General features: G+C 36.4%; 12 protein-coding genes and 1 long non-coding RNA gene across 28 annotated transcripts in view; 9 read left to right on the forward strand and 4 right to left on the reverse strand.

Annotated features, from left to right (window-relative positions):
• Window positions 1-530: 530 nt before the first annotated feature.
• LOC101738040 (blood vessel epicardial substance) lies at window positions 531-29,970 on the forward strand. 2 transcript variants are annotated; one of them, XM_038019042.2, is made up of 8 exons: window positions 531-812; window positions 9,774-10,134; window positions 12,528-12,730; window positions 13,139-13,333; window positions 13,903-14,011; window positions 16,119-16,230; window positions 19,629-19,820; window positions 21,758-29,970. In XM_038019042.2, the coding sequence occupies exons 2-8, from the start codon at window positions 9,817-9,819 to the stop codon at window positions 21,967-21,969; spliced, it is 1,341 nt and encodes a 446-aa protein (XP_037874970.1). In that variant the 5' UTR covers window positions 531-812; window positions 9,774-9,816; the 3' UTR covers window positions 21,970-29,970. The 2 variants fall into 2 exon arrangements, with proteins under 2 accessions (XP_037874970.1, XP_037874971.1); XM_038019043.2 differs by having other exon boundaries at window positions 531-743.
• A 1,216-nt stretch (window positions 29,971-31,186) lies between these two features.
• On the forward strand, window positions 31,187-43,723 carry LOC101737060 (lipoamide acyltransferase component of branched-chain alpha-keto acid dehydrogenase complex, mitochondrial). The gene is made up of 9 exons (XM_004926595.5): window positions 31,187-31,489; window positions 32,574-32,731; window positions 33,277-33,464; window positions 34,353-34,477; window positions 35,284-35,523; window positions 36,488-36,754; window positions 36,830-36,958; window positions 37,517-37,588; window positions 43,486-43,723. The coding sequence occupies exons 1-9, from the start codon at window positions 31,409-31,411 to the stop codon at window positions 43,648-43,650; spliced, it is 1,425 nt and encodes a 474-aa protein (XP_004926652.1). The 5' UTR covers window positions 31,187-31,408; the 3' UTR covers window positions 43,651-43,723.
• Window positions 43,724-44,546: 823 nt separating this feature from the next.
• On the reverse strand, window positions 44,547-50,542 carry LOC105842910 (m-AAA protease-interacting protein 1, mitochondrial). The gene is made up of 4 exons (XM_038019094.2): window positions 50,353-50,542; window positions 48,858-49,286; window positions 45,776-45,974; window positions 44,547-44,752 (listed from the first exon to the last, which is right to left on the reverse strand). Exons 2-4 carry the CDS (start codon window positions 49,284-49,286, stop codon window positions 44,568-44,570), a joined length of 813 nt encoding a protein of 270 aa, XP_037875022.2. The 5' UTR covers window positions 50,353-50,542; the 3' UTR covers window positions 44,547-44,567.
• A 619-nt stretch (window positions 50,543-51,161) lies between these two features.
• Window positions 51,162-57,131, forward strand: BGRP4 (beta-1,3-glucan recognition protein 4). Of its 3 annotated transcripts, none has more exons than XM_038018679.2 (9): window positions 51,162-51,186; window positions 52,098-52,290; window positions 52,891-53,045; window positions 53,649-53,812; window positions 54,448-54,569; window positions 55,052-55,181; window positions 56,032-56,180; window positions 56,762-56,863; window positions 56,951-57,101. In XM_038018679.2, exons 2-9 carry the CDS (start codon window positions 52,102-52,104, stop codon window positions 57,065-57,067), a joined length of 1,128 nt encoding a protein of 375 aa, XP_037874607.1. In that variant the 5' UTR covers window positions 51,162-51,186; window positions 52,098-52,101; the 3' UTR covers window positions 57,068-57,101.
• LOC101742808 (rab-like protein 3) lies at window positions 57,090-60,815 on the reverse strand. Of its 2 annotated transcripts, XM_004931817.5 has the most exons (6): window positions 60,656-60,815; window positions 59,229-59,438; window positions 58,693-58,838; window positions 57,619-57,755; window positions 57,491-57,545; window positions 57,090-57,389 (listed from the first exon to the last, which is right to left on the reverse strand). In XM_004931817.5, the coding sequence occupies exons 1-6, from the start codon at window positions 60,699-60,701 to the stop codon at window positions 57,246-57,248; spliced, it is 738 nt and encodes a 245-aa protein (XP_004931874.1). In that variant the 5' UTR covers window positions 60,702-60,815; the 3' UTR covers window positions 57,090-57,245. The 2 variants fall into 2 exon arrangements, with proteins under 2 accessions (XP_004931874.1, XP_012550783.1); XM_012695329.4 differs by lacking the exon at window positions 59,229-59,438 and having other exon boundaries at window positions 60,656-60,797.
• LOC101742954 (general transcription factor IIE subunit 1) lies at window positions 60,259-76,581 on the forward strand. 2 transcript variants are annotated; one of them, XM_004931818.5, is made up of 9 exons: window positions 60,259-60,719; window positions 67,995-68,124; window positions 69,273-69,389; window positions 70,032-70,210; window positions 71,497-71,723; window positions 72,781-72,979; window positions 74,292-74,427; window positions 75,157-75,264; window positions 76,351-76,581. In XM_004931818.5, exons 2-9 carry the CDS (start codon window positions 68,001-68,003, stop codon window positions 76,524-76,526), a joined length of 1,266 nt encoding a protein of 421 aa, XP_004931875.1. In that variant the 5' UTR covers window positions 60,259-60,719; window positions 67,995-68,000; the 3' UTR covers window positions 76,527-76,581. The 2 variants fall into 2 exon arrangements, with proteins under 2 accessions (XP_004931875.1, XP_012550781.1); XM_012695327.4 differs by lacking the exon at window positions 60,259-60,719 and having other exon boundaries at window positions 67,993-68,124; window positions 69,257-69,389.
• LOC100527944 (HOP) lies at window positions 63,271-65,194 on the forward strand. Its single transcript, NM_001199609.1, is given in 1 exon segment — window positions 63,271-65,194. A coding segment is annotated over 1 exon segment (1,917 nt). The 3' UTR covers window positions 65,188-65,194.
• Window positions 76,582-78,149: 1,568 nt separating the features above from the next.
• LOC101737553 (putative ATPase N2B) lies at window positions 78,150-82,047 on the reverse strand. The gene is made up of 7 exons (XM_038019096.2): window positions 80,928-82,047; window positions 80,451-80,645; window positions 79,468-79,709; window positions 79,181-79,355; window positions 78,959-79,108; window positions 78,766-78,876; window positions 78,150-78,561 (listed from the first exon to the last, which is right to left on the reverse strand). Exons 1-7 carry the CDS (start codon window positions 81,333-81,335, stop codon window positions 78,436-78,438), a joined length of 1,407 nt encoding a protein of 468 aa, XP_037875024.1. The 5' UTR covers window positions 81,336-82,047; the 3' UTR covers window positions 78,150-78,435.
• A 15,529-nt stretch (window positions 82,048-97,576) lies between these two features.
• LOC119630255 (uncharacterized) lies at window positions 97,577-99,392 on the forward strand. The gene is made up of 2 exons (XR_005246040.2): window positions 97,577-97,982; window positions 98,390-99,392. It is a non-coding gene; the product is annotated as an uncharacterized LOC119630255 (long non-coding RNA).
• A 13,136-nt stretch (window positions 99,393-112,528) lies between these two features.
• On the forward strand, window positions 112,529-118,430 carry LOC101737411 (zinc finger protein 729). 9 transcript variants are annotated; one of them, XM_038018825.2, is made up of 9 exons: window positions 112,529-112,960; window positions 113,232-113,323; window positions 113,509-113,743; window positions 114,427-114,532; window positions 114,969-115,148; window positions 115,950-116,097; window positions 116,716-116,782; window positions 117,319-117,465; window positions 118,044-118,430. In XM_038018825.2, the coding sequence occupies exons 1-9, from the start codon at window positions 112,850-112,852 to the stop codon at window positions 118,311-118,313; spliced, it is 1,356 nt and encodes a 451-aa protein (XP_037874753.1). In that variant the 5' UTR covers window positions 112,529-112,849; the 3' UTR covers window positions 118,314-118,430. The 9 variants fall into 9 exon arrangements, with proteins under 9 accessions (XP_037874753.1, XP_037874752.1, XP_037874754.1 ...); XM_038018824.2 differs by having other exon boundaries at window positions 112,539-112,960; window positions 114,427-114,535; XM_038018826.2 differs by having other exon boundaries at window positions 112,553-112,960; window positions 113,560-113,743; window positions 114,427-114,535.
• A 1,728-nt stretch (window positions 118,431-120,158) lies between these two features.
• PTTH (prothoracicotropic hormone) lies at window positions 120,159-122,504 on the forward strand. Its single transcript, NM_001043884.1, is given in 5 exon segments — window positions 120,159-120,194; window positions 120,339-120,701; window positions 120,814-120,852; window positions 121,494-121,613; window positions 122,042-122,504. Coding segments are annotated over 5 exon segments (675 nt in total). The 5' UTR covers window positions 120,159-120,191; the 3' UTR covers window positions 122,192-122,504.
• LOC101742415 (zinc finger protein 431) lies at window positions 122,499-134,470 on the reverse strand. Of its 3 annotated transcripts, none has more exons than XM_004931815.5 (9): window positions 134,161-134,470; window positions 132,056-132,147; window positions 131,318-131,642; window positions 130,932-131,157; window positions 130,290-130,541; window positions 129,244-129,391; window positions 128,595-128,661; window positions 126,830-126,973; window positions 122,499-125,214 (listed from the first exon to the last, which is right to left on the reverse strand). In XM_004931815.5, exons 1-9 carry the CDS (start codon window positions 134,299-134,301, stop codon window positions 124,984-124,986), a joined length of 1,626 nt encoding a protein of 541 aa, XP_004931872.1. In that variant the 5' UTR covers window positions 134,302-134,470; the 3' UTR covers window positions 122,499-124,983. The 3 variants fall into 3 exon arrangements, with proteins under 3 accessions (XP_004931872.1, XP_004931871.1, XP_062530949.1); XM_004931814.4 differs by lacking the exon at window positions 126,830-126,973 and adding an exon at window positions 126,644-126,787 and having other exon boundaries at window positions 134,161-134,453; XM_062674965.1 differs by having other exon boundaries at window positions 126,644-126,973; window positions 134,161-134,453.
• Window positions 134,471-141,004: 6,534 nt separating this feature from the next.
• The window catches only part of LOC101737267 (rapamycin-insensitive companion of mTOR), a 20,198-nt gene continuing 17,023 nt past the window's right edge, over window positions 141,005-144,179 (forward strand). Inside the window, exons 1-4 of the mRNA XM_038018872.2 lie at window positions 141,005-141,246; window positions 141,378-141,657; window positions 142,228-142,359; window positions 143,384-143,559. Coding sequence (XP_037874800.1) covers window positions 141,207-141,246; window positions 141,378-141,657; window positions 142,228-142,359; window positions 143,384-143,559 — 628 coding nt within the window. The 5' untranslated portion in view covers window positions 141,005-141,206. The remainder of the gene's footprint in view (window positions 141,247-141,377; window positions 141,658-142,227; window positions 142,360-143,383; window positions 143,560-144,179) is intronic.

Here is a 144,179-nt window from a genome sequence, read left to right on the forward strand (position 1 = left end):
AAAATATTGTAGTTAAATGTTGTTATATTAAACAATAGAAATATTTACTTGTCGTTTACCTGTCATGTGATCGATGAGCAAAATAATTAACGTTTGGGTGTCGGTGCGCTTCGATACAGTAACTAATAATTATTGTAGTTACATGTTGTTATATTAAACAATAAGAAATATTTACTTGTCTTTTACCTGTGATGTGATCGATGAGCAAAAAAATTAACGGTTGGGTGTCGGTGAGCTTCGATACAGTAACTAATAATTATTATTGTAGTTACATGTTGTTATATTAAACAATAAGAAATATTTACTTGTCGTTTACCTGTGATGTGATCGATGAGCAAAACAATTAACGTTTGGGTATCGGTGGGGTTGGTGTCGTACCATAATTTTATTGATAATATCTAAGTAGTACGTAACGAGATGGGAATAAGGGTAGGAGAGGGAAACGAGCGGTGAGAGCGCGCTTGCGTACGACGGCGCCGCGCCCGTCGCCGAGAGCAAGCCGCCAGCCAGTCAGTAGTGCCGCGCGGCGCTAAGCTCCATCCTCGCGAGCGTCGTCTGCGCCTCCCCACGTGAGCTACGCTACTTAATATGAGTCCAGCACGCCGCGTTCGCTCGTGTTGTGGTGCTTTATGATGGTACGGCATGAGAGTGCGAGATATGCGGACGTTCCTTGAGAGACGACGAGCTGTACTTGGTATCGCTACAAGTGGGCGGAGAGACAAGACGCGTTTTAAGCTGCTCAGGTGAGCGGCCGTTCACATCTCACACCGCTGCATGCTGGTTATAGACGCTGCGATTTCGGGGTCGATAAGGTACCAACATACTACATCTAAAACATAACAGTGCTGAGAACAGAAAATACTACTGCCTTTTCAATGTATCATTTTTACTAAACTCATAGTGTCCTGTTTTTTTTTGCTATTTATAACTTAACCTTTCATATTCAATCATTTACTTGAATAAGGAAAGAGCTTTATGCATAAAATTGTAATGTACATTTCACGTGTTTCTAAACGTATTTCATTTTTTGTTTGTCTGCTAATAAACAAGCATTTTGACAAATAAAAATTGAACTAGTGGTTCAAAATTATTAAAGTACTGGAACTACATTTAAATTTTACTGATTCTTATTCGAAATAAATAAAAAGACGTTCTTGTATGTAATATTAGCCCGTGAACGTCGATAAAATCCAAAATTACATTAGTAAATGGTCTCGAGTCGTGACTTTTGAGTCGACACGCAATATCGGGCAGAGCTTATCAGGCAGCCGAAAAGCCTTTGGCTGCCGTCATCAATCTCGCGTTACAGAATACGACAGTACTCATTCGATATTGCAACATTCAATATGTTGGAGTTCACATGAAAGTTATTTTTGTGTTTTTTTTTTATGGGACTATACTATTTTAGTAAGTGCGTAAGATAAATAGCTGTAAGTAAATAAACAAGCAACATTCGTGCTGTCGATATTATTGAAATACGCATGGAGATTTTAATAAATGTTAATACATTCGTTGTTTCATTAGTATTTTCTGCGCGAAGAATCTTTCAGTTTTATTTACTGTTCGTTAGGAAAACGCTGCATACCTATGTATGTAGGAGAAAGATAAATTACAGAAAATAAGAAGTGAGTACATCGACAATGGTAAATAACTTTCTGTGTAATTTGGATTGTATCTAACGTTATTTATACCGTGATGGCAAGTTTTTATGCATAGTACCTACAGCATAATGTGAGCCCGAATGGGTAGGTACCACGATCCTCATTGTTTCGATTTGAATGTGGAACAGCTGTTAATTAATTGAGGTTTCAACCTCATATCATTCTCCCCTCCTGGCTGACTCTATGCTCGCTCGCCCGTCCTGGTGAAAACTGAAAGGTACCGGACCACCAGTAATCCTTCCTTCCTAAAAAATATATCCCAAATCGTGATTACCATTAACTATATTAACCACCTAATAAATACTAGTTAAACCATGAGATAGTTTACTCAGCTATGTAATAAAAAATAAAATCTTCGTCCTACTTACTACCAGTAACAAATTACCGTACGGAGTTCTATATCTTTGAGAACTACGATTTTTATTAGTCTAAATTATAAATACGATTTCATACAAGAATTCGATCCTAACCAACTCATTTTCTATTTCAAGATGAATGACGTCATCCTGAGAGCCGTCTGTGGCATACCCTCATCAATTTCAATCAGGTGAAAATGTGAAATGGCCATCACTCATCAAAAAACATCTTTATTAAAGCACTTCAATTCATTTTATTAAGTAGCATTTCTGTTTGGCTAGGTAGCCTCATCTAATTTCTAGGTTAATATAGTTGTTAGTTTTGTTTATTTATTTATTGCTTTTCTTCTAAAGATTATGCTAGCCCATTTCACTGTTATAGTTATAGAAATAGTAAAGTTCAACATTTACCGACGGCCAGAACGGCATCCTTTGAGCGTTTTAAAAAAATAAAAAAACTCATTAAATTACTTATTGAAATAAATAGATTACTAGTAATATTTTGATTACTAGTAGTAGCAGCAGTAGTAATAGAATACTAGTACTAGCTAGATTACCGATTCAATTCCAAATTATGTTCATAACATCTAAACACTAACATTTTAGTCAATGAAAAATGGACATATCCCATATAGACTGCATTTAACAACTGAATAGCCGCTTATGTGTTCAATACGTGTAATTAATTGAATATCAAATCGACAGAAACGTGGTTGCGACGGGAGTTATCGCTCGTTTTGTTTTGTCAATACATCGGTTCATTTAGGACACGACGTAGCAAGGTTAATGCATACAATCTACTGTTACTCATCAGTTGTTTTATTGTTGTTCTATATCAGCAGGCACGGTCAGGTTTTAGGCAGCTACCGGAGCCCATAGACATCAAAATATAAATGTCACCATCTACCTTGAGTGTGAGGTTAAAGTCACAATTTGTAATCTATATTGGCTGATGTTGAATACCGTCAATTCATGTCTTCCCGTGAATGTCTTACAAGGCAATTAAGTATTCACCAAAGAATAGGCAGCAGCGTTGTCTGAGTATTATTATACCAGCATACTGCGATGACGAACTGGCATTTATAGGTACATAGCAGGCGTATTGCAAGCCCACACGTGTAGGTACCACCACTTTTTTATTTATTTATTGCTTAGGTGGGTGGACGAGCTCACGGCCCATCTGACATGATTACCGGAGCCCATAGACATCTACGACGTGAATAACGCCACCTACCTTGAGATATGAGGTCTAAGGTCTCAGCTTTAACAGTACAACCACCTTGCCTATTTCTGCTGCGAAGCAGTCGAGCATTCCAATTTCAAGAGTGGGATACTGTTAAATACTCCAGCTGAGTGAAGGTGTTCATGTTGTGACGTAGTAGGTTCCGGTAGCCATGTTGTCTTTACAACTTGTTCACGCATCAGTGCAATGTATAGAAACAAAAATTGCTGTGCCATATTTCAAACCTAAAAAAATCACAATCTCAAACCTAAAAAAATCACAACTTCACAGCAGAAATAGGTGGAATATGGTATCTACATGTGTGAGTTTCCAATACCAGTTACGGTCAGCAAAAAAAAATCTCAACTTCACAGCAGAAGTAGGTGGCATATGGTACCTATACGTGTGAGTTCCCAATACCACTTACAGTCAGCAAAAAAATCATTAACATCGACAAAATATAACGTCTACAAAATTTGTAGACAAAAGCACGCTCCAATAATTTAATCATTTATTTATCGACACAGAAAAATATATCATGAAACACAAGCTTGCAAAGGCGCGTCCTACGATGATGAACGTGAACCTTAATCATTTGCATTTCCGTGTTACGTTTCGTTAGGTAAAACAACTTAAATCTATTTCGTATAGACGTTATCGTGTCGTGCAAGTATCTATATATTAATACGCGAAGCAAAAACTTTGTACCCCTTTTTACGAAAATTGCGCAGTATGAAATTTCCCACACTTATAGAGAATATAGAGAAGGAATGCAGAATGCTAACATTTTTTATAAATTGTGCATTTATAATTACACACACTACTTGTATTTGATACACACACTTAAATATTTATACTCTTTGTTTATTGTCAAACTTTTGTTATTGCATAAAGTCTGTGGTCAAATTGAGAATAGATTAATATTGTTTATCTTTAATATTATTTGTCTATAATGTATTCTTGGCGAAATCTGTGATTATCTATACTAATATATAAATCTACAGTGGTTTTTACGGATGTTCCGTTATAACTATTGAACCATGCATCCGATTGACTTGAAACTTGGTATCCGTGTAGAAAATACATGTTCTTAATGGATAGGCTAATATTTAAATGAGTGTTGGACTCCCTAATAATAATGACAATAAATAATAATGTTAATTTTAAATACCCAGCGAAGCGGGCGAGTACGGCTATAGAAGTATATTAATATAAGTTTTTGACAATAGAACCTTAATAATGTTCAAACTTATAATTTCAATTAATTATTGTCGAATTTCGACTATTACGGGACCACTAGTTCCTGTATTAATTTCACATACAATAAGAAAGGAGTTTGCCAGTATTTGATGAGTAAGAGGATATTTTCCGGCGTTGTAGTCGCGACAATCCGTCGCCTTGGCTGCCTCGAGTGCCAGCGGGCCCCTGCAATAGTATTGTACTTATGTACATTCACAAGCATCCAACTTACAAATAACTTATTGAGCCACATCTTGGAAATATGACGCTCGAATGCAAATATTTAGTTCATCGACCGCATTCATAATATAAATTTTAAAATATTATTCTTGTTGATGATATTTCAAGGTTATAACATTTAACAGTCTCGAGTACAAACTGTTTTTTTTATCTCCAACGTCTGAAAATCGATCTCAACGAAGTCTATTAAAGTTTGTAAGTACTATTAATGACGTTACATCTCTTCAAAGTACCAACTTTAATATGATTCTCCGTAATTAACGCAAATCATGAAAACGAATTTACTTTGTGCAAAAAAACGCGTGTATATGAATATGTATGCTATTTGCTATCGTATTTCGATAGCTATTCGTCTTGTTCTTCGTGATTCGCTTATGAGGGCTATAATTTCTAGACCTAATATTTATTAAAATTCATAATATCCCAAAAGATGGCGCTTCTATATTTGTGATACATATTTATTACTAGACTTGTCCTGTTGTTTCACTCGCGTTAAATTTGTTATTCATAAAGATTGAAACACGTTGCATTTGATCGGGATAAATATTTGCTTACGCTACTGTCTGATCCATAAACTACCAGTCGATTTATGGATCAATTGGTGCGTAAAATCAGGAATCAGCTTGCAGGAATCAGGAACATACTGTCGCTTTTATTATAGCAGATTAAGACGACGCTGTCAATGTAGTATGTGTGTGTAGGTTATGAACTGTCTTTATGCGAATATTCATCGAAAGCTGCACAACGATTTTCGCGTGAAATGAGTAACAAACATCTAAACTTACAAAATTTCCCATTTATAATATTATAAAAAAATATTATAGAAGTATAAACGGATAATTGAATTTATAAATATTCGAATATGTGCTTCTAATGTTAAGAATTATTATTATTATATGCTATAATATATATTTATATTTATAATAACGACATTTAAAAACACAATATAAACTATAATAAATAATTATATATGTCAGATTACAATTAATCTCATGAGATGGCAAAACAATACTTTGATTGATGCCATGTGCTAGCATAAATGGAGGAGTATTTCTTTCCTTTTCTCGCGTGATTGATTGTTTTAATACAACAGAATAATAACCAATACATAAATCATGTAGCACAAAAATACTGACTTCGAAAAAATAGTGAATATTCGAATAAAAATATGTATATGTACCAACAATAAATCCGCGCGTCTGATTTAATCCTGCATCTTTCTGTGTACAACTTTTTTGTACTTGTTACTTTCTTGTATAGCAATATTCACTTCTTATTTTGCTTGTCTATTGCTTTGCTTATCTTGCTTGGCTTTAAATTGCAAAAAATATATAATTGTCTACCAAGTGGCTTTTGCTTCGTTATTTGATTTCAAATAATTACGTTTTTTTTTAAATGTAATAAATAAAGTCTAAGATCTACATTTGCTGAAGTCTGGAAATTTCTTAGATCGTTTGGGATTGGAAAACACACAACATGATTCTCATCTTTCACATTCGCATATTGATTCATTTAATCAATATTTCTGTGCATTGTCCTATTTCGATAAAACAATTGATTCAAAGATATTAAACCAAACTATTACATACCTATAGCATATATCTATAACCTCCAATGCAGTTGGTAATGATTGTATCACCTGTAATATGATCCTACCTATCCTGGACCAAATCCTTCCTATTATTTGTCATATTCTGAATCAATCATTATCTAGCAGTATATTACCCAAAGTTTTGGAAGGAATTACAAATTACACATCTGCCAAAAAAACCGAATTCTTCGAAAAAGCTTCGATAAACTTGAAAATCTGCTCATATATCAAGCACTGATATAAGTTTTTTTGTTCATACACTATGCAATAATTGTTTTTATCTACCTGATTCCGTAATGCTTTACGCCTTGGTTCTTATCTTCAGAACTGAAACTAGATCATGTTTCAGGATCACACATGTATGAGTCTGCCAAAATCTTGCCTGTGCTAGCAATACCGTTCTGGCAATGCAATTGATATTTTAGTATCGTGTCTCAAGGTGAATGAGGGCATGCACGTTGTTAGAGGTCTATTGATTCCAATAATCGTTCTACATCAGTTGAATTAAAAGAGCGGTCATCTATCTGCAACATTTACAAGAAAAGGTTTGCTTGTGTTTTCTTTCGAAGGAGCTTGAATTTCCAGAATCACTTACTCTGTTCCTCAGAATATTCAGAACACGTACGAAGTTCACTACTGAATACTTTCATGTGTTCATTTAAAAGCAATGCACTTTATTTTTAATACTGTGAAAGTATTTCTGAACTAAAATCGTGAGGCTATTTCAAAAATCATTTAAATTTTAAAACGGATTCGTTGTTTTTTGGACGTTAACATATAAAACATCCATACATCAACATAATCTCCATTTAAAACAAAGACATAATACGAGAATGAGAAAATTAAGAACAGTATTAACTTTTTGATATAAAATTTTACAATGATTATGTAAATGATTCATTTGGCGGACCAAAATTAAATATGGGTACGATTTTAGGTCGCGATACATATCCACAGCAATCTATCTTGGTTATCAGGTGAAAGACGAGGCTATCGTATGAGAACCACATTTTCAAAGCTTTATAATTAAGTTAATTAAGCGTTTCCGTAGAAAATAATATAACTGAGGTTTTTTTCATGTGTGAATGAAATTTAACTTGTCTCTTAAATTGGAAATGCGTAATTCTGGTATAGCTAATGCCAGTTATTTGGAAATGATTAGATTAAGTTATATGACGGCCAGTCACAATTATTTAACTTTTTTTAATTTGTAACTATATTATTGGCCAAAAAATATAGCGCCACATAAAATAATACGCGTGTTGTATTGTAATCACAGAAAACCGCTTGGACTCGATTCTAACTAAATTTTATTATTTACGAAAATGCACATTTCAAGAATATATATCGTTACATTTTGGTACAGACGTATCTTTATATATATATTATATTTATAATTTTGTCTCGCAAACATGTAAGAGTTCCAGACGTTTCGAATATTTTCATTTTTATAGTTTTGCGAAATATTAAATTTGCCAAAGCTAAAACAGCTTTGAACTGTTATTGACCCGTCCAAATAAAAGAGAATAAAGACATACAAGATTTTCGTTCGTTAAACTTCGTTTTTTTTTTCCTTCATAAAACTTTCTTGAAGCAAATATAAATAAGAAACATCGAAAGGTTTAATAACAACCATCTCACGGTACATTCGATATTATGCGGTTACCGAATCACATAGGCAATTTAACATAAACGTCGCTTCTCAAAGTTATTCTAACCCATAGAGTTACTATTCTACTGTAGGTACTTATTAACTCCATGTTCGAACCTCTGTCGGTCGAAGATTCTGTGACAGTGACATAATGCCCTTCAGATCGGAACTCGCTGTTGCATCAATAGTTTTTTTTATTGCTTAGATGGGAGGGCGAGCTCACAGCCCACCTGGTGTTAAGTGGTCACTGGAGCCCATAGACATCTACAACGTAAATGCGCCACCCACCTTGAAATATAAGTTCTAAGGTCTCAAGTATAGTTACAACGGCTACCCCACCCTTCAAACCGAAACGTATTTCTGCTTCACGGCAGAAATAAGCAGGGTGGTCGTACCTACCCGCGCGGACTCACAAGAGGTCCTACCACCAGTAATAAGTACCATTTTAATAATAATCATTTCAAGCTCACACTACCACTTATCAACAGTGTTATTATAAATATCACAACGTCGAAATAATGTTAAAGCATATCCCAAAAAATATTGTAGATGGGAATATTAAATACGCGTTGATGTTTACAACTGTTTGGCCCGTTTAGACCACACCCGTACGTAATATCTTGTGTCCACGGGGAGTTTCCCGTCCGCGGAGCTTCGGGCAATGCAATTACATGCAAATGTGCTGATGTGACGATAATAAATCCCGCGAGAGTTTCCCCGTCCTTCCTTTGAGAACAATAAACGAAAACATTATTTTAATTAATTATTGAATGTGAATGTGAAAAATAATAATTATATAATATTAAGTACAATATGGCCTAAAGCAGGGGCGGGCAAATATTGTGATAGTCGGGCCACATTGCAAATGAAAATTTGACCTCGGACCAAACAGTTTTTTTTTCTAATATTACTTAAAAACTAATATTTGTGTTTTAATAATGATATATACAATGCTTCACGGGCCAGACAAAATTCTACCTTTTGCCATTTGCCATTTGCCCAGACCTGGCCTAAAGGATAAGACGCCCGGTCCATTCGTATCGTTAAACGATGCAACGGTGTTCGAAGCCCGGAAGCAGGTACCAATTTTTCTCGTAAAATACGTACTTAATAAATGTTCGGCGTTCACTTCCACGGTGAATGGGTAACATCGTGTCATAAAAATTATAATTTGCGTCATTACTGGGGGCACTCTTATAATGCCGCGCGGGTAGCCTGCCTATTTCTGCCGTGAGGAAGTAATGCGTTTCGGTTTCGAAGGGTGGGGCAGCCATTGTATTGTATAAATTGCTTATGTCTCAAGGTGGGTGGAGATATTTACGCTATAGATATCTATGGACTCCGGTAACCGCTTAACGTCAAGTGGGCCGTGACCTCGTCCACTCGTCTAAAGCAATAAACAAGGAGTATTTATACTATTATTTATTCCGCAAATGCGGAAGTAATTTTTTCATTACTTCATTATAGTGCAAAATTCATTTAAACTTTTACCTTATTATTATGTATGTATATTATAAAAAAACAACATTAATGTAACATATTTTGTTCGGGAAAATTTATGGCCAACAGACAGTGAAAAAGTAATATCAGGAAAACGTGCAATGCATAGAAACTAGCTACGAAGTGCTACAGCCGGCTACACCAGGCCTACGCTATCGAACTACATAATAACGTTACGATTTCAAAAAAGTATCGATATACTTGAACCATATCGATATTAAATTGTAAATATCATACATATTCGTCAAATATTTCATAAATTTCTTCTTCATTATTCATATTTTAAATTGACATCACTCTCGATTTATTCCAGATAGTTGGGGGCTCGTACGCAAAGTGGGTCTTAGAGCGTGGTGATGGAGTTGGTAATACTTAAAGCGAGAGCTCAACTAAATCGTCTCGTGTCGTCTGGTGAGAAGCGCAGCGGAAGCAGCGAGCGCTCGCCGCGTGGTGAGGGCGGAGGCGAGGGCGCGCGGGCGGCGGGCCGCGGCCGCAACAACATGGCGCCGCCCGCGCCCTCATCCTGGCTTAACGCCTCCCTTACTTACAACCTCTCGAGACTCAACACTACCTTCGATACAGACTACGAGCTGCTTAACGCGACTGCCGGTGACGATCAGAACAATCACTGGTTTTGCGCTAAATGGACAAGCGCTCAGCAGGATCTGTTTCAGGTGATGGCATGAGTCTTTAAATAGCCAAAGTGTTTCTTAATTGATTATTATGAAAGTTTAAAAAAAAATGCACGTCAAATATGTATACCTACTCAATTGCAACATTTAAATTTCCATTCAACTTTATTACAGGAAAACTCATGTAAAATATATATATGTCGGAGACGGTCATTAGTTTGGTAGCTAAACGTAGTACGGTTCCCAAGAGATGGAGCACGATCGCGGTATTGTCGGAACTCGGCTAACTTCGTGCTACTACAGAGCCTAGCCGACGAAGACGCATAGACGCCATTACACACTTACTAACCAGCCTTCCTGAAGAGTGGTGCCTCCGTCCTAAGAACCGTCATTCGTTTTCGTTTGTTAATGTCAAAAGAAGATTTCTAAATTGTTCTAAGACAACACACGTGATTGGCGTACTCAATATTTTTCTTAGCTCGATCACCCTATTCGCCTGTCGGACGATGGATTTAATAATTGTGGCTTCTCCGACATATACATATTATATGAAACTAGCGACCCGCCCTCGCTTCGCTTCGGAATCTGTAATTTATTATTGATTTCTACATTGTTTAATGGATGTTATTATACATATAAACCTTTGTGGTCAGAGCACGGAGGGCCCAATCTCGGCGGTCCGTGCTGGAGTCATGGTCCAGACGGCTGGCTGATCCTTCGGCTGGTCGTAGGACCGTCGAGGCGATTCGCCCGGTCCTTGTGGATTGAGTGAATCGTGACAGAGGACGCCTCACTTTCCGGCTTACGCAGGTGCTCACTGGGCATGGTTGTTTCGGTGAGTTCCTGCACCGGATCACAGCCGAGCCGACGGCAGAGTGCCACCATTGTGGTTGCGACTTGGACACGGCAGAGCATACGCTCGTCGCCTGCCCCGCATGGGAGGGGTGGCGCCGTGTCCTCGTCGCAAAAATAGGAACCGACTTGTCGTTGCCGAGTGTTGTGGCATCGATGCTCGGCGACGACGAGTCGTGGAAGGCGATGCTCGACTTCTGCGAGTGCACCATCTCGCAGAAGGAGGCGGCGGGGCGCGTGAGAGACGCACAATCCCGCCGCCGTCGAGCGGGGGCCAGGGAGGCGGATCTCGCCCAAGCCCTGGCCCTCTAAGTGTTTCGGGTCCCCCTCACATGTCGGTCTGGGGACCGGCGAGGGGGGCCTAAGAAGACGACGTGCAAGCTGCTCTGCACGCGTTTTACGCAAGAGCATCCGGGTGATGGAAGGCCGGCTATCCTCGACCCACGCTGGTTCTGGCCCAGCGGGGTATTCCGTAGGGTAACCCACTCTAACCGGCGCCATCTAGGCGGGCTTCGGACAGTCTGCCGACCGAGAGGGCTGGTGGTCGTGGCGCCGACGACCGCCAGTCCGGCGTCCCGAGGGGGAGGGTGATGGGAGAGATGTGCTCCGCACTAAACGCTTCACTTTCCCCCCTTTGCCTTGTCATGAGTTCTGTCTCATGCGAGGTTTGGACGTTGGTTGTTGAGCGACAGGAGGTTTTAGTCAGTTCGACTCTGACATACCCCGCCCAGTATCCCCAGAAAAGGGCGGAAGTCCGGCGATTTCCTCCTGACAAAAAAAAAAAAAAAAAAAATGTGTGCGTGTACTAGTGTACACACGTAAGAAGTGAAACTTGTTTATGGCCTTATTTTTCGAAAAATGATCTACATGCAACTTTCTAGAAATTGGTTAAATAAAGTTAAATTAGATAAAGTTTAAACAAAAGGATTATACAAATAATACAATTATTTCACTTTACCTTTTTGCTACTAAGATTATTACAGCATTTCATTAATTGTAATAGAATTATTACTATCATTGTCATTGTCATTATATATTTTTGTAATTAATGGCTTATGGTAACTGAAATATGAAATATATGGTTTACATTCCACGAAATTTAGTGACCGAGTAAAAACTCCATCAATTGTAGTGCCAGATCTTGTTGTTGACGTTTGAGGACTGTTTTTCATGGATAAATTCAATTTATCTTTCAGAAATTCAACTAGCTTCAAAGAATTTTCCGATGCAAAATTTACATTAAAATCTCCACTTAAAATCATCGGTATTTTATAATTATTGTTACCGAGTAAAGAGGCACCTTCACTTGTGTACGGCAACAATGAATGGTGAAGAAAAAGATGGCGCGTAACGGAAAAATGTGACGCGTAACCGAAAAATGTGACGGTAAATTTTTTTCCAACGCCGATAAAGAAGTTTCACTTCAAAAATTAATACATATAAACCTTCCTCTTCAATCACTCTATCTATTAAAAAAACCGCATCAAAATCCGTTGCGTAGCTTTAAAGATTTAAGCATACATAGGGACAGTGAAAGCGACTTTGTTTTATACTATATAGTGATATACACATATAAATGACAGGCGGCAAATCTGTGCTTCGCGCTGGCGTTTCTCGCGCCGAAGAGCTTCAAACAGAGCATCTTAGTGCTGCGAGCCCTGGCGGCGTCGGGCGCCGTGCTCATGGGCATGTGGGCAGGCGCTGACGTATGCGCACCCGACGTCCTCGCCTGGAGTCTAGCGCTTGTGCTCGTTAATTCTTTACACACAGTCTTCTTAATCATAAGGTAAACAAATAAACAAATTATAAGCAGTACGTATTTTCGTTTAAAATTATTGAAAGGAAATACCGAACTTTGATTTTATTTTATGCACATTATGATTTGTGCAGCGTGCTTAGTGTCAGTTTTTTAACGATCTCGATAGCGTAAAAGTTAACTCAAATGAGTAGGCAGTTGGAACAGCGCCCCCCGCGCAAACGTAGGAAAACGTTCCAATTCCGCACAAAAGTTGAATTAACTTTGACGCTATCGAGAACGTTTAAAACTGGCACTAAGCACGCTGAATGTAATTCACACTTTAACATTTTGAGGAAGAAAACGAAAATCTCATTATATTGTTTAAGTAGTATTGAACACTAAATTTGAACACTAAATACAATATACGTAACCCGTGGTCGTTGGTTTTCGCAACAGATTTCTTCCGCCGGCGCTTTCCCTGGAACTGACTGACCTGTATTTGAAGCTATTCAAGCCGCTGAAAGTGAACAAGAAACACTTCCAGGAACTCACGCGGGAGGCTCGGATAGTCCGCCTCGAGCCGGGTGAAGCATACGCCGTCGAGGACGTAACACCAGCAGATGAACGACTCTCTATTCTTATAAAGGGAAAGTAAGTTTTCTTTTCTTTATCACATAGATTTAATTGCAATTTCAATTAAAAACATTAATACATGAGTAATAACTAAAAAACTGAATTTGCGTTCATTTAATAACCTAATAAGTACAACGAAATTAAAATAAAAACACTTCTATACTAATATTATAAAGAGGAAAGATTTGTTTGTTTGTTTGTTTGTTTCGAATAGGCTCCGAAACTACTGGACCGATTTGAAAAATTCTTTTTCCATTAGAAGCCGACATTGTCCCTGATGAACATAGGCTACTTTTTTTTTTTTTTTTTTGCTTTCATGTGTGTTTTAATGTTTCCGAAGCGAAGCGAGGGCGGGTCGCTAGTAATTTATATTTTGGTTAAACAACGAATTTTTTGTAAGAAAATTGTAGGTTATTATTAAATTCATTCATAAATATATGATGGTTGGTGGTAGAAATGGGTGGTTTCTCAACACCCTGTATAAGTAACACCGAATGAAAGCGTTGAAAAGTTTATATGAAAAATTAAGACATATATTTGAGCATAATTCATGTCAGAAATGCATTAAATGTTGAACCTTCGTACAGACTGCGAGTTAGCTGCGATGAGACGCATCTTCATTACATACAGCCCTATCAGTTTGTCGACTCACCGGAGTGGGAAGCGAACAGAGAGCAATCTGATGACGTATTCCAGGTATTTACGTCAGCAATCTTATCTTCTAAGGCAGCTCTATTAGATAACGTTATTAAACAATCTTGAATAGACTTAAAGCTATTAAGTGTATTCAAAATTATTTTTACGTTACAGCATTCTCGTATATGTCTAGAATTACCTCATAAATTATATTACACGGATCCAAATTTTCATCAAATATTCATATCTTAATTTATTTTCGGCTTCAGATTTGCCGATATCATTCTGAAGGTTTGAATACTCGACAAAAGACAAAAATAACTCGACATGTTATATTAACTCTACTGACTACCAGTGTGAAATTTAAAGTTGAAAATGTTAATAAATTTTAATTTTTATAATAATATATTACAAAAAATATAGTGGAATAGATTAATATATTCAAAAAAAGTATTTGTGCATTGTTTGTTCCAAATTTTCTTTATTATATAAAACACTGTTTTTCACTCAAACAGTACATGCATCCATATATCGTGCAGATAAAATGAATAATTTGAGCAGTCACTTAGTACTGTAAAGGCTACTCGTTTACAAGAATATAAGGATTTTATAAACAGCTTCTTTCAACAACAAATGAAATTCAACGCTGTTTTACCGTCCGACATAATGCGTGAACCAAATGGGTGCACTACCTCACGACTCACCTGGTATTAAGTAGTCAGATTAGTTTATACATTACAACCTGAAAAAATGCGGTTGTAGATTTAAAACAATTGCTTAACGGATGCTCTATCATCTTAGCCCAAACGGGAGAATTTCTAGAAGCGCGGCAGAAATAGGAAGGACGGCGATACTTACCCTTGCGGGCTCACAGTACGTTACACCACTAGGACTTCTATGATTATGGTATTAATCAGTCTGATCGTTGCCTTTTTAGGGACACTTTTCTATAGCCCTAAGATTTTTTTTAAAGTATTAAAGCTACTAATAGAGTAAGAATAATATTTCATGCTAAAGAAACGACTAAGAAACTCACTTAATATTTGAAACTAGAATCATAAACAAGGAAACCTTTTCAAACTTATTACGCTCAATTACCTATTGCGATGGGAAGTACAAAGTTAAGGTTCCGTGTGGAGCCCGGAAGGTAGCAGGTGGCTACGCTATAATGGACGTCTCGTTTTCCCGTCAACTAAACTTTGAGCATCAAGTATACACTTAATTGAGGCTATTTCGTTGGAAAGAATATTCTCAATTATTGTTAACGTGATGATTTGAGAATTTATCTGTCAAATAACGTCAATAACTTGTTTTCACCTAACGAAATCGAAAGTTATTAGTCATTCTGAATAATTCGTGAATCCAATAGAAGTATATGTATGAGACGTTGCACTGTAATCATTATTACATTAAGCATTATAACATATCACACGCCTAGTAGTTTAACACTCCATTATCATTTCCATTACCTAATGAGACGTACAATGGCACGCGACTACGCATCATATTCGTCGATATGTGGATTCTTGTGTGTTTCCGAGACATTTATGGCAGTATAATAAAGACGGACAAATATTATTAATTCTATTGAGGTGTTTGTTTGAATACTGATATTTATTCCTCTGTATATTTTATCTTCAGATTTTATTATTTTCCTTTTGAATGTTGCGAGAGTCGATGGTGTATATTAATGTGCACTAACATATTGATTATAATGATTATTTACAAGTACGAGTGATATGTATTCGATTTCAATCATTAATTGTTATTTAAAAAAATGTTGTCGAATAAGCGATTTTAGGGTTATTTGGTAATTATCTACTGTGTATAAATTACGAATAGTTTAAACCTAATTCCGATTAGTGTCGTAATAGGTGTGTGAAATGAGACCACATAGTCAATCAGAAAACTATAATACATTACGTTTGTTACTTTTTTAAATTTTGAATTTGCGTACTTTCCGCAAGTAAGCGCGCACGGTTAAGTTACCACCTTTTTGTCCATTTTTGCTGCCCATTAGTCAGGCCATAATGCCTCACGGTGGTAGGTGGCATTAATTATATTGTACTGTACATTTGCTTTGGTAACAAATTGACATGAGGCTCGAGAGTTCATTCACCCACCTTCGCAAAAACAATAACAAAAGTTTTATTTTTTACATGCATAGGTGACGGTGATCGCAGAGGAGGTGTCCACGTGTGTGTGTTGGCCGCGCATGCGCCTCGAGAGAGTGCTGCGACATCGCCCCGCACTCAAGGTCGTGCTCGACTGCCTCATAGGTGAGCCCGAAGACGATCTTCAATTCATTTCAGCAATCTAATCAGTCAACTGACTCACCAACATAATTGAATATGCAATTTCGAAAAGGGCACATCTCTGAAAATGTAAAATGTTCAGGAAATTAAAAAAAAAACTGATTATTTTCTTAAGCAGTGTAAAATTTAAAATATTAACTTTTGAGATATATATTTTAGTGTTAATTAGCAATTGAAAATTACTGGAATTATTATTAAAAAAACGTGTTTAACAAAAAAATATGCGACATGTGCCCTTTTCGAAATTGCACATTCAATTAATTTACTACTATTCTAAGCTGGGAAATTTTATCTAGAAGAATATTTATCAGAAGCAGCAATAAATCGCATTCAATGTCGTTTCAACTGAAAATTCCCAAATTTCAAATCCTAAAGTAATGCGTTTCGGTCTGAAGGGTAGGTCAGCCGTTGTAACTATACTGAGACCTTAGAACTCATATCTCAAAGTGGATGGTGACATTTGCGTTGTAGATGTCTGTGGGCTCGTCCACCGATCTAAGCAATAAAAATAAAATCTATTAAACATTTTAATAATACAATATATGAAGTTAAAATAAAAGCGATGTCATCCTAGAATGAGTATGCATTGTTATAGAGGGAACCCCCGTAGCCCCTTATTATTAGAGGAGTCCTAAGCTCGTCCATTTTTTCATTTTATTCAATAACAATCATCCTTAACCATCGTACCATTTAATAGTTTTATAGAGCTGTTTCTTTATTCTTTACGCCCGGATGATAACATTTTGAAAGATAAAAGATGATGAAAACTAATACAAACGCAAACATTCAATTTATTTTGGCTTTTTTTTATTAAAATAAAGTTAATAATATTGATATGAAAAAAACTTCCATATTCACCGAGGATTACAAGTTATGATAAAACCTTCCATATTATGTTAACATAAAATTAATTGCAATTACTTAGAATGAGCGCACAATATTTTAGCGATATCAAAACATATTCATGACGCAAACGAGATAACACTGACAAAATTGCAAACAATATAACCTCACTTAATAGATAAATAGCGAAGGACTTGTTTTTTAAAGGCTATTCCGAAAGTGTAGGCTTATTAATTATCTAATTATAAAACTGTTTCTGCGTGTTTTATTGTTTATTAACATTAACATTTGTCAGACCGTCGCTAACTAATTTCAATATTGTGTAGGTACTTTTTAAAAACATCATAACTCATGAGCGTTACTTTTAAAAGTCGTTTTCAGAGATGAGCTTTACGCAGACGTTTTATTAGTGGTAGGACGTCTGTCTATTTCTGCCGTGAAGCAGTAATGCGTTTCGGTTTGAAAAGTAGGGCAGCCGTTGTACTGTAAAAACTGAGATCTTAGAAGTCATATCTCGAGGTAGGTGGCGACATTTACTTTGTAGATGTCTATGCGCTCCGGTAACCATTTAACCAAGTCGGCCGTGAGCTCGGCTACCCATCTAAGCAATAAATAAATAAAAAGACGGTTTCATCAAAAATCAAATTAGCATAGTTAACGTTTGAAATAAATAATGTATCTACTTATCTACCTATTCGTGATAAAAAAATATGAAGAAAAAAAAAAGTATATGAGTTACGTTCGTAGAGTGTAGGTTTCAGTAAAACGACCCCGCTACAAATAAGCAATACAAAACTCCTATACAAAACAATTTACCGATACAATCGCGCACTGATTAAAGTCGAGAACGTTGGTCTATGATTCAGCGTTTTTGCTTAATTCAATGAAACCACGACTTAAATAAAACTAATCATTAATACTGCGAAACGCTACGGCTTACAAAACTTGATTATAAAAACACATACATATAATTTGTTAAAAGAGTTGTGTTTGGGGCAACACATCCTATCCCATGATAATGCTTATATCAAACTGAATCTTTTCACTCAGCTTGAGAATCGATCGTTAAATCCTCAAACAAGAGAGAATAATTGCTCACGATGGTGATAAACTAATATATGGCATAATATTTTTATATGCTACATATAATTTCACCCGTGTAAAGGTAAAACCAATTAACTGCCAATTCTTCGGTTTGACACATTTCCATATTATTAGATACATCAAAGAATTATCTTCTTAATTATAAACCAATCAGCCGTACTCGCCTGCTTCGCTAGGCATTTAAAATTAACATTATTATTTATTGTCACTATTATTAGGGATCCAACACTCATATAAATATTAGCCTATCCATTAAGTGCATGTATTTTGTACATGGATACCAAGTTTCAAGTCAATCGGATGCATGGTTTAGTAGTTATAACGGAACATCCGTAAAACCACTGTAGATTTATATATTAGTATAGATTAAATCGCAGAACATATTTGATTCTTTTATTGTGGGTACTTTTAAAACTCTGAAAGAAATGTCAGCGTTTCCAGGGCTCGTTCCACAAATAGATTAAATCTTAAAAATATATTTTTTTTAAATTAAAAACACTTTCAGTAGACGAAAATATTTTTAGCGTGTATGTAGTTACGTCAGTTATTTTCGTCCTTCAACAAACGTTCGAGTTGGAGCCTTCAATAAACAACACATCCATCTCCTGGTAACACCGACACATTTTTATGTAAATGTAAAATGGAATCGATTCTGTTGACATGGAAATGACATCACATACAAACAGTCGTATTGAAAATATTGAAATCGTTAAAACTAAATGATCTGAAGTTAAAATAGTATTAAATTATCAGATTTTTTTCGTTGTAATCGTGTTTACAAGTAGCATTATTAAATACATTTTACTTGTGTTAATGTAGAAATTTAATATATATCTTGGAAATCCTGTTTTTCCTACGATTATTTCCTTTTATGCACCGCACATAACGTGTATGCAAAATATCAGGAGGGTCGTTTTAGTATTAAGACGTGTAACAAACAAGCAAACAATAAACTCATTTTCCCACAGACTGGATTAGTGAAGCCCGGTTACCCTGCACTGTAACTTATGGAAATATTAAGATCACATGAAATATATATAGATCAATTTAATTTATTGTTAAAATGATTAATTGATAAAAGTTTCGTTCGTTCACCTTGTAATTAATTAAGAGAATAAAATTAAATATAATAAAAATGGCAGTCATCGTTTTTAAATCATCTTAAATTTTCATGGTTACTACTGGTTTTTTTTATTGTCCTTGTAGGCAGACGAGCACACGGCCCAACTGATGGTGAGTGGTTACCGTCGCCCATGGACTTCAGCAATGCCAGGGGCAGAGCCAAGCCGCTGTCTTGTACTTTTTTCTATATTTGTATCGAAAAATTATTAAATGTCTTTTTACCAATTAACCAAAAGATCGTTATGCTTTTTTTGATTAAAATTCTTAATCCTTGATCTCACATCGTATTCTAGGTAAAGACATTACTCACAAACTATACTCAGTGAGTGAAGGCTTAGGACTGGGTGCGGCGGGCGAACGAGAAGGTACACCGTTGCACCTGACGCGGTCTGCCAGCGTTGACGCGGTGCATGAAGGTGCCCGTGGACGTCTCCGTAGTGCTGCCTGGCGAGCTCGCACCCCCGCACCCAAGGGTCAGTTACAAGGTAAATAATTGCAATAAACTGATGTTTTAAGTTAATCAATTTTGGACTGTAGTGAATTAGTAAATGACAACTCACAATTCCGCAACTGCAATGGTTACTGACCTATGGAGCCGAGATGTGGACATTGAATGAAGGCAGTGCTGGTCCGAAAGTTCAAAATCACTTAGCGACCCATAGAACGAGCTATGCTCTGTGTTTCTCTGAGGGATCGTATCAGGAATGAAGTGATACGCCAAAAAACCAAAGTTACCGACATGGCCCAAAGCATAAACAAGTTGAAGTAGGTAGAGACGAACGGCCCAGGATTGGGACGTGTGGCGTACCTTAGAAGAGGCGTATTTCCGACAGTGGACAAAAACAAGCTGTTAATAGAATAGATACTGAACTGACCGGTTACACTGATTATGGTATTATATTGGATGGATATTACTGGTGGTAGGACATCTTGTGAGTCCGCGCGGGTGGGTACCACCGCCCTGCCTATTTCTGCCGTGAAGCAGTAATGCGTTTCTGTTTGAAGGGTGGGGCAGCCGTTGTAACTATACTTGAGACCAGGGTTGTTACGGATGCAATAATTTAGACATCCGCGGATGCGGATGCGGATTATTAGAAGTTCACATCCGCGGATGCGGATTATTAGAAGTTCACATCCGCGGATGCGGATTGGATGCGGATGCAGATGTAATGCAGATACGGATGCAGATTTTGCGATTTTAAAAGGATAATTATTTAAAAAAATATATGCTTTTAAAATCCCAAAATCCATGAATAAATAACTGAAAATCAATTTAATTTTACCTTTTTATTTATTTAATCATATTTTTTGAACAAAATTATCAAGTTTTTGGTTTTACTTATGAAATAACAGAATTTTAAGCTTAGAGTTTCATAATAAAAATCTTTGTTTAATAATTAACCTTAAAGATTGGTGAATTATATCTAATAAATAGCAATATTGCAGCCTTCTCAGCTTCCAACCTGTTTCTTAGTGGATTATATATTAACCCAGCTCCACTAAATAGTTGTTCGCTGGGAACACTGGCTGGTGGAGTTGGTAAATATCTGCATGCTAATTTGGAGATAAACTTTTTTTCCTGCCGGCTTCATAAATTTTTTTCTTCAATTCCTTTTCGTTATTCGCACTTTGGAATAAATAAAACTCATCCGGGTGTATTTATTTCCGGTGATTTTTCAAAGAAGTAGTAGTGCGTCCCTTCCACGAGTGACTTTTATTGCATATCTTACACTCCGACTTCTCCGGATCATTTTTGTCTATTGTATATTATTAAATAAGACTTATAGTCCAGATACTTCTTTTTATTGGTGGCGACATTTCACTTAAAATTTATATCAAATATTCATTAAACACGTCAAAAAACTATGAAATACACAGTAAACACTAACTGTAACTATAATTTATTGACAGTGAGAAAAAACACAACAAACAAAACCTGTAGGATCTTGTTACCAATATGCGCCTTCCTATTCGTCAGTTACCGAATGAAGTTAGCAATTACCAAACAAACGTAAAGAACGTGCCACTCTGGCTCCGCCCACTTTCTTTACATGTTGTTACTTGTTAAAATGAATCTGCATCCGTAAAACTCCGCATTGATTGATGCGGATGTGAATGCGGATGCAGATGTCTGAAATAATGCGAATAGTCCGCATTTGCGAATGCGGATGCGAATATTCGTAACAACCCTGCTTGAGACCTTAGAACTTATATCTCAAGGTGGGTGGCGCATTTACGTTGTGGATGTCTATGGGCTCCGGTAACCACTTAACACCACGTGGGCTGTGTGCTCGTTCACCCGTCTAAGCAATAAAAAAAGGCCTATTTCCAACAGTGGACAAAAATAAGCCGTTAATAGAATCGATACTGAACTGACCGGTTACGCTGATTATAATTTAATGTACTACCAATTTATTACCAGGGGCATCGTACTGGCAGCCAGTGGTAGCACGACAGTTTCTCCGACAGTCACCGTTCGGACGACTCAATCAGCCTCCGCGATTGGTCGCACAGTCTTCATCGGCAAGTTTACAAACGCCAGCCCGCAAGCGCAGTCCACCCAGGAGGCCAGCATCGTTGCGGCGCGGACGCGAAGTAAAGTTCGCTGAGATAACGCCGGAGCCGGCCGTGTGACGCGGGCCGCGGCTCCAGCCAGAGCTGGTGCCGCTCGTTTCCCCACCGTTTTCCCCCAACTCGTCTTCACCCCCCCTGACGTCCCCCTGACAGGAAATCGAGCGAACGTACATGCCGCACATGACTGATTTTTGAACTAAAAGAAGTTTGCTCTTTAGCAGTGCTACGTTCGAAATGCAAAAGACTTGTTTGTTGTTAACGTTTTCCATACTATTTCAAATTATTTACAAAAGAGCTTCCTGTTAAGTATTGAATGGTCAATGTTTATTTTTAATATTTGAATTAAATGCTTCCTCGTTCGCTCGGAAATCGTAAATAGTGTAAGGAATATTTAAAAAAAACTGAACGAAAAAGTAAAAAAGACTCAGTGATAGAGTGAATCAATGATCATAATGTGTATGTTTAAGAATGTGTAATTATTGTGTGATGAAATAGTCTAGCTTTGTTTGTTATGTGCAAAACAGTGTACTTATTATAAAGTAACGCTCAAATACCCCAATAAATAATCCAAGAAACAGCATTTCTGTAAATAATGCTATAAAAACGAGTTATGTTCCGTATCATGTATAAAAAAAAGTAACACTGACTTTATGGAATTGTGACTAATTTATAGCAATGAATGTTTCGACTGTGGAGCCCTAAAAATGTATAGTACCTATAAATGTTACACTATAGATTGTTTACTAGTATTAAGAAGAATTAAATCGTGATAAAGTAATAATAAGGTTAGATAATGCGCGGTGCATTTATGTATTGGTAAGTGTCATGTTTGCCTTAATTTTAAATCAATTGTTAAACCACAATCCAAATATTGAGGTCAAATAAGCAACGAGATTTAACGGAAACGTAAAAAAAAGCTTCCTGAAACAATGCAGTAAACAATGAAATCCTCTAATTATTTTGAATATTATTAAGCAGATCGTTAACTTAACATTTCAAATAGTCTTTCACGTTTTACCTGGGACCGTTTGATTTCTAGTTGCTGATTAGTTTTTTATTGTCATTACAATATGAGTTGTAAAACCTTCCTATTAATTAGTCTAAAGGATCTATAGTTAAATGGCAAAAAAACTGAACTCTTATCACATATCGCCACACCGTCACCGCGGCCAATTTAAATATCGTGTTACTTATTAAAGGGTATTACTTTTTTTTTCTTAAACCGTTACTTAGTTTCAGATTAACATCAATTCATTTTTCTCCGATCTCACATCCGTGAGATACTTATGTATAATTTTTGAACATTTCATGTTTGAAAGTGAAGTCAGTGAAGTGAAGAACATTCTTTTTAGATTTGGACGAAGCTACGAAAATCACTTTTGTTCCAAGAGAAGTTGTACATATTATGTTCACTATCAGTCTACTACTTCAAAGACAAAAAGGCTCATGAAATCATGAATCTGCGTCCATAATTTTATTAAAGACTTCGGGCTGAGTTAGGTTAACTCCGGTCATCGTTCTCGTCGAACCTGTCGCTTGCGACGAAGGGCTTGACGAGTAAATTAACCCACAGGACACAGTTTATCGCCGGATCTTCTCAGTGGTTCGTGTTTCCGATCCGGTGGTAGATTCTGCGAAGCACGGCTCTTGCTAGGGTTCGTGTTAGCAACGTCGCCAAGTTTGAGCTCAGTGAGCTCACCTACTAGTTGAGGTTACGCTGAAATAGCCTCTCAAGGCTATCAGCTTAGGTAAGAAAAAGAAGGTTAACTGTTATTTAAAAAATTTGATCACTCAAAAATATTGGTTGATTCTAACGGACGAAAAAAAAACAGTGCACAGCAGTATACTGACAATTTTAAGATTAGTATCAAAATTTTTCAAGTTTTGAAGTTATACTTCTTTAGGCGCGTTATGAAAAATTGATGAGAGTGAAATTTTACGATGCGTGCGCACCGTGACACAAAATTAACAGAATGAAGTTGCTCACTAAATCGCTCATTACAATACCACCGACGTAACTTGGCAAGTCTGAATATAGCCGCAGGTGAACTTTCCGAACCGTACCGAAAATTACCGAATTTATACGATGTCAAGAAAAGTGATGTCCAATATGCGTGTTTGAGGATGTTGCTTAATCGATTTTTTTTCAAATTGATTAAAATTTAAATAAAAAAAAAGAAAAGTATAACTTCTTACGCGCGTACATAAGTACACGTACCCTTTTTTTTAAGAAGTTTGATTCTCAACGCCCCTATTAATTTATTAAAAGTATGTACCGCCTATATAACAAGACCTTCAACTAATAATACATTCTTAATATTTTCTTTAAATCTAAAGTAAGTGGAATTGTAAGACACATGTATTATAATAACCATACAACAATTTAATTAAAAAATTCTTGGTTCTTCACTCTATTGCAAATATTCAAAAACGAACTAATCAAAAACCAACAACCAATTCAATCCAAACAATTTTCATTAAATGTTTCTATTCATGAAATGTTCTTAATGTTCTAAAAATTTTAAAACCTCAAATGTTACTAGATGAATAACGGATTTGTGATCATCACGTTTTTTGCTATTTGACCATGGAATCCTAAAACAAATTGAATTATATTTATTGCAATGTTTTTTTTTTTAATTTACCCCACAGTTAACAAACGCATTAAAACTAATGTTAGCTTAAATCGTATTTTGTCTTTTTCTGTCGCATTTTAAGCAGCCCTTTTTCTATAATATTTAACATTGTGATTATTTGTCATTACATTGCCACTTTTGTACTATTACTGAAAATGAAATGCACTCTCAAAAATTCACACGAGAACCGTTTTCTTTAATAGTACACGTATTTGTAGTATATTTTCATATTCAAAGTTTTTCGCATAAATAAACTAACATAACTTACACAAATACTTAACGCAAATAAAATTTTTTATCACAGTATCACAAGCACAACAAATTTTAATTTAATTTTTAATTCAATTTTATTCATAAAAAAAATTAATTCAATTACCATTAAGGCCAAATGTATGGTAGTTAAACACTACCAAGCTAACAAGCATATTATTATTATATGGATATAAGACAAGATCCGGTGTTTAAGTGACTTTCGGTCATCAGTTTGCCAGTATATGTGGTGACTATCTTTCTTGTGGGTCGGTAAGAAATCGCCGCACTTCCACTTGTACGTTGGGTATGGAGTGTTAAAATCGACTCGAAGGAGACAGACTCTCGTACCACAGCCCAGGTGCTAACTTCAAATCAGCAAACGCTCAATAACGAATCAGGCACAAATTCCGCATCTCTCCAGGCTAACACACTCTCACGGGACGCCGAGTCGGCGATTGTAGCTATTGCGATTATAGAAACACACATGCCACACAATGACAGCAACCCTAGTATATAGCAATAATTTCATTAAGCAAACTGTATGGCCAGAATTCATTTAAAAAGGGATCTTTGACTAACATAATACAGTTACTATATCAAAATATATGACGACATAGGAGAACAAAGTGTCCGTACGTGGTTAACAATTGCTCCGCGAATTAATTGAGGAACTAATATGCAAGCTACTTAATGTTGTCGTTGCTAAAATGGCCTATCCTAATTTAGTCACAAATTTCGAGTTTATTCTAAATACACCTCCCCGCAATTTATAAAGTTACGCTTCTTAGCCTTGATCCGTTTGATTCCCCATTGTATAAAAACGGGCATTGTAAATTTTTAACATCTAATTAATAGATACCCATTCAATAAAAATAACTTGTTGTCGTTCGTGTTTAGTTGATGTTGCTTTATTCGTGTAAAATACATGTGTTTAGATGAAATAGCACGTAGCGTGTACTTTCAGTCAAATGCGACGAATAACTATCTATTTAATATAGAAACAATATTTGATTAGGACAGAATTGAGTTTGTTTATTATACAAATAATAATAAATAATAATAATAGTAAAGAATCATTTTTTTAATCAGACTAAGTTTTAAATTAAAAATAAAAAAATTACAAAATTATTTGTTTGGTTTGCTATGACACAAGAACAACAGCGGGGGCAATAGCTTTGTTTTTTTTAGAATTAACCAAACTTCACCAAATACTGTATTTTATATCGAAAGGCTTCAAATGAAAAAATTTAAATGGCCAATAATTAACAAATTAATTTTTCGAAATCCCTTTATCGCTTTCTGTAACTTATTGTCAGTGGCCGATTATGTCACATGCGCCATAAAATCACGAATCCTTCTATAGAAATCTGTAAGAATCGACCACCATTGATTTTCAAATAAATTAATATAATATAATTTTGTTTCGAAACGTGGTTTATTTGTAATAATTTGGAAGAATAAATATATACTAACACTAGCATTAACTGTAGCGCTAAGAAAGATTAAGTACTGGGCGCATGACAGCTTACTTTATACTCGTAGTCAACTCAAGAGCTGAAATTTAAGATCTATTTAACAAAGAACAAGTTAGTTTTAAAATTTTCAGCTCCTATTATTTTTTAAACATAAATACCAAATAAACACAATTTTGTCCTAAGTACAATAAACACGTTTCACAAGAATACATATCTCTTCGTCGTTATGTATAATCTTGTTATTTACTTCTTCGACGTAGTAAAAATGTTCTCGGTGGGCTTTATTTAATAACGCAGTAGATTAGTTAAATGGTCTAGAAATATTACGTTTCTAAGGTATTTACAGTGCTTCTGTAACATGATCTTCCATATTCTAAAAGAAAAAGAGAGAGAGAGAGATAAATTTAAATTAGTAAGTTATATTTGGTTAAACAATATAACAAATATCTAGGATTTAAATAATGCAAGTGGTTCTAATTTTACAAGCTATAAAATAAAGAATCATTTAAAACATAACAGCACTTTCAATCACACTGATCTCTTCTAAAATATTATTATAAATTTGTATTCTTTCTTAACTGTTGGCCTTGCTCTTTTAGTAATAAATATAACGTTAAAGGCTAGTGAAATTTTGATAAAACTAATAACAACTAGACTTGGAATTGTAAAGTATAAGGTGTAACAAAGCATTATGAACGATTTACTGTATAATTGTATTAATTTAAAACTACTCTGCACATAATATACTAATCTTCTCTATCATATTATTAAATAGTTACACTATTGTGGATCACGTTATTTAATTTATTTGTTTACTTCATAGAATTGATTGCGCGTTATTATTCTATTATATATTTAATTAAATAATTCTAAAACTATTAGTTTTACGTGTCGATTCTAGTTGAATCTTTTTGGTAATTTTGTATCAAATTTATTTCCTACTTAATATTTATAATTACTTATAATAAAGGCGAAAAACTTGTACATGTAAATTTAACAAAAGCAAAGTATAAATACTAAATGTGTGTTTCCTAGAGTTGTTTGTTTAAGCATAGTTTATTTAAATGTAATTTAATAATAAGTTTAAAAATTATAGTGCTTTTGTTATAGGGTTTGTAATCCAAGCGGCTTCAATTATATTATATCCCGATAAGTTAATATAAAACTTAACTGTACTAGATACATCTTTTCATTTTTGAGCTTGTAATCTTTTAATTTTTTTATATAAATAGAAAACACAGAAGCTCACAGCTCAACATAAATACTAGTATCTGCTTTAACTTATGAATCAATTGCTTTAGAATAATGGTACTTCTGCTCTTAAAAATAAGACTCATGATTACTTCGCGACGAACTAAGCAGAATCATGTAGGTAAATAGTCCGGGTCAATAACATTCTCACAGCACCTACAAATTTGATTGAAATTAGATTATCTAAAGTATCACTATCGAATATATAAATATGTGTTTTTTATACATACAAATGAAATCAATGTGGTCAAATCAGGACTACAAGGCAAACAATTAACGTTTCATTTTATCAAATTATTGATTGATTTATTTTGTTTATACAGTTTTACGTCAGTCTTCCGTTAATTTCTTATCATGCAACCATATTCTTCCTTAGTAGGTACCTTAACAATAATTGAATACGAATCAATATTCACTATACTTTAAATTTAAACAAGCAACTGACACCAGCTGGCCTAAGATACATCTTAGACTGAATCAATGAATGTTTTTGGTGATTTTTTCATGTTTGCTGATCTAATAATGAGTCATAACTGAACTGAATACTGATGAATGAAACATAAACTGAAATTACGTTACTGATTTATCGAGTTTGACGTATTCATTTTATTCCTCCTACCAGTTTTCAAAAATGTAGATTCGGCACGATTGAGAAATTGACATTTCTTGAGTAATAGTAAGCTGGTTTACGAATGATAAATCAGGATATAGACAACCGGACATAGCCAGCATAGCAATTTAAAATGAATTACAAGTAATTTGATGACAAATGAAAACGAATGTATATTTCAGGGTAAAAGCCAAACACCAATAACAGCCCATTGTACTCGTATTAAGCGATGCGACTTTTCTAAGAAAATAAATACCTACTTCACATGTGCTCACGAATGTCGTCCTAGATAACAAAGAGCATCGTGTTATAAAAATGTAACCCATATATAATATATTTATTTGCTTGTTTACTTGTTCTGTTTCTACTACACACAATGCGATTGTTTTATTTCTGCTACAAAGCAGTCATGCATTCTGGTTTTCTGGATGTGATAGTGTTACTAAGAAGGATAGACGCAAAGATATAATATTCGTAGATAATAGATTTAAGTTGATTGAATGTAATTTAAATCTGTGACCGTTTGAAATATAGTAACTAATACATGTTTATGAATGTCCATGATTCAGACTTTCGCTGTATCATTGAAATTTAAAGCCAGTCGACGAAATTCTGCGAAATTACTTAATGAAAATTGAAACGAGTCTTTTAATAAATTCAAATGTACAAAATCTGAAGAGAACTGTTACTTTTTGTTGTTGTTATTTGTTAACATACATAGGAACTAGTGATAGAACTCGAATGAAACATGGCGGTTTCTACTAGAGTTGTATTTGTTATTCAGAATAAACCTAAATTTTTTTCTAGGTGACATCCTTATTGTCCTCTGTTCAAAACCTCGATCCAAAGTATTCGAATGCTCTCAATATTGTTGTCAATATTTATTCGAAGTGAACGCTCAAATCTGTCTTCGATATTGAACTAGATTAATTTTGCTTCAATCGAAGAAATCCCCAGAATGATTTTTTTACTCACGGCCCAGCCCGGTACTAACTAGTACAGTACAGAAACCTTCGATCCCTTCTGGTAAGCTATGTCCCAAAAGTCTGATAGCCACTGCGATATACCGGCCACAAGAAATCCTGTTACGAAACTCATGTTTTTTTTCCTACGTAATCATTGGTAGCCTAAGGGACTATTCCAACTTCACGCGCACCAGAAGCTGAGCTCACGGGCTCAACCTGAGAGAATTGCCAACACTAGCCCTAGCAAGAGCAGTGCTTCGCTGAATCAACTACCGGATCGGAATCGCGACCCACTAAGAAGATCCGGCGAGAAACTCAGTGGGTATCCGTGTTATTATCCGCATAGCAATATATTATGTCAATCTATGTAATTTATATGTATATAAGATGAAAAGCGAAGGACGTCGAAAAAACCTTTTAAAGTTAGTCCTTTTTTATCCTATCCAAGTTACCAGTCGACTATAAAAGTATTACCATGACTAGGACTATCACTATTAAGTTTCTGTTCTTAAATAGAACTTCAAAATTTTCATGCACTTCTTATCTATTTAACCAAGCCGCTTGTGACCGCTTCAATTATGTATGAGAAAACGTAACAATTTAGAATAATATAACTAATTTGATTTATTTCTATAATTTTATGCTAGCGAATGACAATGTTGTAATGAAATTTACAACTACACTTCAAATTATTTACCTCGCGCTGAAGAATTGAGAAGAATTTATACAAAGAATGTCAGCTTTGTAATTTGATCTTCAATATTATGAGTCAGAGTACCTACATTCACCGTAAGGATTATTAATTATATTCATGTATTTATCAACTTTATAAACATGTTTATTGTGTCTTTAATAAAAGAATTGCTTAATAATCTATTTTTATAATTATTTGATGAATCCCTAATACCTATAGTGGTATATTATTTACCTAAATGACCTAAGCAAAAGAAGGTAAGAAATTTTATTTTAAGTTAACTAGGTAATGTTCATTATTTAAATTTTAAAACCCAAAAATTAAATAAAATTTCAATGTATGTGAAATATGTATATAAATGGTCCGTGTCCTTAAATCACCAAGCCTATCAAATCGGTAATCAAATAAAATTGTATCATTTATTATATATACCCTTGATTTGATATTTATTAAGAAAGATCTAATTGAAGTGGAGTGATTAGTTTTTTGCGTGGCTGTCTGTGGCTCTTCTATTGCTGTTATCCATCGGTGATGGTAGCCAGTTACGTTAGATGGGATAAAAAACAAAATGACAATATTTTTTTTAATAATTCAGTTGAAACAATTATCATATCTACACCTGGATATACCTTCTTTTTTTTTTATTGCTTAGATGGGTGAACGAGCTCACAGCCCACCTGGTGTTAAGTGGTTACTGGAGCCCATAGACATCCACAACGTAAATGCGCCACCCACCTTGAGATACAAGTTCTAAGGTCTCAAGTATAGTTACAACGGCTGCCCCACCCTTCAAACCGAAACGCGTTACTGCTTCACGGCAGAAATAGGCAGGGTGGTGGTACCCACCCGCGCGGACTCACAAGAGGTCCTACCACCAGTAAACCAGTAAACCACCAGTAACCTCACCCAACTTTCTCCAGAACGGGCTTATCTGGGCAGTATGTCGCCAACGGTTCTACCCTAACCTTTAAAAGGTTATCAATGCTTTACGATACCGCCGTAAGTAAGTTAAGAAACACATACAGTTTGAAGATTTTCGTCTTAAAGCATTAAAATGTTTTGGACAATGTAACAGATTAAATCATTTTTCCAAACCATTTTTTCTGCAATTTACTCGATAACCCTCAACACTTAAAGCTATTTAGTCTGGCTTTTTACTACTAGGCATTTATATATTTAACTTTTTTATTTATTGTAAATCATCATTCTTACTGAGAATGTGAAAACTTATTTAAATCTGTTGCTAAACAACACCGACTATGTCGTCATTAAAACCCATTGTATTTTTAATTTTCCATAGTTGCTTTATCAGTCTAATAGTAAAACTCGCAAGTTGGTTATTATGCGCGCTAAGAGTCAAGTTATGGTACGTACTGAAGCAGCGATGCCGGCTCGACCCAGATATATGCATTAGTACGGCTAACCTCACAGCTCACTGACGTCGTACGACTTACGAAATAACATAGTTAAATGAATAATTTACTCAAATGTTAATCAATTCCGTGGCCCACTGATAATGAGGCGATAACGCTCAGTTGTGATCGCGACCGAACACAGGGCTCGCGTCATGCTCTTTATAATTATTTAAAATTCGTGTTCTTAGTTCTTTCATAGCAATGTCGATTCTTGTTCGTAGATCTGTATTCCAACTGAGAACCGTGAACCGGTGCCGGAAAATCAAGGTGACGACGCAAAGTGTGAGTAACAAGAAGTCATATCATAAATACTTATAGCAACAACAAAAAATAAAGATAGGAATAACCTTATGCAAAGACGTTTTAGTATTTACTTACCTTTTGGCTCAGCCATGAAATTATACATATATTGTAATAGATTCCTAAATACTTATAATAGTTAGAATACAATCATTACACATAGCACCTAATTCGCTTAGATGTACAAGCATTATCGGAAGTACCTATTATATCAATTACCTAATATTGCTAAAATAAAATCTGAACTAATTTTAATTCTTCGTGGCAATAAGATAAGATAACAAGAATTGTTGTTGTTATGAAATTTTAATATGAGCGAAATTTTATCTACTAAATGAATAGGTAATAAAGTTAAGATAACATAAATCACAAAAACATCAAATCTTAATGTTTTTTTGTATGAAAATTTATCTTCATCCAAAGTCATAATTGTAAAAACAAAAAATAATAATATTAAAATTCATAAACACGTGATTATATTTAACATATTATAATGTAAAACTTGCCATAATATGATGAAGTTGAAATTTAAGCAATAGTTGTAATACGCAATTTATAATAATGCAAACGTAGGCATACACTTACGTTGACATTATTGTGCGTTTAAGAATAAAACTATCTATAATGAATCTTTGTGCCTAGTGCGAGTTTTTAAACGTTCTCGATAGCGTAAAAGTTAGCTCATATTTGTATGGAATGGGATCGTTAGCGTACGTTTGCTGCCAGGGGCGCTGTTCCAACTGCATACAAAATTGGCTTAACTTTTACGATATCGAGAGCGTTAAGAAATTCGCAGTAAGCACACTGAGTGCCTACTACGCCCTTTCGATACTGGACACGCAAGGTTTTTTATTCACTTGAAATCGTCTAATTTATATGTAACGTGAAGTGGGACTACCGGTATTAACACTTACCAGTTTATTGTAAATGTATTCACATTATTAATGGGGTCCGTGTTGCATGTGTTGAGGACTTCTGGTCGTATAGCAATCATCATTCTGCGATTTTGCAATGTCTGTTTTTGATTAGGTTATGCTTATGATAAAGTGTCCCAACATTTTTTCAGGCGAGAAACGGATCACAGCTATCTTACAAAACGCCTTTGAATGAAAGCTTAAGCAAGGAGTTAAGGCATTTCCACACCAGTCATGCTGTCAACAAAATCGTCGCTTTCAAGCTTTCTGATATCGGTGAAGGGATACGAGAAGTCGTCATCAAGGAATGGTTAATATTACCTTATAATATAAAACTTGATTATATTTTACAAAACTTACCAGTTTAATAAAACCTATCATTTTGCATTAAATATTTAGATTATTTTCATTTCAAGCAGTCAAGCACCTATACCTCGATTTGTAATTTGTGTTACTTACGTGTTTATTAGCCAAAAATATATTTAAATTCATTACTTATTTTCAAACGACGACGTATTATACAAAAATTCAAACAATTGTTTGTATGCTAATAGAGCACGCAAATCATTTCGTAACTTTTATGTCGAATGTATTAGGTAATTAGTTTAATAAGAGTGTTTTAATTTTCGAAGCCTTTTATATTTTAATATAACCCAACATTTAATTGTACGCGGTAACAGATGAAAATGAGTTTCAAGTTTTTTAATTCAAATGATTAATCAATTTTGAGTCCAAGACAAATATCTCGCTAACGACAATTTACAGTGCTAAAGGCGAACTTCCTTTTGTCAAATTATTCACTTCAATTGATTTTATTTGTTAAATTTGGAACTAAATATTCGTGTTTCTTTCAAGGTTCGTCAAAGTCGGTGATAATGTTCAACAATTCGACAACATTTGCGAAGTACAAAGCGACAAGGCAGCTGTCACCATCACTAGCCGATACGACGGTATCATAACACGACTGTACCATGATATTGATCAGACCGCTCTTGTAGGACAACCCCTAGTCGATATTGACGTGCAAGACTCTGAAAATGACGGTAAGCTAAGTTTTTTTTATTGCCCTTGTAGACAAACGAGCATTGTGAGTGGCTAGTCATGGACGTTAGCAATGACAGGGCAGTGCCAAACCGCTGCCTACCGTTACGTACTCTCTGCACAAACGCGATTAAGTTTTTTATCTTATTTTTGCTATTGCTTAGATGAGTGGACGAGCTCACAGCTCACCTGGTGTTAAGTGCTTACTGGAGTAAATGCGCCACCCACCTTGAGATATAAGTTCTAAGGTCTCAAGTATGGTTACAACATAAAGTGGACATAAACAAAAAAAATGTTAGTAAATTAAAAGTATAAATGACAAACGCGAATGCTAAACCGACCGACAAGCAGCAGCGCTATGGTGTTTAAAGCCGTCACGAAAAAAAATCGTTTTATTGATTTATTTAAATAATAATTTTCTGTAATAGCTTAACTGTATTAAGTGGCTACTTTATATAAGCAACCTTAATAAGAAATTGATGATATTGAAGTTCCCAGTATATTGGAAAAACTGATTGAACACCTACTTTTAGTGTATCTTTAGTGATAAAAAAAAAAGTAGTTTAATAAATGAATCCAGATTTTTTGACGTCATAATCAGCTGACAAAGCCCTTAAGAGATAATAATATACGTATAAAACCAGACGAATGATTTGTCACTGTTAATCACGAGAAATAAGTTTAAGGGTTCTAATATTTCATAGACGTAACCAGTGTTTTCAAACCAAAACTACTGATGCTACCTCCAAACTAGTTATTTCTTACGCTGCGCGGCAAAGAATTAAAGGTTGCAGTTTTAGTGAGAATTGATTAGGGTAAACGAAGGTGTGATAAATTTTATTCAAATGTAAAGATTTTCAATATGATCTCGAGAACTTTGTTTATTTCAGGGAAACCCACAGACGTTGCGCCTGATAAGCCTGTTGCTGAAATAGACGCTCCGAAAACGGAACAAAACCAAAAAATTAAAGTATTAACTACTCCGGCGGTGAGAAGAATCGCCGCTCAATTTAAAGTATGTAATTAAGTATATTTATTGTATACATAGATAAATGAAAGAGCATAAGAATAAAGAACTTAAATTAGATTCGTCATAAACACAAATAACGGGTATTTTTTTGGAGATCGGTGACCAGGCGACACGTGTTACACGGTCGAGTGTCATACACTGATTCCAGTTTGGGTTTTAACGACAAAGAGATCTTCCAACAAGCGGGCGAAATTGTTCGGTAGACCGACAGTCCGAATGCTATTTTTTGGACTCTCACCCCTTCACACTTATCATGAATATGTCGTTAACGATATTCAGACATCTGTCAGATGTATTGTGTTTTATGATAGCTACCCGCTACATATCGCACATACGATGCGAAAACGTAACTTATGCAAATTATATAATTTTTCAGGAGAAACGTTGGAAAATTCAACATCTTATTATATAATTCTTATAATAGTTCTGCTGCGCTATAGAAATAAAATGATAATATTTAAACTACAAAACTTCAAAAGCAAACATCTCTCTCGTCTCACTAATAACTATTAAAAAATGTATTTTCTTATACTCAGTTCAGTGTTACACAAATTGCTTAAGTGACTTTATAGCACAGTATGTGCGATATGTATAAAATTCAAAGTGGCTTAATGTTAGCGCGTTCAGAATGCATGAAAAAATATTTAAAATATCGGTTTAATGACGTGGGTATCTATACAACAATATCACTTGATTTAGAACATCCGAAAATATTTGTACATTGAAAACAAAAGGTATTTCAATTTCTTGTCTAAGCATTTCATTATTTTTGTTTTCTTTATTGTTTATAGGTAGACTTGAGTGCCGTTAAAGCAACTGGCAGAAACGGAAGAGTTCTCAAGGAAGACATGTTGTCTCATTTAAACATTAACTCGGATGACTCGAACGAAGTCGTATTACCTGGTAGTGTCAGAGCTGTAGAAATACCAGTTACAAAAGCGCAGGCAAGAGTAGAATTAGCTCTCGAGGATAAAGTTGTCCCTGTTACCGGCTTCCAGAGAGCAATGGTTAAATCTATGACGGAGGCCATGGTGAGTCTTAGCTTATAGTAGCGTAGTGTATAGCAGCGCCATTTCATCTCTTTCTCTAAATATAATTAAAAATAAGAAAAGAAATAAGAATTCACTGGGCAGCAGCGCTCTATATGAATAGATGATTAAACCAGAGTACTATGACCGCCAATTAATGGTTACTGGATGGTTACTGGTAGAGCGTATTTGATACCTGCTCGGGTGGTTAGTACCTTCCTACTTGTTTTTATGACATCTGTTTTGTAATACAACTGAGATTTCGATCAAATCTCACCACATTTCGTTTCAAGGCAGGTGGTAGGCTTCACGTTGCTATGTCAACGGGTACCTGAAAACACTTTACACCAGGTGGACGGTAAGCTCGTGTGTTGGACAAACTATAGTGAAGTGTTCCTTCCACCTATAGTGAAGGTCAAAATAATTTGTCACTCAGCTCTTAAGAGCTGCAGAGTAATAAACGCTCAGATCGCAAAAACCACTACCGTCACTAAAATATTAGAATGTTTCTCTTAATATCCATAATCTCATTTATTTTTCACTGTTTCGCTTCGAGTAGTTCCGATTACTGACTGACTGCGTATCATCCCTGCAACGCTTTTATAGTCGATACCACATCCCTAAAGTTATTGAGAATATTCCACACATCTCTAGTATTGTTTCCGCTATCTGACAATAGATGGCGTTGTACTTCTCGAGCGTTCTAGGTGCTACTAGATCCTTCGATATTCGTTCGACTATTCGGCGATAGATGGCGTTACTCTTACCGGCGTAGCAATATAAAAAAGCTAAGGCCTTACGTATAATACGTAGGGTTTTTGTGTCATCTCGCTAGTGCTTAGAGGCCTTTGCGGTATTCAGCGTCTGCATTAACTTGTTATACAGAAAATCTAAATTAGGGGCCGTCGACCATCAGACATTTGAAATTAAGCAATTCCGCCGCATTCTAATTCATCATTTTTTCCAGAAAATTCCGCACTTTGTATTCAGTGACGAGTACAACGTCACAAAACTGGTTGAATCGCGTGCAGCACTCAAAAAGCAAGCGGAAGAACGTGGGGTTAGACTAACTTACATGCCGATCATCATCAAAGCGGCATCTTTAAGTTTGAGCTATCTACCCATTCTCAACAGTAGTCTCGATAGCTCCTGTGAAAATCTCATTTACAAAGCAAGTCATAACATAGGCGTTGCTATGGATACGCCCAACGGATTAGTCGTACCTGTTATCAAGGTATATAAATATCTTAACTCGTCTTATCTTTAATGTTTGATCCGGTCAAATGGTTATACGTTTCGTTATTTTCAGAACATCCAAATTAAATCAATATTAGAAATTGCACAAGAGTTAAATACATTGCAAGAGAAAGGATCGAAGGGGCAACTTGGATTGAATGATCTCACCGGAGGGACATTTACAATATCAAATATCGGAATTGTGAGTATTGTTATTCATCTCAATATCAAAGTAAATCTATGGTTTATGTCCTAAACTCCTTTGATACATTTCCCGACAATAGAAGCATAATCTATAAAGTACGACAGCACAAAGTTCCTTATTCCGATTCGCCAATATTTTTCTTTTCTTCTCGGCTGTAATGCTTAGATCTATTATTGCAGAAAAGAAATTCAAAGCTTGGCCACATAATAAAGAGTTGTTTATGCATGTATGTAATGCATGTATGCATGTATGCAATATATTTTAAATGGAATCGGACTATATATTTATCATTGCCTGGTATTTGTTCTAGAATATTTAAAGTCTGGCATCGATCCTAAGTCTATGTCAGAAGTTCAGCCATTTAATTAGAATCTCTAATTTTGACAAATCAATATTCGTATAAATTTCTCCAAATAAGAACACTACGCAAAATACAACGAACCGGTCGCGATTCATCGGCATTACAATAAATGTACTTTATTGTATTCCATAATAATGTAATAAAACCTAAGCATATGAAGTGTAATTTTTTTAACAAAATATTTTCGTTTTTAGGTTGGAGGTACTTACACGAAACCGGTGATATTCCCACCGCAAGTTGCAATTGGAGCATTAGGAAAAATACAGGTTAGTAGTGCGTAGCTATATTAATATTTAGTACGTTACTGGGATTGCAAAACGATACACCGCAACAACTTCAATATATCGCACCTTTAGAATTGAAGTAAAACTTAACTAAAAAAAAAAAAAAAAATAAGGCTTATACTTTGAACGACTTATAAACATGTATTCGATCAGTTTATAAAATTAAATTTTTAAAACTCAAAATTAAATTTTAGCCTAAAAAAGGACGAAGTGTACTTTCCGTCTCTTTTGAATAAAACGTATACTTTAAACTTTGCATACCTTCAAGTTTTAAGGCTTCAAGTATTAAAATTGAAACTGAAAAATTACAATTCTTCAATTACATTTTTCGGGGTTTTTGAAAAACCAAGAATTTTGGATTAAACCAATTCAATTCTAAAGGTGCGATATTTTTATTGCTCTTCAGACATACGCTCTCAGGGCCAATCTGATATTATGTTGTTATAATAAATAACGCACAGTTTTTTTTTTTTTTTTTTATGATTGAAAGATTACTGGTGGCCCGGAGGCCTTTCCAGTTTCACCAGGACAGGTGGGCGAGCAAAGGCTCAGCCAAGAGGGGTGGGATTTGCTAACAACTGCCCGAGCGCCTCCAAAGGAAACCTAACAACTCAAGAGCAATTGTTTCGCGAATGAATCTACTACCGGATCGGAATCGCGACCCGCTGAGAAGAACCGGCGAGAAACTCAGCGGGCTGATGCATGGGTTAGGTTGCACGTCGACCTCTTTGTCGAGTTCGACGAGTACGGTTACCGGGGTCCCTAAGCCTGCCCCTAGTATTAGAGCTGAAGGCATCTAATGCAAAGGTTATTGGATCCGATGGATCCGTAAGGACGTGTCTAGGGCGTCGACGGTGACTGGCTCCTGCATGATCAGGATTCGGGGAGTAGTCAGCGGCGGCAACGATAAGGCGATTATCATGACGCATAGCCTTATCGAAGTATCGTTCCGACGCTGACTTCATGTATTTCCGAATTGATTCGAGGCTCAGGTCGTCGTGTAGGTCAACGTTCCTCACGAACCACGGAGCCCCGACAGCTAACCTGCAAAAGCGGGATTGTAGGGATTGGAGGGTGTCTATGTGTGTGCGGGCCGCGTGAGCGAACACCACACTCGCGTAAGTCATGACGGGCCTTATGCAAGTTTTGTAAAGTGTCACCTTGTTCCGAAGGGACATTTTACTCCGCTTACAGATCATGGGGTAGAGTCTACCGAGAATAAACGCGGCACGGTCACGGACTGATTTTATATGCGGGCGGAATGTCATCGATGCATCCAGGGTAACGCCCAGGTACTTGACCTTCCTAGCCCAGGGTATGGGTTGTCTAAAGAGAGTAATCGGGGGTGTGAGATTCCTCCTCCTAATCCGGGAGGAAATCCGTGTGGAGCTTCCCCTCTGAAATAGCACCGCAGTACTTTTCGCTGGGTTGATGTCTATGCGCCATTTTCGGAACCACTGTCCTAGGGCTAGGGCTGCGCTCTGAAGCTTCTTCGCGATTAGGGACTTGTTTCTACTGGAATAGTAAACAGTCGTGTCGTCGGCGAATAAAGCTAAATGGGTCGGCGGCGACCGGGGAATATCGTTGACGAATAAGCTAAATAGGAGGGGTGAGAGGACAGAGCCTTGCGGGACTCCAGCTGTGAGAGGTCGTGGGGAGGAGCGGGTTCCCTCGACTCGATATCGAAAAGAGCGGTTCGACAAGAAGTCCCGTATGATGAGCACGAGACTATCCGGCACGCCCATGTTGAATAGTTTGAAAATCAAACCATTGTGCCAGACTTTGTCGAACGCTTTTGCGACGTCGAAGAAGAGAGCTCCCGTGTATAACGGTTTTGGTCGATTAAGCCCCACAAGAATGTGCTCCGTGAGGCGGTGCACCTGTTGAACGCATGAGTGATTTGTACGGAATCCGAATTGTTCATCGATGAAAATGCCCTTGGATGAGACGAAGTCTCTGAGGCGTTTGTAGAGCAGACGCTCATACAGTTTGCCTAGAGACATGAGGAGGCTAATCGGGCGGTAGCTCGTCGGATGATTTTTTGGTTTACCGGGTTTATGTATGCCGATAACGTCCGCTTCTTTCCACACCGCAGGAAAGATACAGTTCGCCATAGCGGCATTGAAAATAGATGCCAACATCACGATGAGTTGGACGGGTAGAAGTTTAATAACGCGGTTAGATATACCGTCGGAACCGGGAGCCTTGCGAGGACGTAGGTCTTTGATCAAGTCTTTAACTTCCATCGGGGTGACGGGTGGTAACGCATCCGAGGGTGGCAAGGAGGCTCTGCGTTCTACCTCACTGTCTACTAATTCTACATGAACAGGGTCCACGGATTGAGTGCTGGGCGTGCACTGGGTTTGCAATGTATCGGCCAGCAGCTCTGCTTTTTCGTCATCATCGAACGCCGCGAGTCGGCCTGAGGGGCCTACGAGGGGGGGCATAGTTACTACCGTATCCGATTTGAGAGTACGAGCTAAGCGGTAGTAAGACCTTTGGGAGGGCGCGAGTCTTTCTAAGAAATCAGACCATCTGGCATCTCGGACTTCGGCGATGCGAGACTTTACGTCGCGTTGTAGGGCACGCATTCGAATACGATTATCCACGGTAGGATACCTATCGTAGGCGCGGATCGAGGTGTTCTTAGCTCTAAGGAGTTCCCTAATATCGTCGGGCAATTTGAAGCGGTGAAGGAAGTCCTCCGCTACAACTTGCTTCGATGACCTATCTAATGTCGAGGTGATGTGTGACGTTAAGATGTCTATGGCTTCAGCGGTATCCTGAGGAGACGGGGTAGAGTCCGGGCTCAACGGGAGCGATGGTGGATCAGATTCAGTCAAGCTGATGCCCAGCGTGTGCCAATCCACCACAGTCCTCGTGACGGGAACGGAATCGGGAGCGCGACCGAGCTTCATAACGACGGGACGATGGTCTGAATCTAACTCTGAAACTACTTCGATCGAGTGTAAGCGCAGAGTTACGTTTTTTAATAACGCTATGTCGAGTATATCCGGGCGATGCGCGATATTTAGCGGGTAGTGAGTCGGGGTTAGCGGAGCGACGATATCGAAGGCGAGATCATCGACTAACGCGTCAAGCCGCCTGCCATTCGGGGTTGTGGTGTGTGAGTTCCACCTGACGTGTTTACAATTTAGGTCGCCTGCCAGAATGACAGAGCTTCCCATGCCAAGCAGCGCCTCGATATCACTGCTTAGAACGATCTTATCCGGTGGAAGATAAACGGACGCGATAACGATCGGCGCGTGTCCAGTCAGTGAGATTCGGCATACTGATGCTTCGATGTTAGAAAGCGCGGGGGGGTCGAGTGGGACGCAGTGCAGGGCTCGTCTATAGTAAATGACGGTACCACCACCACGAGCAGTGAGCCTGTCGTTCCTAACCATGTTATAGTTCGCGATTTTAGGGTCGCGGCGCGCGGGCTTAAGCAGGGTCTCCTGCACCAAAAAGATGTCAATTTGATGGTCACGCAAAAAATCACAAACCTGATCACGTTGATTTGCGAGACCGTAAGCGTTAAAAAATCCTATCGTTACGGATAGGGGCTTTATTCTACTTATGTACGCCATTGATTACCGGCGGAGCGAGGGGAGGACGTACGTATTTAACGACGCGTATACGTCAGCGTATTCTTGCACAACGGCGATGAAGTGTTGTGCAGTGGAGGCGGCGCGAATGGCGTCACCCAAAGCATTAACACGCTCAAAGTTGATCGACTGAAAAAAGTCGATCGCTAGAGCGAGATTGTCGGACGCGGTCGGAGTGCTGGTCGCGGGGGAAGAACGAATCACGGGGGAGGGACGTATCGCGGGGACGGGACGAATCGCGGGGGAGGGAGCTACAGCCGTGTTCGTATACGGCAACGGTTTAGCCCAGGCCGAGCCGCTGGGCACCGGCGCCGGCACGAAGGCAGGCTTAGCCTTCGGCACAGAGGGTGCCGTGGCTTTGATGTGAAGCTCGGAGGCGGTTTTGACGCGCGACGCGGCGATTTATTTTAGGGGCTCGAGGGCATCCACGGTAATTCGCGGGGTGACCCTGTGTTCGGCACAGGACGCAGCTAGGTGGTTCCGTCGCGGTTTTTTGATCGCGAGTGCAAAGAGTCGTGGCGTGATCGTCCAAACACTTGACGCATCGAGGGCGCGCGTGACAATTACGGGAAGAATGCCCGTACAACTGACAATTGTGGCACTGGCTCGGAGTGCCTTTTTTATGAGGGGTTTCCACGGTGATTCCGGAAAGCCTACAGACAGTTCGGACGTTAAAGATTTTCTTACCCTCGGGGGTAGACTGGAGGGCGACGAGAACCATATTGTATGGCTCCCTCCCGCGTCCTGTGTGCATGCGGTGCACGGAGTTTACGGGTAGGCCTTGTTCGAGTAGGTCGGCCTTTACGAGCTCGGCATCTAACTCCTTGGGGATGCCACGTATGACTGCACGGAGCTCACGCTCCTCCTGGAGCGTATACGTATGATAACTTATACGCTCCTTTCGGAGGTAGCTTGAGAGGGCCCTATGGTCGTCGGGTGTTGCTACTTTTATCTGTATCCCGTTCGCGAGGTTACGGGCACTGACAAAATTTATGTTTTTGGCCTTAAGGGCCAGGGAGATACGGTCCCAAGCAGCCTTCTCTTGAAGAATCAACGGAGGAGGGGCCTGATTTCTCGTTTGTGCCACCGGGCGCGGCGACGGCGTGGCACGGGGACAGGGAGCGACGGGGGTCGGAGGGCGGGGGCGCGACGCGTTCGCGGCTTTGCTTATTTTAGCGGCCGCGGAAGCTCGGGACTCCGCGGCGCGCTTCTTACCCTTTTGCACGAGAGTGAATCCATCTGTTAATGAGGCGGGAACGAGGTCAACCTCCATATCCGAGTCAGAGTCGGAGGACGAGGAGGAAGGCGCGGGAGCGGCGGACGCGACGGAGGCCGCAGACGATCGCTGAGGTAAAACGGAAGCTGCCGCGGTAGACGCGGGAGTTTTTCGCGACAGTATGGGGGACACGGGTGTGCTGGGCGCGACGGAGGCTGCGGTGTACGGCGCGGGAGTTTTGCGCGCGCTTGCAGGGGACGCGGGAACGGCAGGCGTGGCGGAAACGGCGGGCGCGGCGGGCACGGCAGAACAGTTCACGGCGCGTTTAGCTTTGTAAGCTAAAAATTCTGATTCGAGGGCCGGGTATTTCTCGCTTAAGAATTCCGCGAGCAGTGTGTTGGTTGGAGAAAACTCCATTTCTTCGGACTGCCCAGGGGGGGCTGCCCCGGGACTTAAACACGCGCTCGCCTTGCGGCGAGGCCCCTGAGTCGGTAACACTAAATTGGCCGAAGCGATTCTAGGAATTTTAGAAATTTTAGTGAATAGAATAAATAGAATAGAATTAGAGTGAATAGAACCACTGCACAGTTTCCGGGCGGCAATGCCTTGTAATTAGGCGCAGGTACAAATTCCGAGAAACACTTGGGCCACAGATGTGCCACGAACAATGATCTATTATCACCGGTAGTCACTTCCGACAAAACACTTGGACGCCAGATGTGCCACGAACCGAGGTCGGGCAATCGAACGAACAATGAGCACGTCCACGCGCGTCGGTAGCTCAAATCGGAATGCACAGATAGTTTGACTACACTATTTGGCTGTATTGCAAGCCCGCGCCGGTAGATACAATCATCTGTTCTGTTTGCGTCTGTTTGCGAAACAGTTAAGAAGACAGAAGCAGCCGCTATAAAATTCAATTTAGTTTTGAACCTCATGTCTCAAGGTGGGTGGCAGCATTCATGTCGTGATGTTTATTGGTTCTAGTAACCACTTAACACCAGTGAGCATTAAAAAAAAAGATAAAATTAAACATAAAATATTTTTCTTTACAGGTTCTCCCGAGATTTGATTCTCAAGGGAACGTTGTGAAGGCTCACATTCTGTCGGTCAGTTGGTCTGCAGACCACAGAGTCATCGACGGCGTGACAATGGCACGCTTCTCAAATCATCTCAAAAATTATCTTGAAGACCCTTACATTCTACTACTAGACTTATAGCCTTCGTGATGACTGTATTAATGTTGTTGGTTATTATTATATCTAAATATATATTTTTATAAGTTTTCAAATATATACACTTTTTATTTTTAAGTTTATTTTTAGCGCTTGTATTTCTCTGATAGCCTTGAGAGGCTATATCAGCGTTAGCGGGCGAGTAGGTGAACTCACGGGGCTCAAACCTGACGCAGTTGCTAACATTGACCCTAGCAAGAGCAGTGCTTCGCAGAATCTACCACCGGATCGGAAACGCGACCCACTGAGAAAATCCGTCGAGAAACTCAGTGGGCTGTGTCTGTGGGTTAGTTTACTCTCCGAGCCTTTCGTCGCAAGCGACGAGTTCGACGAGAACGATGACCGGGTAGCGCTTACAGACCTAAATAGGTACATACATAGATGACTTAAATGAATACTGGGACCTAAAGAAACAACTACATAAATATTATTGCTCACTTCGACCAAGGAGATTGAAGTTTCAATAGCCCTAATTATTAGGGCCTAATCAAACCTAAACGCATATTTTGACGATAGAAATAGGCATTAAGTTTACCTCGCCTGCTACTTACCTACAAGCAGCTTATAATTTTAACAAGCTATTCTTATCAATAGGATTATAAAAGACTAGCGACCCGCCCTCGCTTCGCTTCGGAAACATTAAAACACACATGAAACCAAAAAAAAAAAAAAATTTAAAAAAGTAGCCTATGTTCATCAGGGACAATGTCGGCTTCTAATGGAAAAAGAATTTTTCAAATCGGTCCAGTAGTTTCGGAGCCTATTCGAAACAAACAAACAAACAAATCTTTCCTCTTTATAATATTAAGTATATCTTTCCTCTTTATAATATTAAGTATAGATAATACGTCTGAAATTCGTTTAAGAAGAAAACTACAAAATAAAAGACAAATAAAATATATTTAACGCTTTAAAACTTCAAATCGGGTCACCTTAAAATAAGCAATAGTCCACTCTGGTATGCAGTTTGGTGTGTATTCGCGATGAAATCTAGCGAATATTTCGGTGAACAACAAAACGTTAACACTATTGATTGGCACCCACTTCAGGGCCAAGAATGCCATATCTACGTCACAGTACTTTTTATCTGAAAGAAACGAAATGAATCAATGAAATCTCGAAATCATTGAAACAAAACTTCTTTGACAAATTTATAATTATGTTGTTGAGAGTATATATATCTAATTAATTGAGACGACAATAACGATAGTGGTTAATTTAATAATTTAAATCCATGTACAAAATTATTTGAGCGATATGCTTACTGTTTGCTGTTTGTTATACTTAAAGAATACACTAAAAAATTAAGTAAGTAAGACTGACTCGGTGGTGCAGTAGTTAGCGGTCCTGGCTGTTGCGTCGAGGGTCGCAGGTTCGATTTCCACATCGGACAAACATTGTGTGATGAACAGGTTTGTTTGCACATCTATATAAGATCTATTTTTCCACAAACAGTAAGCATTTAATGAAATCCATTTATAGCCCGGTTCACATAAATATGTTCGACTAATAATACCAATCGGATGGTTGCGATGTTTGGATACGTTGCTTTTGTTTCGTAAGTAGTTCGTTTCATCTTAGTAAACACACAAATTCGGTTCTCTTTATCAAACCTACTTCATTTTAATATCACAAAAATATTTAAGATAGATGAGAAAAACACAGAAATTACAGGTCCTAATTTAAAATAAATGTCATTGTTTTATTTGTAGCAGCATTTATAAATGACCAGCTATATATTTTTATATTTGCAACGCAATATACGGAAATTCAAGTAAAGTTTAATAGTAAATATACAAAAAAGGAAAGTTTGAGGTAATAGATGTACATTCTAAAGCATCATGATGTGTGTGTGTATGACAAATAAATACAGATTGGAGATTATGATTGTTTTGTTTGATCATATCAATAACTTGGAATCATTATCGAGTCCATTAACGATTCCATAGATTAATAATGTAATCTTTGCTAATCTTTGCCAACTTAAATTTTGATAGCACCTATGTATATTAATTTGCTTAAATGCAATATTTTCCTGTTCGCTTCAAGAATATTAAACATTATTCAGAATATTAACACATATTAAAATTGACAATTATTAAATACTAACCAGCTATCCTAATAAAATAGACCTTTCTCGGTGACGATATTTGAATGTCCTCATGTTTAAGTGCCAGTAACGAACGTTGCTTGTTACTCCAGTTACGATCCAATTCACGCAATAAACTTAATCGAGCTGCTTTCGTAAGCAAACCGTTCAATTCTGAGAACTGACCATCGCTTATAACTTGTGTAACCCGTGATATTGCCTGGGAATTACAGATAGGTTTAGGAACTGTGTGAGGGAATCTTTCTCATTACCTATACTAAAACAATAATATACTGCCTTTTCAATATAAATTTGCGAAGATTATTAGCATACATACTCATCTTTTTAGTAAGTTTTTGGAACGAAGTTCTTTATGGGACGATGCGGAGGGGTACCCTAACCGGGAAAAAACGTCCGTAACGTAAGATTTTTATTAGTGATGCACACAGTGTACGACTTAACTTTGTAATAACGTACAAAAAATAACATATTTTTTTATCATTCATTGACCACGATCTCAGAGCGTTCGTTTGCGCAATACACTAACTCTTATGCAAACAACTGTGAATGAAGTGTACCACAATAAGTTCGCACGTTACCGAATGACCGTGGGTTGTTGCGAAGCATCCAGTTTTATTTTCTTTATACCGCGAATAGAACTTAAAATTAATATTTTATAATAAGGAACTTCGTTTCTATGGTGTCCCACGACACCACGCATCTTTTTTATTTCGTGAACGTAAGAATGGTTACAAATAAACCAAAGGTCAGCATTAGGACTGTTTTTCGTTTACGGCAAAAATTTCCTTACATACGATAATTTACTACTAAATAATTACAAAATTATCGTTGATAATATGATGATTGATCGTCGAGAGATTCATCGGTTTCAGTAAGCAGAGAACATAAAAAAAGAATATGCATTGTCTTCATAGACTCCTACAATCGTGGACGCTATGAACCTTAACATATGACATCCAAAACGTCGACGACTTAAGCCTTGGATTGAATTGTTTTGCTTGAATTTGATATATGATAACTTATCAAATTAAATGAAAGCAGAAATTAATTAGTCTTATTGATATTGAGTTATCGGAACTTTATAAGCCCGGTAGAAGAAGGCCCAAGCCAATTAAGCTTATTGTCGAACGTTTGTTAAGCCTGTATAATTATTTGCCTACGTGCGACGGAACGTCGAGGCGATCCGCCCGGTCTTCTCGGACTGGGTGAATCGCGACCGAGGACGTCTTACCTTCTGAGCGACGCAGGTGCTCACGGGACACGGCTGTTTCGGTCGCCCGGACGGGGCCGACGCCGAAGTGCCACGATTGCAGTTGCTGCAACGAGGACACGGCGGAGCACACGCTCGCGTACTGCCCCGCTTTCGCGGAGCAGCGCCGCGTCCTCGTTGCAAAAGTAGGATCGGACTTGTCGCTTCCGACCGTCGTGGCTACGATGCTCGGCAGCGACGAGTCCTGGCAGGCGGTGCTCGACTTCTGCGAGTCTACCATCTCGCAGAAGGAGGCGGCGGAACAAGAGAGGGAGAGCTCTTCTTCCCTCTCGGCGCCGTGCCGCCGCCGCCGAGCCGGGGGTCGGAGGAGGGCGTTTGTCCAGCTCCGGCCCCTATGAGGAGACCGTCTCCTCCCGGTGATGGTCACGGGGCGACCTAAGGGGGTTGAGGCTGCGCCGCACGCTACCGTCACTCTAGCGCGCTGGCACCAGAAGAACGAGACGACGCGTCGGCGGCTGCGGACTGCGATGCGGTCCGCATTTTCGTCGTCGCTGTCATCGCCGAACATACTGTGGAAGAGCAACCCGGTCGGTTGTGTATCGCGTTTCGACCTGGCAGGCTGGTTCTGGCCCAGCGGGGTATCCCGGAACACCAGTGGCATAGCCCGGCTGACCTGGTAGGGCCGCCGTACCTCGGAGACCGACGTCGTTGGTCGTCGACTATCGCCTCGACGACCCATCGGTCGGACGTCCTCGGGGTGACGCCGCGTGTCTGGTTGTAGTGTTGACCGCGGGAACCCCCCTACTCTGACCGGGTTTTGACCCCGGACAGAGATCGGATGTCAGGTGTAAGAGTGCAGGGGAGTCGTTTAGTGGGTGGGCCCTAAAATTCCTTGAGCCCGCGGTCTGCTCCCAACACCTTGCAGATCGTCAAGTCCCACATATCCCGCGCGCTCGTAGGAAGTTCGGCACACGGCACGGAAAAAAAAATTATAATTATTTGGGCCTTACATTGAGTTTTCTATCTGAATAGAAGTTAGCCTATAAGAAATATTTCTCTCATTAGGTCCGGTGTCCAAGCTTAATATAATCATAACGTTACATTACTGTAATCTGAATAGAAGTTAGCCTATAAGAAATATTTCTCTCATTAGGTCCGGTGTCTAAGCTTAATATAATCATAACGTTACATTACAGTTACAGATCCAGACAATGCGAAAAACAGTGACCTTTAATTAAACCCGAATAAAATTACAGGGCAGGGCCCAAAACGTTCAGAAATAAGAACTGCGGTAGATTTTATCTTCATCGTAAATATTTGAATGTATAGTACTATTTTGTATTAAATATAAAGACGACTAAGTAGGTATAATATTTTACGGTCAAATTTTACGTAGGCACCTAAACAAATTATTAAATTTAGTTAAGAATATATAATTAAAAAAAAATGTTTTTTAATCAACTTATCAGTAGATACATACCTACCTACATTTTATGGTTGGGATGTATTAATTAGATGTAGAAAATGTAAATAATGATTTTTTATGTTATTATAAAATAACAACCTTATTAAATATATACAGTCTAATGAATATATCGTACGATATAGATCTAAGTTCTAGGTTTTAATTAGAAGGCTATCTTATCAGTAGATAGCTCTGTTTTATATTTATTATATTCTATATACAGTATTATTTTTAGGTGGGGATGCACTACTTATGTGCAGATCGTGAATACTGTTTATCTTGTTATAGCAGAATGATAACAATTTTGGACAAACAAAGCATTTTGTCGTGCTATAATTTTCAGGGCATACTCATATAAAAAAGTAGTCGACTCGTTACCAAGACTGATTTGTTGAATAAATACGAACCTGTTTAGTTCCGTATTTGAAATCTTTTTCTTCAAACGTTGGATCCCACACGTTTCTTAATACACTGAAATCTATTTTGATCATCAACCATTTAATAGGGTTCTGAAGCAATATCAATTTCGGTACGCGTTTTATGTTTTTAGGTTTCTTCTCTTTGTTTCCGAAAAAGAAATTCTTTGGGAAACCTTTAAAAAATTTCGCTACCTTCGTTGAATCAAATAGTTTACGGTCATTGTTTCTTTCATGTTTCATTTGTCGGTATTCGGATCTCTTTACATTTTGTGGATAACAAAAACTGTTTTGTAAATTCGTAACGTATGAAGTAATTGAATAGACTGGACGATTAATACCCAGATGCAAATTTTTTATTGTATTCCAACGACTTGCTAGCGGATACAATCGCCTTACATATTTAATTGGAACAGCCATCTGACAATGAAAACAAATTTTTAATGTACTAATTTCTATCTCTTTCTATTATCCATTATGTTATCTCTTTCTATCATGATATTAGAATTTTCATTTTTCGGCTAGGAGAGCGATCGCCATAATAACGTATGGCGTAGTGTATTTATTACACTCCGCCTTCAATCCCAAGTGATTAATACTTAATTTATGCTAAAAACTTGTAATATTATATACATATACATATATAACTGAGCTGCAAGCTATGTTCGGTATGACATACAAAAGAATTGCATTTTCCCTCTAATTAAGGGTACCTACCTATATTATTAAAGTCAGATCTTTTGAATATTTCCGACTATTTTATCCTAATACTACTATTTTCCTCTTCGTTCATTCGTAGATAGACAACCCAGTACTTAAAATCTTAACTTCAAAAAAGTAATTAAAAGTAAGTAAAATTGTGAACTAATTTTTTACTAAGTCCCTCTACTCCTCCCTCATCGTGAGCACCAGTGGTAAGATTTTTAGTGAACACGGGTTGACATGATCACCGTTCTAATTTCTGCCACGAAACCAAAATCGGCTCCGGTCTAAAGAGTGGAATAACCGTTATGCCGGAATGTCTTAAGAAGAGCGGTGTACCACGTTTAATATTAAGTAGACCGTGAGTTCGGTGGTTTATCTAAGATTAAATTGGCTTTGATAAAATCGCTTCGATGCGATGATTATTGATTTAATAATTTTATATAATACAGGACATTACTAAAAGCATTATCCCTTTAAGACATAATTATCACAATATATATACATTAACCAGCTGACCCGGCAGACTTCGTAGTGCCTCAATCGATAAATTAAAGACACATCAAGGGGACACATCAAAGGAAAAACAAGATTGTTTGTTTTTATATAGCTCCGAGCTTTTTTATATTTTTTCACCTTTTAAACCTTCCCTGGACTTCCACGAATAATTCAAGACCAAAATTAGCCAAATTGGACCAGCCGTTCTCAAGTTTTAGCGAGACTAACGAACAGCAATTCATTTTTATAAATAGAGATAGATAATAGATGACTATTTTTTTCGTACCTTGCGCCCATGGCAATAATGCTGCTTTTTTATAGCTGTATCTTCAACATTTTATTTCACACAATAAACAATTTTCCATTTTGTTAAATGATTATCCAAAATTGAATGTAAAAAACTGAAATTTTAAAGGTTAAATATTCACATCTTGTGTACATTTGTGAAAAATATTAATAAGTATGTCAAGTTGACGTTGATTCGGAAAAAGAAAAAGGTTGTAAAGGCGTGAGGCTTGCTTTTTAACGCAATAATTCCGTAATTTGTAATACATGTCTTCTTAAGCTCCATGTAGGTTACACGGCTGAATAGTATGAAGAAGATGAGTTAGTCTACACAGCGCTTAAATTTGTATTATATTAGATTTATAAGTTAATTACTTCGTAATAATCCTTGCTTAGTGTATCTCTAGTTTTCACAGCAGTTCGTAATTATAGTCGAATATTTTCCGATGAACTATGATGACCTTAAGGATTTTTTATCGGTGGCATGAATAGCGTCACAAGATGTAATCTTGAGTGTAGCTCGAATTTGGTTAGACCGATCCATGAGTCAATATTAATACCCAGTTCCGCTTGACTCAGCATCAGCACTCAATTGACTCATAAAGATTTGCTGAAAACAAATTCATCGATTTTCCCATAGACAGTTAGTTTATTTATTGCGAAATGAACAAGTATTCGGCAACAGAAAGTTCATCAGAAATGAGCAAATAAATAATTATTTTGTGATTATATCTTGCTAATTGGATTTAGCTGTAGTGTGTGTGATAAATCAACGCGATTGACCCCTAACTCAGTAAACGGAATACTTTGTGATTAAATCTAAAACCAAGAACAGGTAGGTACCTACATATTTAATTTTCATTATTACATTCGACTTTTCTAAGAAATCTCCTACTGTGTTTTTAGTTAATCAGACTTAATACCGATTAAAATTATAGTTTGAATTGGCTTTACATAATTATCATATTGATTGATAATCTTGATTTTAATCTGCGTATAAAATAAATAAAAAATACACAGCTCTTTACAAGTTCGTTTTACATTCGTTTTGCATAACAACCACATAGTAAATTAGGTATGTAAGTTATTTATATTTTGTATGTGTCTATGAAATTGTGCCCTAATATTATTATAATGTTAATAATACTCTTAGTTATTTAATGATATAGTTGATATAATTATAATCGAGAAAACATTTTTTTTTTCGCATAGAAAGACGATCTCACAACCTACCTGGTGTTACGTGGTTACCGGAGTCCATAGACATCTACACTGTAAATGCCGCTACCTACCTTGAGATATGAGTTGGTCTCACTATAGTTACCCTTCAAACCGAAACGCATTACTGCTTCACGGCAGAAATAGGCAGTGTGGTGGTACCTACCCGTGCGGGCTCACAATACGTCCCACCACCAGTAATTTCCCACTATCAGCACACAACAGTCGTCATATTATCTGGAACCGCTGCGTTCATCCACAGTGCGCTTCCAGAGGTCTTTTTTGCCACGTACCATCCGGCTATGGAATGAGCTCCCCTCCACAGTGTTTCCCGAGCGCTATGACATGTCCTTCTTAAAACGAGGTTTGTGGAGAATATTAAGCAGTAGGCAGCGACTTGGCTCTGCCCCTGGCATTGCTGAAGTCTGTGGGCGACGGTAACCTCTCACTATCAGGTGGGCCGTATGCTCGTCTGCCTACAAGGGCAATCAAAATAAAGTTATTATTTGGTAACTATTTATACTTTAGGAGTATGTGGCTGTTAACTCTGGGCGTAGTTGCCCTAATATCGGCGAGTAAAGCTTGCACACCCAGCGTAACTACGGTGAGCGGTACTCACGCCCCTGTGACCGTGTGTTCCGGACAACTCATTTTTGCTGATGACTTCGTCGACTTCGACCTTGAGAAATGGCAGCACGAAAACACCTTAGCCGGAGGTGGTGTAAGTACCTAAATGCCCGAATTATCAAAACGCGACGAAAAAATTAATTTGTATTAAAGACTCATCTTACGAGTAGGGATTACCTACTCGTACAAAGAAGATGTTACATTACAAATTATTGTTAATTATTTCGAAATATCTAAGTTTGATGCTCAACGTGTAGGAACCTATTTCAGCTTTTAAAATGGACACTTATTTCGGCGATTACATGCAGCAGAGATGCGAAGGTTGCGATGGATGTGTGGAGTAACGAGAATGGATAGAATACGAAATGAATATGTTAGAGGAAGTTTGAAAGTGGCACCTGTGACAGAGAAGCTGAGAAGTGCGCGTTTGGGATGGTATGGACATGTGATGAGACGAAATGAAAATAAGGTTGGTAAGAGAATGTTAACTATGAATGTGGAAGGATATAGAGGAAGAGGTAAACCTAAGAAGAAATGGATGGATTGCATGAAGGACGATATGGGTAAGAGGGGAGTGAGCAAATAAATGGTATATGATAGAAGAGTATGAAAGGAGAAAACATGTTGCGCCGACCCCAGGTGACTGGGAGAAGGGCAGGATAATGATGATGTATTTTTGTCGACTCCTTTTCAGAACTGGGAGTTCCAGTACTACAACAACAATAGAACTAACTCATTCACGAACAACGGTCTACTGTACATTCGGCCGTCCCTTACGTCCGACCAGTTCGGATCCGCATTTTTACATAGCGGTCGCTTGAACATTGAAGGAGGCGCACCCGCCGACAGGTAGGTATCTACAGTATTCGGTCCAAGAACCAATACTTAAAAAATCTAGCCTTTATTTCTACACAAAAAAAAACGAAATTTATCAAATTATATTCTCAATTAGCAACCCGCCCTCGCTTCGCTTCGGAAACTGTAATTTATTATTGATTTCTCCACTATTTAATAGATGCTATTGTACATATAAACCTTCCTCTTAAATCACTCTATCTATTAAAAAAAACCGCATCAAAATCCGTTGCGTAGTTTTAAAGATTTAAGCATACATATGGACAGACAGATATAGGGACAGAGAAAGCGACTTTTTTTATACTATGTAGTGAAGCTGATAAACATATTGCCATTTTCTTGTACAGACAACAGCGATGATTGAATGCATATAACGCAATATAGTTATTATTTACAATAAATTTGAAGGTATGTCTACAAGAATGTAGGTTGTTATTGACATTTAAAAATAGTTATCGAATGCAAGTGTTAAGAAGAACAATGGCAAATATCTTCTGTTTACTCCAATACAATGATAGATCGATGGGATGGGATTTTTGCGGTTGACTTGCTTTAGTACAGGTATTCTCTTATACAATTGCACATTTACAATTTCAGATGCACTAACCCTCAATGGTACGGTTGCGAGCGTGTTGGTACCCCCACTAATATTTTGAACCCCATTAAAAGTGCACGTATTCGCACCGTTCATTCCTTCAGCTTCCAGTATGGTAAAGTAGAAGTTAGAGCGAAAATGCCTTCCGGAGATTGGCTCTGGCCCGGTGAGTTCCATCCTTAGACTTAGGGTAGTAAAATTTCACTTAAATCTATAAGGCTTGTCATTTTCAACGTTATTCAAATCGACCAATATCCGATCGCGACGGGGCAACGCAAAGCCGCCATCGCCCGAAACATGTCTTGTCAGATCTCACTCACGGTGCTTTTAGGACCCTTAAACGTCGTGGTAATATATCGATGGTCACCGGTGATAACACAAATGCTCGTCAATACTAAGCTAGCTACTAAACAAAAAAGTATTGTTTGTATAGTAACAAAACCCGATTTATAGCCGAACTAAAATTTAATATTTTACTATCGCGATTTTCTTGTTCGGGTATTAGGATAAAGTAATAAAATATCATCAGTCTTGAATTGGAGAAAATTCGTTAAAAGAACTCCGGTCCAATAAATACACACAGTTCAAGCTAATGTGTTAAAAAAAACAGCTGACAAACAAGATACCAAATTAACTATTTTGGTTTTTTCAAACCAAAGCTGAATAAAAAGTTTACAATAAAATTATAATAAGGGTTACATACTTTACGACTACAAAAGAATAAAATCGATTTACCGACCATTCTAACTATGTCTATTTGTATGTAAATGCAAGTGCTTAATATTTCTTTTTCTCTTGAAGCAATTTGGTTGATGCCTGCATACAACAAATACGGCACCTGGCCAGCTTCTGGGGAAATCGACCTTGTCGAATCCAGAGGCAACAAAAACATGTTCCTCAACGGTCTACACATTGGTACACAGGTGATTACTGTTATTTTATATATTTATAAGTACTCGGTGTTCATTCTAATTCATATACTAATAGGTAAGATACTCAGTACATTTGTTTCGAAGATTGAGGTACAAAACGTTGTCTACCGGTTTTTTTAAGTTTTTGCCGCCGTATCGAGTGGTCCCATAGAGTAAAGTACCTACAAGTTCTCATGATTCTAGCAACTCAGCCTGGTTCCGAGTACTAACATATGCGATTTTTTTAAATTAAATAATTATGAACAAGTATTTAGGTACGTCTTCCACGTTAATAAAAATCCACCCTGCCTAATAAATACGTGATCCACTATCCTGTATATTTCTGTCGCTACACAATATGCATGAGACATCGACCTCATGTTGCCAATTTAAGTGTATAATAATATGCCAAATAAAGTGTTCGGCGTGTTCTAAAGACTATTCATAATGGTCCATGTTAGATAAAATTTACGAAGATATTATGTGTTACACAGGAAGCTGGTTCGACACTGCACTACGGACCTTTCCCCGGACTAAGCGGATGGGAAAAAGCGCACTGGGTCAGAAGGAACAGCGCCGGATACGACACTAATTTCCATCGTTACCAACTGGAATGGACACCAGGTTAATTATTATTATGTAGCCGTACCTACTACACTTACTTAAACTTCATTATATTTCACGTAAACACGTAGGTGCATGTTTTAAGAGCAATAATAATTGATGAAATATTATATAAATAAAAATTGGCCTCAATAACAAATTGCACGTTGATTATAGAAGATACTTCAAATACACGTTTCAAGAATAGATTAAATAAAAAAAAATAAAAAACGAAAAGCAATGTAATTTAGTTATAATCTCAATATATACTTTTTTGGCAACATAGCTTTTTGTTTAAATAGCTATATGTACCGTATCTAAAAATAGAACAGTTTTATTTCTACAAAAATACTCTCTTATTACCTATATTATTACAATTTGCGTAGGTAGGTTTACGTACCATTATTTTTTAAATAGAGTGGGTAGACTATTTTTCGGATGCGTCGTTTTTATTTTATCATGAATCCTTTTCCATTGTATTCAATTTATAATACATATATTAGAATACATATATCGCAATAGCATAAAATATTGAAATTCATCGTCAAAATCAGAGTGTGCATTGCAAATATTACTACAAAACGAGTTTGGTTTTTTCGTATTAAATCAGTCAATTGCACAGTCCACCAGGTTTCGAGTAGTGACCGGGCCTCATACATATAATAACCCTAAAAAATTTAAAATATGATATAGAAGTTTCGTCCAATGTAGCTTGAGGATTTCATGATCAACATAGAAGCAAAAAAATATTGAAATTGATAATCTTGGAAATGTATTAAAGATCTCTTATTATTATTGAATTCAAGGCTCAATACCAATTATCGCCAAAAATTTAATTACGAAAGTAATTATATATTAACCAAATTCGCAGATTTCATAAGCTTTAGAATTGACGACTCTGAGATCGGTCGTGTCACTCCTGGAAATGGTGGCTTTTGGGAATACGGCGGCTTCAACAATAGACCCGGTATTCATAACCCGTGGAGATATGGAAGTAAGATGGCGCCATTCGACCAAAAAGTACGTATTTACACACCCACAAAAATGTTACTATACTGAATTTGCTTTTGACAAACGACGTACACAAGATATGTTGTATAGACGGCATTTGCAGTCAGATTGCATAGGTTTGAACTCACTCACAGATCTCGTCGAAGATTGAATTTAGTGTCTTGTTGATTATCAGATTATTCTACATTCTCTTTAAAATAAATACAAGTTAAGACGGACGCAATATATTTTAATGCTATTAGCTGTTTTCTTCTTTGGGTAATATCTTTTTCTATATAGACTTTACAACAATCCTCCCAAATACATGGGCACTCGCTAGTCGATTGGATATGGATAGGATTGTATTTATAGACGCTTCCGTTGAAAAAAGTGTAAATCTAACATTAATAAATAATCGAGTACAAACCACATACCGCCCAAAACGGGCCTTAAGAGTAAAGTCCTAGGAGTCCCAGTGCCGTAGGAACTAGAGACTGATATAAGACATTTACTAATCAGATAATATGTCTATATCTATTTTTAATATTTTTTTCTTTAAAATACTGTAATGTAAACACAGGAAGACTATTTACTGATTGTTAAACTTTCAGTTCTATCTCATAATCAACTTAGCTGTCGGAGGCACCAATGGTTTCTTCCCTGATGGTGTCAAGAACCCTATTCCTAAGCCTTGGTGGAACAATTCCCCAATGGTAAGTAACAGCAAAACATTTTAAAACCAACTGCAAAGCTTTTTTAACAAACGTAATTTACTTATTACTAGTTTCATCACATTACAGGCAGCCACAGATTTCTGGAATGGCCAAGGCGGTTGGCTTCCGACGTGGAATTTGAACGTTAACGATGGTCAAGACGCTTCCCTCCAAGTAGACTACGTTCGAGTTTGGGCGTTATAAATAATTCAATAAATTTTCAAAATTTTGCATTAAACTGATTTTATTAATTAACAAAACAATAAAACAATTATTTTTTCTGCGTCCAATATTTCATCCTTACTCCAATTTACGAAAGGAAAAAAATGTTTTTAGTTTTCGAACCTAAGGAATGATTTGAATATAGGCAATACAAATATTTTTAATCCATATGATAAAACCTTGGACTCATATATTGAGATGGTCTGTTGTTAGAAAGAGGAGTTGACGTAGCCATGATGTACGGGGGAATACGTCTTTTATCTGAAAATGGACTAACTCGCGAATAGTATCGACGTTCAATTACCTGCAAATATATTTGAAATGTATGATATGAATGTATTCTACTAGACATGAATATAAAGTATTCAGATTAATTGATTATATTGTTCTTTATTCGTGAAATACCTTATCAAAAAATCTTGTTAATTTCACTGAATTCGTAGAGCCTGGAGCTAGGGATCTGAAATATTATAATTTAATTTCGCGTTACTGAAAATCATGTTTATAAACAACAGAATATTTTCAATGGTTACCTTGCCTGATGACAGGTTACAAATATTTCGTCAGCACCGCATTGTTCAGCTATACTACTTGCGAGTCTTCTATACTGATTTTTCCTTTGTTTTTCCTCCGCAGCGTCGTATTTAGTCCCGATCACTAAAATCGGAATCTACAATCGAACTCTCCAGATTACGTATTTATTGTCGAATCAAATAATAATTTACATATTATTTACGAAGCAAGGTGACGTTGTTTAATTATTATTGCCAAAGCTTTTACACGTGCAGCCTGTGGGTTAATTATGGCCAGCGGAACTGCTGGATCTACATATACAATATAATGATGCCTTCAAGATAATCCAGTCACCATCCTCATCGAGTTCGTCGATTATGAAGAAGAGTTCGACGAGCGAACTAACCCAGACACAACCCACTGAGTTTCTCGCCGGGTCTTCGCAGTGGGTCGCAATTCTGATCCGGTGGTAGATTCTGCGAAGCACTGCTCTTGCTAGGGCTAGTGTTAGCTAATTCTCTCAGGTTGTACCCGTGAGCTCACCTACCCGTCCGCATGTGATAGGAATAGCCCTGACTTCTACGCCTACGTGAGGAAACGGACCGCGTGAATGTGGCACAGAATGCGTTTAAGCTCAGACTGTATTTTGAGGGCATTATGGCATGGTGTTTCCCGAGCGCGATGACTTGTTCTTCTTCAAACGAGGCTTGTGGAGAGTACATAAAGGTAGGCAGCGGCTTAGCTCTGCCCCTGGCATTGCTGAAGTCCATGGGCGACGGTAACCATTCACCATCAGATGGGCCGTATAGTCGTAAGCCCAAAAGGGCAAAGGCAACAAAAAAAAAATTGCAAAAAATAGACAGTCTATTTATATTCTATTTATAGTCTATTATAAGTATTTGATGGCAAATCATTTGGACAAACAACGCGCTAAATAACCAAGCTCGCAGTATTTTGCAATCCCAACCGTAGGCTAGATTAAATAACATTTTAAATAAAAGTTTGCTACTAACAACTATATGGAATTTCTATATTCTGAAATAATATATTATTTTCATAAAATAATACTTAGATATTGGAACCGAAAAACAGACCTGTGTGGAACCTAAGAACTGTTCCGGATCGACGTCTACATGCTGTAAAGTTGGATTCGAACTGTCCTGATTCAATATTTCAGCGAGCCACTTCTGAAGATTCACTTGACTTTTTCTGTTCGTCAAATCGTGCACCAATATGATTCCTTAAATATTTAATTAACTCTTTAACTCTACTATTCATCTAAGAATGTTATTCTGGAGTGGTATGTCTCGTGTTATCGGGAAGATTGCATATGTACCCATGATAAATACGCACTTAACAAGTATTCATAAACAACTTTGATATGGGAACTGCATCGTGTATTATGCATTTTATAAATTTGAATTATTACTGTGGATAGGTCGCGTATGAACCCACAGGGTTAGGAGCCCTTTTTTATCACCAAGCAATCATGTGTTTTGGTCTGAACGTTGACAAACGACTAGGTATATGTCGACGTGATTTGTAGTCGTTATTGGTGGTACCAGATGGACAGTGAACTCGTTCATCCATAAAAAATCAAATTAAAACATATTTTTCTAATATAACAAACCATGCGTTGGTTGGTAAAACACATCTCTTGTGTTTCTATGTCCATTTGAGCCTCCGACATCCCAAAGTTCTACGAAGAACGTGTTTTGGGCTTGTGTTCCTTCTTTGTATTTGTGTAATTTAACTTCCACAGAGCAACCGACCGTCCATCCCGGCGATAAAATGGGCTTATTGTGTGCTATCAAATGTGTTAAAGATGTTTTGCCCACACCTACAATTTAAATGCTTTATTATTTCGAAACCATAAAAAATATATCGATCTAATTAGATTACAATAATGGATCTGATGGCAAAACTCATTACGGAAATTCTGACAAAAATAAAATCTAAGTTCGTTATAAAATATAGTAATTATGTAATCTAAAGATACTAAATTAAATTTGTGTAGCTCGCGAGCGATTCGTTCCGATGAATCAAATTTTAATGAACTCATTCACATATTTTCATTATTTTCAGAATAGGTACTTTCTCTTACATTTTGCGAGTCGGTATACCTACTAGGTAACTAGACATTTCAATTAATTTTAGTTTGTGTTGTTTAGTTATCACATTATTATTATCAGTCTTAAGTCTGCCTGAAGTATGAAGAAATCGCAATTTTAATGAAATCGCTTCTGCTGTGATTGAAAAGGTTTCGATTCCGGAGTTGTAACCATGTGCAGTACGACTATACAGAATAGATTCCCCGTAAAGGAAGTACGGAACGATTTTAAGTAACCAGTGTGCTTAGTGCGAGTTTTTTAACGTTCTCGATAGCGTAAAAGTTAGCTAATATTTGTATGGGATGGGATCGTTTGCCTACGTTAGGGGCGCTATTCCAATTGCATACAAAATCGGGTTAATTTTTACGCTATCGAGAACGTTAAACTCGCACTAAGCACAAAGTTCACTCTACGGAACGAGATTTAGTGAACGAGTTCACTAACGTGAACGATTTAAGTCCCGATGTCTATTCTAGATATAGTACAAGCATATAAAATGGGGTGTGGGAAGTGGAAACAGAGCGCCAACTAGCTCTAGCACACCCTCTTTATAAAGTCTAACGTCAATATTACGTAGATGTCTATTCAAATGTAATAAAAGTTTTTCTGCCTACTATTATTTAAGAAAGTATATTAATGAATTAATTTATAATAATGTTATAATACGTTTTCGACTATGGATAATCACGAGATAAACTAAATTTTAATTTTTAAAACTTCAGATAAATTTAAAAACAATAAGTCAACTTTCTCATTATTGTAAACAAATATCGATATTATCGAATGTGACCACTACGTTCGCACCTATTTTTGTAATGTTGGCTATCATTAAGGTGTCATGGCGGAGCGTTATAATAAACGTATTGTTATTTTGTGAAATTCTATGTGCCTACTTGTATGTGCTATAATAAATGGACGACAACGAAATTAGAAGAAATAAGCATACCTGAATCACCGAGGACCACAACCTTCACTTTCTCAATCGCAGCCATTCATTGAAGAAATTGTCGGTAAGTGTTTGCAAATAAAAATGTTTGACAAATTCACAATGTCAGTATTGTCTATGTCTAATCCACCATCTTCATACCTTCAGTACTACCAACTAACGATACGCGATTATGAATTTCCAATCGAATTATTCGACTTACTACATCATTCGATTAGGAATATTTCAATTGGGGCGAACTTACAAAAAAAAGGTAAAAGGTAACGTTACGTTTTATACGTTTAATTCTGCTCCGAACTTGCGTTTAAATTAAGCGTATATACTGAAAATAGACAATGCACCGCGCGCTACAACATCCACAACTTACCGCAAAAAGAAACGCGAATTTAAGACATACAAGAAAATATTTAAAACCAAACTTTCGAAAGTAAAAAAGTCCAAATTAAAAGTCCCAATGAAATGTAAAATCAATAATTAGTAACAATGTCTGACACTAAAGAAAGCCGACAAAAAGTTGAAAATCATTAGTTTTCAATTAAAATAAGTCACTACTACTACTAGTCTATTTGTCATTCCATTATCAGTACATACTTAGTATTAATACTAATATTTATGTCGACCGCATCTGTACTGTGTCCGAAGTTGTATATTTATGAGAGACAATAGAATAGAGATAAAGGAGACGGAAAATCGTGGGCCAAAAATGTAATAACTTGGAATGTAGTCTAAAAAATTTGTCATATTTTTTTATATAAGAATATAAAAAATCACCTCAATCCTCTTTCTGGGACCGGAGAAAAATGAGAAAGTTAGTTTTTGTCGGTATAACGGTGTGATCGATTTAATTAATCGATTACAGGATTATAAAAAGAAAAACATTGCACTAGGTAGTTAAAGCAAAGTAATTAAATGAACGATTTATACTTGTTGTATACAAGTACGGTATACGCCGGATTTAATTGCGATTATATACATAAATGAAGAAAAAGTCTATTATTACTTAACAAAGTAATATGATTATCGATTTCAAATCGATTAAAATCGATTGTATTTTTGATGACAGCTTTGACAGTAAGCTGACATGACGTTTGTTCATAGATTATACAATTATTTTTTGGCGCTTGTTGGTTTTTTCTGCTTTACTCGTTTTGTATTTTCGACGCATTTTGAGTGTGTATCTATCGGGCTGTTTTTATATTTTCAACGATCACTGCTTTATTATTACGGATTCCAACTCTGCCAGCCTTGTACGACAATTGCTTCTACACTGGACACCGAAGATCGCTCACACGTTTGACTTGAAATTGTTGCATTGGATACTGTAGAAATTATGGATCGCTGTGTGAATTGTGGGATAGCAATTCCATATTCCATACCTAATATATATCATTGATATTCACTCTTATTATGACATTTAAATGATTATCCAATGGATATAATAAACATTTACTTATGCTTAAATAAGTTATTATTCAGCTCTTTTAAAGAGATTGTAACATAACCTTGCTTAAATAAGTTATTATTCAGCTCTTTTAAAGAGATTGTAACATAACCTTGCTTAAATAAGTTATTATTCAGCTCTTTTAAAGAGATTGTAACATAACCTAACTTTTACTAAATCTTTATTAACTCGGCTCTCAGATTGAGAAAACTTTTATAATTTTCAGCAAGGTACTGATAAATCTGAATCTATTAATTCATATTAGTTTCATCACGTTACATTCGGGCCCAAAAATGTATGTAATCGTTTCAGTCTCCTTTGATAGAGTCGAGTTACTACTAACCTGAAGTTATGAACTGCTAAGTAAGCCTGTTTTTATTAAATCTCATTGGGTTTATGAAAAACGGTTTATAAAACATACATATCTAATTAATTATCAATTAAATTTTTTTAGACAACGTCACTTTACTCTGAAATCAGCGTGTTCATTTTAGTTTTTTTTTATTCACTCGTCGAATAAAATAAGTAGAAGTAAAGGTTCATTTTCGGTACAATTTTAAATCATACCGTATTTTAATTTACGCGACATGAGACGGCTTCACGACGGATATAGGCAGAGTAGGTCCTACCCGTGTGGGTTCACAAGACGCCCTTCTATCTGTAAATAAGTAACTTCTAATTTTTGCGTATTTGATTTTTATTAGATGTTCTTATTCCGTCACCGTGAAAGTAATTCGTGAATATTTTTCAAGTAGGTACGCATATCACCGGAATGCACCGGGCGTCTTAGTTCTTTACGCCACGAAGACTTCAAATTTTAATACAATAATGATTTTATGTCTTGTGACCAACAATTTATTTCAATAGAAAAACATAAATATATAACTAAATTAAACAGATTAACCTATAAATGTATACCACTATCACTGAATAGGTGTCTATTCAAAGTTCAAGTAGTATATGTCAAAATTTTGCTTGAAGTCGAGCGAACGCGAACATTGGTTGGACTAGGAAGTCAGAGCTTACGAAAATTTACAATCATAAAATCGATACGATACAGACATAACTTTATACACTGTCCGCCATTGTATAACTTTTGTCTTTTGACAATGTTGTGGTTAAGATCACTGTAAGATGTTACGGAGAAGTCTAAAACCATCTAACAATAATCATAATGGACCTGTTCATCGAGCTGTTAATTTTGCTGCTTCTCTCAAAATCAGTCCAGTTATATTGTGGTCCATACAATGGGCAAGTATGTAAAAGTTATTCTACCGGCTACGTATGGTACAACCACACTGGCGGACTCGACAACGAGAAGATAACAAGTGGCCTTTGGAAAGAAATGATCTCAAATCTCCAAGAACCATGCAGGACTCAAGCTGAAAGATTGCTTTGTGCTTATGCGTTTCCGAAGTGCATCAATAAGGACGGTGTCGGATACTTTGCCTTACCACTTTGTTATGAAGACTGTATGGCAGTTAAAATGCAATTTTGTTATAACGACTGGATAGTGATTGAAGATCAAAAAGAACGAGGAGTGTTTTTCGAATCTAGGGGTCATTTTCGATTACCAGAATGTGAAAATTTACCACATTACAGTGGTAAAGGCTCTCAAGTTTCCTGTAATAATATTGGGATTACTGACATGGACCTTGATCAGGTGACTACAACCTGTGTAAAAGGTAATGGCCGTTACTACCAAGGTGTAATTAATGAAACAAAAGCTGGTTTAGCTTGTCAGGCTTGGGAGTCGCAATTTCCCCATCAACACACCAGACCTCCATTAGTGTTTCCAGAAGTGCAGAACTCTTCAAATTATTGTAGAAATGCTGGTGGTGAAGAAAATAGGCCTTGGTGTTACACTATGCATCCAAACGTGAGATGGCAGTATTGTGAGATACCAATGTGTGCTAATTCAAGTCGAGAGAAAGACAATATTAAGGGATCAAATTTAATAATGGAGAATTACTTTACACCCACATTTGTTTTATTATTATCAATAGGGGGCCTTGGATGTGTTTTAGCTATAGCAGGAATAGCTTTACTATGTCATTATATTGTTAAAAATCATTACTCTAAGTGCAATGTTTCAAGTCGCAGGAATTTACAAAACATGGATATAGATTTAGATAAATTGCCAAGTAATCTTGCCTACCATACAACTGGAGCACAACTCAATCCTAAGTTAGAAAAGTTAGAGTTTCCAAGAAATAACATAATATATATTCGTGATTTGGGTCAAGGGGCCTTTGGTAGAGTATTTCAGGCAAAAGCTCCAGGTCTTATACCAGATGAAGAGTTTACTTTGGTCGCAGTTAAAATGCTTAAAGATGAAGCTTCTCATGATTTACAATTGGATTTTGAAAGAGAAGCTTGCCTACTTGCAGACTTTGACCATCCAAATATTGTTAAATTACTTGGAGTTTGTGCTATAGGACGTCCAATGTGTTTGCTTTTTGAGTACATGGGAAAAGGTGATCTAAATGAATACTTAAGAGCATGCAGTACTGTTACTAGTTTTGCACCAGTAGAACACCGTGAAGATCTACGATTGCTTGCTGCACCATTAAGTCACTTAGATCTTCTTCACATTGCCAGACAGATTGCATCAGGAATGCTGTACTTATCGGACAGGAAGTTTGTACATCGTGACCTTGCAACTAGAAATTGTTTAATAAATGATGACATGGTTGTAAAGATTGCAGACTTTGGACTCTCACACAAAATTTATTTACAAGACTATTATAAGGGTGATGAACATGATGCAATCCCAGTAAGGTGGATGCCGCTTGAAAGTATACTCTACAATAAGTACACGTTAGAATCTGATGTTTGGGCATACGGAGTATGCTTGTGGGAGATATTTTCATTTGCCTTACAACCATACTTTGGTATGACCCATGAGGAAGTTGTTAGATTTTTGAAGGATGAAAATGTGTTAGCTTGCCCAGATAATACCCCTAGATGTGTCTATGATTTAATGAAGCAATGCTGGAATCATAATCCAAGTGATCGTCCAAATTTTAGAGTAATTTATCAAACACTAGATAACATTCAGCTAATTTTAGAAAGAGGTCGAACACATTAATGTGTGGGTTCAAAGTACTATTCAAAACAAGCAAGGGTGTCAGTTCAGCTAAGTGATATGATATACGTCAAAATCATGAATTATTAATGAAAAATAATAATAAGCCAATTATTTATATAGGTAAGAAAAAAATGGTTCATTATCAGAATTATTTATGGCAAACATTTTTAGATATGAGGTAATTATACACATAACAAATGATTTTGTAAACACATTAAGTTGTTTCTTTAATGCATGATATTGTATGTTTAATACACATTTTTGTTGTTTGTCCATAACTGAAGACTGACATAAAATGTATGTATAAGAAGACTAGGTATTTTAAGTTCCTTTTCATTTGATTCTTGTTTGTTAAAACATTAGCTCACATTGGTTCAAAGTTTACAAATTATTTATAAACCTAACACAATAAGTACTCTAAAAGCAAATTTCATTACACACCAGTAATGTTATTAATAAAATAGTATATTTTTGTAAAATTTCAACTCTTAAATACAGAAAAATAATTAATATTAGACCTAATAAATGTAAAACATGAAAATTGCTAATTCTAAAAGTAGCACTTATGCTTTTTTTGTAATCTGAGGATCTGTGAATGTCTAGTAAAATATGAAATAATGTATTCTTTAAAAATTACAATGATTTTTAATTGAGTTAATTAAAAAATAAATCCTCAAATCAATCAATAATGTAATTAATTCAAGATGTCAAATGGCTGCAAGGTGGTTGTATAGATATTTTTGATATTTTACAATTTTTTTCAATATTAATTGTTTTTCTATCTTTGCCTATAAAATAATACAGCTATAAATAAAATGCCCTCTTGCCAAACATGTAGTTTTTCCCTGTGGTCATGGTATCTTATGAAAAAGCACATAATAAATGTACAAATTTCAATTTGAATGTTGTTAACATAGACATTTATTTCGCATAATAATAATTATTAATTTCAAAATGTCTAAATAGACTGCCTCTTATTTGTTTGTTGTAGAAATAGAAATAGATACATCGAAGACTGATCTTAATAGGAATGTTATAATTTAATTCTAAACATTTTGATGTTCTCAACGAAGGCATTTTTTATTTCTACAGACGGATAGACGAGCTCATGGCCTGTCAGATGTTAAGTGGTTATCGCAGCTTCATTAAATGTGTAAAGAAAAACTTGAATGTTTTTGTCCTTCTTGAGACACGAGGTTACGAGGTTGAAGACTCAATTTTCTTGTATAATGTCTGTCCAACCCATCAAACCAGTATGCGTGACGGCTTCATGTCAGAAATAGTCACGATGGCTGTGCTCATCCGTTCGAGATCAATAGGCCACATCAATAGAACTAAAAGCATGCCAAGCTGTAATGTCAGTCCGGCGTCCCGAGGGGGAGGGTGATGGGAGAGATGTGCTCCGCACTAAACACTTCACTTTCCCCCCTTTGCCTTTTCATGAGTTCTGTCTCATGTGAGGTTTGGACGTTGGTTGTTGAGCGACAGGAGGTTTTAGTCGGTTCGACTCCGACATGCTCCGCCCGCCGTCCCCAGTGGAGGGCGGAAGTCCGGCGATTTCCTCCTGACCAAAAAAAAAAAAAAAGCTGTAATGAACAGTTGTATGTAAGTTTCTTTTATTAGATAAGTACATATTTAAATACAATAAATACGGTAATAAACGAACAAATCGCGTTTTGTAGCTATCCATTCTTGTGGTATTTTAAAAATAATACTATTTTATTATAATACGCGTCCAGAGCGCAGCTTAAACAATATAATTGACATTATTAGAATGATATTATAATATAACGATAATAAAATAAATGGTACATGCGCTACCAAATAAAGTAATTTTATTGTAAATACATAAATAGGAAAACAATATTTTTGGTATCAATGACCGGTTAATGGATGTTCAAATGAAAATTATTACTCACTTAAGCCTACATACAGTACATAGTTAAACAATAAATGTTAGGTACATTTTACTAAAACATCAAACCAAAAAGACCTACCAGACAATGTGCGACAAATTTGACCAGATTTTAAGCGTCGGATTTTTCCTGAAAAGAATTTTCATGTATAAATGACGTAAGACAACGAGATTAAGTAATAAATTTGTAGAAGTGTTTGTTAGCCTACCACAATGCATGTTTAATTTTTATTTATTAACAATAAAGTAACGTTCATTTTTATGTTCATTCAATTTCTGTATGTTTTAAGAATAAATTATGAAACTACTACTGGGTTTTTTTCCTACTGTAGGGGAATGATACCCCGCCCCACTTTAACTGCATAGTAAGCAGCTAACCGGGGCGGGGTATCATTCCCCTACACTACACTACTAAAACCTCACACTACCTGTTCGCTGATAGCATAACGGTCTATTCCAGCTACGCTCGGACAGGATTTGTCCATTGTAGATTAAATTGAACACTATCTTGACATGATCCCCCATTGATGCGCCTTCGAAGTACCGGCACGGGTAGGTACTACCACTCAGTCTATTTCTGCCGTCAAGCAGTAAGTTTGAAGGGTGGGGCAGCCTTTGTAACTATACTAAGACCATAGAACTCGTATCTCAAGGTGAGTGGCGGCATTTATATTATAGATGTCTATGGGCTCCGGTGACCACTCAACATCATGTGGGCTGTGAGCTCGTCCACCCATATATGCATTAAATAAAAATAAATATAGTTCGCTGTATTGTCACTAGAATTTATGTGAAATTTTAATTTCGGTACGCGAGAACTGATTAATTTTAGAATTCGTAATCAATTCATGATGATGTCATGGCCATTGAACTGATGACTAAAACATTTCAGTGAAACATGACGGAAGAGCGTTACGTGACTGAAGTTCCTAGTAGTTTAAAACAGCTAGCAAGATTAGTCGTCAGAGGCTTCTACACAATAGAGGATGCACTCATTGTTGATATGCTGGTCAGGAATCCATGTAAGAAATATTATCTAATCTGCCATATTAATATACCTATATTACGTTACCTAAAACCAGAGCTAGATCTAGTTAAATGGAAATAAAACTACTTTCAGGATTTAATCTCGCATTTTTTTTGTTGTCATATTATTGCAGACGTTTCAAATACTCAACAGTTTTCGTGTACACGGACATCTGTAAGTGAGACGCCAGATTAAGCCATAATAGTGGTTTCACTTATGTCGAAAACTCGCAAAAACCGAAACCATTGTTATAGTTAAGTGATAGGATCAGTTGCGACTTTGGTGCCGGTACCATTTGGGTCCTGCTTATTTCTGCCTTATCGTTTTATTTATGTTTCAATAACATAAAGTAACCTGAAACAACAGTGCTATTGAGTTTCAAATTCATGTCTCAAATTGAGTAGTAATATTTTCGATAAATCAACAACTTCTGGCCGAATATTGTGATAAGATATTGCTGGAGCATCGTTTGTTTGTATTGTTATCAACGTAGGCACTAAAAGCTTTATTTATCAAGTAACGTACCGGACATCGGATCCTTGGTCCTCCCGTGTTACTCGAAACCGTAGGACACAGCATGCCAGCTGATTTTGAATTACAAGTATGGTACAGTGTACAAAAACATAACAAATGTTCCAAATAAGCACAACTGCTTACGTACCGTCGACAAGGTTGGTCATTTAGTGTCAGTAATCACGAAACCTATCAACTATCTTCGTTTTCGGGAACAAATATTTAACAGTGAGCAAGTCTAATATGGATATTTTATCTTATATAAAGATTATAAATAAATAAATATAAATATAAATATTTACTAACAATCACGCCACGTTAACTGGTCCCGTGCTAAGTTCGTAAAGAACTTGTGTTACAAGTACCAGATAACGGAAATAAATATAATATTTTTATTATACACATACATATATTTAATATACACCCATAACCCTGGAAAGACATTTATATTTATCATACAAATATCTTCCCTTGGCGGGATTCGAACCCGCGACCCCCTTGTGTAGTGACCATGTCACTTACCACTACACAAGACGGCCGTTAAAGAGAAGTTAAGATTAGAATATGTTATGTATTCTGAGGTCAATATTAATTATTGATTTTAAATTGTACAGGTTTGTTGAATTCCAGGTATGAAAGAAGATGATATTTGTGAGTTATTGAAATTTGAAAGAAAAATGCTAAGAGCAAGAATTTCGATTCTCAAAAATGACAAATTCATTCAGGTCAGACTGAAAATGGAGACAGGTAATATTGATTTACTATTTCCACAATATGGCTTAGTTCTAGAACATTCATATTTATCTGCTTAACCCGCTTTTATTAGTTTGGTATGTAACTATATTTGAACCTGATTTTCACCCCTTCAAAACGGCAGATTGATTAGAGACCTTCGCACGACCAATGACAATACAATAATTTAATAAAATTCTCCTATTATCCTGATCAAGATACTATCTAAAAAAAGCGTGGAGTACTTTTTAAGATATTTTATAATGACCACTTTTACCAATATCTGTTAATAAAATAATTGACGTCTAGCACCCCTCTAATTTTTATGATATTTTTCTTAATCACTTTGCTTTACTTTACTTATAATAAATACAAATAAATATTTTGTACTTTTTAGTACAGCTAACTGCGAAAACATGTTTTTTTTTAAACTATTTTTTAAAAGCTATCCTTGTGATTCGTATTCGCAATTTTCGATCTTTTCTCTGGTTCACATAATGCATCAAGACAAAGTTATTTAATTTAAAAAAAAAAACGTTTACTTGTTAAAAAGGCTACTACTATTCCTTTTTAACATGTGTACGTTTTTATAGAAAACGCTTATTCAACCACAACAAAACCAGGGGGCTTGTAAATTATTCATGTTTTTTTTTATAGGACTAGACGGAAAAGCACAAAAAGTTAATTATTATTTCATAAACTACAAGACTTTCGTAAACGTCGTGAAATATAAATTAGATCTTATGAGGAAGCGGTTAGAAACAGAGGAGCGCGACGCTACAAGCAGAGCCAGTTTCAAGTGTCCAGCTTGTGGGAAGACCTTTACAGATTTAGAAGTAAGAATCATTTGAATTTTTTAATAGAGCGGTTAACAAGTTTACGGTTCTTCTCAGGTTAACCCACCCACGTACAGATTTGATGTGAAATGTCAATTGTATAACGGCTGCCATCAAACTGGAACGCGTGGCTGTTTCGCACTTACTCTTTCCCTCTTCGTAATTGGTTCATACAAAAGACAGTTATCGTGGACGCCCTAGTCACGACCTTACGGATCCACCCGTCACCCGATCAGGCACAAAAGCATGGTAGCCGTAGGTACTTGTCGAACGTGAAACATAGCCCATAGCACCAGCCCGCTGAGTTTCCCGCATGATCTCTGACGCGGGTTGCGATTCCGCTTCGGTAGTAGATGCATTTGCGAAGCAGCTGCCTTTAAGCTTTAGGTCTCTATCGGAGACGCTCGCGCAGCTCTTATCAAATCCCACCCCTCACGGCTGAGCCTGTACTTAATGGATAAGCTAATATTTATATGAGTGTTGGACTCCCTACACCAGCTGCGTGTGTCATTAACATTACCCATCATTAACAAATGTTCACGATTGACTTCCACGGTAAAGGAATAACATCGTGTAATAAAAATCAAACCTGCGAAATTATAATTTGCGTAATTACTGGTGGTAGGACCTCTTGTGAGTCCGCGCGGGTAGGTGCCACCACCCTGCCTATTTCTGCCGTGAAGCAGTAATGCGTTTCGGTTTGAAGGGTGGGGCAGCCGTTGTAACTATTCTTTGAGACCTTAGAACTTATATCTCAAGGTGGGTGGCGCATTTACTTTGTAGATGTCTATGCGCTCCAGTAACCACTTAACACCAGGTGGGCTGTGAGTTCGTCCACCAATAAAGCAATAAAAAAAAATTAAGCTGGAAAGAGCTTAGGGTCACCATCTTGCCTTTGAGCTTTAGGTCTCTATCGGTGACGTTCGTGCAGCTCTTAGCAAATCCCAACCCTCATGGCTGAAACTGTGCACGCCCATCAGTCCTGATGAAGCTGGAAAAGGCTTCGGGTCACCAGATATCTATCCATTAAAAAAAAACTTACCGTGCTAATTAACAAAACGCCCTTACCACCAATAAAATCACATTAGCGTTTTTTAATTACGAGAAAACTATATGATTACAACCATTATTTCTGCATCTCGTCACGCCTACCTCACATTTGTTTAGCCGTTACAAACGACCAATCATTATATTCGCTTAATAATAAAAAAAAAACATGTTTTTGTATTATTTCATTAGGAATTTTAATTGCTAAAGTAAATTATTATCGCTCTTCTCAAATTTAGGCAGATCAGTTATACGATATGGCAACACAAGAATTCCAATGCACGTTCTGCAGTGCAGTTGTGGACGAGGACATGTCGGCGCTACCAAAAAAAGACTCCAGATTATTGTTGGCCAAGTTCAATGAGCAGCTGGAAACGCTTTACATATTGTTGCGAGAGGTCGAAGGCATCAAACTGGCTCCAGAGATACTGGAACCAGAACCGGTCGATATTAACACAATACGAGGGTGAGTTTTGAAGTCATTTCGAATAATCATCAAATCAGTGTAAAAAATAATATCCAAGAAAATATTTTATACTAAGATATTTATTAACACGTTGAATGCCAAATGAAAAATCGAGTATTTTCATTCACCGGTGAGCACTGTGGCCTGAATATACCTTTCGGGCCATAAGGGTCACCCGTGATCCTCGTGAGGGTTCCGACGTAAATGCTTCCTACAATCCACAAATTGCAGATATCAAAAGCGCGTGTTGAAGTGATCCGCGTGGCCCTTTAGCCGAACTGAACGCCTTTTGTTTTCAAATCCAATAGAAAGCTGTAGTTTTTATCAAGATATTTTTAGGAAGTCGTACCTTTTTAAAATATCTTAAAAACTAGACGGTAAAAGTCGCTAATTTTGATCTTCAAGATCTCAAGTTGATTTCTTTACTGCTTTCATAATTTTGGCTTTGTCCGAATGGTATACCTAGTAAGCTAGGCCCACCGGTTGACCGTGTGGCGGTAGCCATCACACAACACAAGATATTTGATAGATGCCTTTATCTCGCTTAGGACATTTTCAAGATAAGCTTGCATATATACAAGTTCCGAACTAGAACATTCGGACTGTCTGTCTACCGAGCAATATCACCCGCTCGGGGAAAAATATTTCCCTCCGTCGTTAAGCGTACAGCCGCATGACGTTCAACGTGTCATTACGTATTAATGGTTAAGATTAACATTTCTCTTGTCTTTGGTCCAGATTGACGTCAAAGTTAATACGTATTAATAGTTAAGATTAACATTTCTCTTGCTCTTTGCTCCAGATTGACGTCAAAGTGAATACGTATTAATGGTTAAGATTAACATTTCTCTTGCTCTTAGCTCCAGATTGACGTCAAAGTGAATACGTATTAATGGTTAAGATTAACATTTCTCTTGCTCTTAGCTCCAGATTGACGTCAAAGTGAATACGTATTAATGGTTAAGATTAACATTTCTCTTGCTCTTAGCTCCAGATTGACGTCAAAGTGAATACGTATTAATGGTTAAGATTGACATTTCTCTTGTCTTTGGTCCAGATTGACGTCAAAGCAGTCTGCATTGCGTCCGGGCGGCGAGCAATGGTCGGGTGAGGCGACGCGCAACCAGGGCATGCTGGTCGAGGAGACACGAGTCGACGTCACCATCGGAGACGACAAGCCCGCGCGGGACGCCGGCGCGCTACGCAAGGAGCGGCCCGTCTGGATGGTCGAGAGCACCATTGCCTCCAACGAACAGGTCCGATGCAGACTCGGTGACCGGTTCAAACATGACCGAGTCGATCGCGAAAGAATTTTGAAGTCGTCGTGGCCTAAAGGATAAGATGTCCGGTGCATTCGTGTTGAGCGATGCACCGGTGTTCGAATCTCAGGCGGGTACCAATTTTTCTAATGAAATACGTACTCAACAAATGTTCACGATTGACTTCCACGTTAAAGGAATAACATTGTGTAATAAAAATCAAAAGCCGCAAAATTATAATTTGCGTAATTACTGGTGGTAGGACATCTTGTGAGTCCGCGCGGGTAGGTACCACCACCCTGCCTATTTCTGTCGTGAAGCAGTAATGCGTTTCGGTTTGAAAGGTAGGACAGCCGTTGTAACTATACTTGAGACCTTAGAACTGATATCTCTAGGTGGGTGGGTGCATTTACGTCGTAGATGTCTATGGGCTCCAGTAACCACTTAACACCAGGTGGGCTGTGAGCTCGTCCACCCATCTAAGAAATAAAAAACAAAAAAAAAAAAAAAATAGACTCCGTGACCGGTTCAAGCATGACCGAGTCGATCGCGAAGGAATTATTGTTGTTTTGGTGATATAAAAAAAATCATGAGCGCGTGGCCATTTTAAATGAATCCCCAGCCTATTATTGCTACAACCCCTCAAACCGGACATTTTGACTACTTTACGAATAAGTTGTTTTCTCTCTATAGCTAATGACCTTGACAGCTTCGCTAGAACTAAGAACTGCAGTTTGCTAATAACTGCAGAATGCCTTCGAAGAAAAAAGCAGAGGACCCGCTAAGACAAAGCAGAGGAATTCAGTCGACTATATATAGGCTATATGAAGACATGTATGGATGAAAGGATGGAATACAATTTTTAAGATTTTCGAGTTTCTACATTGAATGAAGGTGTTATGTGTCCATAATCGATTTTAGACCTCAAAACTCCGGGCTTAAAGGCTATTTTTAGAAATTATGGAGTTATGTACGAAGAGAAATTACAAGTAATAAAAGTGTGTTGCCCGTTTTCTCAAAATTAACAAATTGTATAATATTCCTTTAATCTACTCATGTCTTCATATGTTCTATATATAGCTGACTGAATTTCTCTGTTTTTTCCTTCGAATACATTTTGCAGTTATTAGGAAACTGCAGTTATTAGTTCTAGCGAAGCTGTCAATGGCATTAGCTATAAAGAGAAAACAACTTATTTGTATCGAGCGCTTCCTTAATGCGGTTCAGAAATATTGGCTTATAGCGGCCGTCGTATAGTTGAATGTATGTTGAAGTTCGCAAAGCTGACTCGGTTCGTATTGGTCGACAGAGCGACAGCGCGCACTCGACGGACGCGGCCCTCGAGAAGGCGGCCAGTACTGCTGCGAGCGTCAAGACCGCAGGGAAGGAGAAGAACGACGACATTATGTCCGTCCTGCTCGCACACGAGAAACAACCGAGCGCAGGTAAGCACCATCTTCCACTGTGGTCCTTCGCGAATCCATATATTGCGTCCCTTAAATATATACTTGAGGAACATAGTCCTAACAAAGGTGCTCTGTAAAGGTCACGACCCTCAGCACTGAGGAAGACGACATACGGAGGAAGTATATACTAAAACGTTAAAACACATGAAGTCAGCGTCAGAACGGTACTTCGAAAAGGCAATGCGTCATAATAATCGCCTTATCGTTGCCGCCGCTGACTACTTCCCGAATCTTGATCATGCTAGAGCCAGTCACCGTCGAAGCCCTAGACACGTCATTACGGATCTAATGACTCTTGCATTAGACGTCTTTAGCTCTAACACTAGGGGAAGGCTTAGGGACCCCGGTAACCGTAATCGTCGAACTCAGCAAAGAGTTTGACGTGCAACCTGACCCAAACATCAGCCCGGTGAGTTTCCGACCGAATTCTCTCAGCGGGTCGCGATTCCGATCCGGTAGTAAATTCATTCGCTTGTGCGTTGTAAAAGATCATTATTTTCGAATTCTGCATAGGTATATTGGCACTTGTCACACAAATACGTTTCCGACAACCATAAGACAAGAAAAATTCTAGCTTGTGTGTGTTATTTTAAATATAAAACGTTCGTTTTATGTTTAAAATAAAATAAAAAAGAAAAATTACGTTAAAAATGAATTCGACTTGTAAGAAAATACATAAAGGACATACATTTTTAAATCATCTTTCAGGAAACCCTGTCTCAAACGCTGTTAAGGGTCTCGAAGCAGAGAGCTCGGACTCCAGCGACAACGAATCGAAAGATCCGTACAAACTCAAAGATGAACTTGCAGCTGTCGGTAAGTTGTGTTTATCACCTACTTGTTGTACGATCGTTAGTAAACTCGGATTTCACAACCAATTTTTAAAATTATATATTTTTATTATTTTTACATCTACACTTTTATACATTTTTTTTAAATCTTGAGACATTAGATCGAAGTCTCAATAGTCTCAATGTAGGTATAGCGGTTGTCTAACCATTTGAAAAGGGACACACGTCTGCTTGTCGACCATACAGGATATATAAAGTCATTAAATCATGAAAAAACTCATCAAATAACAACCCCTTTAATAACAATTAACATAGTATAAAATAATACGTGGACTTGTAAAAAAAATGAATATCCACTATTTTGTTTTTTTTTGGAGTTTACTCCTTTAGAATCGATTTACATATATAGGCCCGGGGTATGAAAATTATGGGGACCAAAATCGTACTAGCATGTCACACGAAATGCGTTATGCGCCTGATTGGCTCCTGATTGCGTGATGCGTGCGCGCGCCAATCAGGAGCCAACGCGCGGCCGCGTTATCGCAGGTGACGCCGGGCTGCTGCGCCGGCAGTCCGCCACAAAGCCTCGTACTGATCGCGCGTTTCTCTCATTATTGTATTTTCATATATTTGTTAGTCGTTTGTTTTGTGTCTCGTTAATTTGTTAATAATCTGTAGTGTATCGTGTTGTCGTAATATAGAACTATTTCTCGTATTGTTTCGTTTAATTTTTTATATCCAGTAAACTCCAGTCGTGCGTCGGAGCGGACACACACACTTTTTTATTTAGAGATTTGTTTTCAATATCGAATGAACAAATTGCAATAAATAATAAATTAAATTCATGCTTTTTGTTCTTAAAAAAAATCATCCTGTCGTTAATCTACTACAAAAATGTAGGTATACTGTACAAGTAAATAGGTATAGGTTGTGTTACTATAATATTAATTTTGTTCTGACCGCAGCGTATCGCTGATTTGTAGCTGTGTGCCCAAACTATTTCTAATGGTTATCTTAGATTGGCATAGGCAGCCCGAGCTAACAATGGTGTTATGTTAACTCTACAAAACGAGAGAAATTAATAAAAAAAAAAAATTGCTTTATATTTCAGCTGAAATGGAAAGCGATGATTCGGATTCTGATGATAACGCGCCCTCGGTTATGGTGAACGGTAAGACGGTGCCATTGACCAGTGTCGACGACGACGTTATCGCACAGATGACGCCCACTGAGAAGGAAACGTACATCCAAATATATCAGGAATATTACAGCCACATGTACGATTAGATTAAGCCTTAGCTGTTATTTCTAAGTAATAAACCAATCAAGATCTTTTTTATTATTATTATTATTTCGAATATCACTGGCGAATTACATAGGGTACTAGTTTAGTTTCAGTTTTGTAGTTTTGATGTGAAGCATCTATAGCCGCACGTAAAACCGATTTCTGGCGTGGCGACGCATGGCGTGGTGACGCGTCGCCACGCTATATATATATATAGCTATATATATGTATATATATACAGTATATATGCAGTAGTGTGTACGGTGTGGCGACTCGTCGCCATGCGCAATCGACTGTGCGATTCTCTCCCAGTCGATCCGGCGTTAAGCCATCTCTCTCGCTACACTGAGCTCGGATACCTATAGTGTATATTCCGTAGTGTATAGTGTTGTTTACTATAGTACACATAACCTGTGTTTTACTTGAAAACAAATTATTTTTTCGTAATATTTTATTTTAGCAATATGACATATTTAGTTCCTATCACAATCTGTTCTTTTTTGCATATTACTTTTACAAAATAATGTCGTTGTTTCACATCTGCCAGGGGTCCCGTGACGGCTCACATTTTTTTAACTGGTGATAGGACTTCTTGTGAGTTCGCGTGAAGCAGTAATGCGTTTCGGTTTGAAGGGTGGGGCAGCCGTTGTAACTTTTTTTTTTTTATAACAACTAAGAGGCAAACGAGCAAGACGGGTCACCTGATGGTAAGTGATTCACCTCCGCCCACGGTCACCAGCGTTTACGCCAGTGCGTTGCTATATATACTTGAGACTATACTTGAGAACTCAACTTATATCTCAAGGTGGGTGGCGCATTTACGTTGTAGATGTCTATGGGCTCCAGTAACCACTTAACACCAGGTGGGCTGTGAGCTCGTCCATCCATCTAAACAATAAAAAATAAAAGATTGAAGAGACAACCGTTACGCAATTAACATCAACTTCAAGGCTACATTATATCTTTTGGATCCGATGGATCCGGAAGGATCGTGAGTTCATTTAGCCATTGCATTAAAATGTTTTTTCTCGCAATATATGGAAACTTAACACATGTGGCATAACAGGCCAAGAACAATTAAGTAGTGTAATATTAGACGTTCTATAGACATACCGCTAAATACTAATGCAGGTCCCGAAGTAGGTGTGGATCTTCCGTGCTCTACATGCGTAACTGCGTAAGGTATCTATCTCTAACATAGATAAAAAATCGGTCACGATTTATTAAACAATGAATTATATCGAGAGGTGAAAGGCTACTTGGTTTAAGCGACATTTATCTTTGTAATTAAAGCTGCTTTTTGTTTGGTATTAGGATCAACAGTTCTATGTTATTTATTGAACTTCAATCAAAAAAGTTTACCCCATTGAAATAGCTAAAGACGTTGTTTTTTATTACGATTTTTTTCCAAATTTTAAACTTTAAATAGCTCACCTCTAAAATTGCAAAAATTTCGCATAAACCAAATAGATCCCCCCCTTTCACCCCACGATATAAATAGAAGCCTATATCTTTTTTCATTAATATTGTTGTTAATAAACGTTAGCGTTCATGACAACTCTAGTTTTGATCATCTTGTTTCCTTGTAAAAAGAAATGCACCGCCGTAAACAAAAACAAATAGCGTACTTGTGAAATTAATTTATTTTCAAAAATATTTCCGTAAAATAAATAAGTTTAATAAAATAGAAACTCTGAGAATGATTACTATTACAACTTAAAGCATGCACATTTTCTTAACATACTAATAAAATTCACTAACTATATATATTTACAATAATTTATTTGTAGACTAAAATACTGGCGTTTGCAAATAATCATATATTCCTATAGCAGGTAAGTACTAGCATTTTTATTTATTTTTAAATATGTAACCGAAAAACGTTGCTAATGATATTGAAGTAAATTTTGGTTAGTTTATATGTGTTCCCCATTTCTCCCAATATTCGTCGGTTTGCATTTCCATTATACGTGAAAGACATCGATCACATGCAAACATTTCTTCTTCACCCGTAAATATAGTAGCTTTGGCATCTTCCTGCAATGTGAAGAAACAATCATTTGTCAGAGTACAAGATATTCAACTTTCCATTTGGTTCTTTAAAAAGTAAGCCAGGTACTACAAAATACCTTTAGGTATCATTATCATAAATTATATGTAAAACTTAGAAATAGTACAATACAATACAAATACAATAATAAATTTGAAAAATCTAAACTTTGAATATGAATTTATACTAACAGAGTCTTTAGTAATTTTCAAGTCATCCATAAGTGCTCTGTCTGCATCACCAAATTCAGTTTCATCTAATTTCATGAGATTTTTTGGTTCGCTATCAGCAGCAATTACAACCTTAAAATAAAAAAATCAAAAATAGAATATTATGTTAAAAATACGATGTGCAGTCATGAAAACAATAAAAATATTTACATACCCTCACTCTGTTATCATACAAAGTATCAATTAGTGTAATGAATCTTCTCAATTGCGATCTATGCTTCGAAATAGATAATTGAGGTAGATTCCTAATGAACACAGTATGAAAGGTTTTTGATATCACTAAATAATCGCTAGCACCGAGTGGCTGAAACAAGTCATACATTAATTTTCACAATAAAAAAAATTTCAATTTCCAAAACTATAATACTTAACTTACTCTATCGCACAACTCTTCAAAAGTAGAATCAAGAACCCCTCCACAGGATTTAGCAAACTTAACATTTCTACCAAAGATATTAATAATTCTAGGCCGCACAGTGTCAGTCTCCTTTGATACTAGAAACTTAAATAAATTATTGACTGGATCATTTTGAGGTGATATTTGACTATTCCTGCAATTTATTTAAAAAAAATAGAGTACATTCAGACACATACAAATACATCAAGGAAAGTTGTTTAAGTATCTTGTAGAATTTCTGGAATAATAAACAAATAGATACTTACAAAAAATATTTACTGTACTTGGTACCACTTCCACGTAGTCTATAATCAATACCAGAATCCAACTGTAGAACATCACAATGTGTTTTTAAAACTGGTATGAATGGCAAGAAATTTGATCTTTGTAGACCATTTTTATACAAATCATCTGGCTTTCTATTGCTTGTAGCTACTACAACACACCCATTGTCAAAGAGCTGAGTAAACAAACGTTTTAGAATCATTGCATCTCCGATATCAGTCACCTAGAAACAAAGTTCAAAAAAATATCATTTTTTAAAACAGTATTTAAATGTTGATAAGGTTAGACAAACTCATATTTTTCTCTGATAAGAAGCTGATACAACATATTAATACAGAAATTGTGATTGGACATTGTAACTTTTACTTAAAATATAATAAATATTCTTATATTGTATAATATATATATGTTATAGTTTTTAATAACTTTTTATAATTAATCTTTGAATAACTTAGGAATTTCATAAATATATTTTCTCAGTGTAACAAATACTAGGGTTAGAATGAATATTAGGTATTGAACAATGAAATAACCAAACCTGACAAAATTTGAACACTAGTTTCCTTATTAATACACATGTTGGTAGCACAGCCTACCCACCTTGCATTACTAATTCTGCATATTTTATACATAATTTACTTCTTTACTCTATATTTGTAATAACAATACACATGTTGGTAGCACAGCCTACCAACCTTGCATTACTAATTCTGCATATTTTATACATAATTTACTTCTTTACTCTATATTTGTAATAACATGTAATTTCAATATTGTTTATGTTGACATATTGTATGGGTTGACATAATGTCATGTTACATGACCATTTAATTTATTCGTTGAGGGAATTGCCTGATTTTCTACACTTTCTTTTTTAAAGGCAGACAAGCTTACAGGTTTTAAACAGAAAACTTATTAAATCTTCTTGACAAATATAATTTGAAGATTATTTCTATATACTCACTTGGAATTCATCAAAGCAAATGAGCCAAGATTCCTGTGTTATATCAGCAGCAACAGGAGGTATAGGATCAAATGGTTTAGAACCTTCATCACGGAACGAACTGGCCCCCTTTCCAGATTTAATTTTTAACTCATGAATTCTTGCATGGATGTTTAACATAAATGAATTAAAATGAACTCTGAGCTTTTCTTTAATCTGAAAAAATTAAATTTTATGAAACTTCTATTTCCCAATTAAAGTTCAAAACATCATATCTATATTTTACATTATGTAACTTTTTTATTGTTATTGGTTTATAGCCCACTTGGTGCTTTGATTACTACCTGCCTATTTACATAATAGTAATCGCACCAATCACCTCCAGACATCAGGAAGACTCATAAACCTAGACAGGAATAAATGACATTCAAAAATATATTACTATAATACTTAACATTTCTATTTAAATATTAAAGTAATTTTTTTTAAGCTACTTACTGGCACAGTATCATAAAACAAATCCATTAACATTGTTTTACCACCCCCAACACTACCCCAGATGTAAACACCTTTGGGAGCATCAATCTTTATTGGGTCTGGCTTCTTGAAGAAATTAAAAAACGATCCTATGTTTTGTTCTTGTATTATGGGCCTCTCATAATTACTAATCTCTTGATATACTTTTTGCAGATGTTGCACTACACGTTCTTGATGAGGATCTTTGCTTAATGCCTTGCTGCTCACTTTCTGAGTGTATGCTTGCCAAGGTCCATCGTTTACGAAGTGCTGTGCGTGAGTCTGAGATGATAATAATCTCATACACTTATTGCAGAGCTTCGTCTGATGCATCAAAAACATGGAAGCATGATAAATTGAATTTCGTTTGAACATTTTGTTTATTGTCATCTATTTTTTTTCTTTTTGAGACACAAAGTAGTTTTCATTATATAATCTATTGTTTTTTCATAACCTTGGTAAGCATTCAACATTGAACATTATATCGTTGGTCAAATCACAACATTGAAATCGACATGTTAAGCCGTATTTACCGTTTTGTATGACATTCCACCTAGGCGTTTATTTGTTATTTTTACGTGATGATTTCAAGTATACATGTTTAAATCTGCAATTTTCAAAAATCTTTATTATTTTTCTAAAATCCTTTTACTATTTTTTAGTATTTTTTACTTCAATGTACGGTAGCTGTTCTTTCAGAATGACACTGACAACGACGGAATTGACAACATTATGCCTAGTATTCTGTGATGACAACGACAGAATTGACAACATTATCCATAATTATTCTGTAATGAAAACTTTTATGGAGAAAATTGTAGGTATGTTATCAGGAACACGACGACTGGTCACCGTCCTCGCTGAACCCGTCGCTTGCGACGAAGGGCTCGATGACTAAATTAACCCATAAATACAGCCCACTGAGGTTCTCACCGGATCTTCTCAGTGGGTCGCGTTTCCGATCCGGTGGTAGATTCTGCGAAGCACTGCTTCCAGTTTGGGTCCCGTGAGCTCACCTACACGTTAACGCTAAACTGAAATAGCCTCTCAAGGCTATTAGCATAGGTAGGAAAAAAAAGGAACACGACGAAAAAAGTTGTGTGACTTGTTTCATTATTCATTTCACATGATTTCTTTTCATCTTATCTTTTTTTTTTTTTTTTTTTTTTTTTTTTTCGGGTAGAGGGCCGAACCTCCTACGAGGTCCCCGCGCAAAAGGGGCGCGCGGGGTATGTGAGACTCAACGATCTGCATGGTGTTGTGAGCAGACCGCGGGCCCAAGGATTTTAGAGCCCACCCACTAAACGACTCCTCTGCACTCTTACACCCGACGTCCGATCCCCTCCGAGGTCAGAACCCGGATGAGGTAGGGGGGCTACCGCGGTCAACACTACAACCAGACGGCGCGGCTCACCCCAAGGACGCCCAGCCGACGGAGCCTTCGAGGCGAATCGAAGGCTCTGAAACGTCGGCCGTCTCGGTACGGCAGCCCGTCGGGCCGCCCAGACGGTGCCGCTGGTGTCCCGGAATACCCCGCTGGACCAGAACCAGCCTGCCGGGTCGGGACGCGATACACCGTCGACCGGTTTTTCATCTTATCTTATTTTATGATTTTTTTTATTTTATTCAAATTTGTTCGATTTTTTAAAAGTTTTATTTCATTTTTCAAGTAAGAAAGTATATATTTATTTATCATTAATTCAAATTGATCTACGTTGGCTATCACATTAAGCTAATTGGCTTAAGTTCTGGAAAAATATAGAGGATTTCTAATGTAGTGTAGGGATAATCTATACTGAAAACCTTTTTGCTGTAGTCGTTCATTCGACAAGCAAAGGATATGAAGGCTATTATTCATTCAATTTTTGTAACAAAAGCCCTAAATCACATGAGCTACATAATTAAAATTATAGAACGGAACGAAGTTTTAATTGATTCACATTAAATTAAATCAAATGAGATGATATGAAAAATCACTTGGACGTAATCAAATCTCATAATATGATTAGAAAATTTACAGTCCAATGGAAGTTTCTAGAGAGTCCGAGAAGTCACATCCAACGATTTTGTTCCACTTCTGCATGTGCACTTTTCATATACGGATTATAGGTTGATTAGAACAACCATTTTCATTATAGAATCAAATGGCAAAGGTTGCTATTGCTATTATGGTAGGGCCTATTCTGAACTCCCAGTATTTTTATCACTCTGCCTTTCTTCTGCCCTTCTGAAGCATTCACACCTTTTAGTTTGAAGGATGGATACCCGCTACATAATACCTTCAGGATTTCAACCTCGTATTTCAAGGTGAATGGCGCCACATATAGGCTCCGGTCAAGTCATTCAATCCCGTTTTTGCAGGATAGCCGTCGGAGCCCCGTGGTTCGTCAGGAACGTCGACCTCCATGACGACCTGGACTTAGAATCCATCAGTAAGTATCTGCAGTCGGCGTCGATGCGCCACTTCGATAAAGCTGCACGACACGAGAACCCTGTCATCGTGGCTGCCGGTAACTACATTCCCGATCCTGCGGAAAGAATGGAAAGCAGTCGACGTCGCCCCAAACACGTCATTTCGGATCCTCCCGATCCACTAACGGTGCTTTTAGGTACCTCAAGCACCGGTCACCGTTCCCGTCGAACCCGTCGCTTGCGGCGAAGGGCTCGACGAGTAAATTAACACTCAGACACAGCCCACTGAGTTTCTCGCCGGATCTTCTCAGTCGGTCGTGTTTCCGATCCGGTGGTAGATTCTGCGAAGCACGGCTCTTGCTAGGGTTCGTGTTAGCAACGTCGTCAGGTTAGAGCCCCGCGAGCTCACCTACTAGTTAAGGTTACGCTGAAATAGCCTCTCAAGGCTATCAGCTTAGGTAGGGGAAAAAAAGGCTCCGGTAATCCCTTTAAACGGAGTCTATCATATAATTGTAAAAATATACATTTACAAAGCTGGAAAAACCCCTTTCTAAGAGATGGAAATAATAGGGTAAGTCCGGGGTAGATAGCCATATGGGAGAGATGGCCTATCGAAATATTTCAAGGTACCGTTCATTAAATGCCACTGATTAACGTTTAGTTTTCTGGGCGTCGTGCGTGAGGGCAACAGTGCGATAAAATATTTGACGAAAAAAGCATAAAAAGTAAGTAAATCCTTTGTTTTTTGTTTCGACTATTGTAAATATTTATTTGATGTTTTATGTTTTACATAATTGTGGTATCAGTTTCTTTAAACTATGGTGATATTTGTATTTGATGCAAAGTATACAAACAGTGCTACTTTAAAATCTCAAATTGGTTTGTTTCGTGTCATGGCTTGTTTTAGTCTTTGTTGTGGCTATCTCTCCCGGAAAAAAGGAGAGATGGCCAAGTGCAGTCGGTATATTATGGCCATAGTGCCATGTTACAGAAATGATGTTTTCTGCAAAGTATTAATGTATTTTCTTATTTGTTTTAGATGCCTCATAATCGTGTTTACAAAATCCTGCGTTAAAACTGCCACGATGTCTAATGTTTCACACCCGAGTACTCCGAAAGAGGCTTCGTTCAGTAAGGATCCAGATTATACTGCCATCTCGAATTCTACAGGATATATCACCTAGTCCAGAAAAACTGATTCAAGTGCTTAAATGAGCAAATCAAATTGAAACACCTTTGACTTCGAAAGAACACATATAAACTAGAAAAAGAAAGTAGTAATATGTGTCAAAACAAAGAAGGAAAATATACAATAAAAGGACTGTTCAATGTATAAAAAGAAAAGCCATTTGAAGAATATCTGAGAATAGTGACGATATTCTATTAAAAATACTGTCAGATAAGAATGAGAAAAGAAAGAGACTCGAAAAGGATAATTGTCTTGGACGTGGTGGTGAAAATTACTACGAAACACCTCTCATCGAAGAGTGGCTTCAATGTACAGTGTGTCAGTATTAAGTTCACAAACACTACACTGAGTTTAAAACGACGTGCTCCAGTTGTGACGAAGAGGAGAAAACAAGACTTGAAAGTAGAAAATAAGACCAAAAAGTAATTATAAGTCTAGAATTAAGCTATGGTCATTTTACCTTTAATACTATGGCCATCACACCTGGATACCTTGGAAGAGATGGCCAATTGTGATTTAAGAATAACTTCAATTAATAAGGTGATCTCCTTAGAAATTGTTACTTTTTTGTTTAAAATATCATAGTTGATTCTTCAAAGTTTAATGACAAATAAATATAATTAAAAAAACATAAGTATTTGATTTTAGACAGAGCTTATAAAAAACTATGGCCAACTACCCCGGACTTACCCTAGGTAATCCACGCAACTCGTCGAACTCTGCAAAGAGTTCGACGTGAAACCTAACTTAAACATCAGCCCGCTGAGTTTCTCGTCGGATCTTCTCAGTGCGTCGCAATTACTATCCGGTAGTAGTTTTACTCGCGAAGCAGCTGCTCTTGAGTTGTTCTTGACTTCTTCGGAGGCACTCGGGCAGCTGTTTTGCAAAACCCACCCCTCCTGACTAAGCCATTGCTCGCCCACCTGTCCTGGTGAAACTGGAAAGGCCTCGGGGTCACCAGTAATCCCTCAATCATAAAACAAAAGTGATCTACGCAAAATCGAACTAGTGGTTCGTACAGTAGTTAAATACCGCTTCGTTAGTTGCTTTCTTGGTTGGTTCTTGTAGTTAACAAAGACTTCCTTAATGTTCCGACCGTCTAATACCTAGATGCAGATTCTCTTAGGAATTCCGTAAACGAATACCTTCGATAACGGTACTTTTTTTCGTCTGAGGCCGAACTTCCTGCGAGGTTCCCGCGCTTGAGGAGCGCCCGGTATATGTGGAACTCCGTTACCGAAGGCGGTAGTTGGTGCTTGAAAGGTAAAAAAAAATTATTCCTTAGTCGTATTCGCTTAGAACTACATAATGCAAAAAAACGTACATGATCTTCTGACAGATTGATATGAAAATCTATAATATAAATATTTAATAATATAACTTAACAGATTAAGATTTTAGAAAATTCCAAATATAATTTAATGATGTGGAGTGGCGTTCTGGTTTCGTGGATCAGGTAGTTTGTAATTTATATTCCATGACGATATTAATTTTGTGGAATCTATATATATCAACTACAGCCATCGACAACAGTTAGTTATAATTGCACTAAGTTTTTCTTTTCCTAAATCCAATTTCAATTATTATTGTTATGAAGAAATAGACAAAACCCAACAGTATTTTCATTTATGTTCGCCCGTTCCTCTAATGTGTACCTGACATGAGAAATTTAGGATGCTATAAATTAAAATTCCCTCAGATCGTTATCATTTGTGGTCAACGACCAACAAAATTTGTCACCCCTCTTCTTGGAACAAGTGCATACAAAAAATCTTGTGAAAGCAGGATGCAGTCAAATTGAAATCGACGTACTGAATAAATTGATGCAAAGTAACTACTTATTGCAATCAGCATTCACGCATTATCCTGACATCCTCCATTTCTTAAACAATTTATGATAGGGGTGGCAGCCGGTACGAAAATAATGAAATAATGGTTCTGTTATTAAATGAAGATAGATGTAGTTATTGAAAATTTTAAAAAGCAATACACTTAGCTTTACTAAATCAATCTGTTCTATTCAAAAGCATTGAATAGTGAATACAATAGAGAAATAAAAGTTTTCAAAATGTTTTAATTCGGTATTCCATTAAGTAAGCCCGTACACATAGGTCCACCAACCTGCTGTCCAGCCGTCCAACTATATATACATATATGATTATATGTCTAAAAGCCAATGTGTTATACATGTATGTATCCCCATAGGCGCCGATACGTCTGGACCAGTTTCGATGAGATTTTAGGGGAGACTTCAGATTGGGCTACCGGGTGATCCTGAGTTTGGTAGCAACCGTATCGAAGTTAAACCAAAGATTAGCCCAAACTGGGCCGTGCTCAACTAGTTATGCAATAAAATGTGCAGCAAATGGTCAGCATGGTTTTCACGAGACATTCTATCACATAAAGATGAGGGTGTATCTCATCGATTAGTAGTGGTATCTCGCCATTTAATTCAATAGACAATGGAGCAAAGTAAAGTTAATGGCGTTTTTTTTAAATATTACATTCAACGATAAAGCAGATTTCCGTTTGAATGGAAAATAAACAATAATAAGTAAACAAATTTCTCAAATTTATAGCCCATAAAATCATCACGGGATTCTTGAGAAACAAATGCATCAATAAAGTACAACTGTCATTTATTTATTTATTTCAGTCTTCTTACAAACTAACAGTTGAACCAAAACATTTATAAGGTATTATTGGTAGCTTAAGTAGCTTTTTGCAACTGCTCCAAATCCCTGCATTCCATCATGTAAAATATACGTTTGCGGGACATTGGCTACTAAGTGCTACTAATTAAGTCTTGTCCCTTTATGTGCGGATTTTGGTTATCGCTCGCTTCATATATCCGACTGAAATGAACCTTAGTATAATTGTTATTTTCACTTTCAGCTCCTGGTATAAGACTACAAAAGTATGACCAATAAAAAAATCGCAATGAACAACCCTAAAATTAAAGAGTGCACTAACGCCCAGAACACAACTCATCACGATCGTGCAATTTATGAACGTATTTATTCTTTTTATGTATGCTCGCTCTTCTGTGTCCTGGAAATCCGTCGAGACGCAGTTCTCAGATGTGCTATTTTTGATCGCAGTGCCGTTAACTTGCTTGCACATGCGAAGGGTTAATCACCACTACCTTATAATGTAACAGTATTTAAATATATTTGTTATTATGTTTCACTATTACGGAATGCCTATAAATTTCAAATAGTGGCTCTGTATTGTAAGTTATCACTTATATTGAAGAAGAATCCATGCAACACATATCTATCTGTCTATTTATATATAAACATATATATTAATATACACACACAAAATAGCGTGAGACTTAAGATTGAAAGATTAACTATATTATCTAACGGCATTTAAACGGCAACCATGACTGTTTCGCGTCAAATGAACAGGATGTTTGCAACTACCCACTCAGGCACAAAATAATACATAACCTCACTAATTGTGTTACACGATGTTATTCAACTTATTCCTTCATCGCAGTACTTGTTCACGAACACGTTTTGGGTACGTATTTAGAAAAATGTACGAAACAAGGTGGCGTCACAATTATTTCAATTATTACGTATTCTGTGATACACTTGTATAGTCCGTCCGTCCGTAGCCGTATTCGACGGTAATTAGAGTATACGGGTATTGATCCCAATCGTCTCTTGACGTTGCTAGTGTTGCTACTACATTGCGCGTTGCAGTGTTACGACCTGAAGGATAATGGATGACCGTTTTATAGTAAGTACTGTTGAAACTTTGAAGGTCAAGGTGGGTGGAATGGTCTTACTCACTTTTGAATTATATAAATTTCAGTCAACCATGTAACAAAACATGACGTAATCTGCCCATCTAATACTAATAATAATAAAACACAATGAAAAATTTTTAAAACTCACATGATGTGTAAAAATTCACTTTATTCAAAATACCTAAAGTGGTTTAGTTCGATGACCTTTTTACCAATTTATTTGATTTAAAAACATACAATTAAACACTTACACACTTACCTACTAAGTTGAAAACGTACAAAAAAATTACAGTTGGACCCAATAGAAAATATATCCTTTCAACTAAAAATAATTTTGCAAACCAATTATAAAGACAGAGTTTTGAGGTAAGGAGGTAACAAACATAAAAAAAATACTCATGCGTTTTTAAAACCTCGTGGTTTTCAGAAATTCGCGAAAATATTTTGAAACTATTTTATTTGAGTTTCAATACGGCATTCATTAATATTTACATTTATTTATTATCAATATTTTTGCTCAAAATAACATCTTGAACACAAAATTTGGCCAAATTCAGTTATTATAATGATATAGGCAATTGAACACGAGAATATTTAAACTATATTTCTAAAGTTGTTGGTTCTTTATTACAGTTACAGTTGAAAATTATGAAAGATAAACACTTTTTAAATAATTTAACAGAGGTCAAGCTTCGCATATGAAATTACAACACATACAAAAATGTTTCGATATTAAAACTCGATGTACTGTTAAGAATATATCATAAAATTTACAACCCATTATAAAACATCTGACCTGAGAAAAAATATACTAAATGCTTCTATTGTAGTCAATGTCAAGGTTACCTTCGGCGTACTGACCTACGGAACCTAAATTGCTCTTGAACTCGCTCGCACACTGGCCTCAATTGCGCCCCATCTAATGCACCGGTTAACAACCTCTAGTGTCAAGGTGCCTGGGTACTGTTTGCATAGTGAAAGGAAATCCCACAACCATTCAATGAGATCACAATAACTCAGCTGCAAACTCTTCGATTTCGTAGTTCCGCTCTGGGAACAAAGTTAACATTGAAGTTGTATCTTGACGGTCTTCGAAGGCAAACTATTTTTTGTTTATTCTGCTTCGTTGCATACCTACTAGTTTATTAACTGATTTAATTTGTAATTCACTGTTCTAATTTAATTTTTTCATTTTGTATTTTAATGTCATGCTTTTTTTGGTCAGATTTTGGTCAATAAAAATTTGTTTGTCTTTGACTCAAAATAAAACTAGGTGATCAATACGGAAAAATAATAAGAGAATATATATTTCGTTGGTTTTTTTTTCAAGCAAAAAGACCGAATGAAATATTTATTAAATATTATGATATTAAAAATGATAGTCAATATTTCTTATAATTCATTATACTGTAAGGTTGCCCCAAACAAAAACGAACACTACTATGCTTGATAATACTATGATAACATAAAATCGTAAATTCAATATTCTCCTTCCACAGCATATTTGATTTATGCTATCCTGTTTGATGGTTAGAACAGTTGCTATACAAAACAATTAAGACTCCCGTCTGCGAGAGACCGGAATAGCCCCTTAGTCTACCAGCGAATAGATATGGAAGAAAAATCAAGGCTATGACCTCATTTCTCAAAATGGGTATCGCTACTCAAGTTCTTTAAGCTCCGGTAACTACTCAACGGCAGGTAAGATATCCGGCTATCCGGCTAGATATTTGGCTATTCGAATAAAATATAATACAGTTACATCTATATACGAATAGCTTAGCCAGTAATGTATTTTCTATATATATTTTACTATATACTTTCCGTTTATTTTGAGGAAATAAAATTACGAGTCTTAAAATTACGATTAGTCTTTGGGATCGATTCTTAAACAACTTTTACATACATACAGAGATAGATCCACGATACAAAAAATATATATTATTCCTTAATCACATTCTTAATTTCAATTACAAATCATTTTACTGTTTTTAATCGTTTCTAAAACTTACACGACTTACTATAAATGCTTTAGTAGTTAATTAAACTTTTATAATTTTTAAGTAATTATCTTAACTGTTATAAAGTAATCAAGCTGTTTTTGCTTGATTACGGAAGTCATAAAATATATATATATATAGACGAGTATGTTCAATAGAATGTAATATTGTACGGAAATGTTATGGGGATGTTTTGTGTGAAAGCTCGAGGGTGGTCAAATCATGCGGGCTCAGCTGCGCAAAGATATTCGCACGTACAATAAACGTTAACTAACTGGATTTTGCGTATCATATATATAGTTTGGCCGATTTTTAAGTGTAAATTTATAATTAGGTAAATTGATAGTTATAAACCAATGTAATAACAGTAGTATGGCTTTTCGGAGTAGGCATTTCACAGTTTCAAGCGAAATTAAAAACAAAGGCGAAATTGAAGTTGTCGTGGCCTAAAGAATAAGACGTCCGGTGCATTCGTGTTGAGCGATGCCCGGTGCATGTTCGAATCTCAGGCGGGTACCAATTTTTCTAATGAAATACGTACTCAACAAATGTTAACGGTTGACTTCCACGGTGAAGCAATAGCATCGTGTAATAAAAATCAAACCCGCAAAATTATAATTTGTGTAATTACTGGTGGTAGAACCTCTTGTGCGTCCGCGCGGGTAGGTACCACCACCCCGCCTGTTTCTGCCGTGAAGCAGTAATGCGTTTCGGTTTGAAGGGTGGGGAAGCCGTTGTAACTATACTTGAGACCTTAGAACTTATATCTCAAGATGGGTGGCGCATTTAGGTTGTAGATGTCTATGGGCTCCAGTAACCACTTAACACCAGGTGGGCTGTGAGCTCGTCCACGCATCTAAGCAATAAAAAAATAAAAAAAGATTTCGTGGTTCGTCACGACGAAAACAGTAAGAAAGCGTTCGGGCTGTAATTCTGTAACTGTAATTAAGTATTCGGACGTAAATTATAATATTTAAAATCGCGAATGCAAATATTTAGACTTTTTTTGTTTTTGTTTTTTTTTGTTTTTTAGGTGAATTCGGTACTTTTCTTGTGTTCTCTTTCTCAGCCTTTGTTTATTAATTCAGAGAATATTCATCGTCCAGTTTCGTCTTTTGTAACGTCGACAAAAAGATTAGAAAAGTGTCGCAAAAGCATGAATTGCCTGCAATACATCGTTTATAATATTTAAGTTAAGGTAAAACTTGAACTTAGTGAATTTATGGGTTAAACTTGAACATTATTTGATTGCTTCAATTTTGCATTAGATCGCTACCTCCATTTTATACTCTTTTTCAACTGACACTATAGATACTCTTTACGATCGTCTTAACTTAGAACTCTTCCGACAAATTTCAATTAATTTGTGTCACGAAGCATTCTTACCATACAATTGGATAGAGGACAGCTATTGCGCAACATAATGTGATTTCGACCACCAGAAGAGTTATCTTGATCACGCAAGAGCCAGTCACCGTCGACGCCCTAGACACGTCCTTACGGATCCATCAGATCCAATAACCTTTGCTCTAACACTAGGAGCAGGCTTAGGGACCGCGATAACCGCACTCGTCGAACTCGACAAAGAATTCAAAGTGCAACCTAACACGTGCATCAGCTCGCTGAGTTTCTCGCCGGATCTTCTCAGCGGGTCGCGATTCCGATCCGTTAGTAGATTTATTCGCGAAGCACCTGCTCTTTAATTGTTAGGTCTTCTTCCGAGGCGCAGCTGTTAGTAACCCACCCCTCTTGGCTGAGCCTTTGCTCGCCCACCTGTCCTACTGAAACTGGAAAGGCACCGAGCCACCAGTAATCCTTCAATCAACCACAATTTAATTGTCTAGTAATAAAATCTGAGTTTACTTTTTGGTCGTCTTCATAGATCATCAAGTGCAACTGATGTAGCAGTGAATAATTTTTGAAACTTTATAAACGGGTCATTTATATTTTCTGACTGAATGAATTCTGAGGTTTTCGTAGGAGAAATTACTCGTAGGTCTCGTAAATGCCTAAAAATGCCACCACTTTACTATCCGATTCGTTCGTCAGTCTGCGTGACGCGGACGTTTCACTCTGAAATTAGACCATACGATTGTTTGAAGACTATTTTCTTGCCATTTTTTTATTTTTAATTTGTTAATAATTTGAAGTGTTTAATTGCCTATTTCGTATGTAAAAAATAAGTTTGAAAAAATATTCTTTAAATCAAACAAAATTTCGAGCACGTTGCTTATAGTTTCATTATTTAGTTTTGCTAAAAATAAAGAAACTACATCCTTAATGTGTGTGCCAACTTTTATTTCGGGATTACGATACTTTATAAATATAATCATGTTAAATGAATCGAAAGATGTATTTAATGAAGCGATTTACAGTAGTGTATTGATATTAAGAAATCTAAAACAGAAAAAATCGACTGACGCTTCGTTTCTAGAACATATCCAGGCTTTCCAATCCTAGTCCCAATATTGACTAGTATTAAACTTTAAAAAAAAAAATTTTTGAAATATACTCTTTAATAAAACTATTATATTTTTTATGGTTTCATTTCGTATTTTTTTATTTTGATTTTATTATTTCCGACGTTTTCGATATTTTACGGTTTTCGTGGTCGACGGAAGAAACATTATTCGTCGGCATTTTAGTATTGTACTAATAACTAACACTATCTAAAACTCCGGCAGGCTATATGTGACTATACTGAGACCTTAGAACTATATCTCAAGGTTTGTGGCGCATTTACGTTGTAGATGTCTATGGGCTCCAGTAACCACTTAACACCAGGTGGGCTGTGAGCTCGTCCACACATCTAAGCAATAAAAAAATAAAAAAAAACATGGGTTCTCTTTGAAAAGTCAGGGTATTTATTGTATTAACTGTTTTCTTCACCAACTATCGAAATCGTCAAATCTTATATATTTGTTGACAAACTCCGGACTCGGGTTACGAATTATCTTTCAGATCTGCAATGCGCTATTAACTGTAACCGAAAAGTGTCCTAGTTATCAAAGCACATAGTGACAGCCTAGCTTATAGGTACCGGGACCTTCGGAGGTACGTTACACTGAAAAGGTAATAGCTCAGTTTCTAGTGTGGTCATAAAACGATTTTACAGACACCTATATCGATTTACATAAATCAACTCATAACCAAATGTAACGTCCTCTCGATGCTATCTAATCTGTCAAGAGTTCGTGATCGTAGTCTTTATTAGCCTAGATTTACAGTCGAGCAGCATGTTACTGGAGTTCAGTAGTTGCCCATTCTGAGACAAAAGGTCCAAGTTTCAAGGCATTAGAATAACGACATCTCAAAACAGACACCACACTCAAGTCACCTCTTTATTTATATTAGTTTAAGGCATACTTTACCAATTAGCCAACAAAGACAGGATTTTAGCCGAACTGCTTATAATATTACTGTTTTAAAGAAACCACGTTTGGTAGGCAGCGGCTTAGCTCTGCCTCTGGCATTCCTGACGTCCATGAGCGACGGTAACCACTTACCATCAGGTGGGCCCGTATGCTCGTCTACCTGCTCGGGCAATAAAATAAAAATAAAAACATAGACGGTAGAACACAGAATTAGATTTTTTATTTAAATCAGATATTGATAATTATTTATCGTATTTTAAAAGTAAAAGTAATTTACCGATTTTGTTAAGATTATACATAATAATATTACCATTACGGATAAAGGGCTATCGTTGTAAGTTGTCAAACACCACGTTTAACAAATAAATCATAATTAAGGTAAACTATAATAATTTCTGTCTGAAATCTATTGAATTACGCACAACTTTCGTGTGTCCATAAAATATCATCTATTGCTTTCATTAGGGATGCTTTAAGATACTCTGCTCAAAATGTTTCCGTTCAAAGGCTGTCATATTTTCTAATTTATGGGGTGTAAGTCTTGGCTGGAAGAGAACCGTTCGTCATGCCTAATGGAGTCTAGCTGGAACCAAGAGCCAGTAAGTTTTGGAAATTTGCTGCCGGGTAAGTTGCCTCTGAATTTGATTGGTAGTGTCGGGTGTTCGAACAGCGTTACAAAAGTCGTTCCGCAATATTGGTTAGGACGATATTTTGATACAAAACTGTATTAGTTTTCATACATTTTCAGGGAAAAACTCACCTGGTCATACCGTAGGGGAAAATCTACGGTGTTACCGAAGCGCTACATGTCTTCCTCTAAACGAGGTAAGGAAAGTATTTAAAGAAACAAATAGAGTAATTATAAAATATTCACTTTATACATGGGACTATGAATTTAAATACGAAGCCAAACCGTGAATCATAAAGCATAATGCCCACTTCGGATTCTCAGAGTACTTCCGTTTGCTTCACTTTATTATTACGACCAATACTATATCTAAAAGGTCGATTTTGTAATATTTTTTTCGCCATCAACTTCAATAAATTCGGATGATCGTTAAACATAATTTTTTAGACCCTCATTAAGAAAACGTCCTGTTTGTCATCCAAAGTTTTAAAACGAATTTAATCCTAGATCTGTTTAACCCCAAATAAACGGCTATATATTTATTATAAAAGATAAATTACATTGCGTATGTACCTACCAGTCGCATTAAAATTTGGATTTATAAGAACGTAATCGCTTCACTATAAAATCGGTTATTTATTTAATTGGTGCTGATAAGTTACGTTTCGACAAGGGGCCTCTGTAATCCTCAGCTTTTGTATAGATGAAACATAACCATAAAATAAGTTCCACAAAAAAAAAAAAAGAATAGGCAACAGAAAGGATAAAATTTCTACAAGGCTAAAACTCGTTTCATGCAAAAGAGCCGGTGACATGTGATCTGATTCACAAGCAATTAAGGTGACTACCAGCAGCCAAAACAATCGATCGTTACAAATGGCCGTCTCGTTGTCGCGCGCTCGCCAGACGAGCGCCCCTTTACTCTGTCTGTGCTTATCTGATAATAATTGCATATTTCTGACCTTCGAACTTAACTCAGAAGAATCGTTTTATTTTTTTTCAGAAATTAAAATTTATTTAAAACTTATTTGTCATGAATGATGAACATTGATTTAGGAGTTACTTAATGTTGATAAAGGATTTTATTGTGATTGTTATGACGTCTTGTTAGTTGATTATTATGAAAATGTTAAAATTCTTTGTGCATGAACAAATATGTAGTAGGTACAGATGCAGAGGTAAAAAGAATAATTGATTGTTATATTAACTACTTATTTTAGTGTTTCTCAAAAGCATACGTAAATATATAAGTACCTACATACAATATCACAATGCTAAAAAGAAAAATAAATTTAATTTTTAATTTAAACTTTCGGCAACTTGGCGATATGATTAAAACTACATAAAAATACGGTTTAATCTCACATTTATTGTTTTCATTTGATATTCGAAGTTTTGAACATTTTACAATTTTATTGTGGGCACAGCCGATGGACTAAAATTGAATGGAACAGTAATCATTAGATTGCAAATTTGAAACTGAATCTATATATTTTAATCTAAATGCCTTAAATACCAAATAATAGGACTCAATTATGAATGTTACATGGTATCATCATTCATGGGACATAATACGATCACTAAGCAAATATTTGTTACAATAAAGTGTCAGTTATCAAATTCTGGCGACTTTACTGTGAGTTTTTCAAATAAGACTTGTTAACAGCTACAAATATTAATTGAGAACATTCGTGGTCCCTCTTCGTTTACGGCCGATGCAATTTTGTCGAAACGTCGAGAATTTGTTATTACAATTTGTTATAAAAACTCATTATTAAAGTGGACTAGAAGTTGACTGTATTACAAGCCGAATATTATACATATCTTAATGTAATACGTACATAATGAAAAAAATGTAATACGGCCTCACTAAAAACGATCTGATTCCTAATAAGCCCGAAAAAAATTAGGCAAATGGTTTAAATGTAACTTAAATTCGTAAAATTAAAACAGTACAATAAGCTTTTACACGAAGTAATCATTAATTTCGGTTTGAAAGGTTGATTAATCGTGGTTTTAAGGCTATTGAGAATCCGGCCTTAACACACACGTATGTGAGTTGTCCCGTTTAAAAGTTAACGGGCTCCTACAATACTCAACTAAAATACTTATGTCCTGGTGAAACTGGAAAGGCCTTTGGGCCAGCAGTAACCGTAGCATCCTTGAAAAACTACAAATACAAAAATGCAGCTATATATGTATTTGAAAACTGAAATTTAATTCTCGGGAAATCAATGGAAATTCTCTATTCAACGAAAAATTAATAGTACTAAATTAACACAATGGTATGATTACTCCGAGCATCAAATTAATGTGCAAAATGATATCGCGTCCTTGTTTCTTGTGATAAGAGATGATTATTTTTTAAAACGTCAAGAATACACAGTTCACACGAAATTAATATTTCGACAGATACATAATTCTTTTAACAATGAAAAGGTATTAAAGCTGTGGAAAAACCGGAATGTTTTGCTATTAAAATCTCAATACATTCATTAGATAGCTGTCAATTTATTTATTGATCTTGAAGTATTGTCTCGGTAATTTAATAATTTATTATATCAACACCACCGTCAAACAAATATAACGTATAATGCAAAATAGGCTTTACACATTAATAAATATTTAATTTAATATGTAATGAAACTTAATGGACGTAAATTTTTAAAGTAATTGACGGTTCTATTTCCACACCACCAAAGAGGTAAGAACCGTGGTGCGCTTTTTTTATAGAGGTGTCCCCTGTAGGCCTATTCCTCTTTTATTTATTTTAAATCTTATATATCAAACATGTAACTGAACACGGAAACTAGACAATGGACAAAATTCGTTGTAGCGTACGTAGAGATTAGGTAATTTGTCAGGAATTGTGTCATTCAGTTACACGGGGGCGGTGAGCCGAGGGCAGTGAGCCTCGCCGGCGCGAATGGCAGACAGAGAGTCGACGAACGCCTACTCAACAACTCAATCTTACAATATCGCTCAGCAACACTATGAACAACCAAAAATTATTATTAATTACGACACTAAAGTCTAATTACTCGCTAGGTGGCTCATCTGTTTGACATCTGTTGCTGATTGTTGAGACTGGTCGTATCGCAAATTTCAAACAAATTCGTGTTGAGACTTTTGAAATAATGGAACGATTAGAAAACCGCGCATACACAACCATTCAAAAATGTACACTGACAATTTTATAAATAAAGCAAGATGCCTTATGGTGGCGGCCACGCAACACTTAGCTCGATTAATAAAATTGCAGTGTAAACCACAGTGTAATACAAAACAGGCAACTCAACTTGTTGCACTCCGATCATTTAAAACCAACAAAAAAGTAAATCCAAAAGTTGAGTAACTAGGAAGGAAAATATATAAGAAATCTCGAATTAAAACAAGACGGTACGATTTAAATGCATTCACTGTTAGTTTTACAATGCATAGGTAGGGGAGACCGGGGCAACATGAAGTTCGGGGCAGGACGGGAAATAAGCTTGTGTCCATGAATGGTAATCGTGTTCGTACCGGTAACGGCGCCATTTGCACGAAATTCAGACTGCGCAAGTGCGTCCGAGCAGAGCGAACGTGTTGGATCTCGTTTTTGCGTTGTATAGGAAAAAAACTGATTTTGCAAGTGTTTTATCCAGTTTTTGGTTAAGAAACTGATGTGCAGACATGTAAGTACTTGAATTAATATAATGTTTTAATCCTCAGCGTGTTGTAGTACTATAACACTTTAAATTCAGATTAGATTTTTGCGCCAGTAAGATTTAATATTAGAATTGTTTCAACTTATTTGACTACATGTGGGTCGGGGCACAATGATCAGGGCATAACGGGATACTATCCCGTTTTGCCCCTTCCTTATGGTTTAAATAATACCTTCTGTGTACCTACTTACCTATCGATAGTATTGCAACCTGGTTTTGCAAGCGTCCATAGGCTACGGTAACCGCTTTCCATCAGGTGAACTGTAAGCTTCTTTGCCGACTTAGTGGTATAAAAAAAAGTATAAGTACATATTGTTGTAACTTCTACATTAGCAAGACATATCGTTGCTTTTCTCATAAAGTTTTTTTCTCAGATACAATGGTTCGGAACTATAAACAAAAACAGATCGTGGCAAATGGGACCCTGAAGTTCTGGGTCTTATGGGTTCTTAATAACAAGATGGGGCTTCCTCGAGCCTCTGCTACATATGATGTTCCGCCGCCGTGTAAGAAAAGCTCGTGATACTGTGGATGACGACACTGATTCCGGTAACGACTAAGTATGGGAAAAAGCATTTGTGACGATTCAAAACATTACAGCAAAACAAGTAGATGAGTTGGCGCAATGTGTGAAATCTATGGAAGCACGGTTAACAGGAAAATAACTTCGTGTAATAAGCTTATCAGTTGGCTCAGCGAAATCATACAGATAACCCACTTAATGAAGAAACTGGCATGGCAGGAGAAGATTGGCCCAGAACCGACATCAGCCGCAAGAGCTATGCATAGCATAGCCATAGAACGTATGTCCCACCCATGTACATATATATACGCTCGGAAGCAGATGCGAGATGAACTTTTGGATGAACGGAAGCGGATGAAGACTGATGGACAGAAGACTTAAAAAGATAAAAAACGAATACATAAAGTTGGAAATAAGAAAATAAAAAGGACTGAAAACGAGCGTCAAGCTAAAAGACTCGCCAAAGAAATCGAATCGGAAGAGGAGGACGGTGACTGGGCCTGCGTCTATTGTGGTTACTTATACTAAGAGTCAACCGAGGGTTGGGCTATCTGCAGTATTTGCCATGGTTGGGCACACGATTCCTGTGCCGGAGTAGATGAAGAAGACGACGAGGCACACATTTGTGAACGCTGTCTGCCCGATTAAAATACGTACTCCTTTTGCCCCGTAGCATTTCCCATCTTACCCCGTCCATGGGGCAAGACGGGAAATTCGCCTCATTATCGTTAATCATTATTTGTCAAAAAAGTTCTGTGATTTTGCATGATAAAATTATTAATTTTAAGAGACAAATGTATAAGTGTTACTTGTTTTCTTAAAGAATTTAATTAAAGAGTATAATTGTCTTTGTACAGCGAGTTTTGTCTTAGCTATCTCATCTTGCCCCGGTCTCCCCTACTTACTTCCATAGTGCACTGTTATGAGGAACAGAGGAGACTTTATCAACTTCGATATGCTAAAAATAGCTAATTGACGTAGCAGTACCGTGACATATTCGTGGGAATTCCGGTATCATTAACAAATCAAAAATAATTACAATTTCGACATTGTGATAGTGCGTAAAAATTTTTCTTGTGATCTAATTATCCCTGTTTGGATTTTGATATTTAAATAACAATGAAAGCATGACATATACATGTAATTGTAAAAATTCCTTATGTGATAAATTAAAATATTTCAAGTTATGGAGTTGGTCAGTCATCCAAGCTGGTATTGATTTTTACATTTGCTTACGAATTGTGCATAAGTTATACGAGTAATAGTAAAAAAAAAAAACGGCTAACATGTACAGAATTTGATTAGCAGAAATGTCACGATGCTATGTATGTAGACTTACATTATCATTAGCGGTCGAAGCCCCTAGTTCACGTTGCCAGATTACATACATATTTGCCTGAACTTTGATAGCCTCGTTTTCGCATCACAATAATTATATTTCACCCTTGCATCTAGAGTACTGTGCCCTATTAATTATTGGTGATTATCTCCTAAACGTAAATTTATATTTTATTTCAATCTAGTTTATACAACTTCGAAAGATATGAAGTCAAATCCTAGCATGCGCGCAAATAATAGAATTTACATTTAAAGGATTACTGGCATTCAAAAAACCGTTGTGCAAATTATTATTCAAACGAGCAGGGTCGTTCGCGATAGCATCTTGACTTGTAGCAGTCTTATAGACAATATGTGAAGTTGAAGCAATCATTGGCTAATTAAAATTTGCTATGCATGACGCGACCACGAAGTGCCTTACCCACTTATAGGCTGCACACGTGCCTGTCAATGAACTTCACAGACTATACGAGTACTTGTGGGGCAGACCAAAATTGACTCTAGGTACCATAACTAAGTAACTGTTACCATTACTTTAATGATATTAAATTAAAAGCTATTGTTTCATAAGCTTTACGACTTTGACATGTACCATAATGTAACATGGACACATTACATTTACATAATATAGGGAACTTAACGTAAAGTAGGCATTCTTGCGAACGAACTGTTTTACCAAAAAATACTTTAGGTGTTGTTAGTTATCATACTGCCAAATTTAATAATTTCTTGGAATGACAAAATTAAGATACTAACGGGCAAAAATGAGGACATTGTCGGTGCGAGCAAGGAAATCGTCTTGTTCGGTGTGGGTGACAAAGGTGCGAGAGGGCGCCAGTGCATCAGACTGCACCCCCGGCCGTGGTTTCCGTCGCTCGAAACGTTTCATGAGGTACGCTGGCACGTGAGGTAGTTGTCGACCAGTAGTGTTTGGGGCTTGCGTGAAGCCGAGCTTGGCCAGCAAATTTTCACGTATCACTCGCAGGCTGTTCTCACGAGCTTTTTCGCTTGACCGGCAGGAAGCGCACGCGATCTGAGTCGTCGTAGGCTCTTGAACACAGGAGAGGTCGGCAGCGACAGCCGCTAGCCACGCGGCCAGCAGCAGCAGGCTCGCGGGCCTGGCCCGCGGCCCGCTCGTCGCGCCCAGCGGACGCGTGGTGCGGCAGAGCGGGGAGGCTGCGGCGTAGCGCGATAAGCGATGTGAGGCCGCGGGCGGCGCGTGCTACACTGCACACGATTCGGATTCACGCTCAGCGCTCGCAAATCGCACGCCACGCGGCACTCCCCGAGCCATTGCATCCGCCCCGCACCGCAACCGAGCGCGCTTCTCTCGCATGCTAAAATCCTGATTCATCCTAGGCATCTTTCTACAGCTGCTATCTCTAAATCTGGTGCCCAATTCTACACCGCCACCACCATTGAAGCAATGTCAAAAATTGTATGGGCTTGTTGTGAGTTGATTGGTATCAAGAGTTGATACCAGAATTTTATTGGAATCGGTAGATTCATGGTAGTGTAGCGGTCATATGTTCTCGTTTAAAAGTTAATATTATGTATTCTAATGTAATTTTCTTCTGTAAGCTGCATAACAAAGCAGTTGCATTTTTATTCGTTACATTTCAAAACAAATGTAACAAGTGCTTGCTGGATATCAAAGAGAAAGTAACGCGAGAGCTAATAATCAATCAATATAAAGCCAAAAAAATGATAAAAATGTTAAAAATAAAATATAAAAATGATAATCAAAAATAAAAGTGGATTCTACAAATCACGAAACCGCCTTTTCAGGAACCTGATTTGGGTTACTCAAAGTTAGAATTATAAGATCCTCAATTTCATTTAAAAAATGGTGTAAGACAAGGTTAATCTAAATGTACAACACAATACTTGCTGCTACAATATTTAATGACTGTATTGATGGTGGTGTGTTTCCTGATCTAATGAAATATAGTAAAATAATACTTTTGTTTAAATCTGGTAGTACTTTTGACCCCTCTAACTTTAGGCCCATTTCAGTACTACCTACATTGAGTAAAATTTTTGAAAAAATTATTTTGGAACAACTTTTGAACCACTTCAATTCCAATAACCTGCTTCATAACAAACAATATGGATTCACTAGACGTCGGTCAACTATTGATGCAAGTGTAGATCTCATTAAAAATATTTTTCAGGCTTGGGAGGAGTCGCATAATGCCCTTGGGGTTTTCTGCGACTTATCTAAAGCTTTTGATTGTGTTGAGCATAATACATTGTTGAGGAAATTACACCATTATGGTATTAGGGGCGTTTCATTAGAACTTATTAAATCTTATTTATCCGGAAGAATCCAAAAGGTAGACGTTAAAGGAACGAGATCTTCCGGTGTCTTACTTAATATGGGTGTTCCTCAGGGTTCCATATTGGGTCCCTTCCTATTTCTTGTATATATCAATGATTTACCTAAGTTTATTGAAACCCGTCACGAGGTCGTATTATTCGCTGATGATATATCATTATTGTTTAAAATTAAACGACATTTGGAAGATTATGACGATGTGAATGATGCTATCTCGCGCGTGGTACATTGGTTTAGTGTTAATAATCTGTTATTAAATAACAAAAAAACAAAATGTATAAAATTTACCACACCTAATGTTAGACAAGTAGACACCAATATTACTGTAAGTGGAGAGACACTGAAGCTTGTGGATTCGACAGTTTTTCTTGGTATAACAGTTGATTCCAAGCTGCAGTGGGGTCCTCACATATGCAAGTTAGCGAGTAGACTTCCTGCAGCGTTTGCGGTAAAAAAAATACGAACGTATACTAATGAAGATACGGCACGCCTGGTTTATTTTAATTATTTTCATAGTGCTATGTCCTATGGCATTTTGCTATGGGGCAATGCTGCCGATGTCGAAACGATTTTCATCCTGCAGAAGAGGGCTATTCGTGCTATTTATAATATGCACCCGAGGGAATCCTTGAGGGACAAGTTTAAGGAAATCAAAATTCTAACTTTAGCGTCCCAATACATTTTTGAAAATTTATTGTACGTGCGTAAAAACATTGAAGAATTCCCCAGAGTCTGCGATTTGCACAATGTGAACACTAGGAACAAACATAGGCTTGCGTTGCCAGCGGCTCGAATTAAGAAAATAAGCAACTCTTTTAGGGGGCTGGGTGTACAGCTTTTCAACAAGATCCCACTAAACGTTCAATTACTACCTGTTCATAGATTTAAGAAAACTGTTAAGGAACGTTTGTGCAACAAGGCTTTATTTACTAGATGGCACTATGTGGGAATGAGGCGCTCGCTCCTGGCCTTTTTATTTTTCATTATTATTAATTTTTTTTTAATTGTAATTTGTTTTTTCTTTTATTGTAAATATTTTTATTTGTTTAAAAAAAGAAAATACTTGAGAAAAAACAAAAAGCCCGCTGAGTTTGTTTCGCCGGTTCTTCTCAGGACTGTGGCTTTTTTTGGAACCGGTGGTAGAGTTAACATTGTTATTTGTATTTTGACATTCAACAAGTGTCATACTGACATCTAAGTTGAAATAAATGAATTTGAATTTGAATTTGTCCAGAGAACAATCAAGACATAAAAGAAGGTTGGCAGGGTCGAACTTACTTTAAGTGTCATCGTCGGGGTAATAAAAATAACTCTAAGTTAAAATATATATTAAAAATGTAAACATTTAGTGAAAAATCTTAATATTTTTACATAAACTTTTTGTCGAAATTGTCAGTTTACCAACGGGCAAAATGGCATATTTCGTAGCGTGCAACCTCTTTGACAGGACATGCGACATGCATGCGACGTACAACGACTAGACAGAGACTTGACAGAGAATTTGAAAAGAAACAAAAGAAAAGAAATTGAACGAGGGCGAACGTGACTGGTATCAGTCAATCTTTTCAATGCCTTCCTAAAAGACATACACGAACCAGACGATATAGAACAAACCGACCGTTCACATATTTACATAAAATAGACGACAAACAAACGAACCGACCGTTCAGCAAACTTTAGTAGCATATTGTCATAATTGCGTCTTAATTCTCTTATCGGTCCAGGATATATGGAGCATGCTTCTCGAGACATTTCAAAGGAATCTATCTATTTCTGTTCCATTGCTCGAATATTCTGATCCATAGAGAAACATCAAGTAGCCGAGTGTCTTTCCTAGTCTCACCTTGTAAATATCGGATACCTAACCTATCGGCTAACAAAATGCACGCAAACTTGCTCATAGCAACTTTGGCAATTTGAATGATTCTCTATATTTTTCCTTCTCATGCCCCCTGGTCAGCCAATAAGTTATACAAACTCACCTATTTTGACATTACTTTTACTTTGGACATGTTGACGAGTCGAATTAGTTCATTTTCAAGTTCGATTGTACGTAGCAGCTCTACAAAATCATGTTCCTATAATGCAAAAAGGCCTGCACTATCCGTGCATCTTAGTTTATTGATCTTGATACCTCCATACGAAATACTTCCTTCCGATCCGTCCAAGATCCTTCTCACGCGCCATTTTACGATAATCTCCACAAGTTTTTATAGATCTCTTTTTGTGTAAAGGAATTAAAAGGGTATCCCTTCATTAGCTAACCCATCCACCTGTTTTCAAAACTTCATAGCACAGGTCTAAAATTATTTCAATACCCTGATATCGTAGAACTTCCAGCTCTATAAAGATATTTAGTTATCAAAGTTTTTTTAGTGACGTTAAAGTCTTTTTAAAGCCTTGTTCATTTAAAAAATGTATAGCTTTGTTAAAAAGAGAAGAGCACATTCCTATGCCACATTGCCGAGGCAGGCGCTACAAAATATCTTTATGAGATTATTGTTTATTATAATAATATGTATTTTGCAATCTGCAAAAATTTGTAATCGAAAAGAATGAAGAAAGGAAAATAAAGAAACGTAGCACCGATGGTGTGACCAATGTCTAAGTATCTATGCAGATGAACACAGACATGTTACTAAAAAGACATGTTGTAGCCCGCAGAAATAGGTGTTACCGTCCTGCCTATTTCCGTTCCAGCGCAGTCAACGCAGTTTCGGTTTGAAATGTAGATTAGCCGATATTACAATACAATTGAGAATTCGACTTCATGTCTCAAGGTGACAACACAATAATAGGTATCAGAGGAATTTTATAGTATAAATATATTTAAATTTTATAGTATAAGCTTACTACAAAAGCTATGACATACAAACAGTCTTATATGAAATTATGAAAATAACCTGCTTTATCTATTCGTCTACGGAATCCTAAAAAGCAATTGAATCTTTAATTTTTGCAATATATTGTATGTTATATGAATCCACTGACGCGGTATTCAGGGCTTCGTTTGACGCAGCGACAAGTGCGTTAACTGCTGGAACTGTATATAGACAGTTCAAAATTATCTCTTTATTTTCTTCCATACCTATTCACTAAAAAGGGGCTATTCCAGCTACGCACTAGCCAGTACTTGCTCTGAAAGTGTTCAAACTGATTGATTGCTTGTTTGTTGTTAGTTTGCTCACACTGGTCCTGGCAAGAGCAGTTCTGCGCAAAATCTACCATTGGACCCACTGAGAAGATCCGGCGAGAAACTCAGCGGGTTGTGTGTATGAGCTAGTTTGCACGTCGAACTCTTCGCCATAATCGACGAGTTCGACGAGAACGGTGGCCTCTGTTTTTTTTTTACCCAAGCTCATAGCCTTGAGGGGCTATTTCAGCGTAACCTTAACTCATAGGTGAGCTCACGGGGCTCAAACCTTCGTCGTAAGCGACGGGTTCGACGAGGAGGATGATCGGTGCTTGATGTACCTAAAAGAACCGTTAGTGGATCGGGAGGATCCGAAATGACGTGTTTTGGGCGACGTCGAGTGCTTTTCATTCTGTCCGCAGGATCGGGAATGAACTTTTTGTAAGGAGGCATGCAGTAACTAATATTTTAGGTATAATCAATAAATATAATTAACGGTTGGGTAAAGTTAGCCAATATAGAATTAAAGATTTGACTTAAAGTTGGATCGACCTAACGACATTTTCTACGTACCTACGTTACAAGTATTATACAAGTACATATTGATTAATATTACGCGATCCGCAATACCAAAGAAAATAATTTGGGCCGTCGGTCTACGAGACAACAACACTCGCTCCTTGAAAATCTTCCTTTCGCAATTTTACCTAAGGAAGGCGTCATTTCGCCAATCGACGCCCGAGTCTTAAAACCGAGAATCTACTTTAGTTTCATAAATATTTAGGTTAATTTAATTTTTACCAGTTTTCACAAAATAAACTTTCAACAGTCTAATCGTCAAAAATCGCAAGTTCTTCGATATGTTAGAAATTATAAAATTGATAATTCTAAAATTCATCGAATTGATAAATCGAAATAGATAAATAAAATAAAAAAATCAGATTTTTTTGTACCTTTGTCGACGTCCCATAAATTCATAAAAATTTATAAGCTAATTTTGAAGTAAGTCCTTTAGCATGTGTTCTTAGCAATCATTCAATGTAACCAATTTTTTACATGTCTTCGTAACGTTTACGTAACCATTCAAAGAAAAAATTGCGAAAAATTTACATTGATAATTTATTGTTCAATTTCCAGTCTTGTGCTCATTAGCAAATACTTGCAATTTTATGTCTAGCTAAGAACATATATTTATTTACTCGCACCCTTATGCGCGTTCTTACATGGAAAATAAGACTCAATTATTTTCAAAAACACAATTAACAGGAACCACTGAAAATTCAATATTAAAGAAAGAAAGAAACCTTTGAAATACTTAATTCAGCATGGCGAACTAATAACACAGTTCACTTTCTACCACACTCGCGTCGTCATGACTCCTGATCATATCAGGAGTGATAATCGTGTGCTGTGTTCGTTGATCAATTGAATCATCTAATAATAGTAATTCGAAGTCGTCGTGGCCTAAAGGATAAGACATCCGGTGCATTCGTATTGAGCGATGCACGGGTGTTCGAATCCCTGGCAGGTATCAATTTTTCTAATGAAATATGTACTCAACAAATGTTCACAATTGCCTTCCACGGTGAAGGAATAACATCGTGTAATAAAAATCAAACTCGCAAAATTATAATTTGCGTAATTACTGGTGGTAGGACTCTTGTGAGTCTGTGCGGGTGGGTACCTCCACCCTGCCTATTTCTGCCGTGAAACAGTTATGCGTTTCGGTTTGAAGGCTGGGGCATCCGTTGTAATTATACTTGAGACCTTATAACTTATATCTCAAGGTGAGTGGCGCATTTACGCTGTAGATGTCTATGGGCTCCAGTAACCACTTAACACCAGGAGGATCGTGAGTTCGTCCACCCATCTAAGCAATAAAAAAAAGTAAAGGATAAATCATTCTTCCAGAAAATGTTTTCCAGTCTCACTAGTTTTCTATTTCAAACTGAATAAATTAACTTAATTAACATTGAAATGGTGTCTAGCCATCGATATGCACTGGTTTTAGTTAATTAAATATTAAATTAATAATATCATGACAATAAGGTAAAATACCAGTTTTTTTTTTATCTAAAATATATCTGTACTAATAGATACAGACAAGTTTATAAAACTAACAACGGAAAACAAATTGGACGTCGGATCGGTGCAAATTTACTTCATAATAATGTAAGTATTGAAAGCATGCAGGTGCCGGCAATTAATTTACATCAGTCTTGTAAATATTTTGACATGTGCCTTCGCTAGCAGCAATATCCAATAAATTCCTGGAGCTTATTTTAGATCTTCAATATATTGCGCTGAAAAATGTTTACAGATTCTTAATTGTTTCATTTTGTTAATAATAAGATATAGGTCGGTAGATCAGTCGAACAAAAACCGAGCACATGTTTTGGTGGTTTTGGTGGTTCTTCAGACTTCAAGCCAATTGCCTTAGATGGTGTGTCCTTGCCAGATTGCTCGGACTTCAAGTACCTCGGCTCTATACTCCAGAACGACGGCAACATAGACAGTGATGTAGCAAACCGAACAAACGCTGGTTGGGTGAAATGGTGACAGGTCTCTGTAACAGCATGCGATCGTAGAATGCCCCTTTACCTCAAGGGTAAAATTTACAAAACGATCATTAGACCTGTCGTGCTAAATGGATCTGAATGTTGGGCGATGAAAGTAAAGCATGAAAGGGGAGTGCATGCGGCAGAGATACGAATGTTGAATAGTGAAAAGTAGAGGGGGAAGAGGTCGACCGAAAAACACATGGATGGAGTGTCTGAATGACGATATGAGAGAGAGAGAGAAAAAGAGAGAGAGAGAGAGAGAAAGAGAGGAGTGTGTGTTGAGATGACGGCTGATAGAAGAGAATGGAATAGAAAAATTCGCTGTGCCGACCCCACCTAGCGGGATAATGTGGAGAAAAAAAAGTAGGTTACCATAGAGAATACACATAAATTACGGCTTGAATTTAATCCTGACATTTTATCAGTAGAGAGTCAAAATAAAAAGATTTTGTATTTGTTTAATCAATGTTTCATAAATCATTTTATTATATTTTTAAATGTCACTATGAAACTTTTAACTTAACTATTTGTCCGATTTTTCAAAAGAGGCAAACATTTAAATTGTGTAATGCTTATAAATTGATTAGGTATGTACTATAGAAATTTAAAAAGAAACACGCCTAAAAAGGAATCGAACTCAAAATTCGAAAGAAAAATTTTGAATGAGTTTCGATGTTTAAAAATGATAAACCCAATCCTTAAAGTTATCAGCGGCCAAAAGCACACAGCTTTCATCGTGATATAAATGAAGGGGTTTGGAAGTGATTTTTATTATGTTTATTAAAAGTTGTTGATGAAAACTCTCAAGTGTTTTAGCTGTATTCCTATTTTTTATTTTTATTGGTTAGATGGGTAGACGATCTCACAGCCCACCTGGTGTTAAGTGGTTACTGGAGCCCATAGATATCTACGACGTAAATAGCTTAAAGGTGGTTGGCACCTTGAGATATAAGTTTTAAGGTCTCAAGTATAGGTAGTTAGTTACAACGGCTGCCCCATCCTTTAAACCGAAACGCATTACTGCTTCACGGCAGAAATAGGCAGGGTGGTACCTTCCCGCGCGGACTCACAAGAGGTCTTACTACCAGTAATTACGCAAATTATAATTTTTCGGGTTTGATTTTTATTACACTATGTTATTCCTTTACCGTGGAAGTCAATCGTGAACATTTATTGAGCACGTAATTCATGTTACAAAAATTGGTACCCGCCTGGGATTCGAACACCCATAGATGTCGTTATCGCCCACCGACAATCACCGGTCTTGTGAGGTCACACGGATAGGTACCACCATTCTGCCTATTTATACCGCAAAGCCATGCTTTCCGAATTGAAGGCCGTGCCTAGTATTTTAAAAAAAACTATCTATTCAATCGAAATTAGACATGTCTCAAAGTCAGTTTCACGTTGCGATGTCTATGAGTTCCAGTAACACATCCCACAGTCCCAATGTGGGATGGGTCCAAATGAGCTTATCTACTAATCACACTAGCGTAGACATTAAAACTACATTTACGATTTAATTTTCTGTTTATTAATTTTACTAAGTGTTAAAATAATTTTATATCTTAATTTTAAAATAATCTAAAATATCCATTTTCATAGGATTCGACGTTTCGAATACTTACGAGTTTTTATTCTTTTTTTTTTATTGCTTAGATGGGTGGCCGAGCTCACAGCCCACCTGGTGTTAAGTGGTTACTGGAGCCCATAGACATCCACAACGTAAATGCGCCATCCACCTTGTGATATAAGTTCTAAGGTCTCAAGTATAGTTACAACGGCTGCCCCACCCTTCAAACCGAAACGCATTTCTGCTTCACGGCAGAAATAGGCGGGGTGGTGGTACCCACCCGCGCGGACTCACAAGAGGTCCTACCACCAGTAAGTTTTCGTGGTCAAGAACTTTGACGAGTAGGTACATACTTTTCGTCGAAATTTGAATATTGTCAGACTCGTGTCAACGACTTGTCAACGTTTCTGGACTCTGGACAGGGTACCTTATATGTTTCACAAGATACCTCTCTCTGTTTGTTGTTGTTATTATGTACTTCAAAACAGTTTTATTATTTTGAAAGTTATGCAAAATGAAAATAATGAATTAGGGAAGCTGTAAAAGTGGTTTTCATTTAACTTAATACGTAGGTAAATCAAAAACTTTGTACGCATTTTTACGAAAATTGCGTGGACGGAGGAGTATGAAATTTCTCACACTTATAGAGAATATACAGAAGGTGTGCGTAATGTTAATATTTTTTTAAATAATGCTTAAAAATACATTAAATCAATTTCGAAAACATTACACACACTACCATGTATTTGACACACGCATGCATATTAATAGGGGTTAAAGTAAGAAATTGCCATTTTATTGTAATATGTACTTCGAATTGACAAAAGCATAGAACCTTCATGGTTTGAGATTTTTGGGTGAAACATTTTTCAAATGGTACCCATGAGGTTTTTCTTTTAAAAAATGTGCAACATTTGATTAATGACTTTCAGTTGTTTTTCTTTTATTCAGCTTAGACAAGAAAGATGGATACTTAGAAAATTCGAGTAATTTTTGAATACGAGTTCCGACGCGGAACTAACGCTGCAGAAACAGCTCGCAATATCAATGTTGCGTTTGGAAAGGGGACTGCTAATGACCGCACTGTGCGATTTTGGTTTAAACGCTTTTGTGATGGAAAGTTTGATTTGAAGAACGAACCACGTGGAAGATCGCCCACGCATGGGAATAACAATGAATTAAAAAAGAAGGTGGAAGCCGATCCGAGCCAAGCTACCCAGGAATTGGCGCCATGGTTTAATGTTACCTTACCTACAATATTGACTCATTTGCGTCAAATCAATAATATAAAAAAATATGAAAAATTGGTGCCTCATGATTTGACTGATCTGCGGAAAGAAACGCGTGTTGAAACATGTGTTGCCTTGTTGAATCGATACAGAAATGAAGGAATATTGGATCGAATTGTGACATGTGGTGAAAAGTGAATTCTTTACGATAACCGTAAGCGAAAAATGCAATGGCAGACCCCAGGTCAAACGCCGCAACAGTGTCCTAAAGCAAAGCTTACCAATAAAAAGGTAATGGTAACTGGTCTCAGCATGATGTTATTCACTATAGCTTTCTCTGATCTGGTCAAGCAATAACGGCAGATGTCCACTGTGCCGAACTCCGAACAATGATAGCAAAACTTGCAGTGAAACAGACCCGACTCATGAATCGATCTTCACCATTGCTCCATGATAACGCGAGACCTCATACAGCACGAGAAACCGTTTTAAATCTACAGAAACTGCAATTAGAAACCATTCGTCACCCTCCGTATTCGCCAGACCTTGCTCCAACGGACTATCATTTTTGTCGCGATTTGGACAATTTTCTACGTGATAAAAAGTTTTCTTCCAAAGAGGCAGTACAAAATGCTTTCACACAATTTGTAGAATCTAGATCACCAGAGTTCTATCGCAAAGGCATAAATGACCTGCCTATTAGATGGCAGTAATGTATAGATAAATAATGGTAGATATTTTGATTAAATAAAATTGTTAATTGAAAAAAAAAACGAACGAAAGAATTTCAATATTTCAATAGTACACAAATCGGCAATTTGATACTTTAACCCCTAATCTAATATGTGTTTATTGTCAAAGTTAAAAGTTTTCTTAATGCAGTCAATTAAGTGGTCAAATTGAGAATAGATTAAATATTGTTTGCTATAGTGTAGTCTTGGTGAAATCTGATTATTAGAAGTATATTAATCTTTCACAACAGAATCGTAAACTCATAAATTCAATTAATTATAGTCAAACATCGACTATCGGGGGGGACCACTAGTATTTTTAAATTTTAATCCCATTGTCTTACAGAATGGGTTTTTCAAATTTGTAGAATTGAAGAGGCTCTGGCAGCTGTTAGCAAACCCTAGCCCTTCTGGCTGAGCCTTTGCACGCCCACCTGTCTTGACGAAACTGGTAAGACATTGTGGCTACTACTAATCCTTTTTTCATAAAAAAAAATGAAATGAAGAAGGCTTAAAATATCTAAACGATGTTTTCCATACCATACCATGTATACCAATGATGGAAATGGAATTATTAAGTAAATAATTTAAATGAAAAATGGAGCGGAATGAAGTGAAGTCGATTTATTTGAAATTGCAATCTATGAGATGGGATCAAATCAAATGAAATTGAATGAAATGAGATAAAATTAAATAATGACCAATGACGGACTGAATCAGTGTTTTTTCAGGTTTAAACATTTAATAGTTTGACGCTGGTAGCGGTAGCTTATTAATCGTATATCATGTATGAAAATGCACAATCGTAGGAAAATGAAACAAAGTTGGTGGACGTCACTTCTCGTGTTCTTTTAAAATACCTATTGATGTTTCAGTAAACCCATCATTTTACCGATTTTTATTTCATTTCATCTCAACCAACGCCTATGTATTCGGCATTTGGCTTATTCGATAGTATCGATACAACTTTAATAAATACCCCACAAATCAATTGTTTCATTTTAATTCTATTTCAATTTAATTTAATTTAGACATTTGGTTGGTATTATAGCTAATCTCCTTTTGTCTGTACAATAGGCGACAATATTAAGTGTATAATCTATGATAGGCGAGTCAAACATAAAAAAATTACTTCTACCCTCCTTTAAAAAAGCAAGACCAATTATCAGAACAAAACGCATAAAACGTAGATAATACAAAATGATCTACAAAGTAAAATAGCCTACAATTAATGGCTAAAATTATGAAGTAAAGTGTAAAACAATGGACTCCTAAAATTTACAATGTATTCTAAATAAGAATTCTGCTCTTGAACTATTTAAAATTGTAAAATATGTAGTATAAAGTTCAATCTGAATGAACGGTTAATTGATGTAACCACAAGTATAAAAAACATTGCTTTATTGATATGGATAGATGCAGAATTTGTTTAAAATCCAAAAAGAATCAGCGTTCCATATTCGATTCTGATGGTGAAACAACCTTTAATAATATGATTACATCAGTAGCAAACATACCGGTACAAAAATATTAATTTGTCAAATAAAAAGTAAAATGTAATCAATGTGTATAGTATTTATTACGTGATACTATTTGTTTAAATAAGTTTATAAAAGTGTAATAATACCTACTAACTCTTTAATGCAAAGTGTAATATAATTATATTACCTAAGTTAGACCTAACAAAGAGGGCTGCATTCGAGAATGTTTCCAGAATGCAATTCTAATTTCATCTATTCTGGCAATTAAATCCGTGATAATATAATAATTATTAATCTTATCATCTTCAGATTAACAAAAATGATCAGCTTCCAAATAAAATATGTCTTGATTGTCTGAGGCAGCTTCGCGAAGCATATAATTTCAAACTTTTTATAAAACAGTGAGTTGTGACTTATGTACATCTAATATGTATTAAAATTGTATAAATTAATGAACTAATTTTTATTTAATCATTTACCTTGAAAATTATTCTATGTTCATGATCTCCTATGATGAATATTATGATGTTAAAGATTCTCTAAAAAGTATAAGATGTTAAGTTTCCTAACATTATATTGTTTTCAGCTCGCATGACTTATTAAATGAAAGAAATTTACTGAAAAGAATTTATTTTAGTGATCTCAATGATATCAAAGTACAAACTGGAATATTAGACGATAAAAGAAATGTACTTAATTCAATAACTTTAATTGACTTAATACAAACTAAAAACAATTGCATTTCATATAATGATATTCTAATCAGGAAACTTTGTCATGATGTTGAAAAGGACTTTGATGCATTGGATCAGAGAAATGAAGTAAGTCATTTTAATCACAGCTGAAATCCTTAAAACATTACAAATTAGTTGAACTTTACTAGAAAAAAAAACTTATAAAATTATTCTTATTATTTGGATTTCATCATAGCTCTCTTTTCAACTCACAAGTGCTACCAAACTGGAATATTTGTTGGCAATTGTACATTTCCATCTTTCCAGACAGTGAACTGAATTCCTACCTCTCTAATGTTACATGTGTTGTACCTCTAAATCTTATTTCAGTTTACCACTTTGCCTGCTTGTACATAAAATTATCGTAGTAGTTTTTGTTAGAAATCAATTTAGATTTACCTATATTGTTTTTATATCCTCTTTTTAATTTACATTTATTATAATAGTAACACCATGTCATTTAGTAGCTGTCTATTAATGAATTTTGTAAGAATCTTTCAATTAACTCTAGAAACTTACTTAATATGTTGAATGCAATTCAGCCCATCGGTAGGCCATATTCGGCCAAGCGAAAATCAGGAATTTAGTAATTATTATCAAGTTGACATTTTCGTTCTAAAATTTATATAATGCAACAATTTGCACGGAAGATAAAAATTAGTGGCTTTTACCTTCTAGTTTTTATAATATTTTGAAACTCTATAAACTTGCCTTGAACCTGTTTCAGATTTCAGATAGTGAAATATACTACAATATTGAATTTATTACAGGACAGTGGCGCTGAAGATTTCCACAGTGATACTGATATAGTAAATGAATCTGAGAAACCATTGAAATTAGAAAAACATAAGAAGGGAATTTTGAAGCATGAAAAAGGTAGTAAGTATGTTCTTATGTTTTGACAACAAGATATTTTATGGAAACTTTTTATCCAAAATAAACATCACTACTTGCCTTTACTTGTCATACAAGAGACAACAGTGGTGTGACTTATTGTAATCCCACAAAGGTAGATTTGTGGGATTACAAGAGATACCAATCCTGCCTGTTTTCCTCGCTGAGCAGTCAATGACGTCCTTTTTGAAGGATGAGACATCCATTATAAAATATCATATTACTTAACGTAAGGTAGGCCGTGAACTCGTATTTTTTCTGATGAAGGAAGAGCTCTACATGGTGCAGTAAGATTGACTAGCAACTGCACCAGTCTCCGAAGGTATTTTACATTTTAAAGGCAGCTGCTTCGCCAATGCCAATTACTAATTGACCGGAATTGCGATGAAACTGTAACCAAAGTTTATTTCATTCACAGTTGAAATTGAATATAAAATATGCAAGAAACCGATAAAGCCGAAAGTCTTAAAGAATGTCGTTCTGCTGCAAAGTGACCCAGATGTCGTTAAAAAACGATCTCATAAGATCCGGCAAGATATTTGTCCTTACTGTGGTAAAATAACTAAATCATTAAAAGCTCATGCACTAGTACATACAGGTTTGTATTCTTATTTTTTATAATATAAATGGGAATTTTTTGTAATGCTGTTCTAATACAGTATAGCACGAATATTTTTCGTTTTGTTTGTTTGTTCGTGTTTAATGCGTTCGCGTGTGGTTCATACGATAGAGTTGGTTTGTTCATATACTGTTAGAAATATGAGGGTAGATTTCATTTCATCATAAACTTAAAAGAGGGCTCCCGACAATTGAAGACAAGAGTGGATGAAGGAGTTATATACCATTTTTAAAATTTTTAGAGTTTTTACCTTGAATGAAAGTGGTATGTGCCTATAAACCATATTAGACCTTAATACTACGGGCTTAAAGGATATTTTTACAAATTGCATGTGATGAAGGAATTATGTACGCAGAAAAGTACAAGTAACAAAAGTTTGTTGCTCGTTTTCTCAAAATTAATAAATTGTATCATATAAATTGTATGATATAAGTTCTAAGATCTCAGTTTAGTTACAACGGCTGCCCCACCTTTCAAGCCGAAACGCATTACTGCTTCACGGCAAAAATAGGCGGGGTGGTGGTACCTACCCGTGCGGACTCACATGAGGTCCTACCAGTAAACTAGACGGTAATAGTTGCTGATTTTTATCTTCCGTGCAAATCATACACATATCACATTTTATAAATTGTAGAATGAAAATATCAAGTTGATAAATATTACTATTTCCCTGGTTTCGGCTTAGCCCGAATGCTATAATAGTACGCTAGGCCCACCGTTGGGCCGCATGGCGATCAACGTGTTAAGTTCAGTTAAATACGTAAAGGTTTTTTTTTTTAGGAGAAAAGAAATATAAATGTGAAATTTGTAGTAAAGGGTTTTTGTCTTCGGGAGGCTTAACATACCACAAGAAAAAACACACCGCCTCAAAGGATTTTAAATGTGATCAGTGCATAGCCGCCTTCGTCACTAAAGAAGCCTTGAGGAAGTATACATTTTATTACTTTTATTTAATTTATACCTTACACATTGCGCGTAGTTTTTTTTACTGTTGTAACCTCTAGGCTCAACAGTTCTATGAAGCCTACAGGCGTGACATATCAAATGCATATCAGATTTTTTTTTATTGCGTAGATGGTTGGACGAGCTCACAGCTCACCTGTGAAAGTGAACAAAATAGAGAAAATTAAACAAAGCCTTCTCGGGTTCTTCTAAAAAGTCCACTAAGTAAAAAATAACCAGCATTTTAGTGAGAGTTTATTTCATCCCATTTCGCTTTTTTTATAAAACAATATGTATGCATTTTTTAATTGGAGATTTTTATAAACTTGACATTGGCAACTATGGCAATGAAAGAAGCCAACTGTCATAATTTAAAACAGTAGAACAATATTTAACACATATTAAGGAATAAAGAGTCCTATCCTTTGCTTGACTGCTGAAACAATTAGTACCTAGCATGTTCAAAACGCGTCCTCCCAACACTTTAGCTTAGTTTTTGTAATCTAAAATACAAATTTGAATTTTGTTACGTGAAAGAATCCCCATAAAGAAAATCGTTTCTTTATTTCTATTATATTTAATTTAATTTTGGTGTTTGTTCCAGCCACATGATTAAACATGCACCCGAGAGAAAATTTGTTTGTAACACTTGCGAAAAAGGATTCAAAAGGGTAATTCTTTTATTTGTTTATGAACGAAATATTTTTATATATGTATATTTTATTCACACGTCTTATCTATTGAAATTCCATATAATTTATAGAATCTATTTCTAGATTTATTATTTTTTCTGCCATCACTCGTGATTTTGATTTAGTAATATATCTCGCTTGTATCGATGCACTAGAAGCTACATACATATTAATTCTATTTGTCAGTCAGTACTGGCCTGACTGGAACAGCCTTATAATTAAAAATAATCTGAATTAGACAACTTTAAAAGAATACATGCGCTGGACTGATTTAGTGAAAAACCTTACCAAAACCCCACTTAATGAGTGCTTACGCCAAGCCCCATTTCGCGAATTATGGAAAACAACCGTCAAGGCTTATAATAAACAAGGATTTCACATGACCACGACTGCACTGCAAAGCCGTAACCGACTATGATAAAAAGAATACATACTTATCGGACGTGAAGTGAAATGTCCACTCGGTTGGTTTTCGTTTGTGGTATAATAATTGTTTTTTTTTCTCTTTTCCTTAGAAATTTGCATTAAAACGTCACGTAGCAATACATAATTTCGGTAAGAAAAAAATCAAATGCGAGTCGTGCGAGATGTCGTTTCACACTAACGCCGCTTTGAATCATCACATGCGAGTGCACACCGGAGAGCGACCTTATAATTGTGAGGTTAGTGTTCATAATTGTTTGGCAAATATGACTTATCTGTGTATTCCATTTTTTTATTTGTAATCCATCTTACACCAAAGTGATGCAATACAATATGTAATCTAAATGTTCATCAGAATTATTGCTACGAAGGTACCTGTTAGTCAAGTCTTAATAAACGCAATCGGGTCCAAGAAACTATCCTTAAGTTAATAACAAATGCTACCACATAATAAGAAATTTTAAATTCCGTAATCGAGCCTCGTTATTGTACTTACATTTTTTTAATTTTTTTTTATCTACATATTATTGTAGTATTTGTTAAAATACAACATAGAAGAAGTCAATATTTTTTTCAAAAACAATAGCAATCAAACTGTTGATGAAGTCTTTAATGCAATGAAGGACAGATTTTCATTTCGTGTATTTGAAATTGTTGACATTATGATTATGGTGTCAAAAACCCGAAGTAGGATACGTTTTTAGTATGTTGGTTTGCTCTCGATAGCTCAGACCCCAGAAAATCTAGTTACTTAAAGATCTTTTTGTGAAAAAGTTTGGATTGCTTAAATATTTTCATAATATTATCTTGATCACAGATCTGCACGCAGCCCTACAGTTACAAGCACGATTTTAATCGGCACTGCTTTAAAAAGCACGGTGTCTTTTTAAAGCGGAGGCCAGTCTACGTCATGAACGAGGAAGTTTTGGCCCAAGAACGGATCATTATGAAAGACCTACTATTAAGGATCCAAGGAATCATCAAAGACGATAAACCACTTAATCCCTTTGAAGGTCCGCAAGCACATTTAGCTTTCGAACAAGCCGTAAAAGCACTGGAGTCTAATCAAATAGCCGTGGACTTGTAATTTTTTAAATTTTAATGACGTTTAGAATTACGTAACGCTTGTAACATTTCGTTATTGTTGTTTTTTATTGTTCAATGTAAGCAATAAATGTTTGTATTAAATAAAATCTGTAAGAAACTGCGTCGTTTTTTTTATTTAGGTTTATTTTAATCCCCTGGTAACACTTAGAATAGTATTTTCTCAAATTCAGACATAATTAAAGTCACAAAGATTTCAAATATGATTATTCTGTTTTGTCGTTAACGTAAGTTTACACGGAGCTAAATTTGAATGTCCTTATGTCAGAAGTAGAAAAGAGAACTTGCCTAGACCTAGAGCCAAATTAGCTTGTTTTGCTACAGTCCTGTTTATTTCTGCGATTCCTTTCGCTTATGCCAGTTCTCTTTTCCCTAGCTAATCTTTGGTAGCCTAATTGACTATTCCAACTACGCGTGGACTGGTTGGTGAACTGAGGGGGTTTAACCTGCTAGGACTTGCTAACACTAGCGCAAACAAGATCCTCAGGGGGTGCCATTTTTCAAAGTAATTAATAGATACATTCTCTTCGGGATTTTTTGACAGCATTTTTTAAAAATTAACGTATCATTGAAAATAATTCGGTGGATATCAGCACCCAAATACAATCTATGATGCTTTAGAATTTTTACCTAAATTCCACTGATGTTGACGCAAAGCTATCGAAATTGAAACACATAAATTCATTTCCATTACGGAATCAATACGGAATAAGGCAATAGACGGCATTGACACATCTGAACACATCAAAAATGCAAATCATAGTTTATTTTAAACTACACTTAATAAACCATATTTCCACCTGAACGCAATTACCATAACAAAAATTTTCTTTTCGGATTTAATATCGAAAATGGTTTAATTTAGGTTCCTTTTTGATCCGTCAATGGGTGATCGAGCTCACGACCTATATGGTGTTAAGTGGTTACCGGAGCTCATAGAAATCACAAAGTAAATGTAATCAACCACGGTGAGACATGAGGTTAAATTGAAGCCTCAATCGTATTGTAGCTCCCACTCTTGGAAACGGATAGCATAACTGGGCGAAGTGGTAGGTAGTACCCTTACACGTCCTTACGGATCCATCAGATCTAATAACCCTTGCATTAGACGCCTATAGCTCTAACACTAGGAGTAGGGATCCGGTAACCGTAATCGCGGCTGAACGTCGAACGTTCAGCTAGCTCAGTTTCTTGCCGGATCTTCTCAGCTGGTCGCGATTCCGATCCGGTAGTAGATTCACTCTTGAGTTATTAGGTCTCCTTTGGAAGCGCTCGAGTTGCTATTAGCAAATCCCACCCCTCCTGGTTGAGCCCTTGGTCGCCCACCTGTTCTGGTAAAACTGGAAAGGCCTCCGGGCGACAAGTATTCTCTCAAGCATTAAATAAAAAAGATAGTAGTCTCCCATGCAGGCTTACAATTACGTACGCTCTATTAAGTATGTATCAAGTCTAGTTATATTATCTTGCCAAAATAGTTTTAGAAAACATCAATAAAAATCCGATGTCTCGACTTATTGGGATAACCTTAGACATTTTATAAAAAATGTATTATGCGAATGTGTAAGTACACATTGGATATAGATTTTCTAATAATCGTATATAACATCACACAAAGTAGGCGTGAAACTTTCACAATGGTTCTATTTTAAGGATTTATCACAAAGCCGAAAACAATAGCTGGACACAGAAAAAGGTATTGTATCGCCATATTTATCATCTGACACCCTCATAAGGATTTTGTTTCTAATGGATCTTTTCTTTACCCATCAATCAATATCCCCTATATAAGGGAGAAAATATTTCATCCCTTATCATTCCTTTGAGAAGCATCGTTCAGTTGAGTTATCCAGCATTCCCAATCATGGTAAGATATACCTTTTCGTTTTATGAAATGTTTGCTAAATACGTTTATAATACGGACGTATTATAACTTTCTATGTAAAATGTTCACTTTGCGTACCTCAAATGGTAACTTCAAGCTAAATGCAAATTTATCAACTAATTTCAGATTACTCGACCGATTATATTAGTCATTTTGTGTTACGCTATTCTTATGATAGTGCAGTCATTCGTGCCTAAAGCGGTAGCGCTGAAAAGAAAACCAGACGTGGGTGGTTTTATGGTAGAAGACCAAAGCACACATAAAAGTCACAACTACATGATGAAAAGAGCAAGAAATGACGTTTTGGGAGATAAAGAAAACGTCAGGCCGAATCCTTACTACACGGAGCCTTTTGACCCAGACACGAGCCCAGAAGAATTGTCCGCTTTAATAGTTGATTACGCCAATATGATTAGGAATGATGTTATTCTGTTGGATAATTCCGTTGAAACGAGAACGCGAAAAAGGGGAAACATTCAAGTTGAAAACGTAAGTTGATTGATGGCCAAAAACCGTAATTGCTATTTATTATGTTCATCGTCTTACAAACCGTAATTGCTATTTATTACATCGTTAATACATTTACTGTTATTAATTTCAGCAAGCTATTCCGGACCCACCTTGCACTTGCAAATACAAGGTAAGTTCAGTTTTAAATTATTTACTATTCTACAACATATAAGGTGTCGTGGAAAGATAAGACGCCCGGTGTACTCGTATCGAGCGATGAGTCAATAATGGTGTTCAAATTCCGCAGATAGCTACCAATTTTTCTAAAGAAACATGAACATGTTATGTAGGTACTTATCACGGACGATTTGCACGATGAAGAAGTAAAATCCTGTACCAAAAACCAGACACAATTATAATTTGCGCAATTAACGGTGCAGGAGTCTTGTGTGCGGGAGCACGAGTACACAGCATCTTGCCTCTTTCTATCGCAAAGTAGTGAAGCGTTTGAAAGTCGGAATAAAAGGTTGCGATCTAGGCATGTCTCAAAACGAGTTACCATTAGTGTTATTACCATTTAGAGTAGGTATTACCATTGCAAAGTCAATGGGCTCCGTTAACTACTCAGTGCCACGTGGGCCATGAGTTCATTCGGTTTACCACAATAAATCTTTTCATACATTTTTTTTTTATAATTTCGTGTCTTAAAATCCTGTCATAATATCCTTTGGTATTTATAGAGCAATCGTTTAAAATGTAACAAAAATTGTAAATTTTTTATTTCTTTATAACAAAATGAATTCTAGCTCCAGAGACTGTTTTGCATTTCAGAAAGAAATAGAAGACTTGGGCGAAAACTCTGTTCCACGCTTCATTGAAACCAGAAACTGCAATAAAACACAACAGCCGACCTGTCGACCCCCGTACATTTGCAAAGAAAGTTTATACAGTGTAAGTTTGTATAACATACTTTGTGAATTAATTTTTTCATCTTCATGTTTTCATCCATTACAACTACATATTTGACTCAGCAATGTGGAATACATTTTTGATGGATGGACCATCCGTCATGCACTGCTATTGATAGGTACCATCACTTCGATTACGGTAGATTCGTTAGCAGCAATAAGCAAAACCTTAATTTTAAGAGTATTAAAAGGCGGATTATTAGGAGTATTAAGAGTATTATTTTCGAGGTTGCGGCGCATTTACGTTGTAGATGTCTATGGGCTCCAGTAACCACTTAACATCAGGCGGGCTGTGAGCTCGTCCATCCATCTAAGCAATAAAAATAAAAAAAGGCCAATAAAAATATTTCAGGTGTATGCAGATTCCGTGAACTCAAAATACATATTTACAAGTGTTTAATTTTGTTACAGATAACTATTTTAAAAAGAAGGGAGACTAAATCGCAGGAGTCTCTCGAGATACCGAATGAATTGAAATATCGATGGGTGGCGGAATCTCACCCCGTCAGCGTGGCGTGTTTGTGTACAAGAGACTACCAACTACGATATAATAATAATTAATTGTTTTGACTTACGCCTGATGATTTGTTCCGAATCGAATTTATTTAATTACTTTATACAATAAAGCTTATATTAAAAATTAATGATAATCAATTTTAATTAAACCAAATTGAAAAAAATAAAAATTTCCTCCGATTTTTAGTTTTTAGTGGTGGTACATTCAGCGAAGCACTGTTTTGCTAGGCCAGATGTTAGTAGATCAATACAGTTTTGATGCTTACCTTGAAAGCTGTGCTCTTATTATATTATGCTATTCAAATAAGATTATATAGTTAAATATATATCTATTAAATATTAAAAGACACAATTTAAATGTCTTATTATTTTTATTTTATAAAACTTCAAATCCACTGTTATTGCTTTACATTTTAATCTTTACAGATTTTTTATAGTAACAAACTATAATCAACAAATAAACAGTAATATGTAATAAAACTGCACTGCTGTTTCACCAAAAACATGAATAAAAGTTGGCTATCATGTCACGAATATGATACATTTGGGGGACAGAAAAAAATACAAAAATATCTTGAAAATAAAATATTCCTTCCTATAAGATCACTATGACACTAATATTTGTTTGATTCAATGTTGCACATAAAGTCTTAATTGCACACCAGATGGTGCTGATGGCGCAATCTCATTCCCCAAGAGCGAAACAAGACTTCGGACTCTATACCAGACCCACAAAATAGTTTATTGTTATAACGTATTTTAAAAGTATAGTTAAAATGAAGAAAATAATAAAAGTTCATAGATAAAGAAACATAGAATCACGTTGCGAGTGTAACATTGTATTCTTGGTTACAATACCGTCATCAATGGCGTGATTAAACTATTTATCAGCTTTGCCGATGAATTTAAGTTCGTATCTAACGAAAAACGATCGTGTCAGCTATAAATCTGTACATACGAAAATTCAAATCTTGTTTTTAAAAATAAGTCTCGGTAAACAATACGACTAATGGCTTTATACAGGGTGAGAATTACGGGACAGAATAAAATTAATTCTGCCTTTCCTACTCTTATAACTAATACAAAATAATGAAATCACTGATATTTAAAAAAAAAAAAATTATTATTTGGGAGGAATACTATAAAATGTTGTATTTGTTATTTTAGTTATGTGTTATTTGTTCTACACACACTTATCACTTTTTATTATTATTCTCATTTTCCTCTCGCAGGTCTGCTGGAAGAGATTTCTCAAAGAAATAAGCAGTGCCTTTGTACATAATTTTCCTATTACTCTGTACTGTGTCTTGTTTTCTGTGTGTACATAAATAAATAAATAAAAACAAAATCTTTCACCGACCTACAATCAAAATGTTATTTGTTCGGAACTTGTATGTGAATGTATTTTGAAAATGTCATTAGCGCGATTCAGCAATATCTTCTGTTCTATGTTCGATACCGCTTACTGGTGGTAGGACGGTATAGGTGGCTAGCAATAAAATAAAAACCTGAGTCCGCACGGGTAGGTACCACCACCCTGCCTATTTCTGCCGTGAAGCAGTAATGCGTTTCGGTTTGAAGGGTGGGGTAGCCGTTATATGGGCTCCAGTAACCACTTAATACCAGGTGGGCTGTGAGCTCGTTCACCCATCTAAGCAATAAAAAAAATGGTTTTTGCTTAAAAATGTAACATTTTTAACCAAAGTTGAACACCACTTAACGAATAAAAGAGTGACATAAAATTATCTTTTAATAATTATCGTAACAAAATTGCATTGACAATGTTTTGAATATTTGAAATATTCTTAGAAATGGGTCACCGGTCTTGTCTAAAGCCTACAGCATGATTAAAAACATAAAATCTAATATAAAACCCTTTGCCTAAACCAGTGGTTCTCAACCATCGTGTCACAACACATTGTGTCGTAAGCCCATGACCGAGATTTACAATACGATAATTTTAGCTAAGACGACCGGGAAGATTTGCTTCTCTGGGAACCTTTGTTATTGCTTAACGGAGTGGACTAGCTTACTGGAGACCCGGTGTTAAGTGGTCACCGGAGGCCTTATACATAAATCAATAACGACAATGCCGTCATCCACCGTGAGACTAGCATAACTACGTTTAATATATTATTAATCTATATATATATATATATATATATATATTCAGCAATTCATTTATATATATATATAAATGAATTGCTGTTCGTTAGTCTCGCTAAAACTCGAGAAAAGCTGGACCGATTTGGTTAATTTTGGTCTTGAATTATTCGTGGAAGTCCAGAGAAGGTTTAAAAGGTGAATAAATATAAAAATGCTCGGAATTATACAAAAACAAACAATTTTATTTTTCCTTTGATGTGTCCCCAGTCGGACGGATTCTTTTTGTTTGTTTTAAGTTTATTTTATACAAAAGCTTAGGTCGTTTATTTAATTTTATCGATTGAGGTACTACGAAGTCTGCCGGGTCAGCTAGTGATGTATAATTTAAGAATGGTGCCTTCACTTGAACTATCAATATTCTTGTATATAAGTAAGTAGGGGTGTTTCGGATTTGTCTAAAATAATTTGATTGCGATGCTGTTTATTATTAACCTTTAATGTTGAGAGCCGCTGGTCTAGGCTATTCGTATGGTATTTTGTGTGCGGCCTTGAAACATTACAACATTGAGGTCGTTCGATTTAAAGCGATACCGTCATTTTGACCTAAAGGTCTTAGTTACCAGGTCATAAAATCCCTTTAAAAAAAAAGATACCGTCGTTCCCGCCCTGTATAATCCAATAACCATGTAGTAGTCCGTAGTGACGTAACGAGAATGAATATAAACACAAAATCAATATTCAGACGTATGATTAACGGTTTCGTGTGCGGCTGCGGCCGGCACTTCTCCCACTTGCGGTATTATGTGCGCTATGGTAAGATTCGCTTCGTTCTCCAATCCCATCTCTCTACGAAGAATATCTTCCGTGACCGTGTGAATAGATTTGAACTTCAAATTTATGCCGTGCGCTTTGAAAACGTGATTGTTCAGGTTCACTTTGTAGCTGAAGGCAACGTTGCATACCTGTATAAATATTGAAAATATAAATTGTTTATTTTTAATTTTAGTATGTAATCAAATAGGTATAGTCCCCGGCACGTAACTTGGCAAGAGTCGTAAGATGCGCAGAAGTCGTTTTTTAGGTCTCTTTGGTTGTCAAGCGGGACGCGGGGAAAGACGTAGCACCGTCCCGAGCGCACGATTGGTGAGTCAGTCGACCCTCCCCTCCCGCACCGCGTTCACGTTCCGTTCGCTCCATGATTACACATGCGCCTACTAAATTGTAGGAGCCCTTTGTTTATATTGAGTTTTTGTTACGAGTTGTTATTATTGTTTTAAATTTAGTTTTTGTTACGAGTGTTATTCTTTTAAATTTGTTTGCAATGCCAGGACCAAATACCAATGACCATATAGTCGATTCAGTCACTGAGCGTTTTATTATTTAAGCCAGTGACGACAGCGACTCTTCGTTATGTCAACGATGAGGAGCCAACTCCTTCCACCAGCTCAGGTGCTACCATAAATTTAATCCAAGGGGTAGCACTATTAGAAAATGATAATGACGACGGCGACACATATTTTTGAATATTAAGTATATTTTTTAAATAAACTTCTTAACTTTCAATTGTATTTTATTTATAACACCTAATACACTTCACGAATTTCTCTCTTTTCTTTAACTTTCTTCTAAACACAAAGGCTTAAAAACAAATTACGGCAAATAAAAAATTAAGTTGCAATGTGCACCATGCGCGACATTAACCCCACTACACCAAAACCTTGCCAACTTACGTGCCGCTTACTATAGTTGTTATTAAATTATTGAGCAGCAAATTTTTCAAGTGAAACTTCTTTAGGCCGGTTGAGAGTAAAATTTAACTCGGAACAAATTCGTTGCGGCTAGAGATGAGAGATACAATTTAGGAAGAGCGAGAGCGAGAAAATAGACAGAGCGTCTCGCGAACCACTCGACCGTGGAGAGAGGGAAAGGACAAAGCAAACTAAGTCGTTTTTCTTATACACAGCATTCCGCTCTATATTACGTATAATTAATTTAAGTAATTAAGAGTAATTTCATTTAAGGATTAAAATTGAAGAAAATCACAATACTACACACCGCAAAAGAAGTTTCACTTCTTTCATGTGCACCGAGTAGCTTGGGCACCATTTTTTAATTACTTAAATTTCATATTCTATGAGTGTAACCAACGATGGAAAATGACCTAAAGGTCAAATTCTCGTCGGGTAGTTATCATTAGTACACACAGTGTACACCGCCATCCACCTTCGGACATGAGGCCTCACCAAACCATAACGCAGGGTTTTCTGGTATAGACCAGTACGAACTCACTTGTCCTCATCATTAGAGGGAACAAGGAATAATATATATTTAATAATATGAAAAACAAACAAAGAAAACAATCTTGTTCATCAGTACAACAGACAAACTGACCTCGCACGAGTACGGCTTATCTCCGGTGTGAGTAAGCATATGATTTTGCAGATGGTGGTTCTGTATAAAGCTTTTATTGCAGATATCACATTTGAAGGGCTTGTCCCCTGTGTGAATGCGCATGTGTCGGCGCAGACTTTGCATCTGTAACGCACAAAACGATATATATATATAAAGTGAACGCACCTGACAAGTGTACGGACGCTCCCCAGTGTGCATCCTCTCGTGATTCTGTAACTGATGTTTCGCATTGAACGACATCGTGCACGTGTTACACTTGAACGGTTTGTAACCGGAGTGAATTCGCAGATGACGATTCAGATCGCAACGCTGAAATTACACCAATCGATTTCTTACATTTTTTTTACCCGTACCCTACCGTAACTACAGGCTAATGGTTTTTAGGTAATTCAATTTTATGACAAAATAAATATTGCCTACAGTCGCAAAACTTCGTCTCGAATCACGTGACAAGTAACGCGCTCTCTAGGGCCATATACGTATTTAAGGATCAGGCGTATATTTGTTTCATTGCCTCAAAAGGCAGAAGAGCATGCGGTACGCCTGATGGAAAATAGTCATCGCCTCCGATAAACAACATCAATGACAACAGAATGCTTATAAAATCGAATTTCGAAATTAACAAATGACCGAATATGGGAAACACAACAACAAAATATTTTACTATGTACAAACTATACAGATAAAAATTATTGAAGTTATGTTAGAAATAATTTTACATGCAATACAAAATAATTTGTTTCAACTGCCATGCTTATTGAATACTAAATAAATTCAAACAACGGTTTAAAAAAAGCCACCACCGAAAACTTTCAGTCATTTTGTAATACGTATTTTATATTTCTTTATAATAAACGAAATTAAGAAAAGCTTTATAATAATAATAATAATAATTTATTTATTTGTATAGAATGCAGGTACAAGTATGGTCTTAGTATAAAATATATTCAATCAATTCAACAAATTCAAAATATATTTAAATCTCACTTTACGAAGAAAATGATCTGCATTCGATCAAATTAACCAAAACTATAGTTTGATTCAATAATACGAGCGGTCTATTGCTAAATTCAGAAAATACGAAGAATATATGACCCACATAGATAACGAAACAAACCAAAAACGAATGTATTATTATATGTAAATAAACAAACCAAAACAGTCGTAATACCTTGGTCTCTCTGTCAAAGGACTTTTTTTGTTTAATAAAATCTATGGACGAAAATTTGGTGTTACCAATAAAAAATAATGAATTTTGACCCGTTTACTTAACAACAAGAAAATGGCAACATCGAACAGTGGGCGAACACTAGAACTACAATTATAATTAGTTAAAAGAAACCTAACAAAACTATAGTACCAAATATTTCATTATCAAGTGTATTCGAATCGATCGCGAATACAAGGGCAGGTACGAAGTTAGATTTATACCGCGCGGGTTTAGATAGTCAGATGACGTGGTCGTTGATGACTGATACACGTCATTTGTAGGTGTTTGTGAAAATTGTATTAATTATCATTATACAATCCTACGCGAACCATGGAAGCATTATTTGATAACTTAACTTTGTTAAAATTAAAAGACGATATTAACGCCCAAACGCGTTTGGTTATTCATAATGGGTTGATAGTGTTTAACGAATTAAAAACGTGACCCGGAAAAATTTTTTTTTTTAATATAAATATGTGTATAAAACACACACTATAAATGTGAGCGAGAGATCCGATATGCCTATACGTGTGAGCGAGAGATCCGATATGCCTATACGTGTGAGCGAGAGGTCTGATAAAAATGGTTTGAGGCTAAGTTCGCACGTTTGTAATGGCCCAAGTATACCTATAGGACTTTAAAAGTTTATGCATGATTGATGGATAAGTTTAAAATAAGCATGCGAAAAAAAAAAAAAAAAAAAAACATTAAAATACTTACAGCAATGAATCGTTTGCTGCACAAATTACATGAGAACGGTCTTTCTCCTCTGTGAATTAAATTGTGTCTGGAAAATATTAACAAACAATTTTATTTATTTGTACATATAGGAATAAGGTCGAATGTCCCAGGAACGTATTTTTAAAAAAATGTACATTATATGTTTAAAAATATACTTGTAACATTTAGCATTTGAAGTAGGTATCATTAAATATGTCCTTAGAATATTATTTTAATGTAGTACAAAATAGAAATAATCCAATTTATGCTATTTATTTTTTATTGTAATTGTAGGCAGACGAGTATATGGCCCAGCTTATGATAAGTACCGTTGCTTATGGGTGTGGAAGTGCACATGGACGACATCAGTGGCTAGGGGCAGAACCAAGCCACTGCCTACTGTAAAATATTATTATATTTCCTTCATATATTTTAACCTAAATATTCTATTATATTGGTATTTTTTCAAGGCAATGTATGAAATAATAATTAATGTTGTTAGACTGAAGAAAATACTATTACAAGCCCTGAGTATGAAGTATGTTGTATTGATTTTATCAAACCTTGTAAAACTCAACGAAGCTTATATTCTATTATAATTATATAAAAGTATAAATAAAATAAAAATAGTATAAAACTTTGAACTAACCTGACTAATGATTTCTGACTGTAGAAACCAGCCCCACACACCTCGCAAATGTGATCCTTTATACCAGTATGCTGTTTAACGTGAGTCTGAAGATTTGTCTTTTGAGCAAATGTCCTAGGACATTGAGGGCATGCAAATCGCTTTTTTTCTGAAAAATAATTAACCTTACATAAAATCTTTAAACGTACAAGCTACATTTATCACAAGTAAACATGTAATCTTTTACTAATGAATGGGACTGTAGTGTTTTATGGTGTATGGAATGGGTGTATCATGAAGCATTTAAGACTACAGAATATATTACAGATATATTTATTTATGTCTGAGAGTAAATAAAAAAACACATTCATAAACTTTGTGTTTGCTTAATATTTTTCATCAGACATTCTTCAATCAATCTTTCACAATCCTATGACGCTCTGTTAATTTCAAGACCACACCTAGAGTTTATAGTGTATCAGTAACTCACTTAACTAAAGTCAGTAGCTTAACTCTATGTATGGAGTATATCATATGAAGGGGTGAAAGGTTGATCGTTTTTGTTATTTATTGCTTAGATGGGTGGACGAGCTCACAGCCCACCTGATGTTAAGTGGTTACCGGAGCCCACGGACATCTACAATGTAAATGCACCACCCCCCTTGAGATATAAGTTCTAAGATCTCAGTATAGTTACAAAGGCTGCCCCACCCTTCAAACCGAAACGCATAACTGCTTCACGGCAGAAATAGGCACGGCGGTGGTACCTACCCGCGCGGACTCACAAGAGGTCCTACCACCAGTAAACGACATTTTTGAAACTTTACAGCAGATCCATTTCACATTAAAATTTTGGAACAAATATAACAAAAAGAAATATTTTTGAGCTATTTGCATGGAGTAAACTTAACTGAAGATCAATTAATAGCATCAAACTGATGATGCTAATGCCAAATAAAATGCACTTTTAATTACAAAGATAAATGTTGCGTATTAAGAAAATTATCACTTAAGCCCAATAGCCTTCCACCTATCTATATGATTATATTAAATTAATAGTTACATACCTTGGTGAGTTGACATATGGTTACCCAAAGTAAATGTTAGTATACCACAAACAGGACAAACAAGTTTTTCCTTCTGTTTTGGAGTTGCAGTTTTTACCATGCGTATAGGTTTTTCTCTATGCATAGCCTTTGGTCCATCAACTGTAGATTGTGTTCTAGGCTTATATGATGAGTGCACCTTTAGTAATGTTGAATCTTTAGGGCGTTTCAAGATGATAGGTGATCCTCTTGTGCCATTCTTTAAAATGGGATCTGAAATCACACAGGTCTAAATTATAACATATTTAATGGGATTGCTTAAGCATTTAAGACTCACAGCTATATACAAAAAGCATGAATAAAACATGGGACTCTTTTAAAACCTGAAATATTTACTTGGTCACCTGAAACTCTACTGATAGCTTTATGTTACCTTACATATTAATACTTATAATATTTATTAAAACTAATCATTACTTAAAATATGTCCTAAAAAGTGTACGAGGAGTCCAGTGGATTTTAACACATTTCTATAATAGTAGAATACTTGAATAGTACATTTCTTGGGTAGTTTCAAACTACAGGTCACCTTCCTCTAACAATTAAAACAAAAAATGCAATGATAGTTTATGTTCACGTTTTAATTTAATCATGAATACTCACAGCATGTAATCGAAGTTGTTTTTGTGTTGAAATTAGATAAATTCGAACCATTGTCATCTGATCGGTACCTTTTGATCACTTTGATTTTACGTACAATGGGTTTCTCCTTGAAAACCTTTATTTCAGACAGTTTTGGTTTCTTGAATTTTATTTTTTTATTTTCCACTGGTGGGACGTAATCGTCATCGTCATCATCATCTCGGACAGCAGCATCCACATAGTCGTCCTAAAATATTAAATTTTTTATAAATATATATTAATTTATTTTTTTATATTTAAATTATGTATATTTATTACAATTTAAAATTATATATATTATATCAATTTATGATTATATATAATATTAATTTTTTTTTATTTTTTTATTTTAAAAGTTTATTTCTTACATCAGAATCCTCTGATGGTTCCCTTTTATTCCAAGTGATCTGAGCAGCATCGCCTTCACCAATAACTTCAACCTTTGGTGCATCCATAGTAGAATCAACCTTTCTTATTACAGTATTAGCAATTACAATATCTTTTCCATCAACTGTTTCCACAGGCATTTTATTCTCACTGTCAAGACTCAATTCTAAATCCCATTTGGGTTCTGATTTAACACTTATAGTCCCAATTTCACTTTTGATGTCAGTAAATGAGTCAAAAGCTATCTTCTTTGTTAGTACATTGCCTTTGGATTTAGCTAAAAGTTTTCTAAGTTTTCTGTCAGACCTGCATAACAAAAATTTGTTTTCTGCATAAGAAGCATATATTTCTATATTTGGAGAATATATTTTTTACAATAGAACTAGAAATACACAGAACTGTGTTCTGTCCAGCTAGGTAACAACTGCTGGAATTACAGATATGCCCCCCCTTTAGACTGCATCATGTGATAAGCGCGAGAAATAGGCAGAGCCATGGTACCAATCCATAATATCTCATTATTAGACTAGTAGACTAGTAGAGGTAATTATTGATAATAATTAAATAAAAATTAAAACAAATGACCCAATAATTAGTATAAATTTTTACATAACAGTTGTTTCTTATAACCAAATTTCCTTTGTTTAATTATTATATTCCTGATTGTGAAATAAATTAATAAATTATATATTTAATTATATAAATGGTTTCAAGTCTACCTCTCAGCAACTGTCTTGAGCAAGTACGCCTTTTCCAAAGTCGTGCAACACTTAAGGCATATCCTTTCAGGTAGTCCATCATTACAAGAGACCTAAAATCATTTTATTTATTTATTTTAGGTACAAAAAACCTCATTGTCATCAAAGTAGCAAGAAAACTGAAATAAAATTTATGGATCTCAAAACAATGACCATATTTAGGTACGATGATTTCATTGAGACTACTAAATTAATGTTTGTCTCATAAAGTGTATATTTAGTCCAACATTTTTTAATTATTTTTTTCTCACTTAGTTGGATGGACGAGCTCACAGCCCACCTGGTGTTAAGTGGTTACTGGAGCCCATAGACATCTAAAACGTAAATGCGCCACCCACCTTGAGATATACGTTCTAAGGCCCCCAGTATAGTTACAATAATTGACCCACCCTTCAAACCGAAATGCATTACTGCTTCATGGCAGAAATAGTCGGGGTGGTGGTACCTACCTGTGCAAACTCACAAGAGGTCCTACCACCAGTAATATTATCAATATCAGTATATTATCTACACAATAATTTCAAAAGTGTTCCATTATAAAGTCATACTTTTTATCTCAATTTAGCCAACCATAGGATTCACAAGAAAGTTTGATTTTAAATAATTATACAGCTATAATATAAGAAAGTTTATGATTTGAAGTACTAATTTTTTTTCTTATTACATTTACAATTAACAACTAATACTTAGCTTTAGCCTTTGCATGCAGTTTAGTTTTTTAGTAGCTTACTTTAGTTTTTGTTTGGACATATTCACTCCATTATTTATCTAAAGCAGCAGTACTAAAGTTGCAGGAACACTTATTTCCTTTTCATCAATAATATGGCAAATATAAAATAAGACATCCAAAATTTAAGTGCCGTGTAATTTAATTATTACCTTTAAAAATATTAACCTTTTAGGTTAATAAAGTTAATAAGTTAAAAATCAAATAATTTAAACAAATTAGTTTAATTAAATAATTTAAATTTAATTAAATAAAAAGTATAAATAATTTGTGTCATTTTTACTATTCAATCTTTTTTTTTTTATACCTGGTCGTTTTTTAATTTTTTTCAATAATACTATATACTATTCTATACTATAATTTTTTAATGACTGACTCAGTAATGCAATGATTAGAGCCCCTGACTGTTGTAAAGAGAGTCCTGTGTTCGATTCCCGCATTGAGCAAACATTCATGTGATGAATAGGTTTGTTTGCTGTGTCTGGGTGTTCATTATCTATATATATAAGTACATATGTCAGTCTCTGGTACTCATAACAGAGGGAATCCTTATTTGGGGAAGGATGACTGTGCATGATTTGTTCTGTGCATTATTATTATTGTACTATATCCATTTAAAATCTCATTAATTTATAAATCTTTCTTAAAAAATATTAAAAATACACTTTAAAAAACACCATATAAAAATAGGTTGCTGCTGCTGACAGTGTCTACGACACAAGCCACCAATGGTGAGGACCCAAGAGTGAGAAAGCCCCTCACAATACTTGATGATGTCTATGCAAATTCTCGACATTAGCAAAAGAAGAACAGCCAGAAACAATATGTCTAATAAACTCTCCTGGATTGTGGCATGTCCTACAATGGTCGACCATCCCATCCTTTAATATATATTTCTCTAAACGATTGTTTCATATCTACGTCCACTATATTTAGCATTTTGAACATACCAAGATACTTGTAGGTTTCAGATTAAAAAAGAAATTTTAAGACCACACTATGGTTAAATTGTAAGCAATCTGAGTTTACAACTTTATCTCTCTGTACATCTATGAACGCACATTTATCAACACAAATTCCATCCCGGTGGCTTTGCTAAAATTGTCGTTAAGTAAATTCATCAAGTCTGATTGTTTGAAAGTTTATTATTATTATTAATGTAAATAAAGAAAATGAAAATACCTTAAAAATAAATTGTCGGCTTAGTTGAAAATAGTGACAAATTACTATTTCTGTTCTGTTTCCATTCATTTACCATATACACACTATGAAATTTCAGCATTTGTGAAAACATTTGTTTCGATAGAGAATAAGTAGAGATTTGAAACTGTGTACTTACTTTTACATCGGCAATTGCTGTCAGCATTTCTGCGTAGTTTCCAGACAATTTGTACCTAAATAATGGACATAAAGTCTTACTATTAGTGAGACATATTCGACAAGATTGCATATCAACTATGGGATTTGAATTTGTTTCCATTTTCAATGAACTTAGTGCTGACAATATCGACAATAAATCTGAGATAGTGACACAATTGCAGCAGTCAAAGGAAATCACTAAAAACGCGGCATCCAGAGTCCAGAACCAGAGCACTGCACCATTTTATTTTCGCCTCACTATCCATTCACAGAGTATTAAAATTTAACATAGACTACTATACTCGATAACAATCCATGAGCTCGGCTCTGTAAATTTGGCCCCCTTTTTTATTTTTTAATGATTTGTTCGTCGTTTGTTCGTTAATGTTCGAATGTAAAAATTGTTTGTTCGTCTTTTGTTTATTTATAATTAATTAAATAAATGATCACCGTTAAGTGGGCCTCCTTTACTAGAGATCTTTATTTTTATCGCTCAAATTAATTTATTTTGATCAATTATCGTTTGTTCGACGACTATTGGTGATTGTTCGATCATAAAAACAATTAAATTCCCAATTATTAATTATTTTATATTAATGTAATACCGAAATACTTCACGAGATGGCGTTGTGATTGTCTACTGAATAAATAATATTTATTCGTAGTTGATTGTTTAACATGTTATGAATATTTCAGTTTTGATTTCATCAAAATAATTTGAACTTTACTACTGAATTCCGAAAAAAATTCTAATTAAGGCTCAGCTTTTTATTTAAGCCTCTTACTGTAGTTTTTAAATTACATTGATGCGGATTGATGTTTCAAAGGTTTCCGATTTCAATTTTAAAATCTGAAATAATTAAGAACAGCGTCATCCACCGTTCACATTTGAAACAGAATTTAATTCGGTTTAAATTTGTAAAAGTTGATGTTGATTATTATTACACTAATTAATTGAGCGTTTCATTAGCTTTTAAGCTGAGTGACTATTTATAATTTATTTTTATTCTATTGTCTATTTTTGTTAAGTAATAAATAAGCAAAAAATAATACTTAACAAAAAGATATGAAATCCGAACAAAAACAGTTTTACTGTAAAAAATTGCGCCAAGTCTACGTTTATAAAACTCATCTCAATAACATTTGCACTTTACAAAAAAAATAAAACTTCAATAACTTTCATTCTCTACAAAAAGATGTGAAATACAAAAAAATACCAAGAAACCGTCATAACGTTGAAAAAATGAAAAAAAATATATTTGAAAATTTAAAAATGAAAAAAAAATATTTGTCGTACTTGGCGCGCGTCATTGAGTACCCCAAATTTTTTCGGAAGTATTTCAACTGGTGCAAGCGGCTGGAAATAGCTGCTGGTGCTAGTGCTGGAGCTAGCGGTCGGTGCAAGTGGCTGGAGCTGGCGGCTGGTGCAAGTGGATGGTGCAAGCGGCTGGAGCTAGCGGCTGGTGCAAGTGGCTGGTGCAAGCGGCTGGAGCTAGCGGCTGGTGAAAGCGGCTGGTGCAAATGGCTGGTGCAAGCGGCTGGAGCTAGCGGCTGGTGCAAGCGGCTGGAGCTAGCGGCTGGTGCAAGCGGCTGGAGCTAGCGGCTTGCGCAAGCGGCGGGTGCAAGCGGCTGGTACTAAAATGCTGGCGCTAACCGCCGGGGCTTGTTGCTAGAGCTAGCAGCTGGTGCTAGTTGCTGGAGCTAGTGGCTGGTGCTAGTTGCTGGAGCTAGCGGCCGGTGCTAGTTGCTGGAGCTAGCGGCTGGTGCTAGCGGTTGGGGCTAGCGGCTGGTGCAAGTGGCTGGTGCTAGCGGCTGGTGCTAGCGGCTGGTGCTAGTTGCTGGTGCAAGCGGCTGGAGCTAGCGGCTGGTGCAAGCGGCTGGAGCTAGCGGCTGGTGCAAGCGGCTGGAGCTAGCGGCTGGTGTAAGCGGCTGGAGCTAGTGGCTGGTGCTAGTTGCTGGATTTAGCGGCTGGTGCAAGCGGCTGGCGCAAGCGGTGGGTGTAAGCGGCTGGTACTAAAATGCTGGCGCTAACGGCTGGGGCTTGTTTCTAGAGCTAGCGGTTGGTGCTAGCGGCTGGTGCTAGCGGCTGGTGCTAGTGGCTGGTGCTAGCGGCTGGTGCAAGCGGCTGGTGCAAGCGGCTGGTGCAAGCGGCTGGAGCTAGCGGCTGGTGCAAGCGGCTGGAGCTAGCGGCTGGTGCAAGCAGCTGGAGCTAGCGGCTGGAGCTAGCGGCTGGAGCTAGCGGCTGGTGCTAGCGGCTGGTGCAAGCGGCTGGTGCAAGCGGCTGGTGCAAGCGGCTGGTGCAAGCGGCTGGTGCAAGCGGCTGGTGCAAGCGGCTGGTGCAAGCGGCTGGTGCAAGCGGCTGGTGCAAGCGGCTGGTGCAAGCGGCTGGAGCTAGCGGCTGGTACAAGCGGCTGGAGCTAGCGGCTGGTGCAAGCAGCTGGAGCTAGCGGCTGGAGCTAGCGGCTGGTGCAAGCAGCTAGAGCTAGCGGCTGGAGCTAGCGGCTGGAGCTAGCGGCTGGAGCTAGCGGCTGGCGCAAGCGGCTGGCGCAAGCGGCTGGCGCAAGCGGCTGGAGCTAGCGGCTGGAGCTAGCGGCTGGCGCAAGCGGTGGGTGCAAGCGGCTGGTACTAAAATGCTGGCGCTAACGGCTGGGGCTTGTTGCTAGAGCTAGCGGTTGGTGCAAGCGGCTGGTGCTAGCGGCTGGTGCTAGCGGCTGGAGCTAATGGCTGGTGCTAGTTGCTGGTGCAAGCGGCTGGAGCTAGCGGCTGGTGTAAGCGGCTGGAGCTAGCGGCTGGAGCTAGCGGCTGGAGCTAGCGGCTGGAGCTAGCGGCTGGAGCTAGCGGCTGGTGCAAGTGGCTGGTGCAAGCGGCTGGCGCAAGCGGTGGGTGCAAGCGGCTGGTACTAAAATGCTGGCGCTAACGGCTGGGGCTTGTTGCTAGAGCTAGCGGTTGGTGCAAGCGGCTGGAGCTAGCGGCTGGTGCAAGTGGCTGGAGCTAGCGGCTGGAACTAGCGGCTGATGCAAGCGGCTGGAGCTAGCGGCTGGTGCAAGCGGCTGGAGCTAGCGGCTGGAGCTAGCGGCTGATGCAAGCGGCTGGAGCTAGCGGCTGGTGCAAGCGGCTGGAGCTAGCGGCTGGAGCTAGCGGCTGGAGCTAGCGGCTGGTGCTAGTTGCTGGAGCTAGCGGTTGATGCAAGCGGCTGGAGCTAGGGGCTGGAGCTATTAAAAAAATCCGAAAAACAAAAAAAAGGGGGGGGGGCATATTTACAGAGCCCATGAGCTCATTCTTTGGGATAAGCTCAATGAATTTAGCCCCCTAGACGAACAAACAATTTTTACATTTTGAACATTAACGAACAAACGACGAACAAATAATAAAAAATAAAAAAAACGAAAATCAAAAAAAGGGGGGGGGCCAAATTCAGTGAGCCACATCAGAGGTGGTTTAAGTTCTGTGTTCCTGACTCAAAGGAATCAGAAAATCAAAATATATAAGCTCAAGCTTATTCTTGCACAATATCTTAAATAGCATTTGAATACCTATCATATAAATAATTTTTTTATTGCATTTGTAGGCAGACGAGCATACGGCCCACCTGATGGTAAGTGGTCACCGTCGCTCATGGACGTCAGCAATGCTAGGGGCAGAGCCAAGCCGCTGCCTACCATAATTTGTTAATAAAAAATTTGGAAATCATGATGAACTCAGCGTTAGCACTTTATTTCTAAAGTTTTTTAATTTAGGTAATGATACTTTTTTTTATACCAGTCCCTAAGTGTCTCTATATATAATATTAAAATTAAATTACATTATAATTCAATATATACATAACTAAATATTATTGCAGTTGCATTCTGAAAAGAAAGCAGTTTTTTTTCCCCTACCTAGCTGAGAGCCTTGAGAGGCTATTTCAGCGTAACCTTAACTAGCAGGTGAGTTCACGGGGCTCAAACCTGACGACGTTGCTAACACGAATCCTAGCAAGAGCCGTGCTTCGCAGAATCTACCTCCGGATCGGAAACGCGGCTCACTGAGAAGAACGGAAGAAATATATTTGTTAGTCGTTTGTTTTGTGTCTCGTTAATTTGTTAATAATCTGTAGTGTATCGTGTTGTCGTAATATAGAACTATTTCTCGTATTGTTTCGTTTAATTTTTTATATCCAGTAAACTCCAGTCGTGCGTCGGAGCACACACACTTTTTTTTTTTTATCTTTATTTATGGAGATTATTCACTTAGTGAATATGTCACTCCATTGTGCAACAAAAGATAGTAACAAAAAATAAATAAAAAAATAAAGAAAACTGTTATCGTCTCTGAAGGCCCACCAACACAATTTTATAAAGTGACTTAGCCATTTCAGATTCCAGAAAGGTTAATACGCAATTTACACCTCCAACTTGTCGAAAATCTGTATGTTTTTCAAAGAATTGTTGTCTCAAATCATCATTCCGCGCACACTCCATCATAATGTGAAAAGCGTCTTCCACTACATCACAAACTGAACAATTGGGATCAGCAGCCTTCCCCATTAAATGAGCAAATTTATTGAGTGGGATGTGCCCGGAACGAAGTCTGAAAACAGTCACTAGGGTGGTTCTATTAAGGTTACAAGAATCAAACCATGGCGATTAACATGGTAAACTTTGAATTGTTTTATACCACACGCCTTTTTCCAAAGACCTTTCATCGAAAAATACCTTCCATACACGATAACGTTCCTCTCTTACTAAGGGTGCGTTCCACTAAGCGCCCACAACGATCAAAATACTCCTTTAGTCGTTCCACATAACGACCGCGGTCGTTGTGGTCGCGGCGAAAACGTCACTTATGAAGTCATGACTTACGCTCACGCGAAGCCCACGACGACCCATCTAAAAAGGTGGGTCGAAGTGATCGTTGAGAAAATTAGCGGCGTTTTCAAAATTCAAAGCATCAAAAATGGCGACCGTTAAGCTTACGTTATTTCATGCGGAAAGAGATACTATCTGGAGCATTATTGCGACCTCTTAGCAAATATCCAAGTGCCGAAAAGCCACCGAAAAGACATTTTAATTACATTTGAACGTAAATTAATTAAATACACCACTAATATTAAATATAAAAGATTAAATTATAAATGTTTTCAATATGAATCGATTTAAACAATATTTAAATAAGTTTATTTTCAAGGCTTACAGATTATAACCTAACCTCTTAAAGCTTTTTATTAACTCGCCGTTTGTATTATTTACCTCCACGCTCAAAATGCTCTATAAATCCATTCCACTTGAGTTTACGACAGTAACGCTCACGAGCAAGTGGAACGGGAAAAATTGCGGTCGTGAGCGTGATCGTTGTGAACGCTTAGTGGAACGCACCCTAAGTTGACACAATCGGTATAATTAGGAACTATGTTCAATGGTACACCATCACTAGAAGCTTCCTTATTTAACTTATCCAGCCAAAAAATTTAAAGGTAACTGGTGACGCAGGTGAGCGTCACCTTAAACGTGAGCTGATGAGCTGAAAGGGAGCATATGAACTCTGCGGAGAATAAGCGGACACGATAGGGTAGGTAGGAAAACGGGACTTACTTGGAGGCTGATGTTGGCACTATCACGGTCGTAGTGGTGTTTCTCTGCGATGGGTGGCACATACACCTTTTCACCGGTTCACACTATACCTTTTACTTAGTATCGAAAGGCGCGCGCGCACAATTTACTCAATATCGAACGAGCGTATCTCCGCGTGCCGTCATGTACCGCACTGTTATGAGAGGTGCGGGGTGCGTACGGGCGACGGCACCCGAGTTGAGCCGAACATTTACAAACGTCGCGCTGTCGCGCGAACAGTAACCAATGTTACAAAATAGTAGTATATTTTGTAACTTTTGTTTGTATGCTTTATTATATATTATGTTAAATATTCCAAAAACAAATAAATATTTGTTTTTCTCTAACAATTTTAAATGTTTTACTAAGGGTGACACATAATGACATTACATTAAAAAATGCTAATTAAATTTCTTTATTTCCAGAAAATAGAAACATCCGATATTTTTTTAAATCCCAAGGAAATAAATTGATTAAATCATTTTGGTTATTAATTTTTTTTTCCAAAAGTGCCAAAATTATAATTCGCAAATAATGGATGAATTGAATTTCTTGAATTATCAATTAAACAGAAAATTATGAATTAATAAAAGTAATTAATTATATAGAACAATCTTGATAAGACTAAAAAAACCATTTTTCACTTTCAAATTTTGCCACCCTGGGCACTTGCCCCGACTGCCCTAAATGTACACCCACCATTGGTCACAGATGAGTTAGTTACTACGCCACTGGTGGAATGACGAAGTTCGACTTTGCAAATAGTATATAAGCGTATATCACGTATATCGTATATCATACATCGTATAATATTGTAGTTCGTATATCGTATATGTAGTTCAGTTGATATACGTATATATTATACGTGTATCAACTGAGCTGCAGTTCATTAAAATACCTATACCTTTTTCAGTATTTTTATGGCTTCCAAAACAACCACACCGCTTCTGATTGTAATCGATTGTTGAAGGATAGCTACTTGATCATGAGTATGGGGCTTTGTAAGTGCTTAGTGCGAGTTTTTTAACTTCTAGATCGCGTAAAAGTTGCCTCAAATTTGTGTGGAGTTGGAACAGTTCCCCTACGTTTGCCGCTAGAGTTAAAAAGCTCGTACAAAGCACACTTTTGCTAGTTGAAAATCATCTTATGGGAATTTATAGAATTGCAATTTCATTTGCGTCTTTGACAAAACAAAAATTTCACTTAGCATAGATCATACTTAAACATTTTAACAGTTTGTCAAATACGTCAATGAATGTCAGACGTCTAAAAAAATCAAATGTGTGGATTTGTGATGTTGGTGTGCGAGGAAAACAGGGTTGTAATTTTATTACACTTTCTGTATTCAGTTAATTTATTTTAACCCTGAGAAAAACTAATTAATTAGAGCGGTGACTATTTAACAATATCGAATTTAGCTTGTGTTTTTGAAAATGAGATGATGGATTTATCCGAACACATTTTGAATCGAAGGAGAGGTAATTTATTTGTAGAAATTACATTAACGATTTGTTTAATTTCTACGTTAATGTTGTTTTCAATTATATTGACTTCGACTGTTACTATTTGCCATGCAGCATAGACTATAATTTTTCATCACATATTTTAGGAAAACCTGCAAGTGATTTGTTTAAGTTGGACATCAAGAATAGAACTCCGGAAGAGAATATCAGGGACATAATACAAGGCCTTTACGTAAGAAAATCAACACAAAATGATACATCTCCCTCCTACAAAACTGTGCCTACGGAATACAGGTCAGGATTTAGAGGCATGCACAGAAGTAGTACTGATAGCAGAAAATTGGCCTACCTGAATGCATTAGTAACATTGTTATGTAAAGAAGAGAGAAGCAACCTAGGGTTTACTCCTGATGAGTTGATGGCATGGTAAGAATTATGTATTAAAATTATATTGTTGTGACAAAATTTCAATACTGAATCTTATAAGCTCAATAAATATTCTTGTATCATAGCCGAAACTCATTGTTGTATGCCATATTGTATTGTAAGTATTTAAAATAAAATAGGGTCTTTAACAAAGTTATTGTTACTTATAATTTGTCACAAAAATCACACTAATGTCAAATTGTAAAGTTGTATATGGTTATATATATTATAATTTAAACAACTTTTAAGTTTTTATCTTACGTTTTTCATTATTTCTGATGTTTTTGTAGTCATGTATGAAAAATATGTTGTCAGCATTTGAGTATTGTTAGTCGACCTTCAACTAACTACTTTTTGTTTTTCTATAATAATATTTCCACACTAATGTTTCATTTTGCACAGAAGATATTAATAATCTTGAAGTATGTCAGTTTGTATAACTTAAACTGACTCTGAGACAGTAGATTTAATTATGCGTACAACTTATGAAAACTGAAGGAAATATTAACATTTATTTAGAGAATATGAAACATAAGTAGGTATTATTTAAAACATATTTCTTGTTTTCAGCTTGCGTATTAGTCTTGTGGATGAGTCTATGGTTATTCGAGCTGCCGCTTTAAGAGTCATACGTCACTTGTTGAAGACTGATTATGATGTCACTATTTTCAATAATATGAAATTACCCTACCTCGTTGTAAGGTAAAAAATAATAAAGCACTTTTTATTGTAAAACTCTTAAAAAACTGTGTTTTAAACTGGAGATATCTATAAAACAGTGCTAAGATGTTGCTGACCCCACGTATTTTTATTTTAAGCCTGTTTGTTTTTGTTAATTGGTTTGATTCAGTCTTTTCTCATACAAATTTCTACTGCTGCTAACATGCTAGCCGGAAAGTGATGACCATAAATAAAGGCCATATTGGGACCCGCAAAATTATAATTTGTGTAATTACTGGTGGTAGGAACTCTTGTGAGTCCGCATGGGTGGGTACTACTGCCCCGTCTATTTCTGCCGTGAAGCAGTAATGCGTTTCGGCTTGAAGGGTGAGGCAGCCGTTGTAACTATATTGAGACCTTAGAACTTATATCTCAAGGGGTGTGGCGCATTTATGTTGTAGATGTCTATGGATTTCAGTATCCACTTAACACCAGGTGGGCTGTGAGCTCGTCCACACATCCAGGCAATAAAAAAAAAGTTCATAAAATGATGATTAGTGCTTAATAAGGTTACATTACTAATAAATGTAATTGATCACAAAACTAAGCCAAGGTGCTGATTCCATAGTCTAGGATTGAGCTACTTCTCAGAGGTCTTTTCATCATTGTAGTTGCACAAATATTAACTCTAAACTGACAAGTTTTTATATTTATGTTAATATACCCTTTTCCTTTTACATACTTAAGTGTTAGTAGTATAACATAATTGTTTTGGCTATGCCAACACTACCCTCATACCTAGTATTTCCTAAGAATAGAATACCTAAAAATAGATAATTGACTGTAAAGGCAATACATACAGTTGAAAAATGAATAGATTGCATTAATCAAAAATAATCAATTTGATATAATTACTGTGTCATGTTATGAACAAATTTCATAAATAGAAGTTGCCATGTACATTGTATACACAAAATGTACATAATAGTAGAGTTAATACAAATAACAATTATTGAAACTGAATATGAAGAAAGTTTTCAAATGTGAGACTATCATGTTTTTATAGATCTATGGAAGTTATTATTCGCAATGAAGAAGAACGTGCCCAAGCTATGCGTGTTGCTCGGCGGGCGTGCACAATGAGAGCTGCAGCAGCACTTCTTCGATGTCTAGCTGCACTTGCAGCAGACCCTACAGCTGATCGACTATCCCGTCCAGCTGTGGCCACATTAGCAGAGATAAGTAAGTTCAAAATACTTAATTAAGAAGCCTTGGCTTTGGGAATTAGTAATAATAATATCCTTTATTCTGATAGACTTACTAAACAGAGTATCACTTGGAAACCAATCTTAATTGTTAACCGTTCTCTTAAACTAAATGTAAATTATAATACACACATACCATCAAACGAAATGTACTTCTTAAACATGCTTTTATTAACTTGACCTGTATCTATCTAATGTTAACAATTCAATGCAATTTTCACCAACTTTAAGGTGTCTAAAAATCTTGAAATACTTCATTTTAGTGAAATTATTTACATACTTAATCTATCGGATGCATACTTTCATACATAATCGTTTTTTTAATCTTGATATAAATTGATTATGATTTTTTTTCCTAACTAATTAAACTTTTTCACTAACATAGTTATGTGTTCCTTATCACTTTATTTGACGGTTCAAGGTGTCTATGTAAAAGAAAAAAATTTTTTTAGAACCTTTCCCTTTTCATTCATAGCCAGACTATTATCACGCAGGAACCTTCGTCTTGACAAATTATCAGCTAAAGTTATTAGCGCATAACATGAATGCTAATGTTCACCGTCTTACAAATTGTGGATATCAAAAAGTAACACTGCT

This window comes from Bombyx mori, chromosome 22, assembly GCF_030269925.1.
Source record: "Bombyx mori chromosome 22, ASM3026992v2".
Lineage (NCBI taxonomy): Eukaryota > Metazoa > Arthropoda > Insecta > Lepidoptera > Bombycidae > Bombyx > Bombyx mori.

What these genes read in the sequence shown, in the direction of transcription:
- BGRP4 (XM_038018679.2), top strand. Translation starts at nt 52,102, where the DNA reads ATGTGGCTGTTAACTCTGGGCGTAGTTGCCCTAATATCGGCGAGTAAA. An exon ending in ACACCTTAGCCGGAGGTGGT is followed by an intron (nt 52,291 to 52,890) that starts GTAAGTACCTAA and finishes ACTCCTTTTCAG; the next exon opens with AACTGGGAGTTCCAGTACTA. An exon ending in CCAACTGGAATGGACACCAG is followed by an intron (nt 55,182 to 56,031) that starts GTTAATTATTAT and finishes CCAAATTCGCAG; the next exon opens with ATTTCATAAGCTTTAGAATT.
- LOC105842910 (XM_038019094.2), bottom strand. Translation starts at nt 49,286, where the DNA reads ATGGCTGTTCCAATTAAATATGTAAGGCGATTGTATCCGCTAGCAAGT. An exon ending in TCAAATACGGAACTAAACAG is followed by an intron (nt 45,975 to 48,857) that starts GTTCGTATTTAT and finishes TGTAATTCCCAG; the next exon opens with GCAATATCACGGGTTACACA. An exon ending in CTATTTTATTAGGATAGCTG is followed by an intron (nt 44,753 to 45,775) that starts GTTAGTATTTAA and finishes CGTTTCTTTCAG; the next exon opens with ATAAAAAGTACTGTGACGTA.
- LOC101742808 (XM_004931817.5), bottom strand. Translation starts at nt 60,701, where the DNA reads ATGGCTGCGATTGAGAAAGTGAAGGTTGTGGTCCTCGGTGATTCAG. An exon ending in GTTTTACCAACCAACGCATG is followed by an intron (nt 58,839 to 59,228) that starts GTTTGTTATATT and finishes TAAATATTTAAG; the next exon opens with GAATCATATTGGTGCACGAT. An exon ending in TAACAAGATTTTTTGATAAG is followed by an intron (nt 57,390 to 57,490) that starts GTATTTCACGAA and finishes ATATATTTGCAG; the next exon opens with GTAATTGAACGTCGATACTA.
- LOC101737553 (XM_038019096.2), bottom strand. Translation starts at nt 81,335, where the DNA reads ATGACAATAAACAAAATGTTCAAACGAAATTCAATTTATCATGCTTCC. An exon ending in TTTGCTTTGATGAATTCCAA is followed by an intron (nt 79,710 to 80,450) that starts GTGAGTATATAG and finishes CTTTGTTTCTAG; the next exon opens with GTGACTGATATCGGAGATGC. An exon ending in AAGTACAGTAAATATTTTTT is followed by an intron (nt 79,356 to 79,467) that starts GTAAGTATCTAT and finishes AATAAATTGCAG; the next exon opens with GAATAGTCAAATATCACCTC.
- LOC101742415 (XM_062674965.1), bottom strand. Translation starts at nt 134,301, where the DNA reads ATGGAAACAAATTCAAATCCCATAGTTGATATGCAATCTTGTCGAATA. An exon ending in AACCATCAGAGGATTCTGAT is followed by an intron (nt 131,158 to 131,317) that starts GTAAGAAATAAA and finishes TTAATATTTTAG; the next exon opens with GACGACTATGTGGATGCTGC. An exon ending in GCAGCAAACGATTCATTGCT is followed by an intron (nt 126,974 to 128,594) that starts GTAAGTATTTTA and finishes GTGTAATTTCAG; the next exon opens with CGTTGCGATCTGAATCGTCA.
- LOC101742954 (XM_004931818.5), top strand. Translation starts at nt 68,001, where the DNA reads ATGACGGAAGAGCGTTACGTGACTGAAGTTCCTAGTAGTTTAAAACAG. An exon ending in TATGCTGGTCAGGAATCCAT is followed by an intron (nt 68,125 to 69,272) that starts GTAAGAAATATT and finishes GTTGAATTCCAG; the next exon opens with GTATGAAAGAAGATGATATT. An exon ending in AGATGAACTTGCAGCTGTCG is followed by an intron (nt 75,265 to 76,350) that starts GTAAGTTGTGTT and finishes TTTATATTTCAG; the next exon opens with CTGAAATGGAAAGCGATGAT.
- LOC101738040 (XM_038019042.2), top strand. Translation starts at nt 9,817, where the DNA reads ATGGAGTTGGTAATACTTAAAGCGAGAGCTCAACTAAATCGTCTCGTG. An exon ending in TCTATTCTTATAAAGGGAAA is followed by an intron (nt 13,334 to 13,902) that starts GTAAGTTTTCTT and finishes ACCTTCGTACAG; the next exon opens with ACTGCGAGTTAGCTGCGATG. An exon ending in ACCCAAGGGTCAGTTACAAG is followed by an intron (nt 19,821 to 21,757) that starts GTAAATAATTGC and finishes ATTTATTACCAG; the next exon opens with GGGCATCGTACTGGCAGCCA.
- LOC101737411 (XM_038018824.2), top strand. Translation starts at nt 112,850, where the DNA reads ATGGATAGATGCAGAATTTGTTTAAAATCCAAAAAGAATCAGCGTTCC. An exon ending in CATTGGATCAGAGAAATGAA is followed by an intron (nt 113,744 to 114,426) that starts GTAAGTCATTTT and finishes AATTTATTACAG; the next exon opens with GACAGTGGCGCTGAAGATTT. An exon ending in TTTGAAGCATGAAAAAGGTA is followed by an intron (nt 114,536 to 114,968) that starts GTAAGTATGTTC and finishes TTTCATTCACAG; the next exon opens with TTGAAATTGAATATAAAATA.
- LOC101737060 (XM_004926595.5), top strand. Translation starts at nt 31,409, where the DNA reads ATGTCGATTCTTGTTCGTAGATCTGTATTCCAACTGAGAACCGTGAAC. An exon ending in GAAGTCGTCATCAAGGAATG is followed by an intron (nt 32,732 to 33,276) that starts GTTAATATTACC and finishes GTTTCTTTCAAG; the next exon opens with GTTCGTCAAAGTCGGTGATA. An exon ending in AATCTATGACGGAGGCCATG is followed by an intron (nt 35,524 to 36,487) that starts GTGAGTCTTAGC and finishes CATTTTTTCCAG; the next exon opens with AAAATTCCGCACTTTGTATT.